Source organism: Mauremys mutica, chromosome 8 (assembly GCF_020497125.1).
Source record: "Mauremys mutica isolate MM-2020 ecotype Southern chromosome 8, ASM2049712v1, whole genome shotgun sequence".
NCBI classification, from domain to species: domain Eukaryota; kingdom Metazoa; phylum Chordata; order Testudines; family Geoemydidae; genus Mauremys; species Mauremys mutica.
In genome coordinates this window covers 108,241,599-108,385,777 of record NC_059079.1, presented here as the reverse complement: position 1 = coordinate 108,385,777, position 144,179 = coordinate 108,241,599, and the positions used below count along the sequence as shown (strand labels likewise).

The window sequence follows — 144,179 nt, the reverse complement described above, 5'->3', positions numbered from 1 at the left end:
CTCTGGTGCCTAATGTACATATCTGTGTATGTGTATCTAGAGCTAGGTCTGTAGATCTCTCTGTGCGGAGAGACAGAGAGAGTTCAGGTGGGTGGGGTGTGTGTGTGTGTATAACCTACATCTATCTATCGATTCTCTCTCTCTCTCTCTCTCTCCTGTGTTTATGGGATATGGGGGTGAGGCAGGATCTCTGCAAACACACAAACACGTAGCTGTGTTTCCACACGCACACATCTTCTATGCTGACAAAAAGAAAAGGAAGTTCTGCCAATGCTGGAAATGGGAGAACGCTAATGACTTTTTAAACTTTTCTCAAGCTTTGAGGGAACAGATGTGATTATTCAATTCATTACAAGAAAAAATGTCTTGCAACCAAATGCTTGTGATGAGCTGACTGATGATGTGGGAACCTATGAGAAAGCTGTTTCCCTTATTAGAATTGGAGAATTCTCAAGTCATTAACATTTTATTCCTCTCCCTGCCCCACCCCATCTCTCTCTCTCTCTCACACACACACACACACACACACACTTTATTTTATTTCAGAGATGAGTCCAGCCCAAACTCCATAGCTCTGCCATGGACAGAACCAAAACAGCAGACCCAAATATTACCGGAACCTGGAGTGCTCTACATCGGGATCAGGACTTTCTCCAACGTTCGCTAGGTTCAGACTGGATCCAATCCATATGCATGAACCGCAAACTCAGATCTGAATCTGGATCCAGGGTTCAGTCAGGGGTCTTTGGTTCAGACCCCTCTGATTTAAAATATGGGAAGAGGATAGGGTTTCCAGTTATTTTGGAGGTAAGGGGCAGGAAATTCATTAGAATATAGCACTGGCTGAAAATAAATGTCCTTTAAAAAAAAATCATCCTATTTATACAGACTCATTAATGCACATGGTTTGTTAAGGGACCTGGCAGGTTCTATTCTCTTGTATAGACATTTGTTTTTGTTTTTGTTTTTCCATTTTGATCAAACCTAGAACAACTGAGAGTTTCACAGCTAAATGGTGTGAAACTCATAGACTCGTGCAGCTACAAAGCCAGGTGTGACTCAGCCGTTAAACCAGGATTCGTGTTTGCTCAAACTCAGAATTTAAAGGGGATTTTGGGGATGCAAAACCAAAGGAAATGCCCCCACAACCAGCTGTGAATCACAGACACATAGAGATGGTCAGACTGGATCAGACCCGTAATCCATCCAGCCCAATATCCTGCCTCCAACAGTGGCCAATGCTCGATGCTTCCGAGAAGGGTACAAGAAACCTCACATTAGGCAGATGTGGGAAAATCTGCTCCCCACATGAGGTCTCCTCCTAATCTCTAATGCTTAGAGACTGGTTTAAACCCTGAAGCATGACGTTTTATGGTGCTTCCAAAACTTTTTTTTAAGCATTAACTATTATATTATTTATTATTTACATTACTGGAGCACCTCAGAGTCCACTGTGCAAGATCTTGTATATACACATGCTGAGCAAAGAGATGCTACCTTCCCCCAGGGACTCACCATCTGTGGATATTCTTATTATCCGCATAAATGGCCAGTCACAGCCATCGTATTTTACACAGCTCTAACACACAGCATAGAATGTTATGCATTGATATGTTCAAATTGTTACTGCTCTATAATAAAATAGCAGCCACCCAGGGCTGCAACCACCCTTAGACAATCTTTAAAAAATAAACCTCCACCACCATCAATGACCCCAGATCGAATCAAATAACCCAGTGACAACATGAATTTTACAATAGTTAAACTCCTCACACCTCAATAGGAATAAAAATAATTACAGGCAGGTAAAGGCCCCAACCACGATTAAGGCCTGTTTTCTAGCTGCTATAGGTTGGTAGAGTGGGTAGACGGTCCCTTCACCATAGATCTAACTGTCTAATAAAGACACGAAAGGCAGAGATATAGACAGCGGTAGGTTATAATTAAAGAAGAAACTAATTATTGTTATAACTAAATGAGTGAAACATATCTAGTATTTGCTTCCAGGATAGCAGTAGGAAAAATATAGCTTGTAAAAGCTTTTATTGCACTTAAAACAGACAAGTTTATTGATACCTGAGCAAAATACTGGTAGATTTCAGCAAAGGGGACTCTAATTTATCATCAGAGAGCCAATCTCATCCCTCAGTTTCCCCATCTGCGAACTGAGCTGCATATGACTAGATAATCTCCTCTCTCACAGCACAGCACAAAGATTAAGTTAATGTTTGCAAAGCACTCTGTGCATATCTGGCACTTGATGGATGCTGAGAATTATTCATTATTAACAGTTAGTTTGTTATTTATTTTATAGTCATGCTTAGAGGCCTCAACTGAGATCAAAGTCCCATTGTGCTAGACACTGCAGGCACAAATAGCAAGAGACAGTCCCTGCCCCAAAGGCTTTACAATCAAAACTACTGATCCTGTCAGCATGGACGCACATCCCTACCTTTATGTGCGCAAATAGTCCCATGGCTATCTGTTGGTGTACTCATGCATGTCGAGTGAAGGATGTACATAAGTGTTTGCAGGTTAGGGTCTGCAAGGACTGACATGACAGGCCCACGAGGAGAAGGGAAGCAGTCACCAAAAAGGTAAAATGACTTGCCCACCATCAGTGGCAAAACTTGGAAGAGAATCAGATCTCCTGGATCCCAATCCAGTCCCCTCACCACTAGACCCCACTTCCTCCACAAAAGGGGCAGTTTTAGGCAATTGAAATCAGGTGCAAAGCAGTCAAATAAAAAAAAATTAATTCATAGACAGCAGCTTTGCTTCTAGCCTTTTAGCCTTCTAATGTTTTTAAAGATGCATTCCTGTTTACATTGTTCTAGTGGCCGCTTCGTCCTTGGCTTTTCTGGGCCCACAGTTAGATTGTCTCATTTAGACCAGGATGTTTTGAATTGTCTTTCTGTTGCTATGACCTGGACATGATGATCCACATAGGGATAAACAAAAGCAACAACCTTCTAAATTACCCTCCCATACGGTACAACCATATGGAGCCAGCCAAGCACTCATACACGTTCTCCACTTGCATCATGAACCAAAGTCCCACTGAAGTCAGTGGGACTTAGACATGTGCACAAGTGTATTAATAAATAAGGATGAGATTTCTCTCATGCTTAAAGTTAAGCATGCTCTTGAGTGTTTTGCTGAAACAGGTTTTGTATTAAAACACTCCTGTTGTTTTTCTTGCAGGTAACAGGAAGCAACTGCCCCAAGAGAAAAAAGATTAAAACTCCCCAGTGGGTTCTGAGCTTGGTCCATGCATGTCCTTAGAATCTCACAAGGCCAGGAGCTCTCTATGGGCTTGATCCTGCTCCCATTCAGGTAAATGAAAGGGGGTTCCAAAGAGGATGGATCTAGACTGTTCTCAGTGGTGGCAGATGACAGAACAAGGAGTAATGGTCTCAAGTTGCAGAGGGGGAGGTTTAGGTTGGATATTAGGAAAAACTTTTTCACTAGTAGGGTGGTGAAGAACTGGAATGGGTTACCTAGGGAGGTGATGGAATCTCCTTCCTTAGAGGTTTTTAAGGTCAGGCTTGACAAAGCCCTGGCTGGGATGATTTAGTTGGGTTTGGTCCTGCTTTGAGCAGGGGGTTGGACTAGATGACCTCCTGAGGTCCCTTCCAACCCTGAGATTCTATGATTCTATGATTCTATGAAATGGAAAAACTTTAATGGTGCAGGAGCAGAACAGAAAGACTCCAGGGGTGGAAAGGAGGTCGAAGCAGAAGACCAAGAGGCAGGACTCCTGTGTTATTACCAGTTCTGCTCCTGATTTGCTGCATGACATTGGTCAAGTCACTTGGGTCTACATTTGCAACACGCCCACTATTGTTAGGGGCTCAATTACTAGGTGTCTCAAGATGGACACCTAGAAATTCAGGAGCTCAAAATAAGTGGCCACATTTCTATTCCTCAGTTTTCCCATCTGAAAAATGTGAATCATGTCAGCTAATAAGACAGCTTAAGCATCCTGCCCAAAGCCAAAGAGGCCTGTCTTCCCAACACCGGGAAGGGGAGAATTTATTTAATGTTCGTAAAATGCATTGAGATTCCAGGATGAAAGATAGTCTAGGGTGGCAAAGCAGGGGTCATTGTTGTCAGAATTAAGGCTGTGTGCTGACAGCAGAGGAGACAGGGAATGAAAAAATGAAAAAGGCTTGCTTTTTTTTTTTTTTTTTCAAACTTGAAGATGCATAAAGGGAACCGCCTGTTTCCTCCCCCTCCACCCATCACGCTCCGATGTAATAACTTTCCCTAGTTCCACGGCTCTCACATAGCCACTGCTGTATGCAGTTGGCAGAGTCTTTGCAGATGCAATGCATTAGCAAAGCCTACAAGTCGGCATCCTGTTTTTCCAATCACTCTTCTGAAACTCCTCCACTTTTCTCAGAGGTTTTATCAGAAAGATGGTCCTCTGAAACATTTCAGCAAGAGGATCTGACAGCTCTTCAAACACCAGCTGAAATTCATTTGTTTTCCACTGCTTCCTGTTTTTACAAGTTCATTAATGTTTCATCAAGATAGACTGAAGATTAGAACTTTCACCAGTCATGCTGAATCTCTAATTTGAGACACAGCCTTCATATCATTATATACACATTACCCATACACACATGCATCTATATACACCTATATATACATGCACATATATATGTGAGATGGGCACGCAAATGGGCAGCTTTAAAAGTCCCATTAGTAATGTGTGAATCCATCTGTGTACCTGTAGATGTACATATACGTAGATATGTCTGTGTACCTGTATATGTGCACATACATATAAACACACACAAAACAAATTAAAACCCTAACATGTCTGCAGCCTGACATGAAGCCTTTTCCTTATGGAATGATTTCTGAAGCCAACAAAGTAACTCAGCGTGTACAGCACCTCAACGGGAGTACATAGTTCAGGGCCGCTCTTCAAACGAAGCATGAGGCAGCGAGACATTCCTGCAGACTAGTGGGGGCTGAATGTCAGAGCTCAATGAAGAAGGGACTGGGAGTGCTCAACCATCCAGGCTTTTAGCACTCTCTCTCTGGCACATTAATATGCTAATTGTAACAGAAAAAATGTGGAACTAATTCCATGTACCGTTCATGTAAGAGCATCCAGGTAGCACCAAGATATGGCAGTATCAAAACAGACATGATTGCATTACTTTGATATATTATAGTACAAGCGTATGTAATATGTTCTATTTAAATAGGTTAACAGGCTGTTTAGTTACAACAAAAATCTAGGTCTATTTCTAATTTTCACACTGAGATTGCTTTCTCTTAAAGCCATGAAATATATCTGTGCAGCCTCATTTCATTTTCCTTACAACCATGACAACAAAAAGAAAGTGATAGTGACAGTTTTTATACTAGTAATTCTGTTGATTTCTGAAGGCACAAAACACCACTCTGCTAGTCTTTGCTGCTGGAAAGTACCGGTGCTTACAGAACTGTCCATTTTGGCTTTCCTTTTCCTTTTCTTTCCCACTCCTCCCTCCAAAATTTCTTTTAATTGGGCCATCTGGTAGGTACAAAAAAAGCAGCATCTGCATTGGTATAGTGATTTTAAACATGTTTGATGTGTCACCTGATGGAAAGTGCTGGTGACATAATCATGAAAGGCACTGGGTAACTTACTGTACTGTTGCATTAGACTAAATTTGTATGATCGCATTCTGGAAAATGGAGCTTTCTAGTTGACTGCAAAGAAATGTCAAGTAATGTCATACTTTTAGATTGTGTTGGGTTGGGGTGGTATAGCATGAGGTTTATAATAGCACTAAGAACCCATCTTTCTGTCTTCATCAAGTATCTGACTCTAAATTCTCTGCATTCTTTGTCATGTGGCTAACGCCAACCACAAGCCACTCTGAAAATGTATCCCTCAGTCACCAAACAATATAAAGTTCTTTTAAAATTACCCCGGGCCCTTAACACCATTGTGAAGTTATTACCTGACTGCTAAAGATTGCAGGACAGAACATTCTTGTTTAATTACACATTGGTTTTGTTGATGTATCTGTTTGAGGTGAAATAAAGTAACTGCTTCAACTCTGTCCACTTTGGGACCATTTGCTAGATGATGACAAATAATAATAATGAAATGTAGTGACTGATGAACATTAGACACGGGTTGGAATGTTCACATAAAGGTTTGGTTGCTTCTCCATACTTTCATCAAACCTGTCAGGTCTGCACATCTGAGCTGGAAACCTCACAAGAACAGGCCATTATGGCATTTTCATTGCTAGTCTATTCCCAGTTACACCAAAAACAGCGCCCTACCACTTCCAGCTTTGGTCAGGACCACCATAAAAGGGCATGAGAAGGAAAAGAAATAAATACGTTAGCTGAGCTTTTTCGAGCTTTAGGAATAATGTTTGATTCATGATCAGTTCAAGTGATGGACAAAAGTTCAAGTTTGTAATACAATATTATTATTAATCATTTTTGCATCAGAACTTAGGGTCTTTCTCCCTGATACCCGTGATTATTTTATCTTAATTGGTTGGCCCAGCAATCCTATGAATAGATCTCAACATCTTTGGCTTAATACATGCCATGTGATGGACTGATGTCTTGGGCAATCATTTGTTCTGTGAAAATAAAAGCAAATAAACAGCTTCAGGAAGATGTGGAGACCTTGACCTTCCTATTCCCCAGGCCCTGGCTAGTTCCAGCAATGCTTAATTATTATCTATTCCTTGCATCAGTAGAATGTTAGATGCTCTACAAAGACAAGCTGGGTGAAGGGAATATCTTTTTATTGGACAAGCTTCCAAGCTACACAGAGCTCTTCTTCAGGTCTGAGAAAGGTATTCAGCATGTCACAGGAAACAGGAATTGCCATCTCAGATCAAACCCATGGCCCATCTACTTCAGTATTCTGCCTCCAATAGCGGCCCCGCCGGGCACTTCAGAAGAAGGTGTAAGAACTCTGCACCAGGCAGATGTGGGATAACCTGCCCCCTGCATGAGGTCTCTTCCTGAACTTTCCTAGGTAGAGACTGTCTTCAGACCTGAAGTATGCAGCCTGCGTGGAATTCTCACTGCTTAGACAGACAACAAAGGGACAATGTACAAACACAGGAGGGCAGGACATGAAGAGATAAAGTGGTGGTGGTTTAGCACACAGCTTGGTTCTACAGTTTTCATTGTTAAGGTAAAGAGTTTTAGTCCAGTTCATTAACAATGTCTAAGGTGGAACGGCCTCTTAGAAGTAGTAGAGTTTTAAGGGGGTATCTGAAGAAGGAGAAGTTTGGGGCCATGGAAGGCTGGATCAGGGAAGGAGAACCAAGCACAGTGGAGCTACAAGGAGGAAAGCATAGAGCTAAGAGTAGAGGAATTAATCATGCAGCTGGATCAGGCTGCAGAAAGCTAATGACTCAAGACGGGGAGACAAGTGGAGCTCTGCTTCTGCAGATCTTTCTTTGTTATTGTTTATCTATTGATATCAACCCCTCCATCTCCTTCAAGCAGGCAACGCAAAACTAGATTGTCTGGTTTCCACAGTCCATTTTCCCACCTCCCAGCGCCATCTGGGAACTTGCATTTCTAATGGGATTTCCAGATGTCTATGTCATTCTGGGTCTGGTCTTTCCAGTCAGATGCCCTGCATCACTATTGTGGCATAACACGCACTCCAAGTGGAATGTTGTACAAATGGCTATGACAGGACTGGTTTCTAGCCAACATGCACCGCACAACCAACTGGCCCAGTCCCTCAAACTCACATTCACGCAAGCAGGCTGGTTTTCTTCCTCAGCAGGCCACAGCAGTGCTACGCTGCATTTGATACAATTTTCTTTTTTATCCTCTCTTAAACATTTGTCTAAGTCTGAGAACCATTCCCCGCAGCGACTTAGACTTGAATTGTCTCCCATTGGAAGTGGTGGAAGGGCCATTTCCTGGAACTCTTAACACTAGGCTGGACAAACCACTGCAATGTGTACTAGAGGGAGCAATCCTGCACTGACCCCTGGCAGAGAGTTAGATCTAACAGGTTGTTCTATTTCTAACTTCTGCCATCCTGTGTGTGCGCTTCATCCCACAGCTCAACATCAGTTCTATGTAACTGCTGGAAGGAGGGTGGTGTAGTGGTGATGTACGGGTCCCATGTAAATAGTCTTCTACCCAAGGAGCTGTTATACCTTTGTACACTTATCAAGCCAATTCTGCTTGAAGTTAATGCCCCTCTAGAACTCAGGCCTTTTGTGGGATATAATCCAGGGTAACTGAAGAAAGTAACCAGGCCAAAAGTCGTGCATGGCTGTATGAGGAATCACTCCAAGCTACATAGAGGCATGTGATGCTATTGCATCCGGAACAGACCTGTTTTGAGTATCAGCTGTTTTGCTTCTTTCACTCTAATTTCTTTGCAGAGCAAGCTGTGGTTCCAAGCTATTTTGGACAAAAAGTATGTTTGGGCTGATTGGAACAGGAAAGGACAAGGCACTCCACGTGGAACGTCAACACCTTTGTGGCAAGACATGTCCACATAAAGACTATCCCATTCCTTTAAGCACCAAGACAGACACAATGTGGCTTCTGCCAGCCAAGGTCTAAGAAAACATCACTAACACGCTACTAAGATTTGAACTCCACAGTCACTCAGTTTTTCCCTTTAAGCTGTGAGAAAGCCAGAGAGATGAGTGTGCTGCACTTAACAGAGGTTAGCACTGGATAATCTACTCCAAGGTTCTCTTTAAACAAGAGAAAAAAAGCTGTTACAATCATAATCAAGGAGGAAGCCAGCTTAGCAAACAGACTTCTTCTAAGTTCACTTTGCTGGAAAGATTTATACTGCACTCATAACAAAGTAAATGGATCATATATATGTTCAGCATGCATCTTTTAAAATGCTATCTGTGCTCCCTGTAAGGGATCTTGGGGAAGGGTTTTGAAAATACCTGACACTTGGTGCAAGCCAGCCCTTTGGAAATGCAAAAAAAAAAAATGGCATATCAGAATCTTTCACAAGCCCAGTGATTCATAGATTTTTAAGGCTGGAAGGGAGCATTATGATTATCTAGCCTGACCTCCTGTATAACACAGACCACAGGATTTCTCTGAATTAATCCCTGCTTCAGCTACAGCAGATCTTTTAGAAAGACAGCTAATCTTGATTTAAAAAAAAATCCCAGCAGTGGACAATCCACCACAACCCTTAATTGGTTGTTCTAATGGTTAATTACCCTTCCTGTTAAAAATTCTCTCTGGCACAGATGGCCTAGCAACACCCTAAAAAGGGATGAACAAAATCAGAGGCAGAGAACATCACTCCAACCCTCTCTACAGCTTGGTGAATTTTCAGAATTTTGACCAGAGGCTCCTATGAGCCTCCTTGAGTGGAGCACTATCAAACATGATGTACTCACACCCCATTCCACAGAGATAGAGAAACCACCCACTCTCTCAAGCAGCTTCCAAGGGATTGTAGCTCACTGCTCCCTCTTATAGTGTGCTGGGGCAGATGAGTTAATTCCCCACAGCTGGCCCCGCCTAGCTACCCTGCCCTCTGGGCAGTCAGCTGTGGCTCTTTCTCTAGCCAGAGGGATAGCGTTAACCCTTTGCACACTGACCTCTGGCTAGATCCATGCAGCCCCTTCCCATAAGCTACTGTCTTCTTCTGGTTGGGTGGCACAGCATGTAGTGTCATTTAAACTCCTGGGAAGTCACTGAAAGTAGGAAGGACAAAGTTGCAGCTTGAAGCTGGGCTTCTTGTGTCCACATATTTTTCAGCTTTTTTTTTTCCTTGCTGCTTTGTTGTGCATCATGTAATGCTGTATAGAAAGAACTTAGACTGAGTGACCAGGAGTTAGTTTCCTAGCAGCTACCTAAGGACAATGAGACCACACTCTGCTGCCACTTCTGAGGCCTTATGCATTGTCCCTGCAGGAAGGCATATATATTGCTGGGTTCTATACTGAATCTAGCTCCACTGTTGAAGGTTTGTTTGACTGCCATTGTCATGTACAGTATTTTAAAAAGTGTCTAGTAATTCTGAGTGCATCAAGTTTGGGATCCCAAATTAAGTTACCTTTAAGGGACCTGACTTTCAGCAATTTTTAAAAATCACTTTGCCTCTGGGCAGATTAAAATTATAAACTGTTTCCTCACTGAGTTTGTTTTCTTGCTCACACAGTTTGTTATTGTAGGGCTGCTCATGAACACTGGCCTGTACACACTGATTGTTACTGCAGATGACTTGTGGGCTATGCACCCTGGTTTGTTAGTATAGGGTTGCTCAGGGGAGCGGAGTGTGCATACCAGTTTGATGTTGGTGGGTGCTGGAGTGTACATACTTGTTTGTTATTATAGGGCTGTCCATGATCACGGGGCTATGCACCCTGGTTTGTTAGTATAGGATCTTTTTATTATTAGAATGTTATTAATGGATGCCAGGATTTTGGTATCTGAACTTAAAAACCACTGACCCATTTGTTTTCAATATACAGAGAGAATTGTATGGATTTTATATATAGACTGGTGTATTTTTGGCCTAACAAAACTTGAGTGTGTCCCTTTAAAACACACTTTTCCTGCAGAATATTTAGATCTTATTTTGTAAAGCTGTGGCCAGAACTATTAAGACCACAGACAAGAGCGGCACTTCCCCCCTTTATATCCTGTGTTTAGAAACAGAAGGTTACAGGCTACCCAGCCAGCTGGTGCAACATTCATTATTTACTCCTATCGGCCTGGGAATCTCAGCAAGGCCCAGTGCCACTGACCCTGCACTGGAGGTGTGGAGAGCAGAGTCAGGAAAGTTGTTCCCCAAAGCCCCTGGCAGACGGTTCAGACCCAGGCTCAGCCAGGCAGAGAGCACTGCTTGTCGCTCGTGTTTCGACAGAAAGAAAAGTGACTGCTTATTTATTTATTTACCCGTTTTAATTTAGCCTCAGAAAATTCCGTCTCTACACAAGGGGCTCTGATTCTCTACTGCCCCTGTGTGACAGATGGTGCTTTACGCCAGTGCAAAGTGCATTCTGGTCCGGCGGCATTTTACACCCTCACTGCACTGGTGTAAATGCTGTACTTTGGGGGGAGGATATACTGTATCCTTCATACAGCCCAACAAGGCCTTATCGCTGCTTTAAACACAAAACTCTACTCTCCTTTAGCTATCAAGTCATCGCTGTTCTAAAATGAACCCAGTATAAATGTCTCTAGGCCATATCTTAGTCCCATTAGACTTAGCAAGAGTTTTGCCATTGACTTCAATGTATATTTGAGTTCATGGACTGCTTTTAAAAACACAACATAAATCAGACAGGCTGCAAGGCAGCTGATGAGCCCTGTCCTTCGTTAAACAAACACAAAGTTGAGGATGGTGCAAACACAGCAACTCATCCACAGGTACAGAGAGATAAACAAAAACGTTCTGCTAAGCTGCTAATCGTCCACATATAAACTTCAGGCAGCCTGTAGCTTCACAGACATGCCAAGGCACTCAGGGATGATCCCTGAGTGGACTCATTTAAACCAACAATGGGCCCAAGCCCTGTGTCTGAGTCCAGATTCCAAAACCCTTCATTCCCCCACCACCACCCCCAAATGCACACACACAGATAAGATGTGCTTGGATTCTCGGTGCCAATCCATGCCCACCTCTAACTGCATCAACTCATTAAGCCTATGGGAGAAGTGGAGTTCCTGACCAGCTCCACCTCACCTTCCCCCCTTTTTAGTCCTGTACATTGATGTCCGGCATCAGTGGTATTTATTATTGGCATGATGATAGTGCCAAGAGACCCCAATTGAGAGCATGTGCCCATTGTGCTAGAAGATGCTGTACATACAAATGGTAAGTTAGTCCCCAGGAGCTTACCATCAAAAGAGACAAGACAGACAAAGGAATGCTCAATATCCAAGTGTTACGAATGGGGCACAGGAAACTAAATAACTTGCCCAAAGATCCCATAGTGGAGCCAGGACCTGAAGCCAGGTTGCCTGAGGGCCAGTGCTTTAACCACTAAGCCAGCCTTCCTTCATAAGAAAGAAGAGAGCAGAAGAGAATAGCAAAACTGCCAGGAAGGCTCAGCTTCTGGCTAGGAGCTCTGTATTGCTCTGGGGAAAAGATCACAGCAGGCAGAAAGCATCAACTGCAGGCAGATAATGACATATTTAACAAATACGTACAGTCAATGGACTCTGAAGTGACTATCTTTCTTTCTTTCATGGATATTTTTCCCCCTCTCTGAAAATTCCCCCATTTGCAGAGTGTCACTTGCATCCGGCTTTGGGTGTTTAAACTGTTTGGGGGCAGGGAGGAGGGGGCGGAGAAAGTCAGATTGATATCTTTAGTGCAGCCTGTACTCATCAGGGCTAAAGACAGGTCATGAAGATGGCAGGAATACTAAGCTTAAGGCGACAGACTTGGCGCCGTGGTACATTTAAGCTGAGACTGAGAGTCCAGAATTCCTGGACATCATAAAGAATCTATTATCTTTGTGGTCACTTTCAGCAACACTGGTTTCATTACCATCTGTCTTCATCCACTGATGCTTAGAGAATAAATATTAAATATGGAACTTTTCCTGGATTCAAGTCACAGAGGCAGATAGGGAAACAGTTCTCTAGTAATATGATCTCAGAGCCCCCTAGAGTAGGTGGGGGAAGATAAAAAAATAAGATCATTAGCTCTGTCGACTTGAAAATAAGGGTTCGGTTTTCAGTTGAGCAATAATTCTCTTTTCAAGGTGGGCAATATTTAAGCAATCATCCCTAGAAAATTGGTCATTACCACCACTGGCTAATAACCGATTTGTTAGTTAATAGCCCAAGGTGAAGCCAAGGGCAGGAAATGCTCTAACAAACCACTTGCTGACTGCAGTATTAACAGATTTCAAGGGCATCATTGCTATTATAAACCATGTTCATTGATTTATAACAACGCTAATATGTTTTATAAAAGAGCAGGTGCAGCGTTCTGGAAAAATTCATCATTCCTGGCTTCTTCGCAGCTGATTGTCCACCACTCACAGTCCTGAAGTGGATGTCATCTAGTTTTGAACGGCTCAGAGATATTCTGGGAGGAGGGCAGGAGGAAGGATGACCAGGTGTCCCGATTTTATATGCACAGTTCCGATATTCAGAGTTTTGTCTTATATAGGTGCCTATTCCCCGCCCCCCATCCCCAGTCTCCTGATTTTTCACACTTGCTAGCTGGTCACACCTAGCAGGAGGAGGCCAAAGAAAGGAAAGGAAGGAATCCAACAAGGCGCACACATCTTCTTCCTCCCAAAACTGACATGTCTTCACAGTCTGGCCAGTCCACAGTGACATGCCAGTTCCATGGCCCAGCTGGACTCTGCCCCTCACCCCCTTCCTAGTGCTCTCTGTGCTGTTCCCCTCTGGGAGGCAAGGCAAAGGCATAGCCCCTGTGGCTTGACCTGGTAACCCGCAAGGAGCTGATTGGGGGGAGCAAGAGGAGAGCATTCTTATTAAAAACTCAGGAGCAGCAAGTTTCAAGGAATTGCAGGTTCTGTCCAATTCACGTTGCAGTCCCCCAACCTGGTGAATGTTTCTGCCAATACAGCTCCTTGGCATATGTAATCACAATGATCTGGACAGCTCCCACCATGTTTTTTCACACTGCTGTTGCTATAAATTAATTATTAATTATTATTTATGATATTATCATCATCTCAAAGGAACCCAAAGCTCTATGTCAATTATTTGCATGGGGATAATTCATTAGGACCATGTGCTCATGCCCGTAATATCCATCTCCTGTGATTGCAAAGGGAGGCAGCTCTAAGAAAACCCACAGTTACAAAAGGTTATACCTCTAGATTAGCATCACAACATGGCATGTCGATGTTTCGATACCACTCAAGGTCTGTCTATTTCTACATGACTAATACTGAAAGGTCATCAGCAAAAAAAATAGACTTTTCAGCTTTCTGCTAATCCTTCCCCCTTTAAAGATATGTGAGATTCCTTAATTGCACTAATGTACAAACTCAGAGAAGTCATCTCTTATAGGAAAGTGCAATATTAATTGGACATGACCATTTCTAGTTAGGAAGGACTTTGGTTCTCCATTAGCCAGATCTGCAGGTGGCTTCAGTATCTCTTCTTTTTGTCAAGCCTGACCTCAGCAACAAACATGGCCAGAAGAAGTTCTTCTTTTTCAGAGACAATGGCTTGATCCTGCTCCTATTGAAGTTCATGCTAAACCTCCCGTTCATGTCACTGTTGTAAGAAAAAATCCTGTCTGAAAACAAATTCACATTCCAGACCTCACCAAAAATCACACTAATCCCTGCTATAGAGACTTTGGGCCATTTAGGCACAAACTAAGATCACCCAGCTACTTGCAGCTCAGAATATATCAGAATATAAGCTGAAAGTCTCCATGGTGAAAGCCTTCCGTCTCCCAAAGTGAATCCACAAAGAAGAACTTGAATCAAGCTCCCCAAAAAGGGACAGATAGATGAGTTAAAGATACTGTATATGCATAGCTGCCTGTATATAGATCAATCATAATAAGGCTCCAGTGTGGACATTTCAACCCAGTAATTTTAATGGAAATTATCATACCAAGAAAAATGGAGCTATTTTCACATCTCAGTTACCTAATGGACTAGACACATTTTCCTTTGTCTTGGGGAATGAGCTGTAAGTGACAGGCCATCCCCTGCTTGTTAATGTTATCTTCCATTGGCTGATCCATGACAGCCTACTGTGTGAGGCTACTATAAAAGGAGCCACTCCCCTCTGGCCAAAGCAATTCTCAAAGTACATGCATGACACACATGTGCTTGCACACATCCCTCTTTGACTGTGGACTCCTGCTTCTGAAATTAGAAGACTATCAGCAGGCTGAACCATGTAATTTTCCCACGTGCAGCGAACCAACACAAGGCCAATGTACCACATAAGTCCCACAAGGCCTAGGCAGAGGGGTAAATTCAATGGCATACCATGACAGTTTTAGTAAGGCATGTAACAATTAATTTGCATGCCTTAGGCAGTTCAAAATGGCATCCTCCATGTGGTGTAACCTCGCATGTACAGTGCATGCGAAGTCATGCTGTGCGGAGGACACCATTTTGTAGTAAAAAATAGCTTCCTCCATGGTCCAGATGGAATCATCCCATGGGCTGAATCTGGTTCATGGGCCACCAGTTGGACAATGCACAGCCAGTTGGGCATGCAGGGCCCACAATGTGTGACTTGAATACCCAGACAACAAGCCATTGGGTAAATTTCACTGTCAGTGCTTACACATACAAAACTCCCATTGAAGACCATAGTAAGGATCAAGTAGGAACTGAGTGAGGATTTCAGGGTCTGGCCCAACTTTAATAGACATCACAAACGTGTTCCTGTGAATCACAGAGACTCAAACTATGATACATTCCAAAGCTGGCCCTACCCAACAGAACCAATAAAGAATGTTGACTTCAATTACAGTGCTTTGACAAGTAAGGAAGACCAATTGGAAACATAAATTCATGCTGTGGATCCAAGCTAGCACCTCAGCAAACATTTAATGCCCCCCCCCATGTCTTTCCCACAGAACGTTTTAAGGGAAAAAAGAAAAGAAAAGAAAAATGACAAAGAATTAGCTCTAAGTTTGTGGTTTTATTGGTTTTCCTAGAATTTATTGCAGTGCCAGAAATTAATTTATGGATAATAGCAAGCATGGGATCACAATGAACTTCATGTGAGGAAAAAAAACACCTCAAGAATGTTCTAGTTGGCAAGAAAAAGCCCCTGTGTCGATCTGAATGCCAAAAAAGGAGGGTAAATCTTGTATACCAGCTCTGGAAATCATTAGAGATTTGCGAATTATGAGACAATGTCACATTGTCTTCACAAACATTTTTTCCCATTCATTCCTCTGTTACCCTAAGCTCGCACTGTCCCGGAATTTTAGTGTATTATGGCCACCGGCATACAGTAATTCACGAAAAATTCACTTTCTTTTTCCCCTTTGTTCTTTCTTTTTCTTTGAAAGGCAATTACTGTGTGTTATTCGTCCCTGTGTCTCTTTGACAAGGATCATTACTTATGTTTATCATCAAAAGATACACCGTATTAGCGTCATATGTTTTAGGGTTTGTTATTATAATATTGTGGAGTCTGGAAATGGCACTGTAGTTTCTGGCACAGAAAATAAAAGTTATTTTTATTTGTCATGGTCTTTTGCTGCCAAGCTCCTCCTTTGATGGCTTCAGAACAAGCATCTTTGGGGTCCAAATCAGAAGAAATCATTTTCCATAGGGGAACAGAAAACGCGCTAATTCTGCCTTAGGCTAAGCTGGCAAAACGCCAGGGAAATCACTTACACCAGGGTTGATTTTACCACCAGATGGCCAAATAGGAATGAATTTGCCAAGAACTGATTGTTCAGGGTTTCAAGTTTAGTTAAAACCCAACAGTTCCTAGTGGTCATATACCCCTGCTGCAAAAACCCACACCAACATTAGCATCCTGGTTGGATCTCAGCAGACAGGCTGGTGACATTGACGTCAGTGGGACAGGACTATTCTCTCAATCCTAGACATCCAGCAGAGCATCCAGAGGAGCATCCAAAAGAGCATTGACACAAACTGTTGGAGCAATGTGGAGGAACGCCCAATGCTGTGTCTAATGTCCGTGTGCTTGTTATGTGGCTAAATAAAAGACTGCATACTCCAAGGCTGTCAGTTTTTTCCCCAAGAGCTAAGTTCACTTAAAACCTCAAAAAGAACAGGAAAATTACAGGTGTTCTCAGATTATCTGGTGTCCAGATTCTCTGGAGATGAGTGAATTGGAGCTTTATTGATTAGACAATAGATTGAATCATCCATTGTTTAATTGGAAAATATCATCTCTTTTTTTCTCTTAGGAGACTGGGGGTCTAGATGCCTGTTGCTGGTCCAGCCGTTGAACTCATGTGTGACATGACTCCTATATGCCTCAGTTTACCCATCTATAAAATTGATGATATAAAGCCTCAGACATGCTGTGATTCTTAATTAACCAAAGTTACCAAAGTGCTTCAATATCCCCATAAAATATGTTAGAATTGGTTTAAATGGAATTTCTTCCATATGTTGCACCTGGTCCAATAATTGCAAAACAGATATTATTTTAATGACCAATTTCGCCTAAATCATATGAGAAGATGCATGCAGTGAAATCCTGGCCCCTAAGTCAATGGCAAACCTTCCTTGACTTCAATTGGGTCAAGATTTCACTCATGACCTTCAACTTCTGGTGGACATTAGAGCTGGACAAACTTCAGCATTTCTGTCCCACAGGAAATGCCAAGACTTCAAAACTGGGTTTCATCCAGAATCAAGACAAAAAGTCAAAATCCCAAAATTGCGCATGTAATGATATATTTAAAAAAAATTGCTTTGACCTTAGAGAAATGATTTGTTTCAAATGTATCATTTCAACTTTTATATTATATCATAACGCTGTAACCAAACTAAATGCAAAATGTTTCAAGTTTGTCAAATTAGAATTTTCCAGTGGAAAACTGTTCCACTGGGCAATTTTCTACCAGCATAAGTGGACTTATTTCCAAGAACTGACATTTAGCTTCATGTAAATGAATCCACCCTCCGTGGGTGGTTCCCCATCAGTGACTCAGAGGGTCTTTACTGATTTGTGGAGGAAAAATTGTTTTGTGTTTGGATGAGTAATGAAGCACCCACTTGGATTTCCTCAACAACACTCAACTTTTATTGAAACAAAGACATGATCTTAAAAAGTTAGAGAGGTTGAACAAATGTCTCATTCTCTGGAACAAACCAACACTATTTCTAACATGTGTGATGCACTGTTTAGAGCAAGCTAAACTCCGCTGCCAGCGAGAGGCACACACAATAGCAAACAAGTAACATGCCCTACAGACAGGAACAAACAAACACCAATGAAATCAATGATGTTACACTAGTGATGAACTTGGCCCTATGTTGTTTTAACTAAGGCATGTTGCCTACATAATAATCAATTATTTACTAACAGGACTATAATGTAATATGCAAAGATCATATGCAATAAGTTACATCATATAAAAACAAAGAACTATATATTCTCCAGCTCACACCTTCTAAGAAGGCTAAGAAATAATCTTAGTCATTTTAATGCTTGTGTTGGCTATTATTAGGTTCTATACTGTATGCTTGCCATATGTAAAACTACTTCAAACCGCTGGCAATCAGCAACAGTGTTGTACCCATAAAAATGCTTAGTTATAGATTCATAGATTTTAAGGCAAAGAAGGGACCTTTATTACTTGAAAGGATTCTTCAAAATAAAGACTGTTTTGCTATCACTTAAAGGAAGTTAATCACAACTGGAACTGAATTAAAATTGACAAATTGTATAAGTGTTTGTATACAAATGCTAGAAGTGCCTTGGATTAAACGAGAATATTGATAAAATAGGTATCACAGAAACTTGGTGGAAAGCTGATAATCAGTGGGACATGGTAATACCAGGGTACAAAATATTTAGGAATGACAGAGTAGGTCATGCTGGTGGGGAAGTGGCACTATATGTGAAACAAAGCATAGAGTCAAATGTAGTAAAAATCTTAAATGAATCAAAGTGTGCCACAGATTCTCTATGGCTAGAAAGTCCGTGCTTGAATAATAAGAGAATGGCAGTAGGAATACAATACTGACCACCTCATTAAGATGGTGATGGTAACTGTGAAATGCTCAGGAAGATTGGAGAGGTCACAAAAACAGAAAACCCAGTAATAATGGGATATTTCAACTAACCTCATATTGATTGGGTACATGTCACCTTAGGACGGGATGCATAGATAAAATTCTAGACACCATTAATTACTGCTTCTTGGAGCATTGAGTCCTGGAACCCACAAGAGCAGAGACAATTCTTGATTTAGTCCTAAATGGACTACAGGATCTGGCCCAACAGGTGAATATAGTAACAGTGACCTTAATGTAATTAAATTTAAGGTCCTAGTAGGGACGAAATACCAAAGGAACCCACCCCAGTAATATTTAACTTTAAAAGGAGAACAATACAAAAAATGAGACAGCTATTAAACAGAACTTCAAAAGGAAAAGTCACAAGAGTGAAATGCATGGAAACTGCATGGAAACTTTATAAACACACCATAATAGACGCTCAAGCTAAATGTATACCCCAATTTTAAAAAAAACAGTAAAAAGACAAACAAAATACAATCATGGCTAACTAACAGACTAAATGAGGTGATTAGAGACAAAAAGGCATCCTTTAAAAATTGAAAGGCAAATCCTACTGAAGAAAATAGAAAGGCGTATAAACACTGGCAAGTCAAGTCAAGTCAAAATATAATTAGGCAGGACAAGAGAGAACTTGAAGATCAACTAGCAAAAGACACAAAAACTATAAGAAAAAAAATGTAAGTAGATCAGAAGCAGGAAGCCTGCCAAATAATCAGTGGGGCCACTGGATGATCGAGGTGCTAAAGGAGCACTCAAGGAAGACAGGGCCATTGCAAAGAAGCTAAATGAATTCTTTGCATTAGTCTTCACTGTATAGGATGTGGGGGAGAATCCCACACCTAATTTATTATTTTTAGGTGACAAATCTGAGGAACTGTCCCAGACTCAGGGGTCAATAGAGGAGGTTTTTGAATTAATTGATAAATTAAACAGTAATAAGTCACCAGGACCAATGGTATTCACCCAAGAGTTCTGAATGAACTCACATATGAAATTGCAAAGCTACTAACTGAGGTATGTAACCTATCACTTAAATCAGTCTCTCTACCAGATGGCTGATGGATAGCTAATGTAAATGCTGATTTTTTTAAAAAGCCTCCAGAGGTGATCCTAGCAATTAAAGGCCTATAAGCCTAATATCAGTACCAGGCAAATTGATTGAAACTACAGTAAAGAACACAATTATCAGACACATAGATAAACATGATATGTTGAGGAAGAGTCAACATGGCTTGTGTAAAGTGAAATCATGCCTCACCAAGATATGAGAATTCTTTGAGGGTATAAACAAGCATGTGGACAAGGATGATCCAGTGGATATAGTCTACTTGGACTTTCAGAGAGCCTTTGACATTGTCCTTCACCGAAGGCTCTTAAAGAAAGTAAGCCATCATGGCACAGGAGGGAAAGTCCTCTCATGGATCATCAACTCATTAAAACAAAGGAGAGGAATAAATGGTCAGTTTTCACAATGGAGAGAGGTAAACAGCAGGATCCTCCAAGGATCCATACTGGGACCGGTGCTGTTCAATATATTCATGAATGACCTGGAAAAAAGGGGTGAACAGTGAGATGGCAAAATTTGCAGATGTTACAACATTACTAAAGATAGTTAAGGCCAAGGGTGACTGTGAAGAGTTACAAAGGGATCTCACAAAACTGGGTGACTGGGCAACAAACAAGCAGATGAAATTCAATGTTGATAAATGCAAAGTAATGCATAGTGGAAAACATATTCCCAAACGATGGGGTCTAAATTAGCTGTTACCACTCAAGAAAGAGATCTTGGAGTCATTGTGGACAGTTCTCTGAAAACATCTGCTCAATGTATAGTGGCAGTGAAAAAAGCTAACAGAATGTTAGGACCCATTAGGAAAGCGATAGATAGTAAGACAGTATATATCACAATGCCACTATAGAAATCCATGGTATACCCACACTTTGAACATTACCTGAAGTTCTGGTTGCCCCATCTCAATAATCTATATTAGAACTGGAAAAAGTATAGAGAAGGGCAACAAAAATTAAGCTTCCATATGAGAAGAGATTAAAAAGCCTGTGACTTTTCAGCTTGGAAAAGAGACGACTAATGGGGGATATGATACAGGTCTGTAAAACCATGAATGGTGTACAGGAAGTGAATAAGGGAGAGTTATTTACCCGTTCACATAAAATGAAAACCAGGGGTCACCCAATGAAGTTAATAGGCAGCAGGTTTAAAACAAACATAAAGAAGTAATACTTCACACAACACACAGCCAACCTCTGGAACTCATTAATGATCTGGATGATGGGATGGATCACACCCTCAGCAAGTTTGCGGATGACACTAAGCTGAGGGGAGAGGTAGATATGCTAGAGGGTGGGGATAGGGTCCAGAATGACCTAGACAAATTGGAGGATTGGGCCAAAAGAAATCTGATGAGGTTAAACAAGGACACGTGCAGCTTTAGGACAGGCTGGGGACCGACTGGCTAAGCAGCAGTTCTGCAGAAAAGGACCTGGGGATTACAGTGGACGAGAAGCTGGATATGAGTCATCAGTGTGCCCTTGTTGCCAAGAAGGCCAACGGCATATTGGGCTGCATTAGTAGGAGCATTGCCAGCAGATCAAGGGAAATGATTATTCCCCTCTATTCGGCACTGGTGAAGCCACATCTGGAGTACTGCGTCCAGTTTTGGGCACCCCACTACAGAAAGGATGTGGACAAATTGGAGAGAGACCAGCAGAGGGCAATGAAAATTATTAGGGGGCTGAGGCACATGGCTTACAAGCAGGGCGGCTCTAGCCATTTCGCCGCCCCAAGCACGGCGGCACGCCGCAGGGGGCGCTCTGCCAGTCGCCGGTCCCACGGCTCCGGTGGACCTCCCGCAGACGTGCCTGCGGAAGGTCCGCTGGTCCTGCGGCTCCGGTGGATCTCCCACAGACGTGCCTGCGGATGCTTCACCGGAGCCGTGGGACCAGCGGACCCTCCGCAGGCACATCTGCGGGAGGTCCACCGGAGCCACCTGCCACCCTCCCGGCGACCGGCAGAGCGCCCCCCGCGGCATGCCGCCCCAAGCACGCGCTTGGTGTGCTGGGGTCTGGAGCCGCCCCTGCTTACGAGGAGAGGGTGAGGCTGTTCTCAATGGTGGCAGATGACAGAACAAGAAGCAATGGTCTCGAGTTGCAGTGGGAAGGTCTAGGCTGGATATTAGGAAACACCATTTCACTAGGAGGGTGGTGAAGCACTGGAATGGGTTACCTAGGGAGGTAGTGGAATCTCCATCCTTAGAGGTTTTTAAGGTCAGGCTTGACAAAGCCCTGGCTGGGATGATTTAGTTGGGTTTGGCCCTGCTTTGAGCAGGGGGTTGGACTAGATGACCTCCTGAGGTCTCTTCCAACCCTAATCGTCTATGATTCTAAACCTCTGACTGCCACAAGTTAAGACTGAATGACTGGGGACCAGATCATTCAATAATGCCCCTGTTTGATTCATTTCCTGTGAAGCATCTAGCATCAGTCACTGTTGGAAGACAGGATACTGGGCTAGATGAACCACAGGTCTGATCTAGCATGGCCATTCTGATGTTCTTAACGAACGAACGATGAGGTGTGTATAAATATTTGTAATGAAATATAAAATTATGGAAAAATAAGATTTTTCACATAATGAATTGGGAAATAGAGCGATTTTCATGGACATTTGAACTAAAGTAGTTCATTTTTCATTCAAAATTGAGTCCATTTTCCATGCAAAAATATCTTTTGTATCAAAAATAGGTGGAATATTGCAGCTTTGTATGTTTTTTAACTGGAGAAAAAACAGCCATTTTGTTAAAATTCCAAATAAAGCAAAATTTGAGGGTTGCAAAACCATATTGAATTAAAGAGAAAAAACTGTAAAGTGAAAATCTGTGTAACAAAAATAGTGAATTTTGCAGAAATGTGGCAGTGACCTTTAAACAGTAGTTACATGCTTAGGACCATCTTGTAAAGTTCGCTTGTTGTCAATCCACTTTGAAGAGTTTGTCCATCAGGGAGAGACCTCTGGGCTTGCTCTGTAGGATGTCACCAAAATCTTCCAGCCATGGTTAATAGGTTGATTGCATGTCCATGAGGCTGGGTAAAAGAGAAGCCAGATTTCAAGCTCCACAAGGGTTGTGCTATGGAAATTCCAGCTCATTAATCAAAATTAGGTTTCACAGGCTTCAAATCACCGAATCTTGCAGTGGTTCTGCAGATGAATGATCACAAAGCCGGAGGTGTTAATGAATAGACAGCGCTGTTAAGACTTCCTACAATGGAAGTAAATGACAGAGGTGGTTTATCTTATTGTTTCTAAGGGGTGCATTTGACGGAAGTTCTTATTGTGCAACTGAAGAAAGAAAGAAAGAAAGAAAGAAAGAAAATGTAAATATGAACCAAAATAATGACTGACAACATTACCTAGCACCTTTCATTTGAAGATTAAACTAATTAGATAGATAGATCAATTGATCAATCCCTGGTATTATATATGAAAAGCATTTTTATGACCTGTATTCTTACATCATCCAATGGCCTGTATATATAAATATAGGTCACAAGGATGCATTCATTATCTTGAGTATCTGCTTTCAGTCTTCCCTTTTCTATGTAGCATTGTGTTTGCTCCATTGTGAAGTAGCTATGGTTTTTATCAACTTGTGCCTTTTATATTGTAAACACATGTGGGCCAGGACACCACTAATTGCTTTGCACAGTTACATTCTGTACAACACTTAGCACATTTATGGTGCCTTGTAACAGGACATATTAATAATTATGGTGAAGCCTGGAGAGGATACCACTGTGGAGAACTCGGTCTGTCCCTGGAAGGCTTTATCAGACATAGCTAAGGAGTCATGAGATAAGGAACCATGAATAATAGACAAGAATTTTAAGCTGCAATATGCTGGTCTCCTGAGTCATGCCCTTCCATTTCATTTCTACAGCATTGCCAACTTCCAGCATTCAAAAAAATTCAGGAATCAGGCCCCCAAAATGTCATAAGATTGGTTTAAAAATTATGAGACTTTAAAAAAAATGGGGGGTTCCTTTTTGTGTGCAATCCTTCACCCTAGAAGCTTGTTGGGTTTTTTTTTAGTGAAAACTGAAATTTTCGTATAATCCCATGACTCCAAGAGCTGTGGCTTTAAGAAAGATGTCCAATATCATAAGACTCATAATAAGATCATGCAGGGTGGCAGCATTGTTATGATTTGTTCAGGACTTTCCTAGAGAAACTTTTCACTTTTACTTTCTCATGAGCCAAGATAGAATCCTCACTGTTATTTTCCAAGGCATTATACAGCACAACATTATGGGCCAACTAACCTCTCAACTTTTAATCTATCTAATTCAGGTCCTGATTCTGCAAGGTGCTGAAGCATATACTTAGCTTTGAGTAGTCCGGTTGACTTTAGTAGGTCTATTCATGTGCTCACAATTAGTACCTACCAAGCTGACAAATCATACCTCACCTAAACAAAAATCCATTGGGCTCATTTTTGCTGTCACTAGCACCATCAGATGTTTTTACCTGCCCATTATCCAAGAACACTGAGATGACCACCCAGGACATGAGAGTCTGTTCTGGGTTGGGTTATGCCAAAAGTATATATTTAAATGTACTGCTTTTCACTTTCAGGCCCTTGAGGTCCAGAAACAGAAGAAGACAAAACTTAGCTGCCAAAGAGAAAAAACAGACTGAACTGCTTTTAATTTCAGATATTTCAGTACAATTATTTGTTAGAGTCATGGAGGAGTAATGGAGCACTCCTGTTTTCCCCAGCTGAATTTCCCATGACAAATGATATTGGCTCATCATTTGTGGTAATGACTGAATTCCAGTATAGTCCTTTTTCTAAAGCATGGGTAGGGGTGCAAGGAGCTCTTGTTTTCCTTGGGACATTTGTTTCCAATTTTGCAAACACTGCGACTGTGGTTATTTTGGTAGCGAAGTTCTGAAAGCATTGCACTTTATTCTTCATGTTAGAGTTAATTATAAATCACTCACGTTGCACTGCCCACAACAAAGTTCTCAGACCCAGAAACTGAATCATTTGTGATCGCTGCTCTCTCTCTCTCTCTCTCTCTCTCTCACTCACTGTCAGCTGCTCTTGGAGGGAGGGAGGGAGGGAGGGGGCGTTATTTTAAGATGTTTTTATTGGCTTCAAAATATAAAATGTCAGTTCCAAGCTCTTTTTTTCCCAGAGCAAGATAAACTCCTTTGGGCCATACATCATTGGGCTTTTGCATTGCTTGACAGGACCTCACATCTAAATGCCTTTGCAATACCATATCTGATGACTTATGGGAGGGTTGTAGTTTTTCAGGGGGATGTATCATGAAAAGCCCCTTTCAGTAGCTTTGGGCTTAGTCCCAGGTTTGCTTCTTTAACACTTTCAATAACAACTTTTCTTCCTTTGAAAAACAATATATTACTGTAACTGGCTGACTCCCTGTTTACTTAGGTTGTGGTTTAATGTTTCTTAGAGAGTTGCTTTGTTTTGTTGTTGCGTTGTTTTAAATTAACAGCTAAGCTCTTTCATAGATTTTAAATTTGTTTGAGGATCGGGCATGTTCTATAAAGCAGATTAAGACTGAAAATTCAGGTCAGAGGATCACATCAAGTTCTGTTACAGGAAATTTGTTAAAGCTCCCCTCCCACTAACCTACTTAGTGTCAGGTCTGATTTGAAAGCACGGTGCTTACAAGTGTAGAGAATTTAATCAAGTTTCCTCTTTTATTGAAAAAGATGAAAATCCGGCTTCTCTTTAAAATAAACGGCTTGATTTTTATCTGTGCCTGAGTTGCAATGTTTGTTTTCTTTCCTAGGGGTTCAGTGCATTAGCAGGAACTGGCTGTCAATAACTGTAAGAAGGGATTGCCACTACAAACAAAACAATCGTCATTAACTCAATTAGGCCCCAGTTTAGGAAAGCACTTAAGTACATGCTTAAATCTATCTCATACTCAAGACAGCATTTAAACACATGCTTAACTTAACCATGTGCTTAAGTTCCAGTGAATTCAATAGAACATTAAAAAATCATGAGCTTAAAAATCACTGGATTAAAAAAAAATGGGGGGGGTTGCATTTTGTTTTTTCTCTGCAATCATAAGGGCTAGAAACTTAGTTGTTTTATACATGAAAACTTAACTTCAGTGGGTTTTAAGCACATGCTTAAATGCTGTCCTGAATAAACGTGCTTTCCTGAACTGAGACCTTAAATCATTGCATCAATTTATTGCAATACAATCTCCCCTTTAACAAAGCTCTTTGCAAGACTTGTGAAATATATCTGTCAGAGGAAGATGAATGCTATGGTATAAAGGAATGTTTGTAATGGACTTCAGTGGAGGTAGGGTCAGAGACCAGAAACATTACATGGAGGTTACAGTCCCCAATGGTGACAGGGAAAAAACTCTCCTGTTTGGACTCATGTAGATCGTGGCTGGGAATAATTCACAAATCTTGTCACTAGCCCCTTTGAAATAAAGGGAATCAATGCTGAATGCAAATAACAGAGCAAAATGCAGAGCTATCAATGGTGGCATTTAGGCTCCCTTTGATTGTGAAAGGCCTCGTACTTGTGTAAGGAGAGGAAAGACTCAAAAAACAAGTCTATTTTGCAGCCACACTAGCACTAAAGAAATGTCATTCTGGGAAACAATCCCCTCACTTTGCACTGAGTGGATAATATATGGGCTAAATTAATCACTGACATAACTCCATTGCATATCATGCCATTGCTTATTTCATGGCGATGAAGCCACTTATGTTAGCAGTGACATTTTGGGCACTGAGTTGGGACTCAGGAGACTTGGATTCAGTTCTCATGTGTGCCACTGGCCTGCTGGGTGACCTTGGGTAAGTCACTTCACCGCCCTGAGCCTCAGTTTCCCCATCAGTAAAATGAGGGTAACAATACTGGTTTCCTTTGTAACATGCATTGAGATCTAAAGATGGAAAGTGCTATATTAGAGCCAAGTTTTATTATCGTTGCCCGTAATGCCAGCAGACCCCAGAAAAAGGGCTAATGACAATAAACCTGTTTATCCCAACATTCTGAGTCTTTTCCTCACCTCTCCGTAAGCATCTGGCTTTTCATTTTTAAAAAATCGCCCTGAGAATCTGTTTATATAACTAGCAAAGTACAGTTCTGTTTGCAAACACCACAGCAGGTGCCAGATCCAGCCTGTATTATACAGAGTGCCGTTTAGGGTAGATCAGCATAGCTCCATTGAAGAAGAAGGGGTGATGCCCAGTCACACCACCTGAGGAACTGACCCACAGCACCCCCTCCTGCTGCTTACTTCTGCAGAGAGGCTAATGAAGAAGATGCCAGTTGTTTTGTGGCTTTTTCTTTCCACCAACACATTTAAGACTAGGTTGGTCAATTATCCACAGGTCTCCTATATCCATTTAGTGTAATTCCTATCAAGTGCAGTTCCACCTACAGCATTAATGGGTGACATGCTGATCAACTGCTTTGCTATAGTTAGCTAACTTAGATGCATGGGTGTCCAGTGCTTTCTCAGGGGAATGAGATCTTTATAAACGATAGCAGTTCCACTTTCCTTCCCAGGAGGATAGAGCAGCATGGGTGAAAGCCAGAAACTCACTTTTCAACAGGGGTATAAACAGTAATAGTCATAACTGATTATAGGTTGTAGCAGTCAAAGCAGAGCGAAGGCATTATGATCAGTGGCTAGACAGGGGCGGCTCTAGGAATTTTGCTGCCCCAAGCACGTGCCTGCGGGAGGTCCACCGAAGCCGCGGGACCAGCGGACCCTCCCTGGCGGCGGCGGCAGAGTGCCCCCGCGGCTTGCTGCCCCAAGCACGCGCTTGGCATGCTGGGGCCTGGAGCCGCCCCTGTGGCTAGAACACTGGATTCGGAGCCAGGAGACTTGGATTCTAATCCCAGCTTTGCCACTAACCTGCTTTGTGACCTCAGGCAAGTCACTTCATCTCTCTATGCTTCTGCTTCCCATCTCTGTTTTATCTAGTCAGATTGTAGCTCTCTGGGGCAAGGACTGTCTCTTACTATGTGTTTAAACAGTGGCTTGCACCGTGGGGCCTCAAGGGGCTAACGTGATACAAAGAAATGATACTGACTTAGCCACTGATCATTTCAATAAGTGTTTTCAAACTCGAGCTGTTTGGGAAGCTTTGTGTAGGCCAACACTCGCTCACGTAAGCACACCTGGCTCAGACAATGGGATTTTACAGGGTAGAAAAGGAGGCATAGTATAAACATGGGGGAGGGATAGCTCAGTGGTTTGAGCATTGGCCTGCTAAACCCAGGGTTGTGAGTTCAATCCTTGAGGGGGCCTCTTAGGGATCTGGGGCAAAAATTGTTCCTACTAGTGAAAGCAGGGGGCTGGATTCAATGACCTTTCAAGGTCCCTTCCAGTTTTAGAAGATTGGTATATCTCCAGTTATTACCTTTATACATGCAAAGCCTCGTCAATTGTCAAGCTGGAAATGGATAAGAAATGAAACCTCTAGAAAGGATGCTACAAATCAGCATTCTCAATGTCAGTCCATAAGACACATTGCCAACCCAGCTGTGGGCCTTGGGAGATCTGCTCACCCAAGGACATTGGGAGCCTGTATATTCTAGTGCAGAACACAGAATGGGGGAATATAGGATGGAAGCTGAGCTGCATAAAAAACAAACTAGCCCAATCTTGGTAAGTTTCCCTCTTCCCACTCCCGCTGAACATGACCACAGGACGCCTTCGTGAGCACATGCATTTTAGCCACACATGATATATGCATACGTGTCATGGAGTCCCTGGGCAATGCTCTGGAACTAGCCCAGATGAGGCCAGGCAGGACTCTGGGGGAGCCTCCTCTCTCTGAGCACACTATCACCAGGGCAAGAAGCTTCCACAGCTTCAACCTTCCTGGGTCTGACCTCGGAGCATTCAGCATCCCCTTCCACTCTGTGCACTTCCCGCAGCGAGTCCGTCCAGGCGGGGCTCCTGGGGAAGCACCCCAACTCCGCAGTCAGACGTGACTCTCAGCCAGCCAGTAAAACAGAAGATAAGACAGCTCTTCTCAGTGTGATGCTGTGTTAGCTCTCTTGGATTCAGCGACTGCTCTGGCTGCTTAAAAACTGGACCAGGAATGGAAACACAGCCCCATGCCGACACTATTCCAACGCAGGCACTGTTAAGAATGACGAGGCATCGTCAACAGCAGGTGAGCAAAAGGACAACTGGCCATCTCCAGAACGCCTGGTCAGTGTAGTTGATATGGCTTTTCCTACTACATAATGGAAGCCTGGACCACCCACAGCTTTCTTCACAGCTACCGTACAGTTGGACTGCATCAAATCCTAAGATTCAGTGGCCCATTTCTTGCACTGTGGCTAAACTACAATTGACACAGCTCAGGAAGGATGGTGCAAAAGTGGCTTCAAGCTATCTTTGTATTTCCCTGATCCTGGGACTGTCCTGGTTCCAGACCAGTCCCCAGCCACAGGCTGTCCTACTTTATACCAGCTGCCCATGAACCCGAGACCCTTCTGGTGACCAGGATTAGCTGGGGCAGAACAACATCCCTGCCCTTGCTCCCTTCTCCCCAGCCCGAGTTGGCTGTGATGAATGTGAATCTGTTTTGCTCCATTCCAGCAGGGCAATCTGGCCTCAAAACCAATGTAATAGTCTCAGAGTAGACTGCAATGTAAGGCTGATCCTCCAGATGGCCATGCAGAACTCATCTCCCCCTTCTGCCAACATAGGGGATAGGAGTTATGGAAAGAGGTATAGCCAGGCATTATGCTGATACTTGTCTATATGACTATCGCAGCCAGTGTAAGTTAGACAACACCTCAGGCTGCTCTAACACAGCACAGAGGGACCAGCCTGCCCAGAGCAGCAGCAGGATCAGAGTAATGCACAGGGGAGTGTTAAGATCTGCAGTCTTTTCAGGTCAGCTGCACCCTGGGATCTGGCCCTGTGTGTTAAGCAAATATAAAGTTAATATTAAAATAGAGACAGGTCCAAACCAGACCCCAGCTCCCGCCTCTCTCTTTGATGGGCCAAAGATGGACACAAAAACCAAAGACAGCTGAGCCCTGGGGTGGCTGGGAGCCAGTCCTAATTCCAAAGTCCCAACTTCACAACCTGGGCTGATCTCTCACCGGGACCTGATCGGTATGTGTCAAAAATATACCTGCCCTGCTTAAATAATTGCTGTGGCTCAGAGAGCAGGATATCATTCATCAGTCGCTATTTTATTCACACACAGTAACAGCCCCATTACATCAGATGAGAATTGCTGCAGATATTATATGCTAATTTCGTAGCAACGTAACCAATTTCTTGAACTTCACAAAATATGTGGAAATAATCAAGTAGGTCCTTAATTAGTATGCAGTGACTGGCTTATTAAAATCTTAATTAAATCCTTGTCTAAGACATGTGTATTGTCACCAAACAGTGCAAGAAAACCCGTCAGGAGATGTGGAGGGCCTGAGCTTGCCCCGTGCTCCCACGTTACAATAGTGTTAGTTCCATGTGAGCTCCCTGTCGCTGCTCCTTCCTCCAAGCACCAGGCAGCCTGCCCTGCTTCTGGCTTACGGCACAGCAGCTAATCTGTGACACTGCCACTAGTATTAGTTACAGAACCAAGAAGGGGAGACGCGAGCAGCGCAAAAGCTTTCACTCTGACTACAATGCAGCACCCCAAATCAGCCTCGTTGGGGTGAGCACAGCGTCTCTGGGAGAGCAGTGGCTTGCTCCATTTTCCCTGGTGTCCACAGGGCTTTTTCCCTCCATCTGGAAGGCCTCACGCTGTCATTTTACCGTTATTTTGAGCCTGGGCCTTGTTTGTCACAAGAGGTCAGGTGCAGCGAACCACTTGGTGTATCTCTAAGGCCTCTGACTGCTTGAGCCTTTCCCTTGTTACTGGGAGGACCATGCAGCTCAGCAGGATACACATGCCACTTGCTTTCTCAGTGCGAGAGGCTGTGTGTTAGCTGAGTTCTCTGATGCAAATAGAAAATTCACCAAGTAAGACTACAAGCCCCTGTATTGGCTTGTCTTATTCAGGCTGTGGCCTGGCACATTATTAGCTTCTGTAAGTCCCCCACTCATGGGCTGCTTTACATCTGGCTTTCATAACTGTATCCCAGCTTCTGAAATTTCCCCGAGATCAGAGTTCTCTTTTTTGCAGCAGAAGTGAGATCTCATCTCTATGTCTCCCTGCCAGAAGCCTGTACTCGCTCCTGTCACCAAGGGAGTGGGAACTGGCTCGCTATTACTCTTTTATATTTTGGTTCACATACCAGTCCTGATCCAATTTCTGCAGACTGTTTTCCTGGGAACAGAGAGCTGGAATTGCATTAGGACAGCAGTGAGATCCTGCTTGTGGTGAAGCGACCAAACAGGGCTAACCTGTATGTGAACAAACACAAACTTGTCAGATCCAAACCATGGCAGTGCCAATCTGACCATGAGAAAACTGGGTTTGTCCTCGTCTGTGCTCAGGATCTGCCAGTCCATGCTGACTATACCAATCGTATGCACAAATTTGCAAAGCACTTTGCAAACAGAACTTGGAAGGGTTTACTCATCTGACATAAATATCACTAGTGTAGTCTAAAGGGACCACATATAATGGGAAGATCACTACCACTATCAGCATTAGCTAAGCATACTAGCTCATATCACAGCAACACACAGATAGAGCCAAATATGCAACAGGGCCTCTAAAATTGCAATCATAAAACTTGCCAGTACACCCTTCTATGAGCAAAACATCCCGTGTTTGTCTGCTCAGCAGAGGTGAGAGATGCATGCGTTACCTATGTGACACTCTGGCACCCCAATATTCACCATTGTCATGTAATTAGGATATGTTTTGTACAAAGTCTGCCTTGTGAGGTATCATTCTAAAAGTCTCAATTTGCTAGGCAGTAATATCTCATTGGATTGTGTGTGCTATCATGGTATGTGAAGTTATGAAGTTTGGCTATGTATGTGTTACAGAAACATGTTGTGAGATTGAAAACACCCACAGGCAGCCTTTCAGATACAACAGTAAAAAGGCCAAACAATGTTAATGGCTCATTGAGGAAAAGCCCACAAGCACAAGGATTACCCCAGGAACTGTGAACAATAGAAACCTCTCAGAGAGAGCACTGCACAATGGGGACTGTTTGACCCAGGTTACAGCAGAAGAGCTTTCCAGCAAGTGGGAAAAAGATATAAAAGGGGGGGAAATGACATCATGATGGGACCTCACTCTCCCTACAACACCACACCTGGAAACACCTGAGGAGCAAGGACTGAACGGTGGGAGGTGATGGTCCCAGGCTAGAGGAATTTTTAGCCTGTGTATGAAAACCTGGGAAAAGAAGGCAACTTGTGCCTTAAGAATCTGCCAGCCTCTTTATCATTCAGAGTGAGAATTTTCTAATTCATATCCTACCTCTGTAGTGGGTTAAGCTCAGTTTGCGGTTTTGTTTATTTACTAAGGAAATCTGCTTTGATCTGTTTGCTATCCCTTAAAATCTGTCTTTTGTAGTTAATAGATTTGTTTTTGTTTTGTGTAAAACCAGTGTGTGGAAATTATAACTTGGGGCAGAAAGCTGTTGCATATCTCTCTCCGCATTGAGGGAGGGGGCGACTTTTATGAGCTTACGCTGTACAGTTCCGTGTGCAGCACAAGACGGTATAATTTGGGGTTTACACTCCAGAGGGGGGTGAGTGCCTTAGCAACTGGGAGGTGCCTTAGCTGAGCCTTCCTGTGCAGAGATGATCTCAGCAACTGTGTGTGAAGCTGCAGCTGGCTGTGTCCCTATCGGTGTGAATGCTGGTGAAAGAGCAAGCTTTGGGAATTTGGCAGCTTATCACAGTATCACAGTGTGAGAGGGAGCCCAGGCTGGTGGGTCAAGCAGGCTCAGTGGTACCCCAGTTCCAAGTGGCACCCCAGGGGGAACCTGTCACAGCCCCATTGTGGGGGAAATTTGCAAAGGCTCGAAGGGCAGTCAGATGCCCTGCTCCCATTTAGACCTTTGAAAATCTCCCCTATGTAGACAAAATGCCCCTTTGTATACACAACTCCTTTCTCATGAGTGAAAAGAGATGGCTTTGCATATGCAAACTAGAGTTGGGTCAAATTTTCCCAACAAATTGTTTATTCCACAAAAAATGAAGTTTCAGTTGACCTGAAAGTTTACTATTGGCATATTTGACACAAATAGCTTTGGTCATTCACAAAATGGCCAAAGGAGAAGGTGGAGGTGGATGTGCTGCAGCTGTCACCATGACCACCACCGTCCCTGTTATAACCTTCAGCCCCATGCTTAGGGCATTCACCTAGAATCTGAAAGACTCCGGTTCAAATGCTGACTCAGTTAATTGATTTATCTCGTTAGACTGACTTAACACTTGGTAAAGCAACCCACATCCTTTCATGTATTTATACCTGCTCCTGTATCTTTTACTTTATACATTTGATGAAGTGGGTTATAGCCCACAAAAGCTTATGCCCAAATAAATTTGTTAGTCTCTAAGGTGCTTGTTTTTTTTAGACCTGAAATGGGCAATTCCCCCAAAATTCCCCCAAATTTTCAGATTCACTTCAATCTGAAACCAATTTTTTCTGGAACTGCCACCAGACCAACAAATCAGTTATTCATCCTGTGCTAATGCAAATTGCTGTGCTCCCAGACTTTGTGGGTCCATTCTGGGAGACCTCTTTGAAAATATAGCCCCTCGTGATTTCACATTTATCACAGGGCCTCCCAAGATTTTACCCTGAAACCTCTTGGGACAGTGGGCTAGTTATATTTTATTTCATGGTGCTAATCACAAGGTAACGGTGATACTGCTGCCTAAAACTATTGCAGCTAGAAGACCATTCAGCTGGCAACAGGGAAGGGGACAGAAGTGCTATCAGTTAAGGACTGCTCTTTGTTCAGGCTGAGGGCTTTTCTTTTCTCCTGTCACAATTGCTTTGGCTGTATTAAGTGCAATAAAACAAATGAATACATGGTGGAGTCTATTGTTCCGCTGTAGTCAGTGAAGCCAACCATTGTCTCAGCGGCTTCGCTTGTCCGATGCTTTAGTACGATTGTTCCACTAGATGTCAGAGCAGAGCACAGAGCGACCAGGCAGGACCGGAGCTCCACATGCTCAGCACTTCGGTGAGGCAGCTGCTGTTCTCAACTACTCACAGCACCTAGAATCTGCAACACTGAGTCCTGAACCTCAGCTTATATAACACTTGGGCTGCATGGCACTGGGGAAAGGTGTCCTGGGGAATGAAAGGGAGCTCATTCTGATTAGCTGCTCTGCCTTCTTTACTCCAGACAAGAGATTTGCATGTTTGATTGGCTTCGCTGAGAAAAGAGAGGTTAAGTGATCTTTAATTTCTGCAATCTGCGTTGGCTGCTGATGAAGCAAAGGGTTCAGTTCAATATCTTGCTGATAGCCCACAAACCCTTTCAGAGCTTGGGTCTCCAGCACCTGAGCAAGTCTCTGCCTCCTGGTATTCCTCTGAGGCCAGGTTTACACCACAGCATAGCTCTGTCACTCAGGGGAGTGAAGAGGTGTGATCCCTGACCGACAGAGCTGTGCCCGCAGAAGCTCCAAGCGTAGATGCAATTTGTACAGGCAAAACTGTGCTTTTACTGGTATTGGTTGTTTCACACATGGGGGTTGGTTTTACTAGACAGCTACAAAGTGCAGTATACACACTAGTTGCGTTTTAGAACATAAGGACATAAGAACAGCCATACTGGGTCAAACCAAAGGTCCATCTAGCACAGTATCCTGTCTTCTGACAGGTAATCATCAAATGATCCATCCCCTATCATCCATTCCCAACTTCTGGCAAAGAGAGGCTAGGGACACCATCCCTGTCCACGCTGGCTAATAGCCATTGATGGACCTATTCTCCATGACTGGTGTGAAGAAAGTAAATAAGGCAGTGTAATTTACTCCTTCTCATAACACAAGAACTAAGGGTCACCAAATGAAATTAATACGCAGCGCATTTAAAACAAACAAAAGGAAGTATTTTTTCACACAATGCACAGTCAACCTGTGGAACTCCTTGCCAGAGGATGCTGTGAAGGCCAAGACTATAACAGGGTTCAAAAAAGAACTAGATAAGTTCATGGAGGATGGGTTCATCAATGGGCAGGGATGGTGTCCCTAGCCTCTGTTTGCCAGAAGCTGGGAATGAGCAACAGGGGATGGATCACTTGATGATTCCCTGTTCTGCTCATTCCCTCTGGGGCACCTGGCATTGGCCACTGTCGGAAGACAGGATACAGGGCTAGATGGATCACTGGTCTGACCCAGTCTGGCCATTCCTATATTCTTATGTAATCCAAGGACCCAAGGCCAGGGGCCAGAGTTCCAAGGTGAAGGCCGGCTGGAATTGGCCACAGAATGGAATCACTGACCTGCAGACCACAAGCAAAATTCAGGCAACTCCCACTGAGATCAAGTTGCTCCCATACACCTGAGGCCAGGATATGTTCCTATCTATAGATTCCTATTTACACCCATGCAGGGTATGGGTAACTTCCACTGACTTCAATGGGAGCTACTTGTACCTTTGGGGTGGGTTGGGAGGACAGAGCCCCTAGAATCTAGGACTGAGCAAGACTACGGTCATTGGGCCCTGTTCTCTTGCCAATGGATTGGTGTGACACACTGACTTCAGCACAGACACTTGTATCCGGAGGCAGGAGAATCAGGCCTAGGGCAGGTTTACACTTAAAACGCTGCATTGGCGCAGCTGCACTGATAGTGTAGACCTGCTCTAGGCACTTTCACACCCCTGAGCAACATAGTTATACCAAAGTAATTCTGTAATGTAAACCAGCGCTTAGTGCGGTATGTGTGTGTGTGGAGGGGGGGTGCAGATGAGTGTGTGAAAGACAGAGAGACGCTTTCTTTCCTCTCAGTGTCACTTGGCTGGTGAGACTGGCTTTTCTCTGGGTTTCTGACAAATGCTTTGCATTCTAAAGGTCAGGTCCACAGTGACAGTTTAGGACCTGTTCTCTGGCTGCTCTTTACCATTCCCCTCAGCTCACGCCTGGTTGCCCATGCCTGCCCCATCTCCGCTGCAGCTGACATCCAAACTCCTCCAGGCACAGGGGACATGCAGCAGATTCCCAGCATTAGCTGTCAGCTCAGACAGAGGGGAACAGCACAGTGACATGGAAAACATGTTGATCTGTATTAGCCCTTTACTCAGGCCCTGGCTGTAGTATCTAGTTGGGGGAGCTGCCTTTCCTGCAGGGGTATTATTCTTACAGTAGAGAAGCCATTTCACAATCCTGGTGTGCGGAAAGCCTTTGAGATGTTATTTTGTCCTGGAGCTCCCCTATTCACCAGCTGTAATTCTTGCAAAAGAGACCTGCTGGTAGGGTATACATTGTTGTAAAGAGAGAAGCCAGCGGAGACACATTTCTTAGAGGGAAGAGCTGCTAAAATGAACGTATTTCTAAAATAAACTTCTCCCACCTCTCTTCCGCCAGGCTATAATCTATGTAAGGAAACACTCACTGTTATTAACTCTTTAAATTTCCAAGGAGGAATCAAACCCCACAAGGACCTGCTTTGATGAATCATCCCTTTGCAGGTGTGAATGTGTCTCCAACACCCGGCGCCCCATCCCATTAGCAGCCCTGGGGACTGGAGCCACTGATCACTCTCTTAGCAGAAGGAAATGTGCTGTCAGAGGCTAGAGGCCAGGGGGCAGAGAATCCCAGCTAAAGGAAGGATTTAAAAAACAACAACGTTTGTGTATGTACAGCACAAATGGAGAGATGGGAGCCCTGCAGGGCAAGGGACGACTCCTACTCAAGGATGTATAAAGAACTGTGCTCGTTTCTGATGCTGTAGGTATAATGGGCCAGCTTTTCCAAAGAGTCCAGCATGTTGGGAACAGAGCTGGCTCCCATTGTGGGTGCTTAAAAATCTGCCCTGAGCACTTCAAAAAATCTGTTCCTATCTCTATCGCTGAAGTACTCATCTGTGTACTGTCTGAGTGCACCTGTATGAATCATTTATATTATCATGGCATCCAGAGGCCTCGGTCAGGATCTGGGCTCTATTGTGCTAGGAGCTGTACAAGCACAGGCTCTGAACCTGCAGTGAGCTCTGCACTGGCAGACCCCTACACCCACAAGGAGCTTGTTGGAGGCTTTGGACTGTGCCATGAATTGCTTATAATGAACGCTGTTTCAGAGCACATCCACTCCCTCAGGAAGAAGAACAAATGTCCCCTCCCTGTCCTGGAAATATAAAGCCAATTACTTGCGATGGTTCATTTCTGAGAGGGGACAGCAGGGGCCATATGACAACTTAGTTCTAAGATGCAGACTTGCTGAAAGACATGGATCTTGCATTAAACCATTAAGGAAGCAAGACTCAGCTTGATGGTGGGTCATAGTGAATGTCACAGCCCAAGGCTCTCCACAGGAATGTCTTATCTCTGTCAATTCAAATGCAAACTCCATCAGCCCAGAACCAGTGTGCTGAAGTTGACCTGACACATGAATTATTATTGATACTAATCAGAGCTTGGAAATTTGTAGACAATTTTTTAAATCAAAAAATGGCTGTATTCAAAAACAAATTCTAAGGTGAAAAATAGCTGACATTTTTCATTAAAAATTTTGTGCCTTTTTAAAATATTTTTTCAAATTTTTATCAAAAAGATAATAGAAATGTTTTGTTTCCCAAAACCCATGTTCTGTGGTAAACAAACATAACCAAAAAAGTGAATGTTCTTGATAAAAATTTGAAAAAGAAAAATTTTGTGGAGTGAGGTTTCAAATACAAAAATGAGTCTGTTTCCAACATTCTGAAATAACAACTTCCTTTTTTTGAAATTCTTCATGAAAACAGTTTTTTGGTTTTTGACCAATATAGCAAAACCACAACAATAATAATGATGATGATGATTGAAGAAAGGCTTTTCAGAGATGGGGGGCCTGATTGTACTTTCAAGTTATAGTAGTGTAAATCAGGAGGAGAAACATCAATTTAGCAGAGTTACACCGGTGGATGTGAAAGAAGAATCAGGTTGATTGTCCCTTCATGGACTACAGAAAGGGTGTCTGAAAGTGAAGGAAACCAGTGAAGATTTTCCTACTGCTGAAAGTGACTGATATTTTAATGAACAGAAAATTATTTTGCTTCTAAGTTACAGTTTGTCTGAACCTGTGATTTTTTTTTCAAATGCCTTTTTTATGCATCAAAGGCAGATTATAGACAGTCAGAGTGAGATCTTATTTATAGTTTCCAATAATTTTTGTTAAATTATAGCACAATACTTACAGAAGGTGTCTGTGATATCCATCTGAATACCAAACGCTCTTATAAGGACCAGTGCTATTACAGTGCATATTAAATGAATCCAGAATGATGAGGCACTTTGGATAAATTGTGATCATATTATATTTTTAGATTATCTTCATTTCTCTTTTTTGGGTCATCTTAAATTGTTTTGTCATCTTCATCTACTAAAGAGCGATGAAGAGAAGCTGATCTAAGGGACTTGATGATGCCATCCTGGGAAACCTCTTATAACTCAGAGCTTCTTCTCAATCCTTTTACCTTTTCTTATCACATTTTCTCCTTTTGCACAAACATTTCAGGTCACTTTACTACTATACTAAAGAGGAAATGCTTGCAATGCAGTGTGGATGTGATATAGCTTAGGGGTGAGAAAAGCTCCCGAATGACCAGCATTTTGAGGGTCAGATGAAAATTTTGCCGTTTTCTGATCTATGAGCCTTCAAAAACCAGAAGGTGGAAAAAATAGTATGTGATCACGTAATTAAAGACTGTATCATAATGCATACACACAAGGGAGCTGAATTAAGGTTGCACTGGCAACCTTAATTCTGGTATTTCCAAAATATTTAACAATGCAACCTTAATAATGTTCTTTTAACATAATGTTCTTTTTCGTAGGTATCATGGCAAAGGAGACTTTTAAAGACATCAGACTTTCAAATTGTCCTTTGTCTTCCTCCAAGGTCTCTGAATAATCAGGGTGAAATGTATCCCAGTACAGTGGTCCTACACAGAGTCCTGTGCACCACTTAAACATGCTTTATGGGTGAAAGCTAAGATGTACCTATGAGTGACTTGAAGATCTATTGCAATGATATTATTCATACACTGCCACCAGTTTCAATAGTGAATGTGCTTAACTGACTGCATTAGAGAGCTTTTAGTCTTGCATAAATCTCTGGGCCACGCAACTACACTTGGGTTTTCATCAGTTTACTGGGCAGCCTTCCTGAGAGCCAGCAAAGTGCAAGGCACAGCACCAAAAGAGGACCCTGTCAGGGGTGCATATTTCACAGCATCTCTTCAAGATTTACAATGAGTTACCGATGAGTGTTACTCCATATGGTGCTGGTATTTCCATTGGTGGAGACACACACTGCATCCTGTGTTATACAGTTGATACCATTCTTCTCACTGAAATCGCTTCGAGGTAGGACATGGTAAAGTGTATGGTTTTGTGGCATGGCTACATTGCTGTGAAATGCAAATTATACATGAATGTCAAATTATACACGAATATCAAAAAGCTTGGAAAGCACCATGCCACCGTCAGAATTGGAAATGGAGAGGCTGAGAAAGGATAGTCTATAACAGGGGTTGGCAACCTTTGAGAAGTGGTGTGCCAAGTCTTCACTAATTTAAGGTTTTGCGTGCCAGACCGGCAGCGTGGGTGGCAGACAGAACCCCAGACTGGCAGCAGGCTGAGCCAGGATCCTGGCCGCCAGTCCTGCTCAGCCCGCTGCCGGCTGGGTTCTGTCCATCCAGGCCAACAGCGGGCTGAGCGGGGCCGGCGTCCGGGACCCCGGCTGGCAAGGGGCCAGCAGCCGGAACCCCAGACTGCCAGTGGGCTGAGCAGCTCATCCCGCTGCTGGTCTGGGGTTCCATAATCAAGGCCGGCAGTGGGCTGAGCGGGGCCGTCGGCTGGGACCCCAGCTGGCAAGGAGCTGGTGGCTGGAACCCCAGACCGGCAGTGGGCTGAGCGGCTCATCCCGCTGCTGGTCTGGGGTTCGATAATCAAGGCTGGCAGTGGGCTGAGCGGGGCCGGCGGCTGGGACCCCGGCTGGCAGCAACATGCCACTAAAAATCAGCCCGTGTGCCACCTTTGGCATGTGTGCCACAGGTTGCCAATCCCTGGTCTATAATCTGTGTTCCGCTGAGCTGACATCCAGAGGAGCTTGGCTGTGGTATGTGCAGCACTTACTATTTCAGAGATTTGGACTCTGCTGCCTTCCTAAAATACAAAGGACACATCATTCATTCATTCATGCCCTTCACCCCAACCGGGGTATGGGCCGCCAACCATAGATCTCCAGAGTCTTCTATCCTGGGCCATTCGCTCTAGCTGGTTCCAGGTATAGCCCATTTTTTTGCTGTCAACCTGAAGGTCGCGTCGCCAGGTATTTCTTGGGCGGCCTCTTTTCCGCTTGCCTTGGGGGTTCCACCGCAATGCCTGTCTGGTGATGTTGGTTGGCTGCTTGCGTAGTGTATGTCCTATCCAGCCCCACCTTCTCCTTCTAATTTCTTCCTCTGCTGGGAGTTGACGGGTCCTCTCCAAGAGGTGGATGTTACTGATGGTGTCTGGCCAGCGGATCTGGAGAATCCTTCTGAGGCAGCTATTAATGAGTCCCCCTTAAAGAATGCAAATGGTGGTGATAGTGATGATGACATATGAAGCAGTGATGATGACGTATGACGTCAACCTTCATTGGTCCACTGCAGGGCAAAAGCTTCACTGTTGTACTGTACTAAATTCTACATCCGGGTCAAACTTGACAGCCACCCAGTGTCCTGCAAACACTCCCACTTCATCTATTCATCTCAGTCACTGAGGCAGACCTGGATTAAGATTTATTGGGGCCCTGGGCACAAAGAACATTTGGGTCCCCCACGCCCTGGGGGTCAGGGGCGCCAGAACTGGAGGGAGCAGGGGGGCCAGGCCCCCACACACACTTTTAAAAATGGGAGGGTCGTGCCCACCCACTTTTTAACGGTGGGCGTAGTAGCCTCAGGTAGGTGTGGTGCAGCTGCAGCATGGGCGTTGTTTGGGTTGGCAGGGGGGCATTTCCCCCCACACACACACACACTGCAAGCCTTGGGCCTAGAGTAAAAAGGAGGAGTGGTGCCACATGTGGTTGCTGCCTCAGGCACAAAGCCCAGGCAGCAGTGGGGGCAGCCTGTTGCGGGGAGCGGAAGGGACCTGGCGGGGGCAGCCTGGCAGCAGCAGGATCTGGCAGGGGCAGCCTGGCAGCGGGAGCCGGGTGCAGGCACTGAGTGAGCCCAGGCAGACTGCAGCAGCTGCTGAGTCCGGGCCAATAGCAGTGGGAGTTGCGCTGGAGGCGCCTCACTTCCTGTGACCTTCCCGGGGCTTCCCACCACCTCCCAGGCCGGGGTGGGGCTTCCTTTCCCGCAGACCATGTCCTGGGGGCAACGGCATGCCCTGGGGGGAGGGGACATGGGCTGGGGGCTGTTCTTCGGCATCTAAGCCCCAGCCCAGGGCAGATGGAGGCTCTGGGGCTTCCCATAGTGGCCCAGGCTCCCTGGGCAGCTCTGATCACTGTCTGGCTCCGGCTTCTGGCCTGACCAGGGGTAGGGCCCCAGGGAAAGAGGAGGAGCAGGGCCACAGTTCCTGCGCTGGTGTCCCCTCCACTTCTACCCAGGTTCCGGCGCTTGGGGGCACCCAAATTGGCCAGGCCCATGCGTTAATCCACCACTGCACTGGGGGCCTGGCTGGGCCTGCCGTCCATTGGTATATCCCACATAGGGTGACCAGACAGCAAATGTGAAAAATCAGGATGCGGGGGGGGGGGGGGGTAAACGGAGCATATATAAGAAAAAGACCCAAAAATCTGGACTGTCCCTATAAAGTCGGGACATCTGGTCACCCGAATCCCACAGCACGGCCTGTTGTAGCCACAGTGCATTAATGAGCCTGGAGTTTGAAAGTTCTTAGTATGTGGAGGAGGCATAATCCACCCTCTTTGTGAGAAGATACGACGGTTGTTCCACTGATTTTTAGTACAGTCGGACTTTCAAACTTTTACAAATGTAAATGTCAAGCCGGGCTGAAAATCATAATTATTGACATTCTTCATCAGTAATAGTAATTGAACAACAAACTCATCAAGCCATGGAAGGCCTCCCTTAAACGGTTTAATGGCTTATTATGTCTCCAGGCTGCCAATATATCTCTTTCTCTTCCTACTTCAGTCACTTTTACGTTTGCAGTCCACACGTAATGTGTTTTTTCTTTTTTACAGTCTCTTTCCTTTAACAAGCCTCGGAGCCAGTAGGAACATGCTGTAAATGAGATATGGCATCTCGGTGTGGCCATCCTAGAAATACATATTCAATACATATGCAAATCAATTTAGCTACAGCTCTCCTCAGGTGGGAAAAGGTGTGTGAATATAGTCAAGTATCACTTTAAATTATCTTCTCCACAAAGAAGAATAACACTTTAAAGTACCGAGGAAAGGATGCAACAGGACTGAAATTAAAGTTCTTTTTTCTTGAAAAGGAATTTATCATGCCTCTGCTTGCAATAGCCACAGATTCAGAAAGCTGGGTATATAAAGAGACTAGATTCCACCTTTAAAACCAGACAGACATGGCATTGCACAGATTCTCCACTGAATTATATACAGCCCACGTGAAATCTGTAAGTCAGATTCTGATCTTAGTTGCAGCAGTATAAATCCAAAGTGATCCCACTGACGTCAACAGTGTCACTCTGAACTTACACCTGTGTAACTGAGATCACACTAGTACCCAGAGGAACTGCACAGAATCAGAGAATTTGGCTCGCAGCATTAATAACCCTCTTTCAGGTTAGTCTTAAAGTACAGTCAAGGGTCAGCTTCTGCTTGCTTCCTATTGTCTGCAATGGAAATGCCCAGCTATAATGGAAGGTAGAGCTTGGTCTACAAAGTTTAATTGAGGGTTTGAAGATTCAGGATCCTCATCATGATGGTATAGTTCATAAAAGTCATCGTTACTGAAGGTGCTGTCTACTCAGAGTGCCAGACCCTGCTCTCAGTTACGCCCATGTAAATTCGGAGACTAGCTCCATTGGAATAAATGGAGATACTCCTCATTTTATCGAGGTAGCTCAGACAACTCTTATGTAATCATTCATCAGATCACCAGCCAGAAGACTTATCCTACTGGAAATGTAAATAAATAAAAAATAAATAGTCACCACCAGACAAACAGGCGAGGTTGAAGGTGGTAGGTAGTTTGCTCCCTCGTCTCCTTGCATTGAAACACAACAGTTGCATATTTTGGGTTGAAATGACTTTGTTTCAAAATTTAAGTACAGTTAGATTATGTAAACAAAACGTTAAAGGTCCAAATGGAAACAGCATTTTGAAATTATCAAAACAAAATGTTTCAATTGACTTGATCTGATTTTTTTTTCAGATCTTCAGTTCACTGAAAAATTTTGAGATTTTGATTTTTCATCTCAATTTAAGATGGGAAAAATTTCAAAATCTTAAAAATTCTCACAGAATGGGTCATTTTCAATCCAGCTCTATTCTAGATGCTACTATAATAATAACAACAGTAAGCCCCTGAGTTTCACAGGACAGAGGTTTTTATTCCTGAAGATCTCTAGGTGATGGCAAGGGGGAACCTGGTAATTTTCAACAAATATGTTTAAATATGTGAGGAATATTAATTAGCATTAATGGTTCTTGGGATATGTCAACCTTGGTCCATCAGCCTAGTATCCCTTCCTTCACAGTAACACTGGCACAGAACTAGAGCGCCAGGAAACGTGAAATTCCCCAGGCCTGGAGATTTTTGTGATAATGCAAAACTCTGCTCAAGCTCACTGATAAAAATTCACTGATGGGTGTGATCCTTTTGTGTGACACTTGACTCCATTCCAAGCAATGCTGGCCCTGGGTTTGGTCTTTTTCTAAACCGCACTCAGCTTGGTGATCCCACTGAGTTTCACTGTGTGTTTCTGTGACAGGTTCACATACAAATAACTCAAGGCCTGTGAATCAGACTTGTACTAATTGGGACTGATGGAAAGGCTGGCATGAACCTCTGCCACCCAGCCTCTTGGCTTTGCACAGCTCTGATAGGGCCTCAACAGTCATGACACAAAAGTCCAGAGGTGCCTGTGAATGGTTGAGCCAAAAAAGTTTCATTTTGGGTAAGCATTCAGAGTTCAGGTGCCGATTTCAATGTCTTTACTTTGCAAATCTGGCTGTACGTGTCATGAGTTACGTCCTCACCAGATTCCCAGAACTTCCAGAGTTGGAAATACCACAATGATTAGGCAAAGGTCCAGTCTTGCACATAATTTTCAGTTGACTTGTCCCTTCCTAGCACAGCTTTTCACATTTACATATCTGTCTGAGGCTTTTTCATTGTTGTAACAGAACATGAAAAGGTGGAAGTATGCATACCAACAGGAAGAGTCTAATCAATTGAGATGAGCTATCAACAGGAGAAGAAAGTTTTTGAAGTTCAGGCTCCAAAGAGAGACTGCTGAACTCGAATTAATATGCAAATTAGATACCGTTAACTCAGGCCTAAACAGAGACTGGGAATGGTTGGGTCATTACACTAATTGAATCTATTTCCCTATGTTAAGTTCTCTTCACACCTTCTATGGGTCATCTTAATTATCACTTCAAAAGTTTTTTTTCTCCTCCTGATGATAGCTCATCTCAATTGATTAGACTCTTCCTGTTGGTATGCATACTTCTTCCTTTTCATGTTCTCTGTATGTATAAATATCTCCTGTCTGTGTGTTCCATTCTATGCATCCGAAGAAGTGGGCTGTAGCTCACGAAAGATCATGCTGAAATAAATTTGTTAGTCTCTAAGGTACCACAAGTACTCCTTCTTATCTTTGCGGTTGTAAGTCAGTGTGCTGTGATGTGCAGTTCAAACAGGAGGGCTCAGAGAGAGAGAGAGAGAGACATTTCACTGAGATTCCAAACACTTCTACACACACACATTCCAGGATGTGACTACACACACGCACACGCACACACAAAAAAGGATTCCAGGATGTGACTGGACTGGACTGTGACTGGACTGGAAAATAAGCTCCTTTTCAAGGACATTTTCCAAACAAAATGAGAAAAAATTAAATTGAATTAAAGACAGAAAAAGCAGAACTAAACCTACCAGGGCACATTTCCCTAGCTGTCAATTGTTTGTCCTGTTGGTCAATTTATTCCATCATTAATTGAGAAGCCTGGAGGAGGGGGATGAGAAAGAAAAGGAATTTACAAAATCGGGTATTTAAGAGGTATTTTCAGATGGAATGTTATAAACTCCTTAAGAGGCTCTGGTGCTTAGTTCTCTACCCTGCCAACCAACTCAGGCAAAAGCCAGTTAAACCATGGATGCTTCTGTGAGGGTTATTCAATGAGGGGTTTCTCTTATATGGACAGATAAGGCCAGACTAGTGGCCTCTTTCCTATACCTTTCCTTATCAGAGAAGCACATCACAATGGAAACAGATCTAAGCTGGGGGACACACACCCCGCCCAAAATGATCCTCGGTGTTTAATATAGATATAATGATGCATTCCAGTATAAATACATAGGGACCAATCAATCACGTTCTGGGGCCAGAGGAAAGACTGGGGCTTTGGATCAGATTTATAGAGGGTAAGTAATGTCATCTATGTGCAGGTTCCAGGGACTGGGCAGAGCTCTACATCACTAAAAGAGAAAAATGAATGTAGAAAGCAAACTATTTGGAAGAGATTTCAATCAAGAAGCATTATTAGAGCTCTTTGGAAATTTTCCATTACAAAGTTGGGGGGCGGATGGAGGGTTAATGGAAAATGGCTTTTTGACTAAGCAGGAATTTTCACAACAAAATTTCAGTTTTTGTCCAAAAAAATGGTTTTCATTTTTTAAAAATAAACATTTTTCTAAGAATAAGTTGTATTGTAAACAACAACAAAAATGTTTTGCCTAAATATTTTTCCCAGAAATAAATTGTTTCCCTTCCAGCTCTAATCATCACTCAGGGTATGTCTACACTGCAAACTTACAGCCACTGCAGTAAATACATAAGCTGCCTTATGTCGACCTAACTGTATAGTGTAGATGAGTCCACAGTGACCTCACTGTCATTAGCTCGCCAACGCCCTGCATAGCCCCTCCTCCCCCTTCCCATCCATGCAATGGAGAATCAACCCATTGGAGGGAAATCCTACCTTAGGTCACAAAGAGGAAAGTTTGCCCCTCCCAGTCTAGCCTGCCCCAAGTCCCCACATAATTTGGCACAGGTCATCAACCTTGGCATTCTCACTTCAAGAGCATCTAGGGTCTACAATAGCAAGAGGTGTTTCAGGTCAGACCTGAGCATTCTGGAAAAGATGGTGCTAATGGCCCTTCAGTTCATTAGCATTAAACTCACTCTCAAAAAAACAATGGCCATCCCTCGTCTTACAGACCTATTAGCTTCTGCAGTCCCTATTTTTTCTGTAATGATGTACTGTATTCTCCTTGCAATTAAATGCCATTGCCTCTGGCAAAGATGTCCTTTTCACATAAAGATAAACCAGCTATGTGAAACCAGCATTCTGCCAGTTCTGGGTAGCTCCTTATTGTAGCTTGCTTTATTTACACAGATACACCAGTCCTGAAATGAGATGGTCAAACAGCATGCAGTGCAATCCCTTCTCTCAGGAATCTCAGCCCAGTGCCAATATCCAGCTCCCAGAGAACAACTCTGCTTCAAGAATTAACTCTATGCAGAGCCCAGGGTCAATAATCAATAAATGGCCCTGAACTGGCCCCTAAGGCTGCGATTCTGCAAACACTCATGTACTTACTTTACTGCTGGGAGTAGCTGCATTGATTTCAGTGGTGAAGCTCAAAGTACGTTGTGTTCATGTGCATAAGTGTTTACAGGACTGGAGCCTGAAGGATGGGTTTAATGAAATAAATATCCAGACTTATGCACTGTGGAAGGCCAGGGAAACCAGAAAGAATCCGTGTTTTCATGGCTCATGAATATTTGCAGGGATGGTGATTTTTAGTTATTGTTTGAATCCCATCAAGAAACAGAAAAAAATTGAAAGGTTGTTTTGTTGGAGAGTCTAGGCTGGTGTGCGTCCAGGCAGTGTCAGTGGGAAAGGGCAATCACAGAGTGCTGGTACTGCCCAAGGCTGCTAAACATTCCCAGTCTCAGCTGGCACTTGGCTGAATGCATGTAGTGTGATAAGCTTTCAGCTCCACTCCAAGCAATAGAAATGAAACCTTTTAAAGAGGATGTTCACTGGCTTGTGGCATGTTTTCATTATTATTTTGCTGTGGATGAGGATAGTTTTCCCTTCAGTGAATGTTACAAAAGATATGTTCAAACCATGTCAGCCAATAATAAAAGCCATATAACAATAATTCTATTCATTAGGGGCAGGGTTACAAGAGTATATAGGTGCCAAAAGATGCAGAGAGGCAACTAGTGGAATTTTTAAAAGTGCCTGAGTGAGTTAGGTGCCTAATTCCCAGTGACTTTCAGTGGGAATTGGGCTCTTAACCTGTGCTTGTGTAAATCCTCCTGTTCACCTATCTGCATCTTTATGTGTCAGAGGGGTAGCCGTGTTAGTCTGGAGCTGTAAAAAGCGACAAAGAGTCCTGTGGCACCTTATAGACTAACAGAAGTATTGGAGCATAAGCCTTCATGGGTGAATACCCACTTTGTCAGACGCATGTGGGTATTCACCCACGACAGCTTATGATCCAATACTTCTGTTAGTCTATAAGGTGCCACAGGACTCTGTCACTTTCTGCATCTTTAGGAACCTAAATACTCTTGTAACCCTGGCCCAAGTTCCCCCCACCCCATTTCCCAAAGCGTCCAGGTTGCTGGATTTGAGGTTTTTCGTTCTGAGCCACTCAGGTCTGCCTTGCACAGCTCAAGAGCTTGCTCTTTGCAACCTTTTGATCCCCCCAATGCTAGGACTGCAACTTATACCAACCTAATGGCTGCTCTAACTTGTGTCCAATTGTTGTTCACCAGCTCAGGATCACAGCAGGGGATCAGGCTATGCTGGCTTTATGTCACTTGAAGATTCCCCTAAGCAAGGAGAATTTTTGAATGGCTCTTTAAATTAGCTGTCCATCCTCTGTGCCCTGCTAGAACAAAGCGTACAAAGCAGGGCTCGGACTGGTATTTTGAAACAAAAGAAGTATGTAGTTAGAAGGGCCATTTGAATACTGCTCTCTCCTTTATTTTAGCGTACACTAAACTGCCATAGATTTAAGTGAAGAGGCCACTGACTTTAGCATTGCACGGGCCAGGATTGGCTTGTGCTCTAGTGGCTGATAGTGTGAAAGTGGCACTGGGCCAGCGTTCTAATCAGACTGAGCTGATTCATTTGAAGCACAATGATTTTTTTTTAAAAGAACACAGCCGTGTTTTTCTAAGTCTTGTAGAGCGCATCCATTACTGAAATGGCTTTGTCACAGGGCAAGGCGAAGCAGCCCAAAGCAAAAGCAAACATTCCCTCCTCTGAAAGGCTTCACTGTGATCACAGTAATACTGGCTGAATCCTAATCAAAGCTAGAGCAGCTCTGGTGACCATTTAGAAAATAATTAATTGAACTTTACATGTCATTCAGATGCTTCAGATCTCAAATGCCATGCTACTCCATGCCATGTATTCTGGGAATTCAGCAAACCACAGAGAGTATTTGTTTAATGGTGGGGTGGCTCAGTATGCCTATGGTGTGCTGAGTCCCTGTATTTATGAAGGAAAAATTTACACAGGATCTTAGATCTAGATACTAAATTGCTACACTTTGAGTGGGCTGAAAGATAGGCAGGCATATGGAGAGAATATAGTGAGTGCTTATGAAAACGCCTCATTGGTGGGACACAGGCAGATGTGGGATAATTTTTCAGCTCCCCAAGGAGACCCTTCTGATAGCTTTGACTTTTTTCTGCTGTACCAATATTTCTACAGTGCTCGGAAGGGAAGTCTAATGTTATACAGTAAGATCCATTTTATAATGTTACTGTCTAGCATTTTAAAAAATGCACTAGAATCCTCTAAGCTGAGATGTTTCCTACCAAGCTCCCCAATTAAAATTCATAGATTCTTAGAGTTTGTTTTGGGCGAGACTAGGGTCCCTTAGATCATCCAGCCTGACCTCCTGTATGTCACAGGCCATTAATTTTCACTCACATACCCCATATTATCCCAAAGACTTTAGTTAAACTAAAGGATTTCAGTCCTCAGAGAACTAATCTGTGTGCCACAGGCAGAGAATGAGAGAGACCGAGGTGCCATCAATGCTTGTAAATCCTGCAATAGCAGGCAACTGATTAGGTGAGATATGCCCATATGATCCCAGCTGGCATACCATGCCCCAAGTTGCAGAGGAAGGCGAAAAACCCCTAAGATCCCTGCTAATGTGAGCTGGGGGATAAATTCTTTCCTGACCCCAAACCTGGCAATCAGTATGACCCTGAGCATTTGAACAAGACACACCTGCCAAACATCTAGAAGAAAGATTCTCGGCATCGCCTCAGAGCACCGGTCCACCTCGTCCACTGTCCTGTCTCCAGCTGGGACCAATCTCCGATGCTTCAGAGGGAGATAGGGGAAAAGACCATCCCAGAATACATCTAGCCAATAGTGCAGCAGGGGGAAATGCTTTTCTGACCCCTGCAGGTGACTGGCTGAAGCCCTGACGCATGAGATTTGATTATAGTCATTATCTTAATGCAGAGCTGCAAGCATTATGAGCATGTTGAGAGCTATGCAGGCAAGCCTGTCCTCCCCCAGCCCATGAAGGAAGGGGATAAACAGGACTCAGGTACACAGATTCCAAGTGCAGAAGAGACCACTACAACCATCCAATCTGACACCACCCCCGCACCTCCCCCCCCATACACGAAAGCTTATGCTCAAATAAATTTGTTAGTCTCTAAGGTGCCACAAGTACTCCTCGTTCTTCATACAGGCCATGGAATTTGTCCCAGAACAAGCAGCTGCCCTGACTGATATACAGATCTATTAAATATTGAAAAGATTTTAAATGACACAAAACACCAAACTGAATAAAAGTACAGGATTAAATATCATATTCCCTCCTTTTCATTTTTCTTCTATTTTTAGGGCAGGATCCTCAACTGATGTAAATTGGCATGCTCTGTTGATGCCAATATTTATTTGACGAAGTCTGCATTTAAAAGATCTGAGCACAACAGCTCAACTCTAACTCATGACTTAACCCTTTGGCACTGGCCAAATGTATCCACACAAAGGGTGACTTTTGTGAATACCATCCCATCACCGCTATTTGCTTCCATAAAGCTAAATTTGTCATTATACCAATAATGTGGCTCTCTGAGATCATGTGAAGTTTGCATTGCAAGGATGTGCAGGAAGGCTTCCAAGGCTGTTATAGAAGCACTAATATATAACCCTAACCCTAACCCTAACCAGATACAAACGAGTGCTTAACTGTCCAAGGAGAGTTACAAAGTCCAAAAGCTATCTTGCAACCAAGCAGATTGAAATGGAGATAAAACTGCATCAGAACAATCCACCTCCCATTGCTTGTGGGCCTTCCTGTCTGTGTTGTCATAAGGAGCAATCAACGATTCTCAACATGTTTTGTGTTTGGCATTTCCAATAGCCGTGACAGTGCAGCCTGTCTGTGAGCTGGCTGAGCCTTCTCCTGCATAGCTTGGTGCTAATCAACCCACCATCACAAAAGAAACATGTCCTTGGTTTTTCAGTGAACCCAGCACTTTGCTCTCTCTTCCTTCTGCTTCCCCTCTCACTCCCTTTGTCCCACCTGAGGCTCTCTCCTAACCACGTTCTTTATGCTTCTCATCTTTGAACCTCCTCCCACACTGCCCATTTGTATGTGGAATGCTCTGCACTTCTTGACTGTCAACCAACCAGTTCAAACCTCTCAGCAATAATCTACCTAAGACAGACATCCATAATTCTATAAAAGCAGCAAAGAGTCCTGTGGCACCTTATAGACTGACAGACGTATTGGAGCATACGTCTGTTAGTCTATAAGGTGCCACAGGACTCTTTGCTGCTTTTACAGATCCAGACTAACATGGCTCCCCCTCTGATACTTGACATCCATAATTCTATACATTTTACAGTGGCATGGAAACCGGAATTTCTGTTTCAGAGAAAAATTCACATTTCAGAAAAAAAATCAGATACGCAAAGGCTGTCCACAGCTGTGGACAGGGAGTGGCACAGAGATTCCCTCATCCATTTTCTCATAGTAAGCATGTGAAGCAACAGACAGCCACAATGGCATGCCACTTCTGCTGCCTGTGATCACACAGTAAATATTAATACGGTAGGAGAGAGAATGGACTCCATATGGAGAAGGAAAGCAGGTTGGCCTAAATCCTGAAGTCTTGACTCAGGTTTACTCCACACTTATTCAAGCGAAAGCCTTCAGAGAGAGAAAAAGTCTTGAGAGTTTGCCTAAGATTTGATGGTTATGTAAGTAGAAGATGATAGATAGATAGATAGATAGATAGATAGATAGATAGATAGATAGATAGATAGATAGATAGATAGATAAAAATGAGTAAGGACCTCAGATTTGGCCTATTGTGATTATTTCTGATTACACTTCCCCCTAGTTTCCACACTGCAGAAAGTATCTACCAGCTCTTGCTGACTACTTTTAGCATGCTATAGTTGCAGTTCTCCTACAAAGCATTTCAGTTTCAGAGATATTTTTGTTGCAAAACAAGTACATATGCAGGTGCATCCTAAAGCAAATAGCTGAGTGTCGTTAGTGGGTCTGGCTTTCATTCACTGGGAAGAAAATAAAAATTACCCAGGAGAGGTGTTCACCATCTAAGAGGGATATAGCCAAGATCTTAACTCTCTTTGGACTGAAATCAAAAGGGTGACAAAAACACTCACAGTTTGTGTAAAAGATAATGTAATCTTCAGTGGAGGGTGATGGCCCCTAGGAAATATTGAAATGGAAAGGTAAGCTCAGAGAAGTGGCTGCCAATCAGTCTCTTTCTGACTAAAAATGAAAATCTGTCCTAACTATTCAAACCTTGAGAACTCTTTACTTTATGGGGTCTCAAGTGGCAATCTCTGTGCTAAACCATTTAACACACTTTAGCATTAAATAGTTCCTGCTGCTAGGACCATAAAAATATCCCAAAATATAGGGACATCCTTCATGTGCAATTAATACAATGACTGAAAGGCTACGTCAGACTTCTACTCAGAATAATTTGAGTTGTTTCATTAAGTGACTCTGGAGAGATGTGCTTGTGCTTCAAAACAGCTCAGAATTGCTCAGCACTTCTGACTGTGGGGTTGAGGAGCCCAGCAGTTTTGCAGGGAAGTACATGTCAATTATAGCAAGTACTCACTGCCAGAAAGCTAAATAGTTTTTGAAAGATCTGATTACCCATTGCTTCCCTTTTATTGGCCATTCGTTTTATCCATGGATGGTTTCATTGGATGTGCAACTATAAGTGAGTTCTGTCCCAGGGGTGAGGTGCATTTGGTGACTTAAGTGCAGTCACTTGTCATGATGGATATTTCCACAAATGTATGTTTTTCAAGTTTGCATGTCTTTTGTCAATACCTCGGCTCTCCTAGGAACAGCATGTCAACTTCCTACACTCTTATAGTTGACTGTTACTGAAAATCCGTCTGTTATGGTTCTCTGAAGCCTGCTTGATGGGAAAGGCTTTTTGACAATCCCTGCCTCTCCAGACCTCTTACCTTGATGCTCCTCTCTTTCATTTTTCCCCTTCCCAATAACAGACCCTGTTATTCAGGGTGGCACCTTTCTTCACCCCAATCTTCCAAAGTATATCTGCAGCAAACAGGTCTCCAGCTGGAGAACACTAGTGGGCAAGCACCATGAAGCTCAGCAGATTAAGGTTCAAGGGTTACTAACATTTTCCCTGTGGACTCCTTCTTCACGCTGAGTTTGAAGGTTTGCATTAAGCCCATGCTAAAGGGTGGACAAGTGAATAAAAACACACCACTGAGGGTAGCACAGAAACTACCACTACTGCAAGCACAGAAGTCAGCAGCTGGCACAAAAGTAATGAGGTCACCACATTATGATCCTGTGCAGCACATGGGTTTTATGGGGTGTTTTGCACAAGGCAAAACTTTAGGTTAATGTGGGAATTATATCAGAGGGAGGAGAAGGAGGATATGGCACATTTTGCTCCAAAAATCATCCTAGAGGATGAGAGAAAGAGGAATAGAAGAGGATTTAAGTGCCAAAAAAAGCATTTTCGGGGGTGCTGTCAGCATATACTTAGTATTCATTCAAAGTGAAGTACTGTCAGGAATCTGATACAAGAACATAGGAATTAGCAGACTGGATCAAACCTCTGTCCATCCCATCCACTATCCTTTACTCGACAGTGACCAGTACCAGAGGTTTCAAAGAAAGAAACCCTGATAAGGGATAAGTTGCACTCCAGGAAAATCTACTCCTAGCCCCCAATAGCTAGCTGTAGTTTTAAACTCTGAAGCTTGAGGGTTTAAACCCTAATAATTGATGCTATTTGTTCCCATTTTACATTCCCCTCAAATGGCAATGAAAACGGTCTCATTGCTTTCACCTTTGATTTTAATTTGACTTTACATTTTTATTTTCATCCATGAAAACTGTTTTGTTTTCCACATGAGCTTTTTTGTAAAAGCCCTTTTCTAAGCACTAAAAGTCAACAGCAGCCTTTAAAGTGCTGCTTTAAGAAAAAATGCTTCCAAGCAATTGAAATAGAAGAGAAGAGGGGTGAGAGGAACACGGAATTGAAAGCTGCTCAAAACACCATTTCCCCTCTAAAGATATCCAAGACATGGAGAGATCCACCCCAAAGGAGTACATGGGTCTGCGTGGCTTTCTTGGAGATATATTCGATGACCTGACAGAGACTTGTCAGGGAGAGAAGAGAAACTCAGCAAAATATTTTAGTTATTTATTTATTTTATTTTTAAGAGTTACATAAACAGCTGCACTTTTCCCTGCCCTTTTCCTTTTTTGGAGATTTATTTTAACCATGATCTAACTGAAGCCCATTGAGGGAAGATCAAAACTAAATCTGAACAGACCTTTTAAGTATTTCTCCTCCAGAGCCTCCACCTTGGAGAGGGACAGATTCTCTGGTTGCAAACTGGTTGTACCTCTCTGGCTGGGGATTCCCAAATTGTGAGGTTGTATATCCATCATAGCTGGTTCCCATTGCTACACCATGCCCTTTAGCCTTTGGTGTAGGCAGCATACTGGGGACAAGGAGGGAGTGTGGCTGGAGCCCTCTGTATTCCCAATATCCTCAGCTGGTGGAATGCTCCATCATGGCCCTGCCAATTGCTGCATTTAGAGCAGGGGTCTCAAACTCAAATGACCCCGAGGGCCGCATGAGGACTAGTGCATTGGCCCGAGGGCCGCATCACTGACACGCCCCCTTGCTGCCCCTGGCCACATCCCCAATCCACCCCTTCCATGAGGCCCCGCTCCTGCCCTGTCTCTTCTCCACCTCCTCCCCTAAGCGCGCGGCTCCCCGCTCCTCCCTCCTCCCTCCTGGAAAGTGCTAAGCGCCACCAACAGCTGTTTGGCGGCTTGGCGGCGGGAAGCGTCTGGAGGTAGGCAGAAAAAAAAATGAAGAGTAATATAGTAGTATAGTATTAAAATATAGTATGCTATTAAAAGTCAATTTATTAACTTTTTTATTAACTTCTTTAACTGTAATGTGAAACATCAGTGCTAATTTTGACAGTCATTTCATTTTTGGCCACTTAGCTGGCAGCGTTTTGCATCAACCAGAGCATCAATATTAGGTTTGATATCCTGAGACGAAACCAATCTCAGTGTTGCTTGCAAATGTTCATCAGTGAGCCTTGACCTTAACACAGATTTGTTAATCTTCATGGAAGAGAAAAACTGTTCACATATATATGTACTTCCAAACATTGCCATTATCCTTGCAGAAGCAGAGAATAACATGGGAAATCTTTCTTGTGAAAGAAACCTGTAGAATTCTGGAATTCCAACATCTGTATACTTCTGCTTCAAAATCGTGTCACACTGAAGCTCCACTAACTCCATCTGCATTTCCTCTGCAACATTGTCAATTTCAACAGCAAATGGTGTGGGAAAAAAGTTGAAAATGTGGTTCAAGTGCCTTGAAATCTTTAAACCGCACATCAAACTGTTTGTGTAAGTTAGAAATGATCTCTGCATATTCTTTCAAGGATTTGGGTTCAACTTTTCCTAAGGAATTCAGAGTTGAGAAATGGACCAAATTGCCAGCAGTCAGCTGTTTCCCCCATAAAGTAAGCTTGACTTTGAATGACTTAATACTGTCATACATCTGTGTTATCACCTGTTTTCTACCCTGAAGTTTCAAGTTCAGTGCATTCAGGTGATCAGTTACATCTGTTAGAAAAGCAAGGTTGCAGATAAAAGTGGAATCAGCAAGCTGTGGAACCTCCTTGTTATTCAGTTTCATGAAGGAATCAATCTCCTCTTTAAGTGCAAAAAAACGCTTCAAAACATTTCCACGACTCAGCCATCTAACTTGAGTGTGATACAGAAGTTCCCCATATTCACTGTCCATACTTGCTAGAAAAGAAGTGAACTGTCTGTGATTCAGCCCTCATGCACGTATAAAATTAACAGTTTTAACAACTACATCCATAACTTCTTTCATTTGTAGACTTTTACTACACAGGGCTTCATGGTGCAAAATACAATATATACTGGTGAAGCTAATTCCTGGTATATTGAGGCTGTTCAGTTTGGTCTTCAATAATCCAACCACACCAATGTTTTCAGAGCACATTGATGGCGCACTGTCCGTAGCCAAAGATACGAGTTTGTTCCATGGCAGCGCAGCTTTTTCAATGCACTCTTCCAATCCTTGAAATATGTCACGTCCCGTTGTGGTACCCTTCAGTGGCATTAAGTCTAGCAATTCTTCAGTTATATTCAAATTGCAGTCCACACCTCTAATGAACACTGCACACTGTGCGGTATCTGATACATCTGTACTCTCATCAAGAGCAATTGAAAATACTTCAAAGTCTTTTGCCATTTGAATCAATTGTTTTTGCACATTATCAGCTAAATCCGTTATCCTGCAGGCAACTGTATTTGCAGACAAGCTTATGCCTTCAAAAACTTTCTTCCTATCAGGACATAAAATTTCACTGGCCTTCATAAGACATTCTTTTATGAATAAGCCTTCTGTAAAAGGTCGCGATGATTTAGCTATCATTTCGCTTATCACAAAACTTGCTCTTACTGAATCTTCACTAGACTTGTTAATCCCTGAAAATAAATTTCTTTGCTTGGCAAATGCTGCTTTAAGTTGCTGAACTTTTTCCTCTCGGATTTTTCCGGTGAATGCATCATATTTTTCACGGTGCATCGTGTCATAGTGCCGACGCACGTTATACTCCTTGGGAACAGCAATCGTTTGCTGACAAATAAGGCATTGAATTTTATCTTTTACCTCTGTGAAAAAATATAAATTCTCCCATTTGTCTTGGAAAACTCTCTTTTCTTCCATGAGTGTTCTTTTTTTTGACGAAGTCATTTCCAAGCAGTTTTAATAAATATATACACTCAGTAATGCACCTCACTCAAAGGACAAAACACGCACTTAGATTTACTGCCTAAGGCTCTGGGCTGGAGTTTGGGTGGGGGAGGGGGTCTGGAGTGCAGGCTCTGTGCTCGGTTCAGGCTGCGGCAGGGGGTGGGGGTGCAGGCTTTGGGACGGAGTTTGGGGATAGGAGGGGGTGCAGGGGTGAGGGCTGTGGGGCTGAGGGTGAGGGGTTTGAGGCATTGGAGAGGCTCGGGGCATTGGAGAGTCTCAGGACTAGGGGGGAAGGGAAGCCTGCCCTGGCCCTAGTGCAGGGGGGCGCTAGGACCCTGCGGCAGCAGGTGATGCCGGAAGCCGGGAGGAGTGGAGTCACCGTGAGCTCCCGGGCGGTGAGGGGGCAGCAAGTGGGGGCCAGGGGAGAGACCCGGCCCCAAACATTGGGGAGCAGCGCGCGGGGAGCTTAGGCACAGAAAATAACTCGGGGAGGGGGGCGGGGGTGAGGGGAGTTTGGCGGCGACAGGAAGTAACTGGGGGAGCTCCGCGGGCCGCAGGGAAGAGCTCCGAGGGCCGCATGCGGCCCGTGGGCCGCATGTTTGAGACCCCTGATTTAGAGCAACCCCTAAACTGCTCTAAGCAGTGCAAAAGCCAAAGTAGAGCTGGCTTGAGAATCACAGAAACACAGCAGGCTACCTTGCAGCCTTCTGTCCCCTCATGCTGTGGCTGGACACAGCAGAGAATCTGGGACATAGTTTGCGTTGCGATATTTTTGAAAGCAGTGAGGGGAGAGACTTTTCTGGTTTGGAGTCGGGAACAAAGTTCAGTGATGCAGACTAAACACAATAACAAATGGGAATGTTTACGCCCACAGCCAATCCTAAGAATCCCAGCCTCAAAAGTCTGGTATGTGCTTCTGTTTCAACCCTGTGTTGTAACATGTTGCTACTACTAGTTCTTCATCTCTGGCCAGTGTTACTGGAGTAGAACTCCAAGAGGTGACTGATAACCAGGAAAAACCTGTCTGATTGCTGAAGGTTACAAAAAGCAGGCAGCAGCCTCTTCCTTGTTCCACCTCCTTCATGGACTGAATAGTTAAACACCAGGAAGAGCTGCTGTGGAGAGACAGCAATGCACGTAAGAACTTTCAGTTCTTGCAGCAATAGTCCCAACAAGCATCCAGCCTCTGAATCATCAGAATATATCAGAGCCAAGGATGTGTGAGAGAAAGTAAAGAATCTGCAGGTGAGCTGTGGACATAAAGGACGAATACACTCACATATGGCTGTTCTGAAGGCTTAACATTATATATTAAAGACCACATTTTCAGAAACAGGCACTTACATTTATTCCATGCAGCATGCACAGCCAGGGACAAACAGGTATTTGTGGGCACAAAATAGGTAGCTGTGAGACATACCAATAGCTGTTTTCCCCACGTGTACATGTTTTACAGGTGCAACGTAGGCACTTACCTTTGCAGATCTGGCCTGAAAGCCTCAAGGAAAGTAGCAGAGTAGTGCACAAAGTTTCCTTTCACCTGCTTGTAGGAAAAGCTGAAAACATTCAGCATCTGCCATTAGCTGGCAACCCCAGCACTTCCACTTCTTCTTCTTAACTTCAAGCACTGAGCACACTGGTGATTGCTGATGTGGGGAAAGAAAACAGAGCTAAGACTGCATGCAGAATAAGGTTAATGGTCAATATTTCCTCCTGGTGGGGATTTTCATGAACAAACTACAGGTGTTTTGGCAGCAGAAGTTGTCTGAGCAGCAGGGCTCCTAGCCCCACTCCTGAGATGTTATCCTGCCCACCCTGATCCTTTCCTCCAGCACTCACACGTTTCCTGTCTCCTGCCAACACAATAATGGGCAAGTGGGGCTTAGTCCTTACGGCGGTCTAAGGGTCAGAGAGTTACCATTTCTACTTCTCAGAACACTTCGAGCCACTTGGGGTTTGCCAACAGGAATGTCCTATGAAGATGAACCACAGACAGTTCCTCAGACTGGAAGTGCTAGAGGTAAAGAAAAGCATTTTCCCCTGGTCCAGGGGGTATTACAGGGGAAAGGATGATATAGGACGGGGATATGGATAGGGTGGCATTGATCTCCCCCAGATCTCTCCTCTACCCAGTCTCCCCTCTCCGCTCCTTCCAAATGGAGCATTCACTCCCTATATCCCCCATAACTGCCTGTTCCACTACCCTGCCGACCGCTGTGAACCTCACCTCTCTGTCTCTGGCTCCACAGGGCTCTGTACTGAGCCCAGCCAGTGAGTCAAGGAGGCTGACAGGTAGTGCTGGAAACAGGCAGTAGCTGCAGAGCTGTCACCTCCATTTGGTGGAGACAGAAAATGTTATGGCGGATTGGGGAGATAGCTTCAAAAATGTTACCTGGAGAATCTACAGCTTCTGATGCAGTGCAGATATGATTAACTTTTGTGTGTGTGTGTGTGTACGCATGAGAGAGAGAGAGAGAGAAGTTCAGGGTTTATATGGTCTGTGGTTGTTTAGAGGGATCTAGAAAAAAAGAGGGACACATCAAATTTCAAACAGTGAGCATTATTTCAATGCTCCCGCTGCCAAAGTGACTAATTCTTAAAACAAATGTCTTTTAGAAAATTCAGTAGGGCTCGGAATTCATTCAAAATCTGGAGGCTACATTAAATCACCTGTGGATTAAAAACAACTATTTCATTCCTACTTTAAATGAAAAGCTTATCTCAACATTAGCTGTGCAGTCGCTATTGCCTGGTCATACTACATTTTCCTTAACATTCCCCTTAACATTTTCTTACTTTTAAATCCTCCACTGACTTGAACAAGCCTGTGGTATGTGCTAATACGGGTGAGATTAGCAAGAGTGCTAATCTCCCTACATCCTGCAGATGCTAGATTGCCCGAGTTCTGGTATTCATTGTTATCCCCCTGTGCCTGTGTCTGAAACTTCCCCTCTCTATTCACCATCTCTCTCTGAAGTGTGTTGTGATGGTTTATATTATTTCTTCTTTATGTAGTGCTAATGAAAACTGTTGCACTCATCCTCCTGGAGACCAAAGTCCTCTGTTTATCCACAGAACATGGTAGCACAGAGCAAGCACAGGTATCACACAGCAAGCTTCCATGCCCAGCTTGCCACTTGTGTGTTACAGCACATACTTAACCTGTGGAAGTCACTGCTACAAGATGTCATTGACAATGCTAGGATAAGTACCTACAATGGGTATCTGCAGTGGGTACAGCTGAATTGGTGCTGAGTACACCTTAACTGCAAGTGTTGCCAAAAACAAGCTGTGTAAAGGACCATTCCAGAAACTGTGGCTACAAATGCACAGATCCTGGTCCTGCTTTAGGAGTTAAAACCTTTTGGTCATTTCTAAACCAGCCTAGATTTGAACCAGCAGTCTAGATAGTCTGCATCCTATCACCAATCTTAAGCCATTTGGGATATTGAACTGGATGTTACATAAAATTGTATTGCCATATTCACTTAGGCCTGGTCTACACTATGAGTTTATCTCGAATTTAGCAGTGTTAAATCGAATTAACCCTGCACCGGTCCATACAACAAAGCCCTTTATTTCTATATAAAGGGCTCTTTATATCGATATCTGTACTCCACCCCGACGAGGGGAGTAGCGCTGAAATCGGTATTGTCATTTCGAATTAGGGTTAGTGTGGCCGCAATTTGACGGTATTGGCCTCCGGTAGCTATCTCACAGTGCACCATTGTGACCGCTCTGGACAGCAATCTGAACTTGGATGCACTGGCCAGGTAGACAGGAAAAGTCCCGCGAACTTTTGAATTTCATTTCCTGTTTGCCCAGCGTGAAGCGCTGATCAGCACAGGTGACCATGCAGTCCCAGAATAAAAAAAGAGCTCCAGCATGGACTGTACGGGAGATACTGAATCTGATCTCTGTATGGGCAGATGAATCTGTTCTATCAGAACTCCATTCCAATAGACGAAATGCCAAAACATTTCAAAAAATCTCCAAGGCTATGATGGACAGAGGCCACAACAGAGACTCAACACAGTGCTGAAACTTAAGGAGCTGAGACAAGCGTACCAGAGAGCCAAAGAATGAAATGGATGCTCACGGAGGGAGGGGCGACTGACGACTGTAGCTATTCCACAGTTCCCGCACTCTCTGAAAACCATTTGAATTCTTGGCTGAGCTCCCAAAGCCTGAAGGGTCAAAAACATTGTTGCGGGTGGTTCAGGGTATATGTCGTCACCCCCCGCCCTCCCTCCGTGAAAGCAAAGGGAAAAAAATCCTTTCTCGCCTTTTTTCAATGTCACCGTAGGTCTACTGGATGCTGCTGGCAGACGCGGTGCTGCAGCGCTACACAGCAGCATCCCCTTCCCTTCCCTTGCCTTGCGGACGGCAGATGGTACAGTAGGACTGATAGCCGTCATCGTCGTCCCGGGAGTGCTTCTGGCTGGCCTCGGTGAGGTCGGCCGGGGGCGCCTGGGTAAAAATGGGAATGACTCCCAGGTCATTCTCTTCTTTAAGCTTTGTCTAATGGAGATTCACTCCTGCCTGGAATATCATAGCAGCTGGAGGCTGCCCTCCCTTCCCCCCTTTGATCTCTGCTTGCAGAAGCAATAAAGTCAGTGTTGTTGCTTATTCATGCATTCTTTATTACTTCATCACACAAATGGGGGGATAACCGCCATGGTAGCCCAGCAGGGGTGGGGGAGGAGGGAAGCAACGGGTGGCGTTGTTGCAGGGGCACCCCCTAGAATGGCATGCAGCTCATCATTTCTGCAGGATGTCTGGGGCTCTGACCCAGAGCGGCCATTTGCCTCTCTGGTTCTTTAGCAGGCTTGCCTGATATTCTAGGCAGGACTGACTCTCCATTAGACGAAACTTAAAGAAGAGAATGACCTGGGGAGTCATTCCCATTTTTGTCCATGCGCCCCTGACCGACCTCACTGAGGCCGGCCAGGAGCACCCATGACAGCAGCAGACGGTACAGTATAACTGGTAACCGTCATTGTCAACTTGCAAAGCAGCAGAGGGTACAGTAGGGCTGGTAACCGTCTTCGCTAACTTGCAAAAGGCAAGGGGATGCTGCTGTGTAGCACTGCAGTACTGCGTCTGTTAGCAACATCCAGTAGACATACGGTGACAGTGAAAAAAGGCTGAATGGTCTCCATGGTTGCCGTGCTATGGCATCTGCCCGGGCAATCCAGGGAAAAGGGCACAAAACGATTGTCTGCCGTTGCTTTCACGGAGGGAGGATTGACTGACGACATTTACCCAGAATCACCCGCGACACTGTTTTTGCCCTATCATGCATTGGTATCTCAACCCAGAATTCCAATGGGCAGGGGAGACTGTGGGAACTATGAGATAGCTACCCACAGTGCAACGCTCCGGAAATCGACGCTAGCCTCGGTACATGGACGCACACCGCTGAATTAATGTGCTTAGTGTGGCCGCGTGCACTCGACTTTATACAATCTGTTTCCAAAAACCAGTTCCTGTAAAATCGGAATAATCCCATAGTGTAGACATACCCTTAGATGCTATTGTGATGGGGGACATATAAGCACCTAGACAGATGGACAGACAGACAGATACACAGATAGACTTCAGAAAGTGGAAAAGTTGGATACAGGTATAACCATATCATCCCATTTTTGCCACCACACCCATTTCTGTTCATAGATTCATTCAAGAACAACTAAGTTTTAAAGGCTTACAAGTCATTACTTGAGCATTAGGTTGCAACAGATTTTTCACGTGCTATCTGGTTTGCTTTGTGGGGACAATTAAAATAAAAGGCTGACGTACAGAGATGTATGTGGGGCATAGGTAAGGCAAATGTTCATTTACATTTTCTGCAATTTTCTTGAGTGAAATACAGTACCATAGCTTGAAAAAGGAACATTCAATTGACCTCAAGCTTTCTAAAGAAAAATTCTCCTCTGGCATAAGCCTAAGCATGCCAAAATTTCATATGATTAGAGAGACAGATAGATAGATAGATAGATAGATAGATAGATAGATAGATAGAAAGAAAGAAAGAAAGAAAGAAAGAAAAACTGAGTTTAGAATGGGAACTTCCTGACAATCTTATCTATGGAATCACTGCCCTGGCCCCATAGTTGTCATTATATCACAAGGGAGTTGTTATGATAACTGCTCAATACCCTTGCACAGACAAATAAAATCTGAAGATAAATCTTGCAACACTTTCTTGACAAATACTTTAAGCAAGTTAATATTCTCTTGGGGCAGCCTTAATGTATGATTCCTCCTCCTTTAGTTTCCTTTAATTGATTTGTGTATTTGTGAGTAGTGGAGACAAAGCTTCTGCACGTACCATATGCAGATGAACTTATACTAGCTCCAAATGTGCATGTGCTTTACCCTGCCATTCCCTTTCCTTTCGGTCTTGCTCTTCTGACCCCTTTCCAAAATGTCAATCTGGATGTCCTGCTACAAACTCAACGTAGCAACAACTGAATGCCCCATTTTACTCCCAACCCCCTCTCCTTTACCGCTTCTCCATTACTGTCAGTGATTCCACTCCCCTTCCTGTTCCACAGATCCACGACCTATGTATCATTTTCATCTTCTCTTTCCTCCTCCTCACATTGCTGCTATTGCTGAATCTTGCCAATTATTCCTCTACATCTCCAGCATCTGCCCATTCTCAGTGCTAAGTTCCTGGTGGCAAGCTCTGATCACTTCTCACCTTGATTAATGCAACCTCCTCCTTTCCAATCTCCGTGCTTCTTGCCTCACTCGTCTAATATAAAATGCAGCCAGGAAAATCCTCTTCCCTGCCCACTGCTATGACCGCCTCCGTCTGCTTTGCACATCCTTTGTTCTCACCTTACCCACCTAGATAAAACTGGAATTTAGAAGCAGAGAAGCTAGGTCAACCCAGATGATCTCAACCACCTGGGAGGAGAAGTGGCTCATGTGTCTCAGGAATACATTATGTTTAATAATGAAGAGAGAAGAGAATTATAGAAAACCTGCTGTATGAGCAGATTTGTATCTAAATGGAATCTTTCTAAAAATGTGCCATGACATGTCATTGACCTTTTAATGCAGCCGTTTAAAAATTCACAAGTCCTTTGGAAATTATGTTATGATTCCCCTACCCAGCCACCTGTTCTTTTTGTCAGGGGAGAGAGTAAAGGCCAGCCACATAAGCAGCCCCTGGGCTCAGGACAGTTGAGGGGCTGATGTTTAGTTGTTACCAATGGGAACAACTAACTAGAAAAGCCATAGCAAGTAGACAAAATCCATGGCTCCAGCCCATCTACATGCCAGCCAGTTCCACATGGGAGGAGATGTATGGTGCATCCTTTAAAGGTGTGTGACAGATGGCTTTCCCCACCCCGGTGCAATTAGAGAACTCTAGGAAGTAGCCTGCCTTTCTCATGCTTCCTAATGTTGCCTCTAGTATGATGAAGCACTGCACTCCAATATAGGTGTCACAATCTAGTCTTAACTGTGTAGTGGGGCCCAGAGCGCTGGCTGCACGGCGAGCTGAGGCTGCGGGGGTGGGGGGACAGTAGGGGAGGGGCCGGGGGCTAGCCTCCCCGGCCGGGAGCTCAAGGGACGGGCAGGACGGGCCCAAGTTTGCCCACCTCTCTCTAAAAGAAGAAATTAATCCGTGCAGGTGTATCAGGAGAATCTATTAAATACACATAAGTAGGATGAAAGGCAAAGGCCATGTCGTAACTAGAGCATGAGACGGGGCAGCAGACTACCTGGTTGCTCATCTGATATGTAACAGTGGTTTGTGGTCTGACCGTAACCCAACATTTTCAAAAGGGCCTACTAATTTGGAGTTCCTCAGTATTTTTCAGTTCCTGTCTTAATACACCTACAACTTGATTTTCAAAGATACTGAGCACCCACCATGCCAAATGAAGTTAATGAATGGTGTAGGTGCTCAGCATTTAAAAAAAAATTTCAGACTGTTATAAACATTTTAAGTTTGATTGCTGTGGTAATTAATTAGAACAACAGCACACTAGCCAATTGTCCCTACTGCACACTCAGACCATAATATTGAAGCAAAATATTTATTTTCCACTGCCATTCCTCCAAAAATGTTCTTCGGTGTATTTCCTTGTTATTCAAGGCTGTGTCTCCATTTTATTTTGTCCCCCAAATCCCCATTTATTCACTTTCAAATGTTGGTGGATATTCAGTAAAATAGGGTATTTTGTTTTCCTTCCTGCCCTAAAAACCTGTTGTGCAGTTAAATGAGCGGTCAAGTGGTGCACGTAGTCCGCCTATGGAACCTCATGATCTTGTCATCTCTACCCCAGATTTGCAATCACCTGTTGCAACTTGATTTAAATCAGATTGCAGGCACTTTGGGGGCAGGGACAATGTTAATTTGTGTGTGTTGAGCACCCAGGACAATGGGGCTTGACTCTTGTCATCTTTACCCACCTTTCCAACTGTAAAATACATATATAATTTGTATAGCTGCTTTCCTTTCCCCTCTAAACCAGGCTGTTGGTCGTTTTTTTACCTGCACGGTCTTCTTATTTGATTGGGTTTTTTGAGCATCTAGCAAGCCATGATTTCCAACAATCAATCACATTTTATTTTCTGATTAAATTCTCCCTCCCAGCTGATTTGGCTCATAACAGTTTTTTGGCTTTCTGAAGTTTTTTCATTGAATAATTATTGTCGGATGCCCCACCCCCTAGTTTCCCACAACTGTGAACAATTAAATAGATACAAATAATTTTTAAGAACGCTGAAAAATACCTCGATATTATCTGTGAACGTTATTTTCAAAAACATATTAAAAAATCGAATTGTGCCAAGCCTAGTGCAAGGGGAGCGGGCGGCTGGGGAGGACTCCGGGGCGTGCTCTGAGGGGGCCCCGACGCTGCCGCCCCCCACCCCGCACTGTCTGCAGACACGGCACACAGCCCAGCGCCTACCCCCTGAGGGAAACGACACCTCCCAGGGAGACAGGCTACCCTTCCCAGAACACCTTGCGAGGAACTCCCGAAGTTCTTCCGATTACCTCACGAGGACTACAACTCCCAGCAAGCTTCGCGGGGCAAAGAGGCATACCTCCCCCAGCATGCCTTGCGAGGGCCAAGGCCGAGAGCGGCTGTCTCCGCTCCCCGCCTGGGAGTGGACTACAAGTCCCAGCAGGCCTTGCGGGCATGTGGCGTAGACTTCCGGAGGCTGGGCCGCGCCGCGTCCGTGGGTGCCGTTGAGCTGTGGGGTGAGGAGGCGGCGAGCCGAGGCGGGTCTGGCCAGTCGGTGCCTCGGCGGCGGGGGCCCGGGGAGCAGCGAGCGGGGCTCCGGGCGGCGGCGGAGGAGGAGGGGACTTAGGCCGGGGAGCGCTGTGCGCTACCGCCGCCATGCTCAATATGTGGAAAGTCCGGGAGCTGGTGGACAAGGCGTGAGTATTATGGGGTGTCGGGGTCCGGGCCTGCGGCCGCGCGCTTACCCCCCACTAGGCCCTTCCTGCCCGCCAACATGGCCGCTGCCCCGCCCCCCGTTGAGCTGGCGGCCCCCCCCCCCATGCCAAGCTGTCTCCTCGTGCTGCCCTCACGCCCACTTCAGCTGACTCCCCGCTATGGCTTCTGACCCCATCCCTCGTGACTACCTCTTGTCCCTCACTACCCCCACCGTATGTCCCGTCATGGCTGCTGCCCCCTCACACCCTCATCTGTGTCCCCCACCCCCGGTATGTCCCGTCATGGCTGCTGCCCCTCTCACAGCCTCATCTCCCCCCCACCCCCGGTATGTCCCGTCATGGCTGCTGCCCCTCTCACAGCCTCATCTCCCCCCCCCCCCGTATGTCCCGTCATGGCTGCTGCCCCCTCACCTGCTTTCCCCCCCCCCCCCGTATGTCCCGTCATGGCTGCTGCCCCGCTCACCGCCTCATCTTTGTTCCCCCCCCCCGGTATGTCCCGTCATTGGCTGCTGCCCCCTCACACCCTCATCTGTGTCCCCCCCCCGGTATGTCCCGTCATGGCTGCTGCCCCTCTCACCTGCTCCTCCCCCGTATGTCCCATCATGGCTGCTTCCCCCCTCACAGCCTCATCTGCCCCCCACCCCCGTATGTCCCGTCATGGTTGCTGCCCCCCTTACAGCCTCATCTGTGTCCCCCCCCGTATGTCCCGTCATGGCTGCTGCCCCCCTCACCTGCTCCCCCCCCGTATGTCCTGTCATGGCTGCTGCCCCCTCACACCCTCATCTGCCCCCCGTATGTCCCGTCATGGCTGCTGCCCCTCTCACAGCCTCATCTGCTTCCCCCCCCCCCATGTCCTATCATGGCTGCTGCCCCCCTTACAGCTCTCATCACGTGTACTGGAAGAAATCCTCAGAATACTTGCAAAGGTTCATCCCCTCTTCTCTCAAGTTTTCTGCCACCCCCCCGAACGCACATACTGCACCTTATCGCTATTGTGGATATAACTGACTCTCAACCGCTTGGCCAGAGGTGGAGTGGGTGGGGAAAAGGCAATCCAGGAAACAAAACGCTCCTTTTGTGAGGACCTTATTTAAAAAAAAAAAAAGCCAGATAGTTTAGGGCACATCTACGCTACAAAATGAAGCTGGTTTAAGTTACATCGACGTACAGCCACCACAGTAGTTAAATTGGTTTTGCATGTCCACACTATGGTCCTTGTGTCGTGTCCTCACAAGGAGTCCTTGTGGTGATTTAACTGTCAGTATGGGGCAGTGTGGGATGGCTTCTGAAAGGCAGCAACAGTTAATGTAGGCAATGCAGTGTCTACACTGATGCTGTGTGGACCTGATTACATTGACCTAAGTGGTACGTCTCTTCTGGAGGTGGAATTATTAAGTCAATATAGTGGGTGAGTTACGTTGGTGGGAGCTACATTTTCGTGTAGATGTTACAGAATTAGGTTGACGTAAGCTGCCTTAGGGCAGCCTGACATGTAGACTCAGATATTTGCATAGTTACATGCTGCACATGAGAAATTCTGTCACTAGTATGGCTGCCTTGGTTACTATCATCATGACCATCACCTTTGTCTCATTTTGAAGTATGTAGCAAGACATGAGTTATCACTTAGTGTGTTTCTCTGCCATTCCTTATTTGTTGTGGTGGAGAAAAGGCTGAGAATTTCACCCAAAATGTGTCTGCATCAGAGAATGCAGTTTTTGTTTAATGGTAAACTTGTTGCAACTTTGTATGATCTATCAGCTTCAGTACAGGAGTAACTGGATGAAATTCTATAGCCTGTGCTATACAGGAGGTTAGACTACGTGATCTAATAGTCACTTCTGACTTTAAAATTTAAGCATCTGCTTTCAAAACATGAGACTCTATTTGATTTAATCTTCAGTTACTCTAGTTTGTCTGAACAGTTTTTAACCATCCTGCTTTAGAAACAGCCAGCTGAAGAGGAACAGCAGCTTCTTATTGACACTGGTTAAGTATTCATTTTGCTTCCTGGTGCACCCTAACTCAGTACACAACTGAGACTTTTCTAGGACAGGAAACAAAGTTGACATTTAAAAAATGCAGGGTGTAAGACTTTTTCTGAGGAAGTTGTTTACCTTTTCTCTGCTGAGCCTCCTTTTTATGACAGTAATTGACTCTTGTCAAAGGCGGACACTAGTTTTAATAGATAGAAAAAGTGGTATGTCAGGTTTTGTCGGCCTTCAGTTTCTAGTGTTCCTGTGCCAATCTTGAATTCCAGGTTTTAAAAGGACACTGTCAGGGAGTTCAGACTCAGATTAGTTTTTGTTTGCATAGGTTTTGTTATAAACAAATATACATACACACTTACTTTACTAAACATTAATATAGACTTTCTTTACATTTAAAAATTGAAAGTTTCATTTAATTTTCAGTATTTCTTTTAAACTCCAACAGTGCAACATTGTGCCAAATGAATTTCAGAAAGTGAAACTTTTTCAACCTTAGTGAAATGCAGAAATAGTTCAAAAGGTGAAAAATAAATGATTTTAAAATACTTTTCAGTTTTAGTGATCTAATATTACCCATGTGAGGAAGCTTGTCTTTTGCAAATTACTTTTAACTTGAAAGCATTGTTGTTGCAGTAGCACCCAAAACCCTCAGCCATGATCAAGGCTCTATTGTGCTAGGTGCTGTATAGAATAAGTCTTGTGTTTTACATCCATAGATCTTCAAGTACTTTATAAAGAAGGATAAGTATCATTATCCTCCTCTAGATGGGGAAGGAAGCTGAGATATTTAGTGAAAGAGCTGGGAATAGAACTCAGTCTCCTTATTCATGTCTAGTGCCATATCCACTGGCTTCGACAATTATAGTAGCTTCTCCACTCTCTTTAATTATTAAAAATCAGTCATTCAAAAAATCCTCTTTCTACAGTGTTGAATTTTAACAAGAGTAACACTTTCTTCCTTTGAAGAGGGAGAATGGGATTTAAATAAGGAAGTGGCTTGAAATGTGTGCAAGTAACTTGAAAACACAGTTCTGAAAACTTTAATTTGAAGGCTTTTGCTTATTTTATCTCCTAGACCTTGGTTCTACATAAAGCTGATTTTGGCCTACTTACTGTTGTAACTTACTGATCTAGTATAAATTCATACAAAAGGTTTATGTTGGAAATAGCTTGATAACAAAAGAAGGCTTCCATTCAATCATTTATTTCTATTCTTTGGGTTGTGATCCATACCACGATGACCTGTGTTCTTCACTTTGGCTTTTGCTGGTTTAGAGATCTGTTTGATCAGTCATATCAGATGTCAAATTGGAGAACCACTTCTAGACTTTCTAGGCTCTCATTCTCTAAAAAAGACATTGTGGAGTTAGTAATCATTTGTTTTTAAGTTACTACCATTACTACTATTTTTTTTATTTTGTTGTTAACATCTGCGTGTGCTAGATGAATTCCAGAAGAGAGATAAAACATGTTCTCTGCCCCAGAGAGTTTATAATCTGAGAATAGACTGAGCATGACAAGAGATGACAGAATAGTTATTTAGATTATGAAACGTGTAAATAAAGATCCTAGTTTATAATTAACATTTTAAGGTGTTTACTTTGTATGCTTCCCTCAGTTTAGACAGAAACTGAGTTGTCTAGTTTTACTTTTTGATTTACCTGCACTAGCATCGCTTTGCAGTAGTACCTAGATGTCCAAAATGGGGTCAACTTCCCATTGTGTGAGGCACTGTTTATACATATAACAAAAACTTGGTCCTGTCCTCAAAGAACTTCCATTCCAAGGCATTGATCCTGCAGTTTGTTAATGTGGGTAGACCCTTGTGCCCACACATAACCCCATTCACTTGGCTCCATGTTGGTGCAGGGACCCTTGCATAACAAATTGCAGATTGGGACCCAGGTGGTGATGGTTGCAAACCAAACACTACAGAGGAATATTTAAATCCAAACAAATTTTCTCTTGATTACTTCAATTTCATGAAAATATTTCTATTTTAACTGAAGTTTTGTGAGATTTTTGTGTTTAATAAAATTGTAATTTTTTATTTTAACTACCTGATCATATCCCTTTTAAGTTTTGGGAAGACACTATTCCAGTTTCCACTGTGTGACCTGAGTATTTTTAGCTATTAATATGACCTTTTAGTAGTCTTCACACTTTTTTCTTGTTAAATTTATGGGTTTATTGAGTAGTTGTACATGAATAATAATTTCATGCCATGTCTTTACCGGCCAGTTGAAAATAGTTTTGGGCCTAAACCAAATGGATAATGTAGGTTTGTTGCTATATATGGAAGGGATTTTGTACCCTTTAATTTTATCTCTGCTATCTCTAATTTAGCATATTTTTCATAGAGAGATGTTCAGAAGTAATTTAAAACATAGGCTACTAAATATCACAGTCTGTACAAGTATTCCTCAAATGTGTGGTATTAGTATGAGGAACTGTCTGTCTGCATAGCTTAATACTGCTTGCAGGCCTCTGACTTGAATTTTCTCATCTTTTTTGTAATAAATTGCCATTTTTTAGTTATTAACTTGTAAGTAAATTAACATTGGAACAGATTAAACCTTTGATTCTGTGAGTTTGTGTCATTTGGAAGTTAGTTTATTTAAAAAAAAACAACTAGGTAATATTTTAAACAAAACAATAAACTCTTTGACTGCAGCCCTACTGCATTGAGCTGTCATCTTGTTCACTGTCCTACCACCAAACAGGGTTGATTCTGCTCAGTATTTAAATGGCAGAGCCCTCTTCTTCCTGCCCAAGAAAAATCTAGGGTGTTGCATGATGTGATCTTGGTGATTCAGGTGGCACCCTCCCCTCTGAGTCATTGCTGAACCAGTGCCCTGGCAGAATGTTATGGAGGGCTGTGCCATCAGAAACTTAGGTCAAGGTCTACTTTAGTAGTGCGTTGCCAGTATAGCTGTGCTGTTATACTTTTCAAGCCTAGTGTAGAGGCAGCTGATACCAGCAAATCAGTGCTTTTGTTGGCCTTGTTTCTTTAAGCCCAGCCCCTACAAGTAAAATCACCTGTGCCATCAAAAGCACAATTTTGTTCATATAATTGTGTCTACAGTAGGGGTTTTTGCCAGCATAGCTTATTTCAATCAAGTCACACTTGATCACACCCATGACAGAAGTTTGTAGTGGGAACCTGGCCGTCGTCTCTTGGGTGAAACATACATTTTAGACCTTGATGTTGGCACGTTTTAACTATGGGGACTGAATATTTTGTAATTATGTATCTTGCAATTTCCTTTTTTCAGTTTCGTTGTGTGCAATGCTTTGTATTCTTTAAAAGGTTTTTCCAGGGAAGCTTATAAAAGAAAGTTTAAAACAAGACGCAGTCCAACCCCCCTCACCCCCGTTATTAAACTAACACAAAAACTAGAAGTCACCAAATGAAATTAATAGCAGCAGGTTTAAAATAAACAGGAAGTATTTCTTCACACAACACACAGTCAACCTGTGGGACTCTTTGCCAGAGGATGTTGTGAAACCAAGACTATAAAAGGATTCAAAAAAGAACTACCGGTAGATAAATTCATGGAGGATAGGCCCATGAATGGCTGTTAGCCAGGATGGACAAGGATGGTGTTCCTAGCCTCTGTTTGCCAGAAGCTGGGAATGAGTGACACGGGATGGATCACTTGATGATTACCTGTTCTGTTCATTCCCTCTGGGGCACCTGGCATTGGCCACTGTTGGAAGACAGGCTACTGGGCTAGATGGACCTTTGGTCTGACCCAGTCTGGCTGTTCTTATGTTCTTCAGATCCTTTGGTACTTTCCAAAGGAATGGAAATGTTAGCTCTAGTATCCTTGCCAAATTCTAATTTAGGTACCGGTAATTGTACGTATGTTACGACTACCTGAATCCCTCTTCTGCTTTCAGTTGGATGCAGTATTCTTAATTTACTGTCCTGAATGAATTATTTGCATATTGTTGCTATGCCCTGTTTAAACAACAAATGTGTTTTTCCCTGAAGTGGCTGCATTTAAAGTAGTGTGGACACGATTCCTGTGTGTTTGTGTTTCTATAGTTTGCAGAACAGTTTGGGATCCTGTGGGGGGGGGGGGGGAAAGCTGATGCATAAATATAACATGTCATTGTAACTTTGTGTATTGTCTAAGAAGCTCCCATCACAGGCTTTTAGAGCACATTGATAACTTGTTCCCTCCATCCTACTTACAATAGGTCCAAGGTTGACACACAACAATCAGATCTCAATCTGTTGACTTTATAGCCAGGGGTTTCACTTTCTGCAGCATTTCATTATTTTGCTGCTCCAAGCTTCTGTTATCTCCTGAATGCCTGTGGCTTCTGGAGTGAGAAATGAATTGATAATAGTACAAAATGTTAGACAAGCTGATATTTTATCAATTTAAAAATTAACATTCTACAAGGAGAAAGTCCAAACCTCTTATTTCAAGATTACTATCTAAAACCAGGAATGGCCCTGACAAAGTAGGTGTCACACTGAAAAATATGAATGTAATGAGCATGGGATGATCCAAAAGTTTTCAGACTGTTTTCATTTGGGTTACAGTTTAGATGTATGAGTTAGTAGTACAGAAGATTGGTCACTACTCTGCTTGTGTTTTGGAGATACTTGGACATACAGATTGATTAAAGCGGTGAGGGAGATCTTGAATTCTGAATTCCCTGCCCTTATATAGATATCTCTTCTCTCCCCCCCTCCCCCCCCCGGTTTCTGATCCCATAGTTACATAATCAGTTGCGGAGGACATCATAGAATTGCTTTGGAGCTTTGATAGTTGAAACTTGACCATACCCCTCCCCAGAGTGAATGTGTCACCTACACAACACTTCAACATGCCACCTCGCTGTTGGCTGTAGAGGTAAATGCATATATGTAGCTCTACTCCCACATGACAGTGCATAGTTCCATATCACTGTAGGCCCTATGTCAAGTGGGATATTTATGGAAACATATTTCACTATTACTGTCCTGCCAAATATATGCATTTAGGTAATTTCTGTGTTTTGATATGCAGAGCAAGTGTGTATGTCCCAGTTTAGAATCATAGAATCTCAGGGTTGGAAGGGACCTCAGGAGGTCATCTAGTCCAACCCCCTGCTCAAAGCAGGGCCAAACCCAACTAAATCATCCCAGCCAGGGCTTTGTCAAGCCTGACCTTAAAAACCTCTAAGGAAGGAGATTCCACCACCTCCCTAGGTAACCCATTCCAGTTCTTCACCACCCTACTAGTGAAAAAGTTTTTCCTAATATCCAACCTAAACCTCCCCCTCTGCACTTGAGACCATTACTCCTTGTTCTGAGAACAGTCTAGATCCATCCTCTTTGGAAACCCCTATCAGGTAGTTGAAAGCAGCTATCAAATCCCACCTCATTCTTCTCTTCTGCAGACTAAGCCCTCCGCTGGACTCTCTCCAATTTATCCACATCCTTCTTGTAGTGTGGGGCCCAAAACTGGACACAGTACTCCAAATGAGGCCTCACCAGTGTTGAGTAGAGGGGAATGATCACATCCCTCGATCTGCTGGAAATGCCCCTACTTATACAACCCAAAATGCCATTAGCCTTCTTGGCAACAAGGGCACACTGTTGACTCATATTCAGCTTTTCGTCCACCGTAACCCCTAGGTCCTTTTCTGCAGAACTGCTGCCCAGCCATTCGGTCCCTAGACTGGGTAGTAATGTTTGTGCTAGTATTAAGTGCTCAGCTCTGTACGTGAGACAATGGTAATGAAGGATAGTACTCTGGAGTCCCTGGCGCCTAGTTGAATGTGCTTGTGTATCAGCCCATGTTAAGTCTGCACCATGTTTAGTGATTAAATAGTATTGCCTATCAATAGTTTACTCTACAGTTATATGGCTTATATTTCACATTCAGTTCCCTGTTGCTTGTATTTTTTTGCTGATGTTTGACCAAGATGTCAGTAGGGCCTTACTTATTATTACCCCACTGTGTGATTTAAATCACCTCACTTAACTACTTTCAGCAATTTTTCCTTATGCCTGTAATTGTTGAACTTGTTTACAGGCTGTTTTCTTTTTGGTTTATGGATTTGTCCACCCAGAGTATTCAGCCCTTCCGTGACTAAGTTATTGCTCATTGGCTTAGTAATAGCCGGGATTATGGTAAATGATCTATCACATGATCTATCCAGCTGAAGGGTAAATAACAGTCTAGTACTTATCTACAGCTGTCTGACCTTCCTGTAAACTCCCCTCTAGCTCCAGGGTCATTTCATTTTACCTTATATTTAAGATTTATTTTGTTCTGCAGTAAGATCTCTAGAGCAAGGAGCATTTTGATCACTGTATGTAAGGGACAGTTAACCCTCACTGCATGAGTTATCCTTCCATTGCTGCTTTATGAAACCTCCTGGTGATAACTGCTTTAACAGTGAGCATTTTGTATCCTTATTACAAGCAAGGCGATTGTTACTGTCTCTGTCCTTGTATGTACTTTTCCTCTCTGCTCTTACCAGTCCTTCTGAGTGAGAGAAGGAATGTAGTGTTGGGATTGAGAAGAAAAATCATTGTGAAGCTATATGATGCATACAAGCACAGAGTGTAACTGTGTCTGCTAAGCACGATTGTCACAGGCAGTATCGTTCCCAAAGCCCTTGTTTCTTGTAGGGCTGAATGAACAGCTTAGTAACAAAAAGAGAACAGTTCCAGCTTAATTTCAAGTAGTCACTACCTACTCATCTGACTTTCTAAATGAATCCCTCTAGTTACTAGTGCATGTAATTTAATATTGTAATATAAATTACTTATTTTTGAAAGAACATAAATTCTGCATCTCTGTGCCCATGTGCTATGTTTGTGGCAACGCATTTTTTCTCCGTCCAAAATGTACCAGTAAATTATCGCCCGGAAAATAAGGTAGATCAAAGAAAGTGAAGCAATATTTTTAATGCAAGATAAGTGGATGTAGTAATATACACACAAATATATGCATGTATTACACAAAATAGATTTGAGTGCAGGACACTTGATTTACATGAATACCCAAAAAACCGAGTAAATCATGGTAATCATTAAAACAGATGAATTATTTTTTCCCCTCTACAGTGAAGCTGTATTTCACCCTTTTGGTGTGGTTTTGTTTTGCTAAATTACTCTGATTCCTCAGTTTCCAGGAAGCACAATGTGGCAGTGAAATCTCTCCTCTGCCAACTTGGAAAGTAAATAAACCCATATGCTTCTGGGCAAAAGCCTATACAACCTATGCTGGGGTAAGGAAGAATTGTCTGCTGGCAAGTTATTCCATAAGTGCCTATTACAGGGTTTCTTAAAACTTCCATTTGAAGCATCTGTCCGTCATACGGGTATTGGACTTGGATGCACCTCAATTGGATCCAGTATGGCAATTTCTATGGTTTAAGATCTTAAAATACCTGACCTCCAATATTAATGAGATCTTATGGTTCATATAGACAAGTGAAGGTAGCTCTAATTGCCTGGTATTCATAAGGATGGTTAGGATGGCTTGAAGAAATTACTTTGTCCCTTAACTTACTACTGTACCTTGTGTGCATTAGTAGGCATTGTACCACTGATGACTTGTAACCTTTTGTACTAAGACCTGCAGTACGTAATTGCATTTAATGGGTAACGTCATTCTGTGGTGTTAGAATGTTCAGCCAGTGGAGTGATCTAATTGGGCACGTAATTTTAAATTTAAAAAGGCAATTGCGATCAGGAAGACTTTGGGAAGCTTGTGTGTTATAACTCATCCACTCAAGCTTTATTCCTGTGATGGCATGATCTTAGAGTGCCTTAATTATTATTTATTTGTGTTTCTATAGTTCCTCGGAGCCTAGTTATGGAACAGGACCCAATTTGGTTGAAACTCTTACCCTTGTATGGAGTGTAAAAATACAACACTTAGAACCAAGATAAGCGCTATATGTACTGTATACTAATCTTAGTTCAAGTGCCTGATCTGAGCATCTTTAGAGTGCTCTTCAGACATGAACTAACTTTGACAGCTCTCAAGTAGCCAAGCCTTGCTTCCATTTCATAGCTAAGGGAAGTCAGGCAGAGGTGAAGTGCCTTGCCCAGCACTACGCAGTGTGAGTGCAGCAGAACCAGGATTAAAACTCAGGTGTGCTTTACTTCCAATTCTGTGCTATTTCCTCCAGATAATGCTGCCTACCACAGTGCATTATAAAATAGTGTGGTGTACACATGCTTTCTTCCCAAAGCCTAATTTCTATCCATTGTGTAAATTTCTAATCAGGATTGCCGTTTTCCAAGTTATCTATACATAAGCATCGCAGCTGTCACTAAATAATTTGAATTCCAAAGGAAGAATCCTGCACTCAGATTCTATGTATGCACCCTCCAATTTCAGCTTCTAACTAAACTATGCAGCAACTGCTTTTTTTTTTCTCCCCATGTGTGGTAGCATAGACTGCCATGATCTGTTTTAGTGGAAACCTGAAAGTGGGGACCATTGGTGCCTGGTTTTCTCTTCCCCTTGGGTGAACAGTGAGCACATTTACAGGGTTTAGAGGTAGAGCTGGCTGATGGCCATTTTCTCTTCCTCATTTTCTGGAAGCAGCATGATGAGGCAGATGCAAAAAATTATGAATCCCTCTGAATTCCTCCTAACTGGAATAGCTTTGCTTCATTGTAAGATTTGCTTTATGGCAATGTTAGGAAAGAAAAGAGATCCTTTTGGATGAGTAAGTTGTATGCATCCTGATAGGTGACTGGGATATCGGATTTAGTGATGGCTCCATGTCAGAACTCAGTAATAAAAACAAGAGATTTCCTTGACTGAAGGTGGTGCTTTCCCACCCCCACAAATCGGGAGGATGAGCCTGCTTTTGTTTTCTCAGTCCATCTTTAAATAAAAGGAATATTTGAATGGCTGAAAGAGCATTAAGAAAGGAGTGCTCAGTTGTAAATTAGTTGTGACTGAAAGCATAATGATAGTGCTGTCCCTATTTCACAGCCAAAAAATATCAATGTGCATTTCTGTTTTCATGTGTCACTTTAAAAAACAGCCTTTGTATGCTTGAGATTTAAATCTTTCTATTTAATTAGTTTTGGGTGTTCTCCTGTTTCAAAATTGTAAAATGGTTTACAAAATAGAAAAACCGAATAAAAATATTGATTAGCTCTAACCTCCAGTGTATAAAGTGTAAAGCGACACTTTGAAAATAGAGATGTTTTCAAAGAAGAGAAAGCTGCTACTTTTTTCTGAGCAACCATGTTAAAGGCATCTGGTCAATCACTTTTACTAAAAAAAACAAACAGCCTCCTTCTCCCAAAACCTCATAACTTGTTGAACAATGTAATATAAAATCTAGTTACCAATAACGAAGACATAAATAGCAGACCACCATTTTTCCCTCGATGCACATGCATGGCTCCAGTTGTTTGTGACAGTTATGTACATGTATCAGTGGGAGAATAAAACCTGCACTTCAACTATGGGGCCTCTTGAACTCAAACTACTTCTCCGAGTAGTGTCCCTATGGGTGCTCTACTTCAGGTGCGCATGCACCTCTTGAGCCCTTGATTGGAGATTTCGAGCTAGCATTTGGCCTGCACGTGTCCCCTGTACTTACTCGTGGCAAACCCTGAGGCTATATAGAGGTGTGAAGCCGCCCTCCGTTTCTTCTCTACAGTCTGAGATAGAACCCTATAGCATACGCAGCCTTCTGGTTTTTTCTTGCAGTTAGATAGTTGTAAGTAAGGGCTGGTCTTCACTACAGAGGAGATCAACACTGATGCAGTTGATGCAGCTGGTGTCGATTTAGCGGGTCTAGTGAAGACCCTCTAAATTGAAGGCAGAGCGCTCTCCGGTTGACTCAGATCTGATATCTCCAGCTCCCCGAGAATAGTAAGGTAAGTGGACCAGTGAGCGTCTCCCGTCGATGCAACGCGGTGAATATACTGGGGTAAGTTATTCACATAGCTGGAGTAACATAACTTAGGTTGACTTACCCTGGTAGTGAAGACAAGCCCTTAGTGTTTAGTATAGTTAGTTATTTTTAAGTGAGAGGATTTTTTCCCCCCTCTATTCCCTCCAGTAGAATTTTCTTCTCCTAGCAGGACATATCTGGCTTGTCAGAGTTCAAACATTGCCTCTCTTCTCGGGATGCTGTATGGTAAGCAACAGGCACGCCAACTGTGTCCATTGCCTGGGGGATTCCCATGTCTCCCAGAAGTAATTATTCTGTTTGGTCCTTATGTCCAAGGCAAGAAAGAACAGTGAGATAAAGCTCAGACTGTTAGTCATGGAATACACCCTGCAAGCCATGGTATATACCATGGAATACATCCCAGGTCAGGAGCCTCTCCCCCCACCCCCCGGGTACATCTGTTCCCGAACAAATCCAGTGCCCCATCAATCTCAGGGCATGGTTCCCCTGAGAAAGGAAAGTCTGTGAAACCCACTAGGAAGACTCCCAGAAAGAGGACCGCGGACTCTCACTCTAAGGTGCCTGCTCCAAAAAAGACCACATCCCTGGTGAAGTCTTTGGTCGCTGAAGGTAGCATTGAGTCTGAGGACTCTTTCTCCAGTACCAGCAGCCTGTGAAGCCCCGGAGCTCCAAGGAGAGGATGCATGGCTACAATAGGGCACCGATGCCCTCCACCAGTAAGAACAAGCACAGAGAACCGTTGAGTTCGGCCTGAAGCATCTTACTCAGCTATTTGTGCCGACACATGCCTCAATCCAGCCATCGGTATTGATGCAAGCAGCTTAGCTAGGAGTACCTATGCAAGTGGTACCCTCAGTACCAAGCAAGCAATGGCATCTGATATCTACAATGCCTGCAGTATGCCCATCATCATCGATGCTGTTGGGAATTCCTATACCTGAGGCACCTCTCAGTGTTGGAAAAACCAGAGTCCCCGTTGTTGACAGGTACTGAATGTCTCTCGTTACTGAGACCTCTGTCTCTGAGCAGCCATTACATGGCCCAGGGTTCTCCTCCATCCGCAATTGCTGTGCAACCTCCCCCATGGGAGGATGTGCAGGAAGAGGATTCTCAGTAAGTCTCCTTGGTTTCAGTGAGGGCTTCTCCTATATAATCCTTTGGGAATCTGCCTTTAGCCAGCCACAGGGAGGACCTTGCAGGTGACCAAGGATGGTGGTAGCTTTGCATGCACCTCTGCATCTTGGCAGACCCCATAATGGCTGTATTGGGACCTGTGGGCTGCCTTTTGGCAGCAATTTAACAGACCACACGTGCCATCCCTCAGGGAAACCAGGGTTTCACATCCTGCCCCTTACCGATTTCCCCCCCCCCCCCACACACAGATGGAAACCTTCAAAAAACAGGAAGCTAGGGCAGATGAAGTCGTCACCCCTGAGACTCCAATTTCATCATCACCGGATGAGATGGTTATGCCTCCACCACCTTCCATGGCTGATGACTTCAGGCAGATTCAGGACTTCATTAGAAGAGTAGCAGATACTTTGCAGATCTTGCTGGAAGAGGTCAAGGATCCTCAAAACAAGCTGCTGGATATTTTGCAGTTGGCAACACCCTCCAGAGTGAATCTACCTGTTAATGAGGCTCTCCTAGACCTGACTAAGATGGTGTGGCAAATGCCTGCCATTATTCCACCAATGTGCATACTAATGTGTTCAACTCTCTCATTGGTCTACCTCCATCTTTCTTGCAGCATCTCTCTCATCTTCCTGACATCGCAGTCATGGGTATTCACAGGAAATGGATAAAGATAGAGGAGATGTATATTATTAGTTTTGGGTGAGGGCTTTGACTTCCCAGCTCAAACTGGAATAAATTGATATTGTTTAGCTAAAGTCCTTCACATTTGAGAATGTGCTCCTTAGACAGATATAGAAGTGCGTCTGGGACTACAAAGGTCACTCAAATGAAGAAGTCCAACAATTTCTTTAAAGACTAATTTTATTTCTCCCTGTTCATACCCTGTTTCTGAAGAGTACAGCCGAATTATTGAATGAGTATCTTCTTTTAGGGAGATAGTCAGTTTGGAATTTTGCCTCAGTGTCCTCAATTGGGATTGAAGTGAGTTTAAAGAAAGCAATCCAAATAACTAGGTTTCAATTAATCTACTTTCAACTGATTAAGTTATTTACTTTGATATTTCCCAGACTAAGCAATCACTGTGGGTATGTCTGTGCTGCAACTGGGAGGTGTGATTCCCAGCCCAGATAGACTCTCATAAGCTCAGTTTGAGCTAGCACACAAAAAATCACCATGTGGCTGTTGCACCATAGGCTAGCCACCTGAGCTTAGACCCAGAGTTTTGGACTCAGGTGGCTAGCCCAAACTGCCATCAGTCCAGCTAGTGTAAGGCTGTCTATCCACTCTAGGAATCACTTCTCAACCATAGTGTAGACATAACCTTTGAGATCGGCAAGTACAATGGAGACTTTCATGATTGAATAATTCCATCAATAGGCCTAAGTGAAGCCTGTGTAAAAACACATACTAAAAGTTTTGAGGAATTTTGAGATCTCAAAAGGGACTCTCCTACTCTGTCCCCGAAGGGCAAGGATTATAAAGATGGGGTAGTGCAGAAATATTTAATGTCTAGATTGTGACGAGGTGGTTTTTGGTCTCTAGAAGAGTTGCTCTTAATAATGTTTTAGGACAGTTGTGCATGTCCCAATGATTACAACTTTAGACTTGGCCACACTTTCTTAGGGCTGCATCCTCCTCCTCACACATCACTACTTCAGACTCCTGACTTCTTGTTTACCCGATGTTTGTTGCATTCTCATCCCAGTCAATCTTTTGGGGTTGAACACTCCATTATTTCTGGTTTATCTTGGGCACCTCTGCTAATTTGTGAAAACCGCAGCAAACTGAAGTAGGTGATCACACATTTGGCAACTACAATTTGATTTAGCAGCTCTGCAGATAGCCACATATGAGAGACTTTCAACTCCAGTTCTATGCTAATGTAATTGTGATAGAAGCACTGGAGGGATGTACTTTAATTATTATTGTTTTAAGGTTGATGAATCATTAACAACCAGTACTTTTTAAAAATACTATTCTACACATAGATAAGTAAATCTGTTTGGACATGGATCAGATTGTCACTAGGTTCCAGTTAGTGTGATACCAGGTCACTGTAGACGCAGTGGTCCCCAACCTTTTTGTGGCCAGTAGCACATTCATGTTTTCAGAAGAGTGTGGCGGGCGCCAACAATTTTTCAAGGCTTATTTTGTATTTGTACATAATACGAAAAACATCATATTTAATGTAACATAATATATGAATCAAGAGAGAAGCTGCAAGGACAGAGAACACCGGCCTGGCCTGCAGCCCCGGAGTTCTCTGTCCCCTGCAGGCACGGGGCTGCAGCTTGTCTCCCCTGCTGGGCATTAGGTGGGCCCCACACCTGCTGGGAACAGAGAACACTGTGCCCGCAGCCTCTGTCCCCATCAGGTGCCGGGCCATGGCTTCTCTCCCCTGCTGGGCACTAGGTGGGCGCACATAAATGCCCCGTCGGGCACCATGGCGCCCACGGGCACCACGTTGGGGACCTCTGCTGTAGAGTGTGTCTGTGTGTTTTAAGGAAGATATTTTTTTTAAATGTTGTCACACTACTCGTGAAGTGCATTCTATATCATCCTCACCAGTTTGATATAGACTGCATGTTTATTGTGTAGCAGAAAATAGCTGGCCCATCTGGGGTACAATTAGAAATGTTAAAATGACAGGATTAGTTAGAATTTCTCAAACCTCTTAAAATAAAATGCAGCCTCATTAATCTGCAGCAGTGATAGACCACCAATTGTGGATTAGGGAACATGCTCCTCTCCTTGTCTGCCCTATACCTGCCCTCAAAGCAGCATCTGATATTAGCCTCATTTGTCACTTGAGAGTGCCACCTGACATGCACAACATAGGATTTCTTGTCTTTTAAGTGGGACTGGGAGGGAGCACTGTGGAAGACTGGCAAGGGACAGGAAGCGTTTGGGGGGCTTTGTTCTATTGAGGTTCTAAAACTTCTTAAAATATTCAAATTAATTTTGGAATGAATTTGACACTGTCAAAATCTCCCCTTAAACGGGGATCTCACTGAAGTCAGTAGAAGTTGCATGTGCATCTCTGAAGCATGAAAGAAAGCTGTAATTTTCCTGATGCTTTCTAGTCACCATATGATGATACGAAGTAAGGCTGAAAGAATCTGCTTTCCAGTTAAGCCTTTAAAATACTAAACATTCAGGCTGTTGCATGGTAAATTCAGTAATCTTTTTGGTGACATCATAATATAGTTTTACTTGCAATAACTTGGAAACTTAGAAATCCAAAACTTTCTCATTGGAATCTGGATTCTCTCAGTCCTATTTTCCATCATTAAACTGTCAAAATGACAGAATTCTTTTGGTTAATTATGCAAAGCAATATAAATATATTATAACAATTTACTTAGTGCAATTGCAATGATCAGATTATAGTACAGTAGAACAACAGAGTTACGAACTGACCGGTCAACCACACCTCATTTGGAACCGGAAGTACGCAATCAGACAGCGCAGTAGCAGAAACCAAACAAACTAACACCAAAAAAACCCAAATACTGTACATTAATCCTGGGGGGTTAGAAACATAAACTACTAAAAAAAAAGAAAAAAAAGGAAAGTTTAATTTTTTTGACAAGGTGCTTGTTTCATTTAAATTAAGATAGTTAAAAGCAATATTTTTTCTTCTGCATAGTAAAGTTTCAAAGCTGTATTAAGTTAATGGTCAGTTGTAAACTTTTGAAAGAACAACCATAATGTCTTGTTCAGAGTTATGAACGTTTCAGAGTTATGAACAACCTCCATTCCTGAGGTGTTCGTTCCTCTGAGGTTCTACTGTATGTACGAATCTTCACATTAATTTGTATGTTTTTATATCGTATCCTAGTGAAAAATTATTTAAATGTTTTAAAGTTTACTGTTTCATCTCAGATTATCCTCTTTTCATTGTACTTGCAGGCAGAAACTAGAAACTGGGGCTATGATGCAAATGAAACCTCCTTGTTGTCTTTTGTGGATTTAATTGTTATTTGATCTGCTAGTGGAACCATTTTAACAAATGATACCTCCGAAGGAGAGGAAACTTCATGTTGTCCTTCCATATAAGCATTTAAAAAAACTACTTTGTATATAATATTGTCAGTCAAGCTTTGCAATACAAAAGAATATTTATCTTCAGTGATCACTATAAGGTATTTGTATTGTATTTTAAGCTCGTCTCAGTTAAGTTCTCTTCCCCCCCCCCCCGGCGAAAAAAAAGTTTAAAGAGATACTGACATATATAGATATCTCTTATGCTGGATGTTCCATTGTGACAATTTTATTTGTATGCAATTTGTCTGGCAAAGTTTAGTGTGAACCAATGGATGTGGACTGTAGCCATTAATATAAGATCCTCTGGCTTGTTACATCTTATGAAATAAATTTATCCAACTCTTTATAAAATAAAAGGATTTGTAGGTTGTGACTCTGCTTCACTGAAAGCTTAAAGGCAAACAGAAGTATTGAGCTAATTGAGTATATTGAGAACTGGTGACTGCATCTTTTGTTATCCTTAATTGGCTATTCAGGGAGTGGGAAAGCAAAATTATAGTAATCCAAATTCGTCAGAGAACAGGGAGAAAAATCTGAAACAGCAGAAGATTGGGCAGCAGTGGTGTTTTGCTATTCTTTAAAGCTGCTGCTTTTGATTAACTTCAATGGCTGTAGTATGATAAAAGCATGAAGATTAAAAAAATTGTGCTATTGTACATTGGGATGTTCAAGACCATTGGGTTCAAATATATTTAAGATGTATCTGAATATTGTTCCCAGTATGCAGTTCAAACAATAATGTTTACTTAAGGAGATAAAATTTTGCATGCAGAGATTATTCAGGCTTAGTTTTTGTAATGTGAAAATTCTGTTTTATTTTTCTAAGGGAGAACTTGGATTCAGACAGAGCAAACTGGATTAAAATGTTATGGCCAAGGAATAGATTCTGAAAGTAAGGTTATAGTGGAAACAATCTCTGGAATCTTAGGTGCTGCCTTGATACAACACTTAAAGTAAACTAAAGTAGAGTGCTCCTAGAATATCCAGAGGGAAGAGGACAAGAAAATATACTGCCTCCTTACAAAATATATGGAGTTCTTTTTAACTTAGGAAAAGGTTTGTAGTATAACTCATTACATAACATCTCTTCTAGAGAAGAATGAATTCATTCCATTCTCAGGAAAACTTGTTTCATTTTAACTATTTGAGTGTAGCCATGTTAGTCTGTATCCACAAAAACAACAAGGAATCCGGTAGCATCTTAAAGACTAACAGATTTATTTGGGCATAAGCTCGAAAGCTTATACCCAAATAAATGTTAGTCTTTAAGGTGCCACCGGACTCCTTGTTTAATTTTAGTTTCAGCTGTCTTGGGCTTGATCTACAGGTTTTGTGCAGATTTAACTATTTTGGTTGGGGGGAGGGCGTGACTTTTTAAACCTAAATCAGAGGTTCCCAAAGTGTGGGGAACCCTGCCCCAGGGAGGCATGACGGACTGTTTGGGGGTGGGGAGGAAGCACCACCCAGCCTCTCCCTGCCCTCAGCTCTCCTGCAATCCAGCTCCCAGCTGTGTCCCCAGCACCATGCACGCCTGGCCCTGGCCTGAGCCTTGGCCACTGACTGCAGCTCCTTTCCTGGCCTGAGGCCAACGCTGGGGGCAAGGCCAGGAGCAGAGCTGCAGCTGGCCTCAGGCCTGGCTGTTGGCCCCCACTGCAGCCTGGCTGTGGCTCTGATCCCGCCCCAAGAAGTGGCCCCGCTCCCAGAACCACCCCTAGCCGTGGCCCCCTTACTCCTGTTCATATTATATACACACACACACCCAGCTGCAGTCCCACTCCCGGCTCCAAGGGTGGGGGGAGGCAAGGACAGAGGTAAGGGGAGGCCACAACCCTCCAAAGTTTGTGGTTTGCGGACCTAAATAGTTAAAGCAGTATACCCCCAACTTTGAACTTAAGTATACCAGTGGGAAGGTGCCTTACGCAGGTGTAACTTATTCTCCTAACTCTGTCAACACTCTGGGTTTGTACTGCTTTTAACTATACAGGCATAGCTAAGGTGGTACAGTTTTTGTGTTGACAAGCCCTAAGCGTTAGTGCAGACCAGCTTGGGTGTAAATTTTAATGCATACCAGTGTGGCGTGAACATGACTGGTGCATACTAAGTTTTCTAGTGTATGTTGACATAGTACTGTTTGAAATGGAACTACATCCGTGCATGCTAGGGAACTTTTAGCATGCATTGACGGGCCAGTTAGTGCACAGCACAGTGGTGTGCACTAGAGTTTGCACCCCAGCTTGTGCATATCAACATGCAGTGTACACAAGACTGTAGTATGTTGCAGCATAGTCTCTCTGCAGAATATCTGAGCCAGTGCTGGGACACTAAAAAATGAGTAGTGATTGGAAGAGTTTGAGATTGGAAGAGTACCTGTTGATAGCTCCATCACATAACTAGCCAGCATGTTGGCCTGAATGTTATAAGGAGTTATTAAAAGATGTATGAAGTGGAAAAAACTTTAAGTTGTTGAATTGGTCGGCTCTCATTTAATAGATTTTGCTGACATAAAGAGGTTTTTCAGCAAAATTAGGTGTAATCAGGCTAAAATTAACTAGATCTGGAAGTGAGGCCACGGAGTATTGCTTTACCATCTGAACTATTATTTCAGCTTCTTCAAAACTCTAGATTACTTGAGCTCATGAGTTGTTTCCTATCCATTTATTATCAGGGTGGAATAGAGGGGGATAGCCTTAGTTTTGGCAATTCTTGCATCCCCAGAAAAAGGGAAGCCACTTTGGAAACTGTCTTAAATATGTGTTTCTTTATCTTCGGCAATGTACTCTTCCTGCTATATGCCAATGGAGTCTAGGAATGAGCTCCATTGATCTAGTCAGAGCCAATGCATTCTTGCTTTAGCACAATATAGGGGAAAAATAGTCACTTGGTCACTGTATTTATCTGGCATGATTTGCGAGATAAATTTGATAACTTTTTTAAATCAGATTTCAGTATTGGTTGTGAAAGGAATGCAGTAAATGTATTACAGCTACATGTGAGTAAAGCCCTTGATATAATTCGTGGTTTGGGTATAATCAGTATCTCATGAACTGAAAGCCTGTAAGCAAACACACAGTAGTAAAGAGCAATGTATTGAGAAGGTGCATTGTGAGGATATCAGTGTTTGTTAGGTACTCAGATACTACAGTGGTTGAAGACATAGGAGTCTGTAGATTGACAATGTTTCCCAGGAAATTAATGTGCTTGAGTGGATTGAAAAGTAGTAGTAGTAATTCAGAGGATCAGGACTTGGATGGAGGGTATAACAGTGTTTTTAAAAAAAAAAACAAAAAAAACCCACAAACTATAACTGTAGATGATGCTTGCAGGATATTGAAAATATGCAAGTTTTATAAACTTGTTTTTAAAAATGACTAAGGGCTTGTTTTAGTTGCAGTGTTGGTTTCACTTCACTTCTCTTGAGTTAGCCTAGCTTGAGTGAGAGCAGTCACACTGCAAAATAACACAGAAGCTGCTTTTAAAACGGGCTCCAGAGGTGATCCCAGCAATTACAGGCCAGTAAGCCTGTCTTCAGTACTGGGCAAACTGGTTGAAACTATAATAAAGAACAAAATTATCAGACAAATAGACAAACCTAATTTGTTGGCGAAGAGTCAACATGGTTTTTGTAAAGGGAAATCATGCCTCACCAATCTACTAGAACTCTCTGAGGGGGTCAACAAGCATGAGGACAAGGGGGATCCAGTGGATATAGTGTACTTAAATTTTCAGAAAGCCTTTGACAAGATCCCTCACCAAAGGCTCTTAAGCAAAGTAAGCGGTCATGGGATAGGAGGGAAGGTCCTCTCATGGATTGGTAACTGGTTAAAAGATAGGAAACAAAGGGTAGGAATAAATGGTCAGTTTTCAGAAAGGAGAGAGGTAGATGGTATTTCCCAGGGGTCTGTACTTGGCCCAGTCCTATTCAATATATTCATAAATGATCTAGAAAAAGGGGTAAAAAGTGAGGTGCAAAATTTGCAGATGATTCAAAATTGCTCATGATAGTTAAGACCCAGGCAGACTGCGAAGAGCTATAAAAGGATCTATCAAAACGGGGTGACTGGGCAACAACATGGCAGATAAAATTCAGTGTTGATAAATGCAAAGTAATGTACATTGGAAAACATAATCCCAATTATACATATAAAATGATGGGCTCTAAATTGGCTGTTACCTCTCAAGAAAGAGATCTTGGAGTAATTGTGGATAGTTCTCTGAAAACATCCACTCAATGTGCAGTGGCAGTCAAAAAAGCAAACAATGTTGGGAATCATTAAGAAAGGGATCGATAAGAAGACAGAAAATACCATATTGCCTATATATAAATCCATGGTACGCCCACATCTTAAATACTGCGTGCAGATGTGGTTGCCCCATCTCAAAAAAGATATATTGGAATTGGGAAAAGGTTCAGAAAAGGGCAACAAAAATGATTAGGAGTATGGAATGGCTTTCGTATGAGGAGAGATTAATAAGACTGGGACTCTTCAACTTGGAAAAGAGACAGCTAAGAGGGGGATGTGATAGTCTACAAAATCATGACTGGTGTGGAGAAAGTGAATAAGCAAGTGTTGTTTACTCCTTCTCATAACACAAGAACTAGAAGTCACCAAATGAAATTAATAGGCAGCAGGTTTAAAACAAACAGGAAGTATTTTTTCACACAATGCACAGTCAACCTGTAGAATTCCTTGCCAGAGGATGTTGTGAAACCAAGACTATAACCGGGTTCAAAAAAGATCTAGATAAGTTCATAGAGGATAGGTCCATCAGTGGCTATTAGCCAGGATGGACAGGGATGGTGTCCCAAGCCTCTGTTTTCCAGAAGCTGGGAATGGGCGACGGGATAGATCACTTGATGATTAGCTGTTCTGTTCATTCCCTCTGGGGTACCTGGCATTGCTTTCTGTCAGAAGACAGGATACTGGGTTAGATGGATCACTGGTCTGACCCAGTCTGGCCGTTCCTGTGTTCTTATGACTGTATATGGATTATCAGCACCAGAGTGATTATTGTATTAGCAGCACAGGGTATTACTAGTTCAAGCATCAGCAGCTTTAGCTAGCTGGCCTGCCATGGAGCAAGGGTTAAAGTTAAAGCACCACTTCACTCTATATCTTGAGTTTTTTGTGTGTAAACAGGAGTTTATGTAGGGGCAACGCTAGAGTTATACCTTGAGCTAACAATGCAGTGATGGAAAGCCAATGAATGGGTCTTGTTTGATAAACCTGATCCCTTACAGTGGATGTTTTGCAATGTAAGAACTATGCTTTGTGAAGTGTGTACATTCTTCTTTGTATACCCTAGCCCCTCCAACCACTAATTCCTGGATATTCAAATCCCAACTTAATTCCTAGATGTAAGGATAGTTCAAGATGTATCTAGAATTCCAGTTTGAATCATTGCACTTCGCAGTGTATTTGCTAAGACCAGTTGAAGTTTTTCTCTTAAGAATTCCTTCTATTTTGTGGCGTAAGCACTCAATTTCTAATTGTTCAGCTAATACTTTTCAAGCATTTATAGTTTCAAGACCATTCTTTGGCATGCTATGTTACTTGTTTGTTGGCAGCATAACCCTGTCACATGCTCGTGATCTCTTTAGAAAGCCATGGTGTGATCTGTTATGCCTTACTGGAACACAACCAAGTAAATGACCAGTCAATGAACAGTCATTGATAGACCAATATCCTCAGTGTTAGTTTTTATTTTTTAAATCAACCAAATTCTTGTGTGGAGTACAACTGCTTTTGTTTTCTAAAATAATTATCTTAATGTAATTTTTTAAACAAATTGACTCAGTGCATTAGCATGTTGATACATCATTGTTTACAATGCAAAGAGTAGTTGACTGTTTCTGCACTTTTTACAAACTTAAAAAGAAAAGTTGCCTCATAGTTATTTTGGAAAAATCCTGCACTGAATTCCCCAAATCCTTTCTCTCTATATTGTTAGTAATATGAAGCATAAGGTTCAAGGCATTCAATTCTTTTTTGTTTTTATACTGCTTCTTATAACCCCTAGTGCTGTTGTCTCTCCTTTATACCAAAAAAAAAAAAGGGTGGGTGAGTTGAACCCTGATTGTCCATTTGAAACCATTATTTTTATCACTTGTGTCTCATGGTCTTTCTAGGGTCAAAAACCTGATTCTCTTTGCTGTGTGGAGATTTTTAGGACGTTGAAGATGTTTGGGGACTGATTCTGCAAGCTGATGTACACGAAGCCCCTTTGTCTTCAGTGGGGCTCTGTGCAGGCCTCAAGGATTCTCTTGGGGTGGGGAGGTTTGGGTCTTAAAGTGATAATTTAATAGCATGTAATTATGCTGGAGGAAAATGACATCAGATGTGTTTGTCAGACAGTGACACAAATGTAGTCAGCATTTTATAAACGCACCTGAAATTAGTTTTTTTTCTACAAGGACATTACTGTGTAAATGATATAAACACAGCAAGGGGTGAAGAGCTGAGTAGGGGAGTTAAAAACAGTGAAGTGTTGCAAGATATGCTATGCTTAGCTATCTTGTAAAAGGAAAAAAACTGTTAATATAGTCAGGGCTTTGGAGCGGAGCCTGGAGCTGCAGCGCGGACCAGTAGGTTTTTGCCAGGAGCTGGAGCGGAGCCAGAGCGGAGCAATTTAAAAATTTGATTGCTCCAAATCCCTGAATATAGTTACTGTATTAGTAAAATTTGGGGTGATTCTTCATTTGTATTGGAGTATGAATATACCAGTGCAAACTAGTACAGCTTCAAGAACCTCGTCTACCCTATGGTTCCCACTAGTTCATCTGAACTTGTGTTGGAACAAGGGGAAATATAATTTCTACAGAAATCTCTACTGTAGACAAGCAAGTATGTTGGACTGGGTCTCAAGTGATCTGGTTCTATTCCTGCCTCTGCCACAGACTTCCTGTGTGACTTTTGGGTAAATCACTTAATCTCTCTGCTTTAATTCCCCATCTGTAAAATGGGGATGACGTAAGGATCGTTACCTGTTGTGACGGGTTGGATCACAGAAACCCCCTGGGAGCTGCCAACCGATGTGCCAAGACTACTTCTATCCCTGTTTTCCCTGCCAGCTTAGGACTTCAGCACCCTGTCTTGCCGAGCCAGACACTCTTGTCTACTTCAACAAAGACCCAGAGTCTGAATTACCTGCCCCAAAGCTGCAGGTTTACCTGAAAACAGCTCACAGAAGTGTGCTTGTCTTTAGCACCCAGATGCCCAACTCCCAATGGGGTGTAAACCCAAATAAATCCGTTTTACCCTGTATAAAGCTTATGCAGGGTAAACTCATAAATTGTTCACCCTCTATAACACTGATAGGGAGATATGCACAGCTGTTTGCTCCCCCAGGTATTAATACATACTCTGAGTTAACTAATAAGTAAAAAGTGATTTTATTAAATACAGAAAGTAGGATTTAAGTGGTTCCAAGTAGTAACAGACACAACAAAGTAACTTAACAAGCAAAATAAAATAAAATGTGCAAATCTATGTCTAATCAAACTGAATACAGATAAGATCCTCACCAGTTCCAGAATGCTCCCTTTTACAGGCTAGTCTCCTTTTAGCCTGGGTCCAGCAATCACTCACACCCCCTGTAGTTACTGTTCTTTGTTTCAGTTTCCTTTAAGTATCCTGGGGTGGTGGAGAGGCTCCTTTTTTAGCCGGCTCAAGACAAAATGGAGGGGTGTCCCAGGGGTTTGAATAGACTCTCTTTCGTGGGTGGAGACCCCCTCCTTACCCTGTGTAGAATCCAATCACAAAATGGAGATTTGGAATCACATGGGCAAGTTACATGCCCATGCATGACTCAGGACCTGCAGGCAGCAGTCATTACCCACATGCTACCTTGAATGTCCTCAGGTAGACTTCTTATGTGGATTGGAGTCTTCCGAGCTCTTTTGTCTGTTAATGCTTCTTGATTGAGCACATTCCTTTCCCAAGAAGTGACCAAATGTTCTAACTACGGCTACTTAGAAATCAAGCAATTATACAGCCAGTGTTCATAACTCTGAACACACAAATGGTGCCTGTGTACAACTAGTAGATAACCAGTAGATCATAACCTTTACATAGATATGTTACATGGAATATGTAGCAAAACTCTATTCCAGTTATATCATATATACATTTATAAGCACCCCCCCATAAAGCCTTATGGGATACACTGTCGCACCTGTTACGTCTGTTTAATCGGAAAGGTCATCCGGGCTGATACTCCTAAGTGTTTGTATAGTGCCTAGCACAATGGGTCCTCTGATCCCGGTTGAGGCCTTTAAGAGTTACTGTCATAAATATATTAAAAGTTTGCTATGGTAGCATCTGGAAAGCAAAACTTGGTACAACTGGAGCCTTAACTTGAGAGGTCTTATAGCAGGAGTTTTCCTGGTCAAGAAAGACAGTGGAAATTCTGGGTGAGAAGCTTGCACCCTATTTAGCTGTAGCCAGCACTGCCAGTGTGTCACTCACATAACAGAGAGATTCGCCGAATTCATCCCAAAAGACAAAAGGCGCCATTGGTGCAATGCTCTGCATATTTAGTATCCTTTGCACTCTCAGTATCTGAAAGTCTATAACATTACATGTAATAAACATGTATTGTTACATGTGATGGGTCCAAATTAATCTCTGGTATAACACCACCGTATTCATTTGAGCTATACTAGGGATGAACTAGCCTCAGTGTTCAGGAGCAAAATATGTTGCATTTTAAATAAGGATGGGTTTGGCTATTAAAAGAAAATAGTTATGATGCGCGTTCACTTGATGGGAGATGATTTTGTATTAAGCATCTAATTTACAGGCGGGGTGCTTTCTTTAAGAACTGCTGACTTCAGCAACTGATTGCAGAATAAGTAATCCAGTTTAATTAGTGATTCCATCTGTAACTGTAGATAGAATTAGTATTTATCAATATTTTGTAAATTAAGGTTTATTTGTGTATTACTTACAATAAACAATTAACTATGCTGCCTCTGACCCTTCTGTAAGCAGGTGTGGTTTCCACCCTCCTTTGAATAAATCACATGCACATTTTGCATAGTCCAGATTAGCCCTTTTCTGAGGGTTGACTTTGACACTCAAACAAAGCCAAATCTTTCTCCCCAAGGTTTATTGCTGCATGAGCTCTTTGACCCAGACCTTTGTTTCCTCATGCAAAGAGAGTTGCAACAAAATCCACCTGAGGTGGCTGTATGGGTAGAAGGAGCAGTGAGCAGTAGCTGTTGCAGGAGCACTTCTTTCTCTCCTGGACATGGTTGGTGAGCAGCCACACCAGCAGTCAGATGGCAGGCCAGGGAAGCAATCCCTCTCAATCTCTAATGTTGTTCTTTTAGGCAGTGGCTAACTCTGTCCTGAGGGAGGGAATGAGATATCTAAATCCCGTACATGAACACAGTTAATTTAAAAATACTAATCTAATTGCTAGTTTGCCCATTACCCAAAAGAAAATGTTTTATTCACTTGTCTTGTTCATTATCTAAAAGTCTGGGAACTGGTCAAAAAGAGAAGTTAAGTGTCATCATTCTGGCTACGAAATGTATCTAAGCTATAAGAACCAGAAATCTACATGTCAAAAATTACTAGGATACCCAAACTACATGTTTTTACATATTTTGGTTGTATATTTATCATAATTTAAATGTATTTGCATAACCTTGGGAGCATACAAATCAAAGGAACTAAGCCTGCTAAACAGTGACTTCAGCTGTAATAAGCCACATTTGTGTGTGTATATTGGTGTAGGAAAAGAGATGGGAAAATTTTCCCAATATGCAGTTCCATGACTACTTTTGCTGTTCTATTCTTTTGAACACAAGTTTACTTTTCTAGCATTTAGCTGTGTAAGTATTGAGTCTCCTCTTCAGCTAAGAGGGTGTGCCGAAAAGGAACTATTAAATCTTTGTGAAATTGGTTTACATTTTACTAATTCCATTCTTAGGATGTTTCATCATAAAAAGGTGCATTTGACTATAACATTATAGCAGTGAATACTGTGCAATCTAAATATCGTAAATCCACTGTGAGAAACCTAATATAATGAAGTGAAACTCTTACTCTATATTTACCATGTAGCTGTCGAGCTCTCCCATTAAAAGGAAACGTGGTCCTTAAGTACTTGAATTTAGAACTTTCTAAGTACTTTGTGTATTAAACAACCTTTTTAAAGAAGGACGTTTGTATAAGAGAGATCATATGTTAACTTTTATCCTACTGTAGACATGGCCATAGATGGCACCAAACAGCTTGAATTTGGAGAGAAGGTAGTAATGGTTAGAGGAAGCCACTGACAGCAGCACATCCAGTGATTGGTTTTTTTTATTTTATTTTTTTCAAGTTGCAGGACTTTGGGTAGACTGGAAATGGGAAAGATTGGGGCTGGGGAAGGAAGCAAAAGGTGACCATCCAAGTGCTTAAACCCTGGTCTATTCCTTGAAGAGAAGAGGCATGCTTTAGATGTGGTACTGAGTCTCTGTTAACACTAAATGTGCTAATATCACAGATGGCAAACCATTAGTATATCATTTGAATGAAGTCACTAATTACATTACCCAGAAATGTTGATACCTTTGCTTGGTATTAAAACTGCTTATTGTGACTGTCTGCATAAACTCTGACATGAATACTTTCTATAACATTCTGATGGGTGAAGAACTGGAAATATGCACTGTAACTTTTTTATATATATATCAGTAGACTTGAACTAGCAAATGTTTGACCCTGAAGACACGTGAGTGACATTTCTGTTATCTATTATGCCACTTGCTTCTCTCCTCCATGTTACAAATGGCTCTTAGACTGTAAGTTCTTTGCAGAAGGGTGTTGTCTGTACTGCAGCTAGCACAGTAGGGCCCATCCTTGTCATTAGGAGCAACCACAATATAAAACTTTAATTTATTAAGAAATGGTTTCTTGCTGAACTTGGTAAGTCTTAATTTGGCTACTGTATCAACTCCCCCACACACCTTCTCAATCCTCTAACTTATTCTTACCCCCAAAAGATGCCTTAATGTGATTGTAAATCTAGTGCTCACAAAGCTGATGGAGCCAGCCTTTGAGCCCTTAGCCACTTATTGCCAATAACAACATCAAGGAGATGATGGGTCATTACAAAACCTAATTTCCCCCTACTGTTACTCACACCTTCTTGTCAACTATTTGAAATGGGCCACTCTCATTGCCACTACAAAAGTGATTTTTCCTCCCTTGGTATCCTACTCTTAATTGAATTGTCTCGTTAGATTGACCTCCCACTTGGTAAGGCAACTCCCATCTTTTCATGTACTGTGTATTTATACCTGCTACTGTATTTTCCACTCCATGCATCTGATGAAGTGGGTTTTAGCCCACGAAAGCTTATGCCCAAATAAATTTGTTAGTCTTAAGGTGCCACAAGGACTCCTCGTTGTTTTAACATCAAGGAAAGTTAGTGCACTATTGGCCCTGAGCCTGATCTTCCTTATGCTATTTCATTAGGTTAGGAGACTGAGTAGACTCCCAGGCCCATTGAAATCAATGGGAGTTTTGTCTTGACTTCAGTGGAACTGAGAATTTCACCCTGTGCCCACACCCAAAATTCTTACCAGAGGTAGACTCTGACTTCAACTTAAACCAGATTCTCAGTTTGCCAGCCTTCTTCCCTAAATTACACTCATCACTGGAAAATGGACTTTGAGATGTTTGGGGGGGGGGAGACACACTGGGGCCCTGAACCCTTAAATACTATCAGACCCGAGTGCTCACCACTGTGAGAGAGTGTACCTGTGGCCCCAATGGCTAGAGGTTTGTAGCGTCACGTGCATCAAAAATTCTTTCAAAGAATATAACTATCTGAAGTACTTCCATTAAAACTTTCTCTTATTCCTAGGTATAGCATCACAGACTAGATATTTTTTTGTTCAGTGTGTAGTACTGGATCACTACAAGTTTAGATAGTTCTAAGGTTATCTTCCAGTCCAGGTGTCCCATTGTCCTGTGCTGTTGGGCTTCTTGGCTGGCTTAAACTGCTGTTTGTAAAAGGCCTGACATTTGGCAGTGCACAAAATATGAGCTTAGCTCATATTGGTGAAATATTTCCACAGTGGTCTATAATCTGGGAAAGAGAAGCCATGGGTTTGAAGATTATGGGTGGGATTTTTCAAAAGTTCCTATGTGATCTAGGCACACAAGTCAGATTGACTTTTCAATAGAGCTCTTGCTCCTGACTCACTTGACTTGCTTTTGAAATTCCCACCCTATATGTCTTATGGAAAATACTTAAATATATTTATCATTCTGTTTTTTAACAGGTAATTGATTTCAGACAAATTTCAGTGGACAGGAAAAATTGAACTGTTGATAGTTTAGGGGTTTTTTTTCTCCCAAAGCACTTTTAAAATTTCCTCTTATGACACAGGACACTGCCTTTTAATGCAGCTTTCATTGTATAATTACTTAAAAACAATAGTCTCATGTTTTCTAAAACATTTTGAAAAGGGGGGGGCTACTTTAGCTATAGCACAGCATTGACATAAGTTGTAGCAGCTCTGGAACTTAAATCTATTAAATGAGAAGTAAAAGTAGTTTATGAAGATAAAAGCTATATTCTGAACAGTGTATTAAGGTGTTCATAGCAGCATGCAATCCTCATTTCTTTAATTCAGCATGCTTTTTAAAGATTTGAAAAAGGGGCTGCTGCATAGTGGGTTATCTTATTTACTTGGTACTGTTTTAACCACAAAAGTTGTAAGGCACAGGAAATAGCTTTACGGTTCCTTCCTCCCACAAGTCATAATTCAGTTGTGGACATCAGGATGTTTTTCTTGGCTTATCACTTTCTGTACAATTTGCCTTGCACATCTGCCACATAAATTATGAAACTGTTAACTTGAAAAGTTGAAAATGCTATTCAGACTCTTATTGTGCTATAGTGAAGATGGTATCATTGGTCAAAAAACTCAAATGATTGAGAGTTCCAGAGAGAGAATTCTTATCATATCCCGTATTTATATACAACATTGCCTGCTGTTGTCATCAGTGGCACCAATTCAGATATTTCTTTGGGAGGGGGAGCAAATTCTGGTTCTCCCTCCACCCCACAGCCTGGACCCTGTTCTGGTACCAGCTCATCCACCCTCCTCCTGCAGGAACCTGGGATCTCTCTTGACTGGCAAGTCTCCCCTCTTACCCACACAGCGCACGAGCAGGTGCCACTAGGAGTTGAGTATTTGCCGGACTCCCCTACGCTGCACTGTGTGCTAACAGACTTCCTGCGTGCCAGCTCACAACACCACTTTCTAAAATCTGGCTCAGCAGTCCCTCTCTATGGAGGGGCAGGTTGGTCAGATTTCAGTGGCACTGCAACCATGTAGCCTGAGCAATGCTCCAGACAACTCTGACAGCAGCTGTCCTGATTTAGTACGGGACCACTGCTTAAGTGTTCGGGCCATATCCCTCCCCAGTTTCACAGCTTATGAAACTTTGAGCAATTGCAAAACCCTTGTGAGAGAGGGAGCCCTTCATGCCCCCTCTCACCCCAATTCCTTGTAATTGTGCCACTGGTCATCATTCTTGTGGTGTTTTAAACTGCTGTTCAAATGTAGGTAATTTCAAATGGTTAGGTAGCACTTGACCTAAGGTATTTGGAAAGACATTTTAGAATAAGGGTGCCCATCTGTTTCTTGGCTGAATTTGGACTGCTGGTGTCATAGTTAGCATCCATATGTTGCATCTGTAAGATCTTAAATCCAGACTGCACATTTCATAACAATACTGACATAACTGACACAAACTAAATGAAAATGATGTGAGCTGGCTAGTTGAGAATAAGTTGGGGGTTGCTGGCTGGTAGCATGGTCACTAACCTATGTTGGATTGATGAAGACAACTTTATTATTTTTTAAATGCACTGTTAAGATTTATTCCAGGTACAGTTGACTTCCTTTCCACTGCAAACCTAGTCAATAAGCTTGAGGTACTTTGATTCTTGAATTTCTGTGGGGGTGGTTGGGAGAGCAGACAGGCAAGTAAGCGTGTGACCTCCCACTCCCATCTGTGAACCAAGCTTCTTGGTTCATTAAGCTTTCTAAGGCAGTGACACATACTGTAACAGCTTAAGCCAATGAAATCCTAAGGCTGTAATGCACCTTTTCTTCTGAGCTCTGATATATTCTTTTTTAAACCTTTAAGTCCTGTTCCTTGTATATTTCAGAATCAGGCGCTTGTTTTGGATGGGTGATCAACTCTGTTTCCTCAGAGTCTGGAACAAGTGATGCCATGATAATCTGCTAACAGAATTAGATGACTAGAGCTGTGCTGTATGATCAAACTTTTCCTCTTCTGGGATGTTAATGTTTCTCACATATTGTGCTGGCCCCTAGTGGCTGATGAGCAGTGCTGGAGTTCGGGCACTCAGGTTTCTCGTGTTACGGTTTAAATGCTCTATTGAAAATATTTCAGGCACAGCTGGCTAAGTATTAGGTAAATTATTTTCATAACAAATTAATGCTTCTGGAAAACTGATTGTAAATGCTATGTAGATGGACTAAACAGGTTAAGGGCAGCTTAGGTAGTAATGTGGGGAAATAGCTTCTATATGAGCAAGTTGGAAATTTTGTATGTTATGTGATATTAACAGTAGACGCCAACTTCTGAGTCCAATATTGAGACTGGATTCTTTATATTGAAGGAAAACCTTTAACTTTTTAAAATGCATCTATTTTCCTCCAATATATGACTGAGGATCCTTTAATTAGCAATCTAGATACTAAAGATACTTTATCCACTCAGACGTTTGGACATAGCACTTTTGTTCTATCTCTTGATGATTAACCTGTTAAATGGTAGAGAACTTCTATGACTTCTTTTTAAACACAATGTCTACTGGATAACTGCCACCTCATTGCAAGTATAGTATTAATGTGAGCTACTTTGTGTGCTGTTACAGTGATGTGATAAATGTTCACCCTGGTGATATAGTGTGTAAAAGAGGTTATTTTACTCTACAAGTGTGGATGTTACTATCTTTGACTTCTACAGGTTGTGTAGTATAACTTCACCTTTAAATAAATCCCCTCATTTTACCTATTATGCAGTTTTTAGCCCCTAGCTGTGCTGCTTGTGTGAAGTCAGGGGACAGGTCACTGCTCTGCTGTCTGAACAAAGCTCATAACAGAGGCACCAATGAGCTGACTGAACTATTAAACTGGGTTTCTGTCTCTTACTACAAGCAAAGTCCATCTCCTCCAGCTTGGATGTTTAGAGCAGATCCAAATAACATGCACTAAAGTAGTTAAACTGGTTGGAGAGATGGTCTCCAGCACTTGTATTACTAGAATGAACACAGAGCTCAGTCTGAATCTGCTTATGTTCCTGGAAACTCCAATTCCACACTGGACATGCTCAGAGGTTTACCTCAGGAGTTAGTTATTACTAGCATGATACTATATGGATAAACACCCCTATGCTTTTGTGTGTACCCCACCTCAAGAGGCTTGATACTCTGGTTGAGACAGCTGTGCAGGAGGGAGAGTGGAACCAACTACTTACTTATTGAGCCAGATACAATGTGGTCTTTACCCCTGTTGTAAGATTGATTTTTTGCATAGCCATTTTCAGATGATGTCAGCCATTGACCTCTTATGGTTGACAAGTAACTAGATTGATATGGCCAGTCTGAAAAATACAACAGACATTTGGTAACATATTTTTATTTGCTTTTATGGGTGCAGGGCTTGAGGCTGCTAAAAACACCATTTATTGATGTAGAAGAGGAAAGCACTAGATTGTTACCAACTCTGTATACATAGCCATGTTTTCATGGCCCCAGTCAAAGGTTTTATCTTATTCTCAGTTTAATAAGAAAATTCCATTTGAAGTGGTCAGATAGAAGGCATTGGGGGAACTGCTTCATAAAAAGGGAATAAGCCCCTAACAAAATTACAGACTTGATGAAAACTGAAGTGTTCACATCTCAAAATTGTTAAAAGGTATGACTGTTCAGCAGATGGTAATTATAGATTGAGGATAGGCCTCTTAGGCGTATACCCCGATAGCTCTTATAGAAATAACTTCAATTAGTAAAAAAATAACCAGATTACTTATTTCTTGCAAAATTTTCTCCCTATACTAAGTAATGTTTTACAGTAATAGAACTTTTGTTGCCCAGTACCCAACCTAACAGTCTTTATCAAAGGAGTAATTCTTGGGAAGGAATGATTCCAAATGTGGGTTGTTGGGTGGTTTTGTTTTGTGTTTGTTTTTAATTTGGTGTTTATTCAGTAGTGTAGGTATTAAAGCTTTCTATAATATATAACACACACACATATACACTCAGCTTTACTCTTCAAATGGAGATATTTGAAGAATGATCTTTCACTGCAAATTGTTAATGGTGGTAAAAAAGTAGAAAGTTTCTCATTTCAGCTTTTAGTATTTTAGTGTTCCCAGTTGTAAAATTAAAAAAGGGAAAACAGAAGGTGCATAATCCAGTAAGGTCCTTGGAGTAATAGTTAAAGGCATAATATTATGCACATAGGAGTTCATGTATACATGATATCATAATTGGTTTGAAATATGCATTTAAAAAATTTAACTGGGTTAGCCAGGTTCCCTTTTCCCGCTGCTTGCTCCCTCAGCACAGTGGGTAGCTTCCCAAAGGTTTGAGAAATGTTTCTAATTAAGTCTTGCCCTGTCCAAACCAATACCTTTCCCCATCACTATAAAGAAACTATAATATTCCCTTTCACTAGGACTTCAATTTATTTTAGTTCTCACTAGTTTTGACTTAGCATTTAACAAAGCCAGTGCAGACCTCATGTCCAGAATTGTGCCTGTGCCTTCACTGACACCACCTACATAAATAGGAGTCCTCATTCTCATAGCTCTTTACATGTGGCCTCACTCTTACTCCAGGCTGCACTTGAGGTTGTGCAATACTAATTTGAATAACTCTTGTAATGCTCTTTGATACCTTAACCAGTATTAAGTGAGTTCTGTTCTAAATGTGTGGATATGTTTTACTTTCCCATTACACTCCTTAGTGTGTGGCTTTTTTTCTTTTTCTTTTATTGCACCCCTTTTGATTGGCTCATATTTGGATTCCTTACCTAATATCGGCTCTTCTAGCTACTTTGACATAATTGTCAGTGCTACAGTGGGGATTGAATTAAGGGAAAATACTTTACTAGTGTTGCTTACATGAGAGTGTAGTTTTATTCAGCACAGTGATTCTCTCTGTGGCAAGAACTGTATCTGCAAACTCCAGTAAATACTGATTAAAGTGTGCTGCAATAGTTTAATTTTTATCCACTTCAAATTTTGTATACTAATACTTGTAAAGCAGTATTCCTTGATACTTTAAGGATATTTCACAGTTTGGGCCTGGGTCTGGGGTGTTGAGGGAATCAGTTGAACATTTCTGAATCCAGAAACTTCTCTTGTCATTAGAGGATTGTTATGCACGTTGAAGGGCTGACATGTCATTTTCTAGTGAGCCAGGTATTTGTAATACTTCAAAAGAGCATTGCTTCCCAAAATCTACAGCTGGATGGTAAACCTCACTTAGGAGTTCCAATTTGGGTACAAGTACAGCATAAGAATCTGTGGAGGGTGTTCTGTGATCCAGAATGATGAAAACCACATGATTGATTATCAAGGTTTCACCTCACAACATTGCAAGTATTATTTAAAACTGTTTTCCCTAATGTTTTGGCTGAAAACACAAAATAGAACAGATTTTTTCCTGGTGACTAAAGTGATTTTTTTAGCCTAAGGGAACTTTCCTTTTCAGTGTTTATTTTATGGGTGTTTTATGGTAAAACACTTTGAAGAGAAGTTGATACTTTCTGGAGAGCATAATACACTTCACTCTCATTACGCTGTTCTTCAGAGCTGTGGAGCATTATAGAGATTTGATGATTCATTATGGGGCTCAGTGTTGTGAAGAGCCATAGTACAGTAGCCTAAAATATTAAATCACAGCCATGGAATGTATTGAAATCAAGTACTTAGAAAACTCATGTGCACAACATAATTATCACTTACTTGTGTACACAGTGTTTCTTGTGCCTACTTTGTTCCTGAGTTGTGTTCAGCATCTGTATGGTGAGATATGATCTCTTTATGCTTTTTGTATTTAGTCTTGTGAAGTACACTCCTTCAGAAAATTGTAACACATGTAAATCTTTACTTGCAAATGAACTATATTTCATTTGTATGCTTTAAGAAATCCATGTATGTTTGTTTGTCTTCAGAAGAGCATTTCAGGTTTCTTCCCTCATTTTATTCCTGAAAGCTAATGTGATTTATGAGTGTTCTAGAATATGAGTGGGAACGGATAGCTAATTTGTAAATATTCTGCACAACAAATTTTGGATGGAGCTTATTGTTTTTTGGCTTTCTGTTATCTTTGTAGGAATGCTTGCAGAACTGACTTTTCTCTCCCACACCTCCTTTCTCCCTTCTCCCACACAAAAAAAGACAAGCAGCAGGAAATCTAATGAAGCACATACAATATTTCTCTCCAACCTGCTTCCCCTCTTTTCCCCTTTTTTAACTCATTTTAAGGCATGACACTTAGGCCTTGATGAGAGCCACATCGCAAATATTCTAGATCTCAGGAAACCATAACTCAGAAAGAAATTTGGAATATTTATGAAGTTGCTGTATAGTTTTTTCAAATATTCTCTTTGCTTTTCAGAAGCACATAAAACACTTTAGGTAAACTGGGTATGTTTAATTACAATAAAGGCATCTCTCTTTTTTAGTTTATCTGGTTGTAGAATTAGGTGTTAGATATAAATATTCATTTTTTCAAAAACATGAGGAATACTTAATCTTTGTTAATAAATTGATCCACATTGAGACAAGCCAAATATTTTTAAATAATGAGGTGTACTGGCATTCCCGCTGCCAAAGAATTTGAGAGCATCACTTGAGCTACCTTTTTAAAATTGTTGTAAATGTGTAGCTTTTTGTATTTATAAACTTAACCCATCTGTTGCTGAGATTTTAAAATAAAGTACACCCCACTGACCGCAGCTTTTTTTACTGAACCCATTTATTTATTTTATTGCCAGTTCCTCTTTCTGGCTAGAAATATAATAACCAAAGCTTTACTGACATCACTGATTTTGAAAAAAGGTGCTGGAGCAGTGAATGGAAAAAAAAAAAAGTTAAATGTTTCAGTGGGAGTTGACTATGGTCTATAAGATTAAAAAGACAATTATAAGAAAGCTAACGTATGCATGTACCATGTAAGCAGAAAGGAATGTGGCAAAGGTTTTGTAATCATTAATGTCCATTTATTTTTTCCATGTGCCGTACTTTTAACCTAATTGCTAAATCCACTTCTTCCGTTTATTTAACATCTCTATCCATGTCAAAACTGGCTTGTTATAAGATTTCAATTGTGAAGGCTTTAAATTAATGAGTTGGTGTAAATCCAAAGGGAATCTTTGAGATTATAGTGTGCTTTAAGCGTTCAGTACTAGGATTCTTTCTGTTAGTCTTAACTATTGTATAACCATTTGTTTGCAAAGCAATCTGTCCATGAAGTCTAGCACGATTTCCCTGGAAGCTGCCCAGTATAAACTAATCAGAGAGCCCCCCCTGGCGTCTGAAAGTGTCCTCGGATATTAAATTTATATCAATCACAGGAAGTCTTGGCAATCAAACTAGTCACTTTTTCCCTTCACATCTGGACATAAATTATTTTTTGCTGCAAAGGTCACAGGAATCATGGGTAGGGCATGGAATGAGGGCCATAGAAAACATGGGAAAGGAAGAATAAAACTATATTTCCACCTTTTTAGAAATAGCTATTTTTAAAAGACCTGGAACAAAGCCAAACTATACAACTTTTTTAAGTTTACATTTGTTTCTGAATTAACTGTGGCTTAAAGATATTTTGTTTTGGAACGTTTTGTGCCATTAGATCTCATCTTGGCATTTGAGAACTTTCTACAGTTTGCTGAGAACAATAACTTTACTGCTGGGTGGTTTTAGAAATGGAGCATGTCTTCCTATTTTAGTGGGGTTTAACTGTGCTCCCCCCCTCCCACCCTCCATTGCTTACTTCCCTCCAGTACTGTTAGCCCTGTACTTTGAGAAACTATTTAGTTGATGCTGGTATTTTTACTGTAAGTTTCTTTTTTATGTGATTTTGTTTCCAATCTCAAACTTTATTTGAAATATAGGAAACTCAATTTTATACCCCCTCCCCATCCATCCCTTCAAACAAGAGCTTGGGGAGGTTTTATAAAAACAAACAGAACCTTTCCCTTTTGACCCACAAGTTTTCCTTACATAGGACAAGAAAACTAGTGTGCTGAAAGCTGCAAAGCTTCTGAAGCCTGTAGTTAAATAAATAAACGAAAATGTTCCATATGCATGAGAATTGAAAATGGTACTAGCTTACATCTGGATGTCTACAGCAAACAAAACAGCAGAAACCAAAGTTTGTAGAGGTTTTTTAAAACAGTTTCAACAATTACTTTATACAACCCTAATTGCTATTGTTCATACCTATTGCTGAATTTGGACATGCTTTCCTATACAGATCATAGTCTGTTGGCTTGCTGATTACTTATTCAGCCATGCAGGTTACGCTTTCTTTAGCTAGTCAACTAAAATTGTTTTTCAGAATCTAATTGCAAGGATTCTAGTGCTGAGAATCCCTGATTAAGTCTAGGAGTTCTACCTCTGGTTTTATTACCCTCTGTGTCCTTTTCTGGGTCTTAAAAGAACTTCTTGTTTCTCCTTTCTCTTTTGCTTTACACTCCCAGTTCCATCATCCTTCTGCACAGAGGGTTGGATGAGTGTCACTTAAAAACATATTCATACTTCTCCCTAAACACCCAGACGGGTGACTGTAAAGCAGTGTTTTTGCTGCCCTTCCAGATTCAGAGAACAAAGGAAGGTGATGAAATATTGAACCCACCCTCCACCATAGCATTACTACTAGGCCACTGGACCAGTTCCGCATTTCATTCCAGTTGGTTTACAAGACATTCTGTGGACTCCAAGTTGAACACAATCATGTTGCAGCAACTTCTTCAGATTCTGAAACCAGTTGTATAATTATGTACAATATTTAAGTTTAGAAAAAACTTCTTAGTACAAAAGGTATAAACATAACCATTGCAAATCTATTTTAAATACACTAGAGAGTGTGAGAAAATTATACAAGTAGGCAGAGTATAGGTAATGGTGTATCTTTTAGTTGTGCAATGTTTTTCTGATGTAAATGTGCATATGCACAATTATTCCATTTTCCCAGTGGCACAATATCTGAAAAAATACATCTTAAAGTATTGCAGTTGGAGCTCTTTTCATGTGAATACAGTTGTTAAGGAATAAATGCATTGAGCCCCTCTTTTGTTAAGGTTAAGGCAGATCATCTTGCTTCCAGAGTATATTAGGACTTGTTTTTTGTAAGAAAGCATTAAAAATTAGGCTTGTAATTAAACGTTAACATTTTCTGCAACAGCTATTCATTAAGAAGGCAGATTCTTTCTCTCTTTTAGAGATACCAAAATATCTTATTTCCTCTTTCCATATTGCGTTTTTGCAAGAACTCCTGTAGAGGGTCCTTGAACTCTTGATATTGTTTTCACTCCTTTAATCGGCATACAGGGAGCCCTGTAGCTTCTCTCCCTTTCTCCTTCCCATTTTCCCTTAATTAAAACTGTTCAAGCTAAAAAACATACTTCCCTGTGAATTTCTCATCTCCCTTCTTTCCAACTTCTCCTATCTGTGTAATTTTGCTAGCACCTGCTGGGATACTGACATTGTTTGGATTTCATTATATTGCACATGGTTTGAGAAAATACACATCCACTTCTGTTCATTGAGTTATAGAAGTACTGGCAAATAATTGTGCAGCATGTAAGCCAGCAAGCAAGCCAGATCTAGCTGGGGAAACTACCAATTTAGACTCTAGTGGTTGTTTCAGTTTTAAGTTGACCAAAAGCCATTTTTACTGGACTGATTCCAACTCTCATGTAATCCCTAGTCTCTCATCTGTATTCTTGAAGACTAATGGAATAGTAAAAACCTTCTTAAAGATAACTTAAATGTGTTGTATAATGTCCTCAGGGTAGCTTCTGCACTAAAGATGTTTTCTTTCCCACCCTGTAGAGGTATCTCATTAAGGTACCCACTAGTGTCATTATTAAGTTTTCATGTGTTTCTCAGTTTGATGCTAATCTTCATGTGTGTGTTAATTTTTTTCCTTTGCAGCACCAACGTGGTTATGAATTATTCAGACATCGAGTCTAAGGTTCGAGAAGCAACCAATGATGATCCATGGGGACCTTCAGGGCAGCTCATGGGAGAGATTGCCAAGTAAGTGATAATTTGACTCAGTGGTGAAGAAAAAGATGCATCTTTATACAGAAATATAAAATTTGCTGCCAGACCAACAGGGATGCCAGGTTGATAGAGAGGAGCTGACAAATAATTAAAAATTAAATTTTAAGATTATATGCTGGAAAAAAATCATCAGAATCACTGAATCAAAAACATGTCACAGTATACTTGCAGTGTATTTTTTATTTTATTTTTTTAATTCTTGGTCTTACAATATGTATCATTTTTGTGGGGTTTTCACAATAAAAAAGATCCTATTTGGGTCTGGTTGCTTCAATACTTTTTAAAGGTTTTAAGCAGAGTAACATTAGCCAAATTTTTGCTCATGAATATATGTATCGGTTTATTTTCAGAGAAGGGCTTGGATAGTGTGTGATGAGGTAATTACGAAGGGCACCACCATAGTCATGTTGTAGACATTAAACCGTTGCTTTGAAGAGAATAGATTCCTCTCCCTCCCCTTGGTGTTTTAGACCAAGTCTGCCATCTACTGTCAACATTTAAATTGTAGCAAACGATTGTGGAAAACTGTTATGAAAATAATTGCTTTGCTCCTTTTGTTTACTTCTCTTAGAGCTACGTTTATGTATGAGCAGTTTCCAGAACTTATGAACATGCTTTGGACTCGAATGTTGAAAGATAATAAAAAGAACTGGAGGAGAGTTTATAAGGTGTGTGCATATAAAAGACATTTTTAGGATGTGATTACTCTTACTCTGTGTACTAAAGAACAAACACTAAGGTATTAATTTTAGTTTCATATCTTGATGCACTGTTTTGCATGTACGTATTCAACTGTTACATTTGTATTATCAAGAAACTGTAGTTACAATAAACTTTAGATTTCTCCTGTCAGATGTTACTATTAACTCTGTTATAAAAGTCTAATTTCTGTTTTGTTGTTCTGCAGTATCGAGCTTTCTAAAAACAAGTGTTTTGTGTAAAATGCTTTTTAATTAACATAGCAATCTTATTTTACTGTTGCACAATTGTCAAACAGAATAACATCTACATTTTGTACTTAAACAAAAAAATATCGTTTGCATGTATGCCTGTTGATAAACAATTCTTTTTCTGATTATTTTCTAATTCTTTTTAAGCATTCTAAAGGATATTGTTTCTAACTAGAAAAATTAAAATAGTTTCCAAGTTAAACAGCTTAAAACTTAATTTCCATTAGCATTCTGCCTCAAAAGAATCCAAATTTTCACACTCATTTTGAAGATTGTATTCCATTCGCTTTTTTGTTTTACTAGTGGTAGAGAAAGCACTGAACACCAGTTGAAGTTTTCTTGGCTTTGAATAATTTGTGTAGCGTAGATCAACTTTTTCCTTAATATTGTTATGCTGTACTTCCAATGTAACAACATATGTAGGATTATATTGGGGGTTTTCGAGGGTAGGGTGGGATTGGTATAGCACATACCATCTTTAACATTTAAGGATTAGATCCTACTCTGTCTTGTTTGAGGCTCAGATTATAACAAGACAAAAATAATTCTCAGGCACACTCTGTTTTCTTGGGGTGCCCAATGCTTTGTACTCATAGTAATTGTTTTCCCTGAAGTATAATGTAAATTAATATTTAATGCTCTCATACATACTACTTAATGATCTAAAGACTTGTTGGAATTATCTACCAGGTTAGAATATATTGCATTTTGATTACGTATTTTAGCTGGTAGACTCTGCTTCACATATGACTTTTTTTAGATGGAACTTACTGAAGTTCAAGGAAGTTCACAATTTTAAAAAATACTTTTTCCACTTTTAAAATTTTTGTCTTGAAGTTTTCTTTAAACTTACTCCACAATACTGTTTTATACATGAACACATTCCTGTAGAGAGCAACATAAATAAGTCACCATAAAAATTGCTTTTAAATGAAAAACATTGGGGAATTGAAGGGATGGAGGGGAGACAGGAAAACTGTTTTTTGTTTAACAGGGTTAGGTTTGCTTTTTAAATTTCTATAACCATCTTTTTCTGATAAGTTATTTGCTTCAAGAATTAGTGATGAGTTAATATTGACAATCTACTTTGGTTTTTACTGAACAAATGCAATCTAAATTTGCTTGCGATACTTATAAACAAAAAAGGGGAAGAAGAAAGAGGACCTGATAAAAGGCAAATCAGTGTAATAGTTACTTATTTAAAAGGGGAACAAATCTTGTGATTGACTAACTTTTGGATTTTAGGGTTTAGTTTTTTTATTGCACTTAAAACAAATTCTGATAGAGCTTTTGTTCATGCAATCATTTAATGTGCTTTGTATTTTTATAGTCTTTGCTGCTCCTAGCTTACCTCATAAGGAATGGATCAGAGCGTGTTGTTACGAGTGCCAGAGAACACATTTATGATTTGCGCTCCCTGGAAAATTACCACTTTGTAGGTGAGCAACAGAAAGAAATCTTATAAGCAAATTAAAACAGTAGTTGGAGTTGTCAGTCACCTGAACCAGCTTAGAAGCCTCCCTGCTCTAATTAGAATGTGACTGTTGCCGGTTGTGTGAAGAGTGCAAAATCCAAGACGTGGGACCCTAGAGTATTAATTAGTGAAGACAAGAACTTGCAGAAAAGACTGGCTAATAACAACAGAACCAACACAACATGAGTGTTCGGGTTTATATTAAAATATGCACTAGAGACTGGTCCCCTGTGGTGTCCGTAAAGGAATAGCTTTAATCATATGGGAAGAAAAGGTTAGAGCTCCAAAACACACACATCTGTTTGAAGCTGGGCTTTTTTTTCCTCCCACCAAATAATATTTACAGTGCAAAGGCAGCAAGGCCAATGTGTGTTTTGAATGTGAAAGAGGCTGGTGAGAAAAGCAAATTTTAGTTTTTAGCTGAAAGCACTTTAAAAATTCAGTTTTGCAGTGAGACAGAATTCTAGCAATTAGTGTTTCAAAAACTGCACAAAAAAAGCTAAAAACTAGTGCTGCTGGTTAAAATCGGAATAAAATATGAGTGAAGAAAATAGCTTAAATCTGAGCCTGGTTTTTTTACTCCAAAACTTACGTCTGTTGATCTGTTAAAGATTAATGTTAGAAATTGTACTTAATGAAAATACCTGATTTAGTTGAGGATGAAATTGCAATTGAAATAAAATATTGTGACACCTCATATTTTAGACAGGTTCTGTGCACTTTAGGATTTTTCTCATAATTGTTCATTTTGTAACTTTTTTTAAATTTGTTAGTTTATCTAATGCTGAGTACTAACTGCTACTGCTGAATTTTTTCCCCTTTGCCAATATATAGATGAGAATGGCAAAGACCAAGGTATAAACATACGCCAGAAGGTGAAAGAAATGGTAGAGTTTGCCCAGGATGATGATCGACTTCGTGAAGAGAGGAAAAAGGCAAAGAAGAACAAAGACAAATACATTGGGGTTTCTTCTGACAGTGTCGGCGGGTTCAGATATGGTGAGTACAGTGCTGTGTTGGTCAAGTAGATGAGGAGAGCAGTTTGCACCCAGTGACTTAGCTTGGTTTCATGGATGTACTGCAAGGAGCAAAGAAATACTGAGCAAATCCTTCCTGGACAATTTGTCCCTTTCTAAAGGACTCTTTTTAAAATATACCTGGCAACTTTATTACTCTTATCGAGCTAATAACTTTTCAAATCCTTCTGCTACATCTGAATAGAAATGAAATAGAAATTTTCAAATGTATTGGTGGCAGTTTCTCTCTGTCCCATGGGGGGGTGGGGGGGGTGTCACTTAAATGAACTAAATGGAGATTTTGTTACATGGCTGGTGGTGATCCACTGACGCTTCCAAAACTTAACTGATCTATCTGAAAATTGGCATGTAGGGTCCTTTGCCACAATACAATTCTAATGGAAAGTTTGAAGCAAATCAAGCGGCATTTTCAAAATATAGGGCTTCCAGAAGAATTGTGGGTTTTTTTGTTTTTTTTAAAGATTGCTAATACTTTTTCACCTCTTCATAGCTGAAAAATGGCTTGACCTAGACATCTTACCCTTTTCTCAGGGAGCTGACCTCGCTGAGTGCCTTTGATTTGTTGTGGTGGTGGTGGTGAGTGTGTGGTGTTAAAGAAAAACAATGTGTACCTTTGGATGTGCAAGCAGATCTTAAACTCCCATGTAGCATTATATGGACGCTTGAAATATAAGCCACCATATGTATGTATTTTGATATTCACATCAGGTCTGTGTGTTCTTGTTAATGTGCGTGTGGTGCTGCTTGCTGATCTACAATCTATAATGGAATTTGGGGGTCTGCATCTGGTCTATGTGATTTTTATTGTATGCGTTGAATCTGCAGCTTCCATGTGCACCTTAAGGAGCATGCTTCCCAGTGCCAGCACCACACCCACTTTGCCTTGACACACTAAGAAACTTGTAGCTGAATATCTGCTGTGCTGCTTTATTGCACCCACCAGGCCTTGCAAAACTGAAGGCAGGTCACCTGTTCAGTGTTTCAGTGGGTGCTTGGGAAACTTGAAGGAACCTTGTTGAACAACAGCTGGTATTGAAGCTTGGGGAACTATGGATTTAAGGGGAAAAAACTAAGTAGTAGTTTTGTCTTAAAAATCAGTTTAAAGGGATATTCTAAGGTTAAAATGCAAAAATGTGTAACTCTGTAAATGCCATTAAGGTCACTTGCCCATTCATAACTCTGCATCTCTCCTTGACATATTAGGCTCTGGAGTGCCTACTGTCCAGGGAAGTTGCACTTCATCTGCAGGAGTAGTTGCCTAAAATCTAGCTGGATTTAGGCATTGACATCTCACATCAGGCCTTTTTTTTGCCATGCTTTGAAGCTTGCCCACCTCTGTCTGCTTTGCTTAGATGATCATTCACGAGCAATGTAAGGCACTTCTTTATGCACCACTCCCTCCTTGGCCTCCTCCATGCTCCCAGTCCTGCCCCAGTGAGGAACAAAGGTCTGAGCGTGCATCTAAATTTGCATCTTTCGTGTAGCCCAACATGTTGCATCTAAACCATCAGTCTGTCCATATCCTCCCTGGTATTACTAGAGATCAGGATATTTTCCACTAAGAGGAAAGTCCAACCCTCATGTTCACAACTTCTGAGTGCTCCTCTGCAGTGGAACCAGTGTGACTTTGTGCGAGAATGGACTATATGTAAGGGAGCTGTGCCAGGAGTATGCATCCTCTGTGTGACCTGGAGATTTGCTCTGCACAAGCCACTCTGTGGCACTGTGGACCCTTCCATTACAGTGAGGAGGAATGGTACATGTAAGTGCCAGTGGGCTGAACTGTCTCCATGGTATAGGCAAGGATTTCCCCCCTTCTTCTCCTCCTCCCCCCCCCCAAAAAACAAGATAGGCAGTTCCACCATGCTATAGGATAAGTGCCTCCTTGCAATATATTCCTTTGGGTTTATGCTACCTGCTGGGGGCTCTGGTAATCCTCTTGTCTTGTAGAACGCTCACAGGCCACTGCCTCTGTACCTTCTTCATTATTGTCTCCTATCTTTCTGTCTGGGTTGGCTCTTGTTTCTCTCTCTCCAAAGAGAACTTACCCACCCCGGGTTGATCAGTGGAAAACTTCATTCCTTCTCCATATTCTCTTCAGCTCTTTTCACCACACTTCCAAATCTGAACCCGTGTCATCTCATTAAAATGTATTTGTTTTTATACTAAAGGATCTCTAATTAGCATCACTTCATTTATCACTATATTGAAGTGTTTGCAAGCATTTGCATCATCTTAAAATGCCAGCACAAAAAACCCCCTTCAGGCTGAAATTTTACATGTAAGGTCAGGTCTTTCAGCTAGAAAGGAATAGTCTCTTATACAGAAAATGGATTTTTTGCAGGGGGATCCAATAGGAATTTTTGGGGGAAATAGTTTTAAGATTTTTTTTAAAGTATCCAAAAACATATTAGTTTGGGTTATTTTGTGAGTTTAAAAAAAAGTGAACAGGCTATATTTTATCAAAATAGCCCATGATTTTTAACAATGCTGTGTCAGGCTAACATGTAACAAAGTTCTGGAACATGTGAATAAACTTTACATTGGAAAACTTTTTTTTTGTAACATCCCCACCCAACCTAATTTATTTTTGTTGTCTCAATCTACATTTCGGTACATCAGGCCAGATTTTTCAGTTGCTTGTCAGCATTCTGAATGTTTATAACACACAAGGAAACACAATGTACGTTAAAATAGAGAAACAAAGTGCACATACATTGATGTGCTCCCTAGCACTTCCTGTGCTTCCTGTGATGGAGAGCACTATTGATTACCTGGTTTGGTAGACATTTACAAACTCTTTCAATATAATCTTGGTACATACAAGATGGAGAAAAGGCTATAGGCAGCTGGATACTAACACTGAGCCATTTGATCAGAAAGCATATCTGTACTTGTACAGATTCAGTATTGTACAAAAAACTAACAAAGGGAGTCATTTTGATTTTCACATTTTCTTTTTCAGAGATTAAGATTTTTATTTTTGCATGTGTAATTCAGGTTGGAGAGAGGCATAACTCGGATTCAGTTGGACCTTTTCATACTCCTATAAACTTACTCATTGTGTGTGGATTTAAAACTGTTTTAATTGAGCATGACCCTTGTGTTTTTTTAAGTATCTTACAAGTTTCTTATGAGTTCCCAAATAATTTTACTAATTTATCATTTTTGCTGTCTGCTTGCTAGTTCCATTTCACTCAGGTAAGGCAATAAAAGAAAGCTGGTCAATGTCTCCTTTCTAATTTTCATGCACTATGACCAACATGTTCAAATGTTTGGTGCTTAAATTTAAGCACCTGAATACAAATGTAGGCAACCCATAAGTGGCTTAATATTTCCAGGATCCAAATACCTGCCTGTTTGAAAATCAAGCCACTGATTGGGTGGCTAAAATTTTCAAACTTAGTGTAGTCATCATATTGTTTCAGATTCCAACAATGCAAGGGGAAGTTTTAGTGAAAATGTCTTTTAAATTTTTTTTTTAAATTAACTTTACTAAATCTCAGTTTAGATGTGTACATGAAATATTTGCAGATAATTCAAGAAAAGCTATAATCTCTTTTCTAAACTAACCAGCAGCTAGTTGGAGTTCTTGATTCTCAACATTCAGAAGCAAATTTATTTTGCTGTTAATTCTTGATGGAAGTGTAGTGTTGAGAAATGAAAGCACTGACTGGCTGCTGAGAAGGTAAGTTGCTGTACTTTCCTTAATGGTTTCTAAATCTTGTTGTTTGAGGGTTTTTAACAGGAATAGATGCTAGAAATATTACCATACGTTTTCAAACTGGTCTGTTTTGGTGTTTGGTACTGTGCCTCTGTGTATTTATGAGCTTTTAAAATGTATAAAATCTTTGAAAGATTTACCACTTAGTGTGGCAGCTTGGCCAGGAATGCAATATTGCACATTAAGTTACCATTATAAAAATGGCATGTTCCAATTCTGATAAGTTGCTTATACAGCCTGAGTTGATTCTCTTATGCTGCTCCTCCAGCAGGGTTTAACAGTATCCTGATGTGCTGTGCTGTGCTCTGCAGTGCATTACGGTTGTGTAGTTGTCATAAATAAAAGCTTTTGAATCTGCATTCTTGCCACTTAATGATTGGCATTCCATGCTGTGCCTTGCTGTAATAGTGTTGATTCAGCACTGTGGGAGCTTTCAGTTTGCTTTGAAAACTCATAAGGTAACAGTTTTTGAGGGGGTGATAGGGGACAACTCCAAAAAGACTACAGGCTTTTTCTTGCGTTTATCATCAGTATTATGTCTTCACAAATTGTATAGGTGAAAGGTATGATTCTGAGCCCAAGTCAAAATGGGATGAAGAATGGGATAAAAACAAGGGTGCTTTTCCATTCAGCGATAAACTAGGTGAACTGAGTGACAAAATTGGAAGCACAATTGATGATACCATCAGCAAGTTCCGGAGGAAAGATAGAGAAGACTCTCCTGAAAGATGCAGGTACTTCTACTATGTTAAAATAGCTGTGTCTATTCTGAATAGTCACTATAATTGTAAGGCTTATTAGGTATCTGCATTTTTTTGCCACGCTTTCTCCTCTTAATAGAAATACAATTTTGGGCCAGTCTGTTGTGATACCTCCACCCCCCTTTACCCTGCTCTGTTGGTTCCAGAGGGGCCATGTAGCTGTCATCCCCAACCCCAGAGAATAAGGAGGCTCTTTGGGTGGTCTAGAGCAGTGGTCTCCAAAGTGGGAGAACAGTTTGGCAAAAATGGCATGGCAGGGGGGGTGTGCTCAAAAATATTTTACTAATAAGAGTGCGCGATCAAAAAGGTTTGGAGACCACTGGTCTGGAGCCAGCATAAGTGCCCTGGCCTTGCAACTGCTTGTCCAGGGGAAGTCTGGCCAAAGTGCACTAAGCTCTAGTAATTCTCAGCTATTGTAGTGGCCTCCTGGGCCCACTGCATCAGCCTTGAAGCTGCTCTATTTTATGGCAGAGTCCAGGCAAACTCCCAAATGACCCAAGAATAAGAGGAGACACAGAAATTGCTTACAGCCACTTCAGCCCCACCCTCCACCTCCTATTTTCATTTTTTTCCACTGAGTTTCTGTATTGAGCAGATCTCAAGAAGAACAGAGAATTTGGCCCACTTACCCTTGTACTTGAAACAAATAGTTTAATTTTCAACTAACCCTTTTGTAAAATGACAGATGTTTGTTCACCTGGCCACTAAATCCTCTGCAGTCGGAAAATAAAACTGAGGTTTTTTTTTCCTGCAGTATGAACTCTAAATGCAGCACTCTTCAACAGATGTATTAAATTTTATTATTGGGAGATCAAACCCATTCTTAACAATCTGAAATTGCTACAGAGAAAATGCTCATTTAAATAATTTCCTTTTGGGTAAACATTCTAAAATTGTAGGAATTCTAATACATCTTGCATTTATATGTATTAGTGTTTTTTCACAACACTATGTATAAGTATTTTTTTTAATACTAAGTAGTCCAGCAGGGAAGTGAAAGTAATACTAATGGTGGCACTTTTCAGAACAGGGCAATATGGCCTTCCCCTTAGGACATTAATAAATCAAAAACTGGTACTCTATGCACACATCAGGGCTCCCTCTTAGAATTTATCATCAATAGAATACAAAGAGAGAGGATCAGAAGAAACAACTTCAGATTTAACAATAATGGTACATTGATTTGAGTTTTGTCCTTATCCTTCAAAAGCAATTTTGCACGTGAGAACATTCATAAAGACCCTTAGCTATATTTCAAATAGAAAATGAACAAATATTTACCTTGATATTCCCCTCGTGTTGTCTTGTGCCACTATGGTTCTTCCTCCCACTACTGCTTATCACCTGGTTGGATCTCTATCTCTTAGTGTGCCAAGCAAGCCTCTCTCTCCACCTTTTAATCCCTCCCCAAAACCCTCTTCTTTCAGCTAGCTTTCAACTGCTAATCTCTGCACTACTCCAGTGTTTTTAATCTTCTGCACTAACCAGTTTTCTAACTTAATCATTTGCTCTTTCACACCTCATAGGTATTACATCTTGCATCTTTGGTTGTTATCCTTTCTCTTTCCTTTCATCTTTTACCAGAAATGTCAGCCCAGGGACAATGTCTTTGATTCTATAAAGTGCCATAAAAGCATTTGGTACTATTAAGTAATAAAATCAATTTTAAACAAGGAGTAAAAAGGGGAAATTATGCAACATATACAAGCAAAAATGCTCTTCAAAGTAGTAGTTAAGGTGAGGTTGCGCCGCTGAGTCCCACAATGCAAAATAATCCAGACTTCTGGCAATATGCAGTGTCTCTAGTACTGCACAAAAAGCAGTCCAAAAGCACCTTTTTGCCTCAACAGCACATATGTGGAGCCTAGTCTAGAAGCCATTACGTGTGCATTGGGAATTGAAACAAATGGAAGTTTTGTCTGTAGGAGGATCAATTCCTCAGGGCGGGTCCATATTGTCATAGGAATCTCATGATGTAATGTGTAATTAAAACCCAATAAAAATCCTATTGATAGTTCTTTATACTCCTAGAACTGTAGTACCTATTTTTATCATTTCCCGTTTCATAACCCACTAATTGAATACTACAGGTGCAAGTTCTACATAAATATTTAATATCTAAGTGTCGGTGATTGGAAGAAATTGGATTTTAGTAGTCATGTGTGGCTTAATCAAAAATCCAACACTTCACAGAATGGTACTTTGAAGAATGTGTGCAAAGGATATGGAGTTTGTATCCTTCCCTTCTGGGTTCATGGAAATAACCTAAATCAGTGGTTCTCAACCAGGGGTACACATACTCGTGGGTATGCAGAGGTCTTCCAGGGGTGCATTAAGTCATCTAGATTTTTGCCTAGTTTTTACAACAGGCTGCATAAAAAGCACTAGCAAAGTCAGAACAAACTAAAATTTCATACAGACAATGATTTGTTTATACTGCTCTGTATACTATACACTGATACGTAAGTACAATATTTATATTCCATTTGTTTTATTTTATAATTACACTGTAAAAATGAAAAAGCAAGCAAATTTTTCAGTAATAGTGTGCTGTGACACTTTTGTATTTTTGTTTGCTTAAGTAAGCAAGTAGTTTTTAAGTGAGGTGAAACTTAGGAGTATGCAAGACAAATCAGACTCCTGATAAGGGAACAATAGTCTGGAAAGGCTAAGATCCACTGCCCTAAATCACAGAAATGTAGGGGCTGGAAGGGACCTCAAAGTTGTCAAGTCCAGTCCCCTGCACTGTGGCAGGATCAAGTAAACTTGACTGTTTGGACAACCTGTTTTTTAAAACCTCCAACCATAGGAATTCTACAACCTCCCCTGGAAGCATATTCCAGAGCTTAACTACCCTTCTAGTTAAAAAGTTTTTTATAATAGCTAACCTAAATCTCTCTTGCTGCAAATGAAACCTATTGCTTGGGGTCCTGTCTTCAGTGGACATGGAGAACAATTGATCCTCCTCCTCTTTATAACAGTCCATAATGCATTTGAAGACTGTTATCACCCTCACCCCCCACCCCGGTCATCTTTTCTCAGAATTAAACATGCCCAGTTTTTTAATCTTTCCTCATAGTTCAGGTTTTCTAAACCTTTTATCATTTTTGTTGCTGTCCTCTGGACTCTCTCCAATTTGTTCACATCTTTTCTAAAGTGTGATGCCCTGAACTGGATGCAGTACTCCAAATGAGGCGCTGCCTGTGTGAAGTACAGCAGGACAGTTATCGCCCATGTCTTACATACAACACTACTCTTAATACATCCCAGAATATCACCCTTTGTTGCAGCTGCATCACATTGTTGATTCATTCAGTTTGTGAGCCACTGTAACCCCCAGATCCTTTTCAGCAGTACTACCACCTAAATGAATTCACTTAAAAACAAACATCCTCCACAGTTTATTCACAGTCTGTCAGGGTGCAGTAATGTAGAATTAATGTGCTGCTCTACTCTGAAAAGTGACTACATAAGGGGTACTGCCTCAATCCACAGATCTTCTCTGTATGTGTTCAGTCTCAACTGTTGATGTTAGTGATTAAAACAAAGTTATTCATTTTTTTTTTACTCCTGTTAGCACTGCAGTCAGTACTGCTCTGCAAGGATGAGAACAGACTCCATCTGGCATCTCATCATTAGAATGCTTAACAAAATTCCAATTACAATCTTTATTTTTACTGATGCATGAACTAGAAGAACCCAGCTTGACTTTCAGATTCCAGGTCTAGTTTAAAAAAAAAAAAAAAAGTATGCTGAACACACTCGATCTAAGTAATTGAGAGATAAATATGTAGCCCCATCATGCCATTTTTCAGAGCAGAACTACACTTAAGCTATGCACAACTGTCTGTCTACAGAGAAACTGAAAATTTGAAAATACGGCTATTTTTTAACCTTTGAAGGAAAACATTCCTGTCTCTCAGAATTGTTCCTTTCCCAACTTATCAGTATGGATGGCTCATTGTAACTGAAGTAGCAGAAGAGAAGGCAATTCAGAAAGCAGTCACTAAAAGCCTCTGGTTTTCCTTTGTTGGGATTCCCCCCATCTTACACTAATGACCTCAGTGTCCTCATTGCTTTGCACTCCATTAATGCTGATCCCATCCTTATATACAGAAGCAGTATTTTCCAAATTGTCTGCAGGTACCTTAATGCAGCTGTGAAACAATTTTTTAATACCAAACAGGAATTCTTGAACTCTGTCCAAATTTCTCTCCAAGCTTTTAAGAAGCTAGTGTAGACAGCAGATGGCAAAGGAAAACAAAATGTGGTGTTGGTCTCCTATAAAACCTTAAGTGTCATCTTTGCTAAAGGTGACCTTGGTTTAAAGAGTGGTAATCCTTCTTTGCCTAAACCTAGTCAGTCCGCATTCTGCCTCAAACTATCTCCCCCAGAATCTAAGGGACAGGAAACCATTTTCACTCCTTTGCGGGGGAGGAGAATCTAAAGCAAAGGAAGAGACCACAGGCTAGAGTTCAGCTTCTGGCTGTTACGTGAACATACATTGCTCATAGAACCTTATCTTTAATGATTCAATACGATACTAGATGAAACTTCTTAACATTCACTATGCAGTTCTCACATGAAGCGGTACGATTTTATAGGGATTTATTCCGTACATAGTAAACACACTTAAAGTGAACATTAATCTATAATGTTTCATTGCTGTTAATGTGACCATCAAAGAAAAATCAAAACAAATCTCCTGAGACATTCAGTTTGAAGCAGTACAGTTTATTATAGAAAATTGGGCACTGTATTTTATGTCCTACATTTCAGTATATGTATTTAACCTCTCTGGAAAATGTTCAGATATAACACATGCATCCACCTAAACATCGCTTCTCTAATGCTGTGGATTTTGGAGGTCTGTTGACCACTCAAACCCTTCTTATTTTTGTAGAGCTAGAATTTCTGGTAGTGCAGCAGTTAAGATGGTGTAGATCACTAAAGGGTGATCAGTGTCTTACTCTTGAGCAAGTGAGATTAACCTTACTACGTTCCTCTAAAACTTATGCTATAGTGTAATATGGGCATACATCTGAAGTGCACATTTCATCGGTGCATGTGACAGCACCTGCACTTATAGATTCATGGACTTGCGGTCAGAAGGGACCATTATGGTCATCTAGTCTGACCTCCTGCACAATGCAGGCCACAGAATCTCACCCACCCACTCCTGGAACAAACCCCTAACTTATGTCTGAGTTATTGAAGTCCTCAAATCGTGGTTTAAAGACCTCAAGGTACAGAGAATCCTCCAGCAAGTGACCTGTGCCCCATGCTGCAGAGAGAGGCGAAAAACCTCCAGGGCCTCTGCCAATCTTCTCTGGAGGAAAATTCCTTCCCAAACCCAAATATGGCCATCAGTTAAACCCTGAGCATGTGGGCAAGACTCACCAGCCAGCACCCAGGAAAGAATTCTCCAGAGTAACTCAGATCCCACCCCATCTAACATCCCATCACACTCCCTCAAGTTCCCCACAACACATGCACATATTAGGTACTTGGGACTGCATTGATGTGGTTAACAGTTAACAATAGTAATTGTATTGCAGTAGTACCTAAAGGTCCCAATCAGAGTCGGAGACCTATTGTGCTAAGCACTGCATGAACACGCAATGGAAAGAACCTGCCCCAAAGGAGCTTACGCTCTAAGCCAAGAGTGAGGTGACTAAATGATACATTGCATTAGTGAGCTTGCCAGTCATCTTTGGAGACTTGGATTAAAATCCTGATATCACAGCTGAAAATGAATGTAGTGGTCTCATTCTGTTCCCTCACTTGTGCATAGTGCTAATCGTTCTGTAGGCTCAGAGGACCAAGAGTTGGAACAGCTGAGAGTGCTACAAGTCGGGGATTAGGTGCACTGGCAGAGCTGTGTGGCAGTCTTGCACTACACTTGCTTGTATGTCTGGCTAAAGCTAATGCTGTTAGTCTTTGGAATACAAAATGGAATGTTGGACGTTTATTTTGAGTGATCATGAATTGAAGCACTTCCAGTGGCAACTAGACTGTGTGTCTCCCATTTCCTCTATCTATATGAAGTATACCAAACCCCCCACACTATTTTCAGCAGAAAACAAAGGCTACCCTCTAGAGTATATTGTGGTTGTCATATCCCCACTGACAAAAGGACAGTCTTTGTTCAGTTAGATATGTTAATACTCTTGTGCATTATTAAAATACAAAAACCTTCCACTTTTAACTATGTACCCAGAAGAGAATTGCTATTTCAGAGTAGTTTTTCAATATATTTAAGCTTTCTCTCTAGCATTTTTCATTGTTATGTACAATTCTGTTGCCCTAATGATAAAATGCAATATGCCTGTTGCAAAAATGAATGATATTTTACACCTTTTTGGGTCACAAGCAAAGTAAGAATGAAGAATTTAATAGATTAAACATACATTACACTGTGGTGCATAAAAAGATTTCAACTAAAACAGACACATGCTTTGAGGTGTAAGAATAAATGTGTTTTCTGAGCTGGGAAATTTAGAACAGTTCTGTATAATACTGTGAAACAATCTTATTAAAGCTGGGTAGCCATTTTTCACAAATACTTGAAAGAAAATAAAAGCCCATATATCTCAAATTGGAAATGGGCTGGAAGTGGAGTTGGTATTCTTGACATCTCAAGACCAGCACCCTTTCTTGATGCACCACTTCATTTCGACCAGTGAATAACCTCTTGGGGCAAGGGTTGAATAGGCCTACCAACATCACTCTTTTTCTAAATATCCCTAATTATAATAGGCTAGACAGCTTTATCTAACAAATATCTTTAAACCCCACACATGCACAGAAAAGTCTCTGGAAAATTGGGATAATGCTACCCCCACTTCTGTAAAGTGCCATATAAGTGTAAAGTGTTAATTTCTCAAATATTAAAGCTATGTACTCCTTTCCCTAAGTCGCTGTCTACACAGTCTTTTGTTAATACAAATCAACAATCTTGTCAAAATTCTTAGGCCTGAGTCCAGCGTCCATTGAAGTAGATGAAAAGACTCCATTGATTTCAGTGGGCTTCAGATCTTGGTGAGGAGGAATTGAATCATATTTGTACTGATTATTATCAGTTTTGTTTCATTCTTCATTGCTGTTCTAGTGATAGTGATGAGGAAAAGAAAGCACGAAGAGGTAAATCCTCCAAAGGTGAATTCAAAGATGAAGAGGAGACTGTGACAACCAAACATATTCATATAACACAGGCCACAGAGACCACTACCACCAGACACAAACGCACAGCAAATCCTTCCAAAACCATTGATCTGGGAGCAGCAGCACATTACACGGGAGACAAAACAAGTCCAGATCAGAATGCAGCTCATACCCCACAATCTACAGTAAAGGTAAGATGTAACTTCCATTCTTCCAACTCTGAAACCATTTTTGTTTTAAGAACAAGGGAACTCGGAATTAAGTAGATTATAGAGCAGCCCAAAGAGTAACTATTTTCTCAGAAATTAAAGGGTTGGATTTTCAACAGCGTCTAAGACCCTAAAATTGGACCTAAGATGAATGTCTCTTGTGAAGTAATATAGTGCCGTCACTACACAAATTTAGAATGGACAGGCTCTGATGGGTGGATGTGGTTTTTTGAACAAAGTAGCTATAATTTCTCTATTTTAATCTTTATTAAAAAATAGCAGGAGAGAATTTAAGGTTCAAAAGATGCTTCTATTTTTAATCTCCAAATGTCTGGTATTTCAAACGTTAGTATTCTAACAATACTTCGGATTTGTAACCGTTTTTGTTTAAAAACAGCACATTCAGTCATGTATAATTAGCAAAGCTCTCAAAATACAAAGCCCCAACTTAAAATACAGAAACATTATTTTAATTTATCACTAGGCTGAATTAGCTTCTAAATTGTTTGGACATACTGAAGAGGGGGGAAAAAATACTTGTGGCAAGCTTCTTTTTCTCTTTCCCCTGCATAGGTAGCCATTTAGTATGTTCACAAATATTGTCCAACTCGTTAGTCTCTATTGCTATTGGGTACTAGAAAAAACTGTCTAGGGCCAGTGTTTTAATTACAGTCACATCTAAACTACAAAATAATTGTTGGAACAAGTTTGTGGACCAAACATAACTAACTTTTTTTTCTGTGCACACAGGCAAAGTGAGGAAGGAGGAGAAGTCTTATAACATGGCTGGGTTGAAAGCCTGTTTCACAATAGTGTTTAAACATAACTACTTATGTAGTATAGGGTGAAGGCTCTAGTCTTCCTAGCTTCCCTTGGGTTTCTACTAATATTGTATTTCCTTACGTGCCCCATCTGTTATCTTTCTGCTTTTTGTCTCCTGTAATTGTAGGCATGCCAGACTCTGTGAAACAGTTATTTATGGTCAATCCACAGTTTATGAATGTTTGTAAGGTTCGCTTACACACATCAGAAAATATTGAAAAATTCAAGAACCTATTGACCTCTTGGAAAATGGCAAAAACTTTTAGAAGCACCTCTTGCCTATGTGTATATCCTTTATATTGTCTATTTTTAGTCTGACACTGATTTGCAAAGTGGATCTTTATTCCTGGCCTGCTCTTTGTTCCTTATTTGAAATTGTAATCCTCTGAAATTAAACTTTCTTGTTATAAAAATAATTAGTGTCACTGAGACTGCCTCAGGCTGTTAGACATAGTGCTCTCATGCATAGATGTGTCTTCTTTGTTTAGACTCCACAAGAGGTTGTTGCAAAGATTTCTGCTGCAAAGCTGAGTCCACTCGCTTCTCTGCCATAAAAAGGAAGAACATGTTTCCCATTGGACTTCCAAATTTTTCCTGTGGTGCTCTTTCATCAAGCACTCCCTGACAGGCACTACACTGCTGTCCTATCTGCAAGAAGTCAGAAAATAATAGGGACTTGTTGTTTCTCAGGTGTGAGGGTTCACCTTGGGCTCCCACACAACCCTCAGGGCATTTGGTCATCCAGAGTGTGGAAAAGGCTATGAAGAAAGCTTCCTCAGGCTGAGATCAGTGAAGTTCACATTCTTAGCTTCCCAGATCTCCCCCAGGGTCAGTACTTTAAGGTGATAAGTGACCACCTTTGTCTGTATCAGCTGGCAGGGAGGGATCAGAAGCTCTTAACTGCTGTGAGACATTTAACAGTATGGAATGGGAGGAGAGAATCCTAGCCTTCACTTAGCCTCACATACCTGAAAATCCAGTCTGTAGTCCAGTCATCAGAATGGAGAATGAGCAGCCAGTATTTCCATATCATATCTGAGATTAAGCCAGCCTTAAGCGTTCCTATTTGCTTCACAGCCAAATCACAAGTAAAACAAATGTCTTGAAGGACACACTCAATAGTTCTAGGCATGGAAGCTCTCTTCCAAGTTACTTCTGTTCTCCCCATGCTTTTACTGAACAGAACAGTGTAAAAAGAGAAAAATTACTTTTCATCCTGCTCATACCCAGTTGGTTAATGAGGCCCTGATACTTTGAACAAATGGAGATAACCATATGTTCGTTTCATCTACTGGTTACCCAGACCTTCCATCTGGAACCCACCTTCCTGAATTTTGAAGTATGGCTCTTGAATGTAGTATAACAGAGATTTTATCTAATTCATATGTTATACCATCATCTCAAAAGGAACACAGTCTTAGAAGGCCTCTGCTCATTTCTGGCCCAGACTCAATGGTTGGAGCTAATGGACTGTGTGATGACACCAAGAAGAACTAAAGACATTCCTTACTAAATAGTCTGATCCCGTAGACAAGCCATCGCTTAGATCTTTAACATATCTAGCATTCTAGGAGCAGGTGGTAAGACTCCACTATCTTTCTCACATAGCATGATTCATCAGAGTCCAAATAAAGCCACTTTATACAAACATTGGCCTATATGGAACTTGATCTGGGTCTTAAACTTTCAAACTCCATGTTATCATATTCATGTACTTGTGGTCCAGTAGCTTTCTTGGTTTCCATTACCTCTGTAGGTATTCAGACTACCCAGATAAAGAAGCATCCTGTATACTTCCCAAGGACAAGGTGATCCTATCAACTTTGCTTTCAATAATTGCTGTTGTGAATTCTGTGATAAGAAAATCATCTTTCCCTCTACCTGAATCTGAAGCATACGGAGGAATTCAGCACAAACTGGATTTCAGATGAGTTATCAGCTTGACTAGAGATCTATAAATCTGCAGAGCTTCCACTCCAAATACAGGAATAAAAAATCTTCAAAATAACCATTTCCAAATGGCTAAGATGTGATATTAGAAAAGTCTACCCCAAAATTGGCAGACCAGTTCTCAAAAGTCTATAGGGGCAATGCTCTCTCTTGACAAATGCCCTCACCTGAAGAGATGTTCAGAGTTGACTGACCATTAATGCATATCTTCACCCGGATCTACAAACTAGACTACAGCCTTAGTGCTGCCTGTGGGAAGAGTGTTCTGAAGCAGTTCTTTATTTTTAAAACTCTTTTGAGAGTGGGATTGTAAGGCTTTTCCCCTTCAGATGATCATGGGCTTGTGTCTCAGATTCTTACTGCTGGTTGTATCCCACAAGTACTAATTTAATGAGTGCGTTAGAAGGGTACAAAACTCGCATTGGAGGAATAAAGCTAATGTCAGCCATTCGGGATCTTTCCCCCACCTCCCGACTAATTTCTGAGTCCATGACTGTTCCTCTAGTAGGTAGAAACCCTCTTCAAATGTGGAAGCCTGCGGGAGAATTCTGGAGGGTCAGCAGACCTTCCCCTTTTTCTCATTGACCAGGATAGATTGTTCTGGACTGCCTCCCACTTCCACCTAAAGTAAGAGAATTCACAAACTCTGTGCCAGTGTGATTGAGGAAGAAATGTTTCCTCATAGGCAAGTAGTCAGGCAGACCGGTACTAAAATTGTACCTAACAGACTTTTCAGCAGGATGTCAGTCTGCCATAGATGCACTTGACCTCGGTGCCAAGGTTCATAGAACAGTAAGAATGCCATTGTACTGCAGGAGTAGTAATGTTGGCTAAATGCGTGCATTCTTTGTGGTGATTCCTGCAAGAATATAGGATTCAGATTAACCAAACAGATGGTGATCTCGTCTATTAGAGCTGGGTGGGAAGCAGTTTTCTCATCCCATAAGACTTAAAAAACAAACAAACAAAAAAAAAAAAAACTTCCCATCCTGAATCAGACAAGTAGTTGAAATTTCAAAAACTTTCACAAACAATACTCCAAAAATTTCAGATTGGGTTAATTGAAATGTTTCACTTCAATTTTGACTTTTTTAAAAAATTTTATTTTTAGTATAAATTAACTAAAATTTCAAACCAAAAAACAAAATATTTTTGTTTCAGGAGTGTCAAAATGAGATGTTTAGAAATTTTCAAAACTCCCCAATTTTTTTCAAAATTTGTCAATTAACCCTTTCCTGAAAACAGTTTAGCCAAATCAGCATTTTCTGATGGAAAAACGTTCTTTTGGAAATTCCTGACCCATACTAGTATTAGTGACTATGCTAGTGAAGTGACTTCTGATGTGTCATAGTACTGTCAGGAAATGCATTCTCTTCCTTGTTACATGACTGATAAAAGGAAGGCTTCAATACTGCTTTCCATCTGTCCCCTTTGTGACCTTGAAAGCTAAGTCAGATTCCCACAGAAACTTTGGAATTATATTTGATAATACAAGTCAGTTATTCTGAGATTTTTAGATAGATGTGTTGCAAAACAGTTGATCTCCCAGATAGTTCTGTGCATTAACTAAGGGCTTGTCTACATGGCAAAATTTTCTTGCATAGCTATACCAGAATAATTAATCTGCTATAGATGTACTAGTGTAAATTCCGCTGTGGACACAATTCCAAAATAAGTGATTTTATAATTTTCCAAAGCACAGTCATTCTGGAATAAAATCAATGTAATTCTTGAATAGTGTCCACATGGAGACTTATACCAGTATAACTAAATGGAATAATTATGTATTAATGAATTTAATAATTCTGCTATAAGTATGTGGGAAGGAAATCTCCCTATGTAGACAAGCCCTAATATCCATTACTTGGAGTACTGATTGAACATACTCACCACCTGTTAATGGTGACTTTCTTTACTAGTATTTTACTCAAGGTTTACATCATTCAAGCAAAACCGGAGTGATTTAAACATGCATGCCTTTTATGTTTGCTTCTCCGGTTTAAATCTTCCATGGACGTAAATGGCTACAGATAGTAAAAATAACATGGTAGGTAATGTTCCTTCAGCACTTTTTAACTTCAGATTCTCTGAAATATATTCTAGTGAAGTCTGTCTTTGCTTAATTAGGTTACTCAAACAAGCTCCCCTCTACCTTTCTGTATCTCTGCAGACATTCTGGACATTTTGGGGGGCCATTTCATCAGGAGAACAATGCTCAATTCATGTGTGAAGTTTGTGATAAGACAGAAAGCCATGCTTGCAGTTGAACTGTAAATGGTACTTCAATCATGTTTTTTTTAAAAAGCTGGTAAATTCTGTCTTCTTTAGGCTTCAGTACCCCCTGGCAGCAAGTCTTCTAATGATCTGTTTGATCTGTTTGATGGTGCTGGCCAGCCAATCTCAACAGGTATATATCCTTATCCTTAATCTATGATCTGTTTAATTGTGACTGTCTGTGCACATGCTTGTGGGTTTTAATATTGTAAGGATAAAGGGGAATAGAAGAATGGTGACAAGCAAAGCAAAATGTTTCAGGTACCCAAAAAATGGACAACTGTGCATAAGTTTATAACTGCACACAAATTACCATATTACAGTAAAAGCTTTTTTATCCGTCATGTTGGGAGAATGGGGGGTGCCGATAAGTGAAAAATTCTGGTTAACTAAGAGGGAGGGAGTTTGGGTGGGGGAGGGGGCGTGGGACTGGGGGTTGGGGTGCAGGAGTGGGTATGGGGCACATGCTCTCGGGGGGACTTTGGGTGAGGGAGGGGGCTCGGGGTGGGGGTTGGGGTGCCAGATCCAGGTGGCACTAACCTTGGGCAGCTCCCTGCAAGTGGTGACATGTCTCTGCTGCTCCTAGGCAGAGGCACAGCTAGATGATTCTGCGCACTGCCTCCCCCCTGCAGGTGCCACCCTCGCAGCTCCCATTGGCCATGGTTCCATGCCAATGGGAGCTGCGGGGCCAGCACTTGGGGCGGGGCCAGGGCAGTGCACAGAGCTGCCTAGCTGCAGCTCTGCCTAGGAGCAGCAGGGACATGTCATCGCTACCTGCTGAGCCATGTAGGGAGCCTGCTGGCCCTGCGCCAACTGGACTATACCAACCGGACAGTTCTATAAACTGGCATTTCTGATCTTCGTTGAAAGTCTGGTTTAAAGTGCTGGATAACACAGCGTTTACTAGATATAGGATTAATAATAACCTTAGCAAATCATAAAGATTAGCCACTAAATCAGTCTGTCATAAACTGTAAGGGTTATAATGCAGAGTTATTTATAATTAATTCTAAAAGCAAGCACAATCCAGTCAGCTTTAAGTTTCTCATGTTGCAAGTTAAGGGATAGGCAGCTATAGAAATGGATGACCTCTATTCACAAGCCACATCTAATGTATACAGCAAAAGCAAACTCATTTCTTTTATCTCCTCATGACCCCTGGATAACCTCAACCCTAATGCCAAAAAAAACCTCACTCTGAAGTTACAGTTCTGTTCAATTAATTTATGGTGAATTATTCTCTGAATACTAAACTGAAATTTAAGTTCACTCCTGTCCACGCTAGCACTAAACTGAAACCACAGTAACTCTTTTAGGTAAGCTTTAGATTTCAGTGACTTGCCTACAAAAGTACAAGACTGGGTTGGAAGTGTGTGTGGGGGTGTGTGTGTGGGGGGAGAGAGATAATTAAAAAAAAAAAGTCTGGTGTCATGCTACAGACATTCATGCCAGCCACAGTTAAAACAGTGGATCATAAACTATTAAAGGGAGTTTGTCATGTATCTAAGGTGTATTAATGGGACAATCAGAGAAGAGTTAACTGGAGGAGAATGGGGGTGGTCAGATGGCTGGATGTAATTTTTTTCCCCTCAGTATCAAGATCAACTTTAACAGAGAATTAAGCACCAGTGTGACCCTTTTGGTTGGCAAGAAACCTTTGAGAGAAGGTTTCTCTCTCGATTGCAAACAGAAATTTTACTAATTAACACAAGCTACTGTTTCTGTGTAACATGGGGCACCTTAGTAGTGCTTCTTTACTTGCAGTATTTGTAGTAGCTTATAGTGGGGCTGAATGAGCCTCCTCCCCATAGCAGATTGGGTTATAATAATTAAATTCTGTGAATTGATTGCAGTTTTTCCAGCTGTAGTCATTGAATAAAACAAATTTAAATTTTTTCAAATAACTTGTTACTCTTTTATATAATGCATGTTGTTGGGTTTTTTTAAGGCCACACTACCTACTTTTGTCCAACACCAAGCACTAATAGCTTTGTGGTATGATGCATAATCATTAACTAGATATAATTGTATAAGACTTACATAAAACTTAAAATGGATTTAATTCATAATCTTATGGGTTATTTGTGAATCCATAAGTGCAAGAAAATTCAGTCAAGGATTACACTGTTAGCAGCGAGGAGCAATGTGGCACCATCTCAATGCTGCTGCATTGCACAATGTCACTTATCAAAAGAGTGCAAACTTGTTTAGTTTGGACATGTTATGCATTCATGAAATAACAGTCAAATGTGATAAATATCATCTGAGATACTACTTGTGCTATAATGGTGTGATCTTGAAAATAGTATGGGTGACAAAGCAGTGATGCTCGGTAGAAACAGCACACATAGTACTCACCAGACAACCAAGTTAAAATAAATAATAAATTAGTATCTGTCTTAATTTCTCTCCATCCCACTTCCCAAGATCTTTAAAGTTTTCATACATTAACTTTGATTTGCCTTTATTGAAAGAAAGGTAAATGAGTGAGGCATGCATTTTGGGAATGCTGAGATCCATGGTCATTCTGATATGTTCCAAAAGCAGAATCCACATTGTCTTCCCCCTTGTCCCTTTATCCATGGAAATACTCTTCGTCGGGTTTTTCTAAAAAGCCTATTTTGTAACACTTCATTCTTTCCCTTTTAAATCCAGTTTTTGTGTGTGTGTGTGTGTGTGTAGAGAGAGTTTTAAAAAATTCTAAACAGGATTTTTTTCATTTTTAAATTGACTCCTTTTCAAACAAATGGAGCTCTCCACATTTGAACACATCTGAACTGCTGATTCTTTTTGTTGCTCTACAGTGGTACAGCAATTTTTTTCCCTTCTTCAGCAGCATTGAGGGGTGGTATTGAGAAGAGGCGTATTACCAGCTGGTCGTTGTAAATAATCTGCTTGCTGCCCTGTGAAGGCAGATGGAAAGAGTTCGTTTATAGCAACAGATCTCCTGTGGGAATCTTTGAGGATAGCTCATGTTGTGAAGATTAGCACTGTCCTTCACATGCAGGTCGCTTGTGATGACCAATATGTTTCTTGCAGCAGAGGGTGTGGGAACATTTCCTGGGTCATGCAAGACACAGTGAAGGGGTCAAAAGCAGCCTTTGATCTCCCCTGTAAAGAAATTGGCAGGGAAATACTATGAGTCCAAGGAGCTGCGGAGGCATTTGCTAAACTCCTCATCTATATGTATTTGTCAGCGTAGTAGGTGCTGTAACTGTTTATCCTGAGATGTGGGAACACTGAGCAAGCTTTACACTACAGGAAAGGGATGGTGAAGTTTGAGATTTACAAATTACTGAATTGCCCAAGTAAGTTGCATCCTGTTTCCAGACGGTATAAAGACTTGCATAGAGAAGTCACACCGACAAGACAGTGCCATGTCCATGGTGGCACGTAGGTGGTCATAGCTATTTTTTAGGATTATTGGAGACTAGGTTTAACTCTAGGCCAATGGCTTCCTCCATTGAGAGCTGCTTTTGTTGCTATCAGTCTAGGTTCTGCTTCTTTCCTCTTGAGCTTGGTGTTCAATCTGAAAATGAAACAGGCACATGAGAGAGAGAGAGAGAGAGAGAGGAAAATTGGCAAGAATGACCATTGAGGCAAAAGACCTGAAGAATATTCAGAAATCCCGTACATCTTTTGGGTTCAAAGTGAGGGGGTTAGTCAATGCTGTGGCTATGGGTTACCTCTTTAGGCTTGTCAGGAAAGCAGCTGATCTTGAGGTTGTGGTTTGACATAGGAGAATACAGAACCTATGCTGTATGTTCTGTGTACAAAAAGATCAAATCTTCACCTTCTTTAACAGGAAGCAAATGAGGTATTACTATGAAAGTGTTTCCTTTGCAGTAGACCCAGTAAGTTTGATCATCTCACTTAGTTTCCAACTTCGATATTTGACTGGCTCATGCCATCTCCCTTCCACTATACATTATATCCAATTATACATTACATCCCATGCATTTACGTTATATCCAATGCAAGGTTTTTATATCAAAATACAACAGACTAAACAAATATTTTATATAAATTCCTTCAATACAAATCCTACTGCATTTGTTCAGGCTGCATCATCATCCAATTGAAAGTTCCTATCTTTTCTAAAAAGAGTGGTATAGGTATTACAATGGAATTAACCTTCTGTGGGAATTCAGAGACGCATGGTCCTCCCATTCTCTTTATTTGCTGCTTTATATCAAATCATACACATTCAGCAGATAGACACCATTTCCCCTTTGAAAAACAGTCATGCCTTCCTGATATTGACGACAATAAAATAACATTAAAAAGAAATACAAGTACACATGTATTAGAAAGTGAATTGTTCCTTTTATTACTGCTAGCCGTCTATTATAAAAGAGATAGTTCTAGTTTAATTAACCCAGTTGAGAGTAGCAGATGGGGCAGAATGTCTTGCAGCGATAAGACAATTCAGAAATGGCACCAGATGTTGGAAGCTGTCCCTGGTGGTGTTTGAGTGCAGCACAGATGTTCCAGTCCCACCTGGCTAGTTTCTAAGCACTGCAGGCTAAGCAGCTGTGATGTAACCTATATAATGTACACATAACACTAAAAGCACAATAATTGAACTGCTGCTGCTACTTCTCAGGGTGTGACTGTTCAGAGGTGAAATCTTTAAGGACAAACAAAAATAAGGTCAACTTTTTGGTACTTTTAGGCCATTAGCAAAGTGTGTTTTGGACTAAGCAATTAGCCTTCTGCCTATTCCATTGTCCCAAATATAATTATTAAAGCTTTTTTCCTTTTCTTTCTAGTTTGCGTTGAATATGCTTTAATGAAAAATAGTTACAATACTGTATTCAAAAGTTAATAATTTAACTGGTAGCTTACAAATGCATGGTTGGGACTTTAATGTTGTTGCTCTAGAGAGAAAGCAAACTTATAAAAAATGAACACCAATGCAAGCTCTGTCCTTGAAATCTTGATACCAAGATCATTGCAGAATCATTCATGCTTTAAGAAACATAAAAACTAAATATAAGAAGAATTTTAATTTTTCATGGTAAGCAGCATAATAAATTAAGGATTCCTCCAGTAACAAAAAGTATTTATTTTGATATTTTTTGCTTCCCAAATTTTAATTCTGTAATCCTCCCATTACTTAGTTGTTTACACCATACTAGCACCATCTCCTGTCAGTTTGATCTCTCAAGCTTCATTGCACTGTATGAATTACTATTTTAGAAGGAATTGTGAAACATAACTTGCATCTTGTTTTCTCTGCCACCTATATGGCAAAGCACAATCAACTAGATCTGCAGCATAGGCAAGAATATCCAATTTGTCTAGGTTCATATAAATACAGAATGGTGGTGGTAATAAAGCCTCAAAAAATGGTACAGACATACGACAGAACCAACAAACCCTGACTGCCAAATGCAAGAGGTTTAAAAATAAAATGAAATGGCTGAAAGCAGCTTACAGAAAGCCCTTGTCAAGTTCGTTGAGCAGGGTATCGCTCCACAATCCTGTTTCCTCTCATTTCTAGGTGGATCAACTGACCCGTTTGGAGGATTCGCTGACTTTGGCTGTGCTGCTGCCTCAGCAAGTTTCCCCTCACCACAGGGTAGGATAATTTACTGACTGAAAAATTGGCATTAGGGATGAGGAGAAGGGAATGAAGCCACTTTCCTTTTTGTGGCATTATTGGCAGTCAGTTCCCTTTCCTGGGGCTGGTTTGTGGTGTTAGTTTGACCAAGAAAGCCACATGCTCACCTCAGTCAGTGGTGCTTGATGTTTTTTTGGTCTCTTATGGGTATTTTCACACAGTTGAGGCTAAATAAAGGACAGCTTTCTGGTTTTGATAAATGATTCTTCTGTACTTCTTTATTGGGTATGGGTTAAAACCCTATTTTGCCTTATTTGATGCACCCTGCCTTGCTGAGAAGCATCCCTTAGCAATGTTGCTATAAAGTCATAAGATATCTTAGAGGAAATTGGCAGACTTCATAGTCACATCCATCAAAAGGATACAGGGAGTGAGGAGAAATAGTACATAAGTAGTCAGAGAAAATTAGATGAGTCTTTACCCTCCCTCTTCATTTCAAAGTGATTCAGATTCCCATGCATCCGATGAAGTGGGTATTCACCCACGAAAGCTCATGCTTCAATATGTCTGTTAGTCTATAAGGTGCCACAGGACTCTTTGCTGCTTTTACAGAACCAGACTAACACGGCTACCCCTCTGATACTCAGATTCCCAAGTTGCTTTTAATATCATTGCCCATCCTGGATGTCAGGTGGCTTAGAGGAGAGTTTGTGGATGTCACAAATCAGTATTTAAATTTCAGCTTTGTATTGGCATAAGGTTTAAGTACTTAAATGGCCCAGGGAAACACAACTGTGGTATGTTGCAGACAGGAAGCGAGAACCCCATTTCTTGGTGATAGCAGATCTAGTTGATTCTGAAATTTGCAAGGGCCTTATTTCAGAAAACACTGTACCAGTGGGAGCTCCAGGCATAACTTTGTTTTAGTGAAAGTAGAATTCCATACAAATTGACATTTGGAATTATAGTTTCACTTGAACCATAACAAAATAAGATGTGGCTTTTAGGGTGGAAAATCAAGACAATAAAATTTACTCAAAGTATTCAACACTTCCAAGTTTTGTGGGTCTAGCGTGCCAGGTGAAAAACACGTATTAAACAGCAGAAAAAAACTTCACACAGTATAAACATTGTTTTTATATTTGGAAATGGGGAGGGGGAGCTTTTTTAATAAGAGTCTTAGTGATATGCTGAGTGCTCCCACAGACAGAATTTGTGAACTCTTCATGCTTTCTTGGCTGTTATTGATAGAACTAATCGCTAACTGATATACCTAATCGCTGTTCGTCAAAATGTTCTAACGCCTTATGTAAGATCATCTGACCAACTTTTTTCCTCTTAGAAAAGGCAGCCTTTCTCTTCATCTTTCCAGTCAAAAGTTTGCAAACTTTTTTCAGATACAAGCAAGTGCTATAAAAAATTTCCTGAGTGGGGCAGCAGTATTTCAGAAAAGTATTTGATAATTTGTTTTTGAAGACAGACTTATTGCTTGACTTTGAGCACTGCCATGGACTGAAAAGTGATTGAAAGGCCGTAAACACATGGTAATGGCAAACAACAATGTATCAAACTGTTCAGCAGTGTTTGCAGGCTAAGTTCCCTCTAAGCTTCATGGTCGCGCAGCAGCCTATTAAGTGCCACACAGGTGTTCAGGGCCACGGTGGGGACAGATGCCTCTCCTCTAGCCCTGGACCTGCCAGGGGAGAGGCTCCTCTCCCTGCGGGCCGCAGCCCAGCCCTGCTGCAGCCAGGGGAGAGGCGCCTCTTCCCACTGGCCCCAGATCTGCTGCAGCCGGGGAGAAGCACCTCTCCTGCAGCCCCAGCCCTGGACCTGCTGCGGTCACCCAGCCCAGGTGCTGCTGCAGGGATTGAGAGCTGGGGGGAGTCTTCACTCCCTGCTGGAGCCCTCACCCCTCGCACCCCAACCGTCTGCCCCACCCCAGAGCCCTCACCCTCCCACTCTCCGAATCCCTCGGCCCCACCCCATGAATTTTATGTGCACCAATATAGAGGTGATGTGAGGCATCACCTCCATATTCGTGCGCATAACAAAATTCATTCCACACATGGGTGGGAAAAATTAGAGGGAACATTGGCTGCCGGGATCCTTTCTAGGACTGGGGTATCATAGCAATTTTATTAATCTGGAATATGAGAGCACACCAAATTGGGAGGCTTGTGAATGTCCATGAGGACACACATACAAAGGGATTTTGGTGTGCTGGAGATTCTGGGGGGAAATAACAATAGAAAGTTTGCCCTAGCCCAAAGCTCAGACTGAGTACTACACTGGCCAATTGGAATTTAACCTCAGGGTAACCCCACCTCCCCACACACTCCCATAAACAATTCACCTAGAAAAGTCTAACAAATAAAAACAAAAATTTAGGCTCATATGCAATGAGGAATAGCAGCCCACCTGTGCTGGAAGAATGATAATCCCTAAAGATACCTAAAATCCCACTTGTCTTCCAAGATTAACAAAACATTTGTATAGTATAAATGGAGAGACAAAGGTAAACTGGCTTGGACGGATGTCAAGGGGGATACTATCAAGATTTCAAAACCTCCAGGTGGAATAGGAGTTATACCTGGAAGGACTGACATGAGGCCAAGTTATGCCCTCAGTACTCTGGTATAACTCTATTGTCTTCAGTGGACTATGCTTATGCATATCCGTGGGCTAAAACTGATGGATGGTCCTTCATAGCTAAGCTAAATGACAACTTGTTTACAAGTCTAGGAAAGATATGAACACCAAGGAGGGCAAGGAACTGTTTATGGGGGCACAAGGAATATATCTAGGAGTAAGAGAACAGCTCTTTCTTCTAACAAGGAGAATGTATCCATAATGAAATATCATGCTGGGGAGTGGTTTCTCAAGGGAAATGGAGCCCACGTCGCTTGTGATGCTTAAAACTATTCTGAACAAAGTAGTAGTTAGCAAACCAGAGTGAACAGTCTTATGCTAGCAAAGTGTGTTGGAGGTGACCACGTAAAATCTCTTCTTTCTTTAACTTCTGCTTTTCTGAGCTCAGCCTTCCAGTAGGAGTCGAGGGTGCTCAGCCACTTGCAGGAGCCAACTTAACAATGTTGCTAAATATGGATATTTAACAAAAAGTGTGGAGCTACAATCAAAAGGGGTGTAGTTCTTGCTCTTGAGGCAACAGTTGGGAGTTGTGCCTCTGCTAAGGGTCTAGGAGTAAATCCAGAATGAATGAAGACGTTTCGGTGACAGATTAGTAAATCTTTTGGCAAATTGGCTGTAGATCAGCCCTGGGAATCTTTTTGCATTATTTGCTACGTTTAGGAAAGCTGCATCGGGTTTAAACACGCCTTTAATATTTCAACCGGCAGGAAAAAAGCAGCACTGTCCTAATTGTACAGGCTTCCTTACTTGTGATACTTGTAAAAAGAACTTTATTTTGAATAAGTATAAAGCTGCCTACTATGCAAATAATTTGTGTATGAATACAGCCTAAAATGACACAATCCTTTATCTGCATTAACATGATTAATCTATACCGATCACCATTGTGCAGTGGGCCAGGAGTCCTGTGAAATGATTAATCATTCTCAAACAATAGAAGCCCCTCTAGTAATCCTTTCTTCCTGGATTAATCATCTTGGATCAAGTTTCCCAAAAGGAGGGCAAAATCTTCTCCTCTTACCCCACTTTTTCTTATTGTGTGTTCAGATCTGTGCATCCAGTACACATGGAATCAACACATTCAGCGTTTACTTGTCCATCAGGAATACTTAAAGTGGGTTTAAATCTTTAATATGCAGTACTAATTGAAATCCTCCGATACAGTCCCTTTTGTAAGGGAAATGAAAGCCAAATGTTCTAGTAAGGCCCTGAGCTAATGAACATTAGTCCATTTCTTGCATTAAAACTACTGGTAGTGCTTGGATTTTGTAAATGAACTCGCTTCTTTCCTCCTGCCTCTTTTCCATTACTTAAAATTAATACACTAGTGAAAGTAAGGGTAATTAAAACCAGGTTTGAACACACAGGTGTTCAGGCATTTACATGGAGTGTAAAATATTATTGCAGTTGCTTTTGACTAGACAAAATACAGCTCTAGGAAATAGCCAGGTGTGTGGGTTGTACTCTTAGCCAGGTGCATGGGTCTGGTAACTTTGAAATCAGTGAAATCTCAGTCAGAGCCTCTTCCTTTGCTCATGCAGGGGGAAGTGGAGTTGATTTAATCATTCATTAGAGTTCAGAGCTCTTTCCCTACTGCAGGGATATTGCTTGCAGCCTAACTGGGAATGAGCATTTCATCATGAGATACAACCTACAGGGGAATATCATAGTTCTTATGCATGGTGGAAATGTTCCCTCTAAGCTGTGCATCCATGTAGCAAATAAAGCAGTCCTGTGCATTTCATATGCCAGAAGAATGATATTAATCGACTACATCCAGATCCGTAAAACATTAGCCACATCACCAAAAAGCTGACCTGTGCAATGCCCCCCCGCCCCCCAAAAAACCCTCTGGAAGATTGTGGCCCTTTAAAAACAAAACAACACAAACCACAACAGCTTTTGGGATATTTTAAATAACTTTCACTATAAAATGTTACCCATGATGTTTCTTGTAACTTACTTTTTTTCCTGTAAGTGAAGGAAACTTATTTTAATGTCAGTGGTTTGACTGATCCTTATAAAAGTAAGGAAATAGAAGGAAGTAAGGATCCTGTCACATCCTGGGCTCGCTGGTCTGTATGTAAGGATTGGGGCATGTCATCTGAAACAGGTACATATCAAAGCATTCTGTACTCTCATAGCCCAGGGGAAATAGTACTTATGATGTTAGCAGGCAACAGAGTAAGAGAAGGACCCTCTGGTAATCTGTTTTGAAAGCTCTTGGTTTTATTGGTATCCCACTTAGTGTCACTATGTTCCTGTGTTGTGCAAAAGCTATTAATTATATGTAATCAGAAAGTTTTGAATAAATGGCTGTTTTCTTGTATGCTTTATTATGACAGTGGAATTGTGCCTCTCATGTACAGTGACTGCATAATACCCATTAGCTGGGATCATGACTCTGAGAATATCAGAGCATTGGATTAAAGTACTGGCAAGTTTGATTCTTAAACTTCTAGCCCTGCTTTTGACAGAACCTCGAATCTACTTTTCCAGTGTCTGTTTGGAGGCATTTGGATGCTGCAAACTTAGTTGAAGGAAACCTGTGTCCCACTCGTTCAGGTCCATAGGTGACACATTATCAGATGTAGTTTTTTGTCTGTGCGTGGGTGTTTCATATTTCCTTTGCTACCTTGTTAAAACTGTTGGAATATTTATGAGAAGGAATGATGTCCAGATGGAGATTCTACCTGCAGATGTTAATCTGGACGGACACAAATCAGGTCTCATTTGTTTCAGTTCACAGAATGTGGCGTTTTTCTATGCCTTTCAAAATCTTTTACCTTCTTTCCCTACCCCCAGGTACAGCAGCAAGTGGGAACGGAGACTTCGGCGACTGGAGTGCCTTCAACCAAGTCTCTCCATGTCCCAGTGCTTCAGCAGGAGAGCTCTTCGGTGGCACTGCGCAGCCAGCTGTAGAGCTCTTCGGTAGCTCGCAGCCACCTCTTGGCCATCCTCCAGCTGCCTCAAATTCTACTGACCTCTTTGATTTGATGGGCTCCTCTCAGGCAACCATGGCTTCTTCACAAAGCATGAATTTTGCTATGATGAGCTCTAGTGCGGTGGGCATCGGTCTACCCATGTCAAGGTCACAGGTATGCTGTTGTTACTCAATCCCTTAATGACTGGTTCCTCTGTGAAGAAAAGGTTCTAGGATGCTTTTGTCCTATTTTAGGTTAAACCTTCTTGTTACCCCTAGCTCTCAGATGCAGTCTTTATCACTCGGTCGCTCTATCTGAGATGCTCTGTCATCCTTTTTGGGGGAGGGAAGGTTTTAAAGTTAGAACCTGAAAAAAACCGATAGAATATGTGTGCAGCCTACATCATCAGGCAACTGATGGGCCAGTCCTCACCCTCAGCTGTGTGCTGCCCTGACGCACAGAAGGGTTACTCCAGTGGAAAGTAATTGGCTGTTGAAACCAAAGCACATTGACTCTTTTGCAAAAACCTACAAATGCATTTCAAAAAGCCCAGAATAGAATGGACTCCTTGTCTGGGAGATGCCAGGCAACTCTGATTTGGTGACACAATCCACTGATGCAGAATGCTTATTGCTAACGTATGAAATACCATCCTGATCGTTTCCAAGAAGATACCAACTGATGGGGAAACTACTTTGAAAGATGAACGTCCATGTCTCATAAAAACTGATGACATTTCTCTTTGCAAATGAGAAGGTTAAAAAGCCAAACATAAACAACCATTTGTTGTACTTTATAATGACATGATGGAACTGTTTATTTCTTAGACACAGCAGTAGTAAATGTTAAGGAGTGAATGGCATCATTTCAAAAAACTTTTTTTCTTTTGTTTCTAGCCTTTGCAGAATGTTAACAGTATGCTGCAGAAGCCCAGTCCTCTTTATAATCCGAGTGCAGAGATGGTTCAAAAAAATGCCAGCAAAACGCTACCATCCACTTGGTCAGACCCCAGTGTAAATATCAGTTTGGACAATTTAGTACCTGGTATGCAGCCTTCCAAACCCCAACAGCCATCACTTAATACAATGATTCAGCAACAGAGTAAGTGATCCCATTGATTTAATAATACTTCACTGGCATGACCTGCTATACAGATGTTACCAATGTATCTTTTAAAAAAAAAAAAAAAACTGACCCCTTTGCTAGATCACCTTTTCTCTTAATTTTAATCATAATCCTATTTTTAATTTGCTATATTGCCTCTTACCATTGGCAGCTCTGTTACTGTAACGTGATCCAGGAGAATGAGCCTTGGGAGTGTTTCAGGGGTGTGAAGCCAAGTCTCTAACTGCAGAGGCTTGCATCATTCCCAAATCTTCGCATTAGGACTCCCTCATCTCTTAAGCTCTTCCTATGGGTGGTATCAGCTATCTGTCCTCGGAGCTCAGTTTGTTAGCAATAGTTAACTTGGGTGTAAGACATATTGTAAAACTTTGTTAGACTTTTCTGAATTTTAACTGAAGAAGGAAGAGATGTGGAAATTAGTCATCTTTTTTGGTAGGCTAACTGGCTAGTGAACATAAATATAACTTTGTCTTTGTTACAATATAGTTACATAACTTCTAAAAGTAGATTGTAATTCACCATGTTCAACCCTAGGATATTGATTAAATTAAGGGCTGTTGTATTTTATTTTCCTGCAGATATGCAACAACCTGTGAATGTTATGACTCAAAATTTTGCAGCCGTGAGCCTCAACTCCCAGTCCAACGCGATGCCTGTTCGACCCCCAACAAGTTCATTGATGGGAGGGCCCATTGCTGTGGGAATGGGGATGCCCAGTGTTATGACGGGTACAATGGGTATGACCTCCTTGGGAAACACGCCTATAATGAACCAGGGAATTATGGGAATGAACGTGAACATGGGGATGCCAGCTGCTGGAATGGGTTTGACAGGCACAATGGGTTTGGGGGTACCCAATATAGCTATGGCCTCTGCTATGACTCCTGGAACTGTGCAACCCAAGCAAGATGCCTTTGCAAATTTTGCCAATTTTAGCAAATAAAGATTGTAAAGAATTGGTCAGAGTGAATGAAGGATTTTTAGCTGCACAAATAGAGCTGGGGGAGGGATGGAGAACACTGATCAATACCTTTCCTTTTATCAGTTAATTAAAATGAACCTGCATAAAGAACCAAAAGGCTGTTTTGTAAATGCTGAAACACCTAGCGTTCAAGGAGACGAAAGGTTCGTCTGATGAATCAATTGGATGACTTTGCAGTTAAGAGGCCATTGTTTTGTAGCAAGACCATCAAAAGCCTTTCTAGATGGAAGAACCAATTTTATCATTGAAATTTGTGGGGAGACTGGAATGGGGGTTGGGTAAATCTGTTTGAATCTAATTTTATACTTTTCTTTTTTTTCTTGAAGAGCTTGATTTTTCTCTCCCTGAATCATTGTCATAATTGAAGCCATTCCTTTTACTACCACTCTGAGTCCATATTTGAAGTCACTCAAGTACAATGATCAGTTTTTTATAAGAATATATATTTTTGTCCAAAAAAAAATGGCTTACATATGTGCTTATGGCTAATTCAAAGGGACCTGAAATGTGTGTGTGTATATATATATATATATACTTTTGCTGATGTTCCAGCAACACTGCTATAATATCCAAATTTTTATTGTAAAAACCTCTTTAAGCAATTTGGTCATTAATAGGTTTAGGGGCTTTTCACACCTTTACTGCTATAATTAATACCCAGTGCTGAATTGGGAGAAATTTCATCCAGAGCTGCTTTATGGTTTCCTTTCAGAAAACTCCAGCATATAAACACTTTTTGCAGTTCTACTTCAGTGGCAACTTTATGCCACATGTACCCCTAGGGGCCACTGGGTTACAGTGTCAGCAGCAGTCAAAAGGAAAAAAAAATCATCTTTACAAAAAGAAAAGTAACAAGGTAACTACATTGTCTTTTAAATCTCTAAACCCTTGTCAATCCAACAGCATTGGATTTTAGATTTTATACAACATTTGGTGACTTTTTGATGTAAATATGGCATTAGCAGCGGTGGAATCCAATAGAAAGGAGTTAAATATATATAAAACATATATATATTATTATTATTATTATTAAAGGAAACCTGTAGCAGTCAAAGATTTTATTGATTTAATGAAAATTAAGGAAATTAATTAATTAAGGTTTTGTTTTCCTGCTGTAATTCTGCATTTTAAGTTCACATACAAATCATGATTCTAGAGTCTGGAATACAAAGACATGGTTATACTCACAAGCTGGGAGTATTATTGAGAATAAGCACTATATTATAGGTATGAAATTTATTACCTCCCCTTTCTTATGTTGGATTTCTTTTTTATTATTAAATTGATAAAACTTTGTTTCCATTGTATTCACAATGTTCTGTTATACATAACATTAAAATGGTCATTAAAATCAATGTTGGGCCGCTTTTCCTTTCATTCCATTTGACGTTTATAAGAGCGTTTGGGGAAAAAAATAATTATAATTTGGGCAAAGTAATTTTTATAAATAATTTAAATTTGTTTAATGACTTCTTATCTCCAGCCTTTCCTATCTGGCTCTACTGTTCGGAATTAAAAATGAAGCAGGCAAGATATCCTGACCCGCTCCAGCCTTGCTAATGCTCCATCTACAACATTTCTAATTAGGCAGAAATTCATGTACTTCAGCTAAGTGGTAATGAAAAGTGATTCATTTGCTGAATAAGAGATGAGAGTGAGTGTAATTAGCTGACTGTGGTTTTTAATCTTTCAACAATTCAATGTGTTTAAATTAGTTTCAAAGAATAGGAGCTTTCAAGTGTTGTTACATCAAAGTAATCAAGGCAGACTTTAGTGGATGAGCAAGATCGTCTCTCCAGTTGCCATTTTGAAACCTTTAAACTTTGTTGGAATAATCATCTTCAGAACTTATCTTGTGACAGATGGTACGATTCAAGCTGGTTTGGAAAACAGAATTGCAAGGTGGAGGGAACAGATTATTTTTGGAGAGTATGGCAGAGAAGCACGGAAAGCCAAACGAATAGGACAAACTGTTAGATTGTGTCACAACTTGAGACTGTCAGACACAGTCAAAGTGAACGTCCTCTGAGTAAACAATTGGAAGCTACAGTGAGCTGTTTAGACTGATGTGCTTGAAACTCAGTTTGGCTGGTTGTTATGGATGGGGCCTGACAGTCTTTTATCTGAACATAGAATCTATGTCCCTGCCTGGTTTCTCAGATATTTTTAGAAGTTAACTCATTGGGGTTACTCTAGTCCTTATTATAAATCCTCTTTTTTTTTTTTCCCTACGGTATTTTTTGTAGCCAATGGACTGGAATAGCTCCAAATGAAGTCATCTTGGTCAATGGTTTATATAGAACCACCCTATTCATTTCGTAGATCTAATACCTCTGTCCTTAGACCATAATTTTAATATTGAACTGAGTCTTGGCATAGACCAACACAACAGTAGGCTATTGGTCCATAAAGAATTATGAAAAAGGTGAGGCATGGGCTAATATCATGGCTCCCTGACGTTCATTGGAACATCTCAAAGAGGTTTTTCCATCTTTAAAGGTTCTGCCCAAGGAAAAAGTGAATCATATATATGTGCTCAGGCTGGGCACTTCTCTGCAAACTTCAGCCCAAGATATGTATGTAAAGAGAGAGAGGACCATACAAGGTGTTCTGCTCATAGTGCAAAGCAGATGCTCAGCAAATATAGGAAGATGCTGGGAGGTGTGACCCTGGGTGCTTCCCCTTAATGAAAAGCAATTCTAGGGACATTGCACTCCCAGGATTAATAAACACAAGAATAATCCAGTAGTTTGCCGTGCCTGCAGCCTAGAAGCTATTGGGTTGATGTATTTAGTACTACTTAATTGTTTGTTTTTGTTTTTAATAAAGTTTCCCAACCCTGCCATAAGTCTAATTCCACTCTGCTAATTTCTTTTAAAAATAGCAAGACTGGTTTGTGGACAGTTACATGACCAAGTTGACTAACTTCTTATTACAACATATTGCAAATATTAGGGTGACACATGCACATGTGGAAGGATAGGAGAAACTTCCCAGAAGTCTTTCAATGAGAGAGCTTCTTGTTCAGGTCCTAGACTAGGATTTCTCAATCTCTCTTCAGTGCATGTCCCCTGTTGGGAGCACTGATGTGGACTGACCACCTGTGATTTAGCCACCATGTCATCTAGATCTGCAGGGTTAGTCAACAGGGTTAAAAATGCTTGTGACCAATGCAGTCTAGCACTTCAGCTGGTGATATTTCACCTATGGGGGAAAGTGACGGGTTGCATCACACAACCCCCCCTTGGGAACAGTCAACTGATGTGCCAAGACTACTTCTGCCCTGCTTTCCCAGCCAGCCTGGGACTTCAGCAGCCTGTCTTGTTGAGCCAGACATGCCAGTCTGCTCCAGCACATACCTAGGGTCTGAACCACGTGCCCCAAAGCTGCAGACTTAACTGAAAGCAACTTAAGAAGTGTTCCTGTCTTTAACACTGAGGTGCCCAACTCCCAACAGGGTCCAAACCCCAAATAAATCCGTTTTAACCTGTATAAAGCTTATACAGGGTAAACTCATCAATTGTTCACCCTCTATAACACTGATAAAGAGAGATGCACCACTATTCTCCCTCCCCCCGTCAGAATTAATGCCTACTCTGGGTTAATTAATAAGTAAAAAGTGATTTTATTAAATACAAAAAGTAGGATTTATGTGGTTCCAAGTAGTAACAGAGAGAGCAAAGTGAATTACCAAGCAAAATAAAATAAAACACGCAAGTCTAAGCCTAGTACAGTAATAAAACTGAGTACAGATAAAACCTCACCCTCAGATGTTTCAATAAGCTGCTATCACAGACTGGATGCCTTCCTAGTCTGGGCACAATCCTTTCCCCTGGTGCAGCCCTTGTTCCAGCTCAGGTGGTAGTTAGGGGATTTCTCATGATGGCCCTGCCCCTTTGTTCTGTTCCACCCACTTGTATCTCTTTTTGCATAAGGCGGGAATCCTTTGTCCCCCTGGGTTCCCACCCCTCCTTCTCAATGGAAGAGCACCAGGTTAAAGATGGATTCCGGTTCAGGTGACACGATCCCATGTCACTGTAAGACCCCCCCCAAGCCTTCATTCCTCCCAGCCTGACTCACAGGAAGGCTGCCTGCAAACAGAGCCATCCACAGTCAATTGTCCTGGCTGGTGAGAGCCATCAAGATTCCAAACCACCATTAACGGCCCACACTTTGCATAATTACAATAGGCCCTCAGAGTTATATTTCCTATTTCTAGTTTCAGATACAAGAGTGATACATTTATACAAATAGGATGACCACACTCAGTAGATTATAAGCTTTGTAATGATACCTTCTATAAAGTCATATAGAGTGCAGCGTCACAGAGAGCAATACAAATGTTAATGTACAGCAGTGATACTCAGACCTCAGTGGTTCAGGAGCCAAATGAGCAATCAACCTTACCCAGAAGAGTCACAGTATTAAAACAACTGACCAAGTATTCTACATTTGGTTAATATAGTAAAAGCATCCTGATTGGTTAGTATCTTGGATTGGTTGTTAATTACATCACTGTTTTAATATGTGCTGCAAAGAATGGCAGGAGACACATTAAAGAGCAACTTGTGGCTCCTGAGCCTCTGTCCAAGGATCACTGGGGTAGAAAGAAGCTGGTTCTTCAGCCTTCATTGTGACTGGCTGAGCAAACAACTCATGAATGGACCACTGTGTTAGCTATCTCCCTGTGTGGAGCAGCTTTGCTGACCAGGATCTTCCTGTTCTGGCAACAGCCTACAGGAATATAGGAACAAAACTCAAGATCTCTATCAATCCCTTGAAATGGGCTTGCTGTAGCTTTTACTGGGTTTTCCTCTTCCAGCTCCTTAGAAGTTGGCAAAATATGAAGGACCTAAGTGTTTACCTTAGAGACATGGTCAAAAACTGGAAGCCCAAAGTTCAACCTATTTTTTTATACATGTGTTTACATGGAAACTGCTCTTCTTTCCATTTCATGAGTTGGCTTATGATGACAACACAGCACTCCTGAGACACCCTAGTGAACATGTGCAAATGGAGGAATCAGGGCAGAATTCTGCAGACTGCTTTTAGTTTCAAGCTACTCAGCTGTTAGACCCAGCGGTGCTGGGAGAGGAGAGAATCTTTCAATCTTATTGCTATGCTCTGTTGTATGGCTTTTCCTGCGCTGTTTCTCAGTGTGCTTCGCCGCATGGTAACCCACATAGCTGACCTACGCATGCATCCGCAGTCCTCATGCCAGCCAAAGGCCACTGAAGTCATTTTAACAAAAAAAACAACACAAATCAATATATTTGCCATAAATTGCCAAATGAGGGCCTAGTTCAGAGCTCTTTGAAGTTGATGGGAATCTTTCCATTTAATTCACTGGGATCAGGCCCAGAGTTGCAGCACCTGC

At 41.6% G+C, this 144,179-nt stretch overlaps 1 protein-coding gene and 1 long non-coding RNA gene across 4 annotated transcripts; one reads left to right on the top strand and one right to left on the bottom strand.

The window, feature by feature from the left end:
• Positions 1-41,901: 41,901 nt before the first annotated feature.
• On the bottom strand, positions 41,902-65,461 carry LOC123376081. 2 transcript variants are annotated; one of them, XR_006581676.1, is made up of 4 exons: positions 65,360-65,461; positions 63,047-63,205; positions 57,813-57,983; positions 41,902-42,065 (listed from the first exon to the last, which is right to left on the bottom strand). It is a non-coding gene; the product is annotated as an uncharacterized LOC123376081 (long non-coding RNA). The 2 variants fall into 2 exon arrangements; XR_006581675.1 differs by lacking the exon at positions 65,360-65,461 and adding an exon at positions 65,095-65,293.
• Positions 65,462-65,602: 141 nt separating this feature from the next.
• On the top strand, positions 65,603-140,157 carry CLINT1 (clathrin interactor 1). 2 transcript variants are annotated; one of them, XM_045027759.1, is made up of 12 exons: positions 65,603-65,746; positions 105,060-105,164; positions 105,763-105,859; positions 107,472-107,580; positions 108,450-108,614; positions 112,933-113,110; positions 120,249-120,492; positions 125,611-125,689; positions 131,063-131,140; positions 136,577-136,869; positions 137,592-137,796; positions 138,399-140,157. In XM_045027759.1, exons 1-12 carry the CDS (start codon positions 65,706-65,708, stop codon positions 138,761-138,763), a joined length of 1,959 nt encoding a protein of 652 aa, XP_044883694.1. In that variant the 5' UTR covers positions 65,603-65,705; the 3' UTR covers positions 138,764-140,157. The 2 variants fall into 2 exon arrangements, with proteins under 2 accessions (XP_044883694.1, XP_044883695.1); XM_045027760.1 differs by lacking the exon at positions 131,063-131,140.
• The last annotated feature ends 4,022 nt before the right edge of the window (positions 140,158-144,179 follow it).

Coding starts and splice junctions, on each gene's coding strand:
- CLINT1 (XM_045027759.1), top strand. CDS start 65,706: ATGCTCAATATGTGGAAAGTCCGGGAGCTGGTGGACAAGGC. Junction 105,165..105,762: donor CTCATGGGAGAGATTGCCAA/GTAAGTGATAAT, acceptor TACTTCTCTTAG/AGCTACGTTTATGTATGAGC. Junction 136,870..137,591: donor TACCCATGTCAAGGTCACAG/GTATGCTGTTGT, acceptor TTTTGTTTCTAG/CCTTTGCAGAATGTTAACAG.